The sequence below is a fragment of the Phragmites australis genome, chromosome 4 (assembly GCF_958298935.1).
Source record: "Phragmites australis chromosome 4, lpPhrAust1.1, whole genome shotgun sequence".
Lineage (NCBI taxonomy): Eukaryota > Viridiplantae > Streptophyta > Magnoliopsida > Poales > Poaceae > Phragmites > Phragmites australis.
This window is the reverse complement of record NC_084924.1, coordinates 36,928,877-37,070,516: the sequence shown is the minus strand read 5'-3', so window position 1 is coordinate 37,070,516 and position 141,640 is coordinate 36,928,877. Positions and strand designations below refer to the sequence as shown.

Below are 141,640 nucleotides of genomic sequence, written 5' to 3'. Positions count from 1 at the left end.
GTGGTGGTCAAACCAGTAGCTGGCGGTCAGACTGGCCCTAGTGTTGGTCTGAGCGCTAGACCGTGTCGACGCCACCTCAGTGAGGTTGCTGGTGAAGGCTCCAGTGTTGCCTTCGACCACGAAGGGCACCAAAATGCTCTATGGGACTAATGGAGTGCTTCTAGTGTGATTTGGATGATATTCACCGAGTTAAACTTAGGAAGCTCCATGGACAAGCTCTAGGATAGGGTTGAGGTTGAGCCTAATCAAGAATGGGACCAACTAGAGTTTGGGAATGATGTGGCAAGGGTAGTGAATGTCTCACCTCGACGTAGAGAAACTTTCTAGGAGAGGGGTCCACTCTATTGAGGCACCGATTTGGAGATCGGGCTTCGGAGAGGTGCACGAACTTGAGGTGGATGAACTCGCATGGAAGATGTCTCCGATGAAGAGGATGAAGGGGTGAGCTCGGGGAAATCCTTGAGAAGCTTGGGGAAGTGCCCTCCATTGAAATCCGGTCATCGGGGTCATTCTCTTCCTTCTCTCCCTCAGTTTGTGTGAAGAGAGTGAGTGAGAGTGAGAAATGAGAGAGAGAGAGAGAGAGGGAGAGAAAGAGAGAGAGAGAGAGAGAGAGAGAGAGAGAGAGAGAGAGAGTTGATTGATTTCCTTAAGTGGATGCTTTGCGCTGTGGTGGTCAGATCATGGGTGCTACCGGTTAGACCGCGGAAAACCCACATGGCAAGCCTACATGGCTTCTTCTGGTGGTTAGACCGTGGGAACTGTCTTTTTCCTTTTTCTTTCTTTTTCTATTCTTCTTCTTCTCCAAAGTATTTAGGGCTTTCCTAAAGAGCTCTAGACCATATCCTAAGTACTTTTGAAACATGTTTGAAACTTAATTTAATAAGTAAACATGTAGAAACAATTTCTATGATGATTATGCATGCTTAATTATATGATTAACATTTTAGGACGTGACAGTAAGACAAGTAGATTATCATACGCCGTGCTAACGCTTGCCTTGCGTCCCTATGTCGCATAAGACAAAAAGAAAAGGAGAAAAAGGCTGACACGAGTACCCCCTTGGGTGGGCATATGTGGTCACACAAGCCGAGTAGTCCTCGAGTCATGTGGGTAAAGATGTACAGCCTGCATATGTGGTCACTCATGACTTAGAGCTTGCAGCAGTTGTGCACGCTCTGAAGATTTGGTTACGATTTACGATGGCTTGGACTCGATATGGGTTCGGGGGGATTTCTTGCAAACTTAGAGATCAAATCCACCATCCTGGATCAAATCAAAGAAGCTTAAAGGGGTGACAAGGGCATGGACTGGATTCGAGACAAAATGAAGGAAGGCACGACTACCTATTTCTCTAAAGATAATCAAGGTACTTTGCGGTTTGGGAAGAGGCTAGTGGCCCTATGTTTCGAAGCTGAGGAAAAAGATTATGGATGAAGCTCATGATTCGTTATTATCTATTCACCCGGGGAGTACTAAAATGTAGTAAGACCTCAAACAAAGATTTTGGTGGACCCACATAAAGTGAGAAATCGCTCATTATGTCGCTGAGTGTGATGTTTGCTAGAGAGTAAAGGCCAAACACTTTAAGCTGGTCGGTACGCTCCAGCCCTTACCTATTCCCTCTTCGAAATGGGAGGGGATTTCATTACTGAATTACCTAAGACCTCTCGTGGGTATGACTCAATTTTGGTTATTATGGATTGACTCACAAAGTCAGCGCACTTCCTCCATGTGAAGACTCGATACAGTGCCAAGGACTATGCAGAGTTGTACCTTACTCGAATTATTTGCCTTTGTGGAATTTCAAAGAAAATCATCTCTGATCAAGACACTCAATTCACCTCTCATTTCTGGAAGAGTCATCATGAAGTCATGGGAACCGAGCTCTTCTATAGCACCGTCTACCATCCTCAAACTGATGGACAAACCAAGAGGGTAAATTAAATTCTGGAAGTGATGTTGAGAGGTTGTGCTCTCACATATGGGAAGAAATGAGAGATTTGCTTACCATTTGTCGAGTTCTCCTACAACAACAGCTATCAATCGAGCATTGAAATTTCATCATTCGAAGTTCTCTATGGCCGAAGATGCCGAAAGCCGTTGAATTGGTCCAAGTCTGGTGAAAGAGCTTTTTAGGCCCGAAGTTGGTCAAAGAGGCAGAAGAGCATGTTCTGACTATTCGCCAGTGTCTCTTCACGGCTCAATCTTGTCAGAAGAGTTATGCGGATCACCACCAAAGAGAACTCGTGTTCGCCATTGGAAATTTTGTATATCTCAAGGTGTCTCATCTCAAGGGGATTCAACGTTTTCAAGTTAGAACGAAGTTGGCGCCTCGTTATGTAGGGCCTTTCCTAATCGTTGCTCGGTGAGGAGAGGTTGCTTATCAGCTGGAGCTACCTTAATCCCTCTCTACCATGCACAACGTCTTCCATGTCTCACAATTGAAGAAATACCTTCAAATCTCGACTGAAGTCATTGAAGCTACAAATCAAGAGTTACAGCCGGATCTCTCTTATTGACAGTGACCCATACGGATTTTGGATGAAACGGAACGCAATACTCGACGTCACTCTATCAAGTTCGTTACAGTTCAGTGGAGTAATTACTCCAAAGATGAAGCAATGTGGGAACATGAAGATTGACTTCGTGCCAATTATCCCGAGTTCTTCTCCAACCTGTGAGTGTTACATTAGTGCTATCTCTCACAGCATAGTATTTTGATGTCATCCGCATCATTTCTTTGCTGCTCAACTCAAGAAGTTCCTAGAGTCACCGTACTCTCCTATAAGCTCACTCGGGACGAGATTCTTTTAAGGGAGGGGGGAGGTTTGTTACATCCCAAACTTGTAATCATGTATTTAAGCATAATCATGTATCATTAGCATCATGTTTAATTTTGAGCAATTTTATTTTTAGAGCACTAGAGCACCTCAGTTTGGGTAATAAAAAAAGAAGGAAATTGAGAGAGAAGAAAGCGTTCTTGCAGTTGAAATAGACTTGTTTCTTTAGCAAATGGGACCCACTAGAGTTGTCCAACCACCCTTTCCCTCTACCTTAGCTGCAGCCCCACCCCCTCACTCCTCTCCCACTCTCCCTCTTCCAATCGAGTAGCAAGCTGCTACACCCCCTCTCCCTGAAGATCTCTCTCGTTCTTCCTCGGGTTCCTCCTTCGAGAAGCAACATCAAGGTATGTATGTGGTACCCCATGTGATCCTTAGATTCTAAGCTTCCCATCTATCCAAGTATTTTGCGCGACCATGAAAGATTTGAGCCGTTCTTGGTCTCTTTTGGTGTTCTTTATGTTTGGAGCTAAAAGAGGGATTTGGATTAGTTTGGGCGAGGAAATTGTGTTGTTTGGTTGGTGGATGAAGTGTAGAACCTGTGTGCAAGGGCCAAACCCTTGTCTCTTTGAACTAGTGAGGTTTGCAAATCGAATCGACCAAAGTTCCTCGCAAAACCCGTGTTCTTCCCAAACCTGAAGGTTTCGGGTTCAACCCGGAAGTTTCGGGTAAACCAAGTTGAATTGTACTATGAAATAGTTTGGGTTTAGTGTGTAAATTGAGTCTATAACCCTTGGCCTAGTGCATATACACGTTTATGTGGGATAGATTTATCATGCAAGTTGAATCGAGCGAGGAAAGTTATCGTGAACTCAAGTCTATCAGAACCCCAAGGTTCTGGCCTTCGCCTGGAAGTTTTGGTTTATCTCGAGTTAAATTTAACCGAGCACCCTCACTTGGAGCCTCACCCGGAGAATCCTGAAAGTCCTTGATGTCAACTAGAGGGGAGTGAATAGTCGTTTCTGAAATTTAAAATTCTGCAGCGGATCAGACAGTGTCCAGAGACTCCGGCTCAATTTGGATACTTCGGGTTCCAGAGTATCCGAGTTCATCCGGATTATCCGAACTATACAGGAACTCAACATCAAAGTAAATTTAAGTAGATCTAATGTACTCTAACGAGTAAATTGAAAAAAAATTAAATGGAGACAAGATTTATTGCCGAAGTTCGGCCACCTCACAAAAAAGTGCCTACGTCTCCGTTGAGGAGCTCACAAAGAGCCAGGTCTTTTTCAACCCTATCCTCACCCAAGCGACCACAAAGACCGAGCTAGGGTTCTTACTCAATTCGCGGGTAATACAAACTTCTCGTGGCACTCCACAATGATTGGGTGCTCTACGGGTGACCTCTTGTCGTCAAGAGGCACAAAGCTTCAAGAAAAAAGAACGCAAATCACAGCTCGGCAAGAACTCAAAATGCTCAAAGATTTTCTTGTTGCTCTCTTGCTCCAAATCTCACTCCCCAAACCTAACTCTCAAATCTTTAAAATATCAAGCACTAGAGGAGTTTGGGAGGGCTATTGAATGCTCTAGAGAGTGTTTGTTCACTGGTGGTTCAGCAGCAATAAATGAAAGGGGGTGAAGAGGTATTTATACTCTTCCCCCAAAAACTAGCTGTTACTGTGCTATTCAGACAGACTTGGAGTATCCGGGTTCACCCAGAGTCTCCGGGTCGCACCAAAACTCACGCACCTAACCTGTCAGAACTAGCCATTACACTGACCCAGAGTATCCGAGCACACTCGGAGACTCCGGGTAACACTTGAAGAAAAAAACTGGCTAGAACAATAGTTCGGAGGATGCCCAGAAGGTCCGAAAGCATCAGGACCCAGAAACTCTGGACCAACTCGGAGACTCCGACTAAATCACCCTTGGCTAACCAAGACTCTTTCTCGGAGTCTCACTCGGAGACTCTGGGATACTAACAGCATCCGGAGTATCCGGGCTAACCCAGAGACTCCGGGCTCAGGTTTTAAAGCGAGACCGAGACTCTCTCTTGGAGTCTCACTCGGAGACTCTGGAACACTTACACAGTCTGGAGTATTCGAGCTAATCCGGAGACTCTAGGCTCAGAATTAAAGCCAAACCGAGAGCTTTTCTCGGAGTCTCACTCGGAGACTCTGGGGCATCTAATAGAATCTGGAGTTTCCGGACCAACCCGGAGACTCCGGGCTCAGACAACTCTACCCTTTTCCCGATGTCTATGAGTGATGGTGTCTCTCAAAATTTGGTTTTCACAAAATACTTTGAGTACTGAGACACTACCAAGACTAGAAAAAGCATCCCTCTTTATAGTACGACATTCCTAAACTCAAATTCAAAATTAAAATGAATTGAACTCTATGAGTTTCTTCATGCTTCTTCTCCTTTCTTTTTGAGGGACATCGACTTCTTTTAACCTTTTTCAATGGGACTAAAACCTGTTCATAAACTTGATAAACTCATTAGTCTCTTAATCGTTTGTTATCAATTAGCCAAAACCCACAAGGGGCCTAGATGCACTTTCAATCTCCCCCTTTTTGGTGATTGATGACAACCCGATTAAAGCTTATAAAGGATAATAGAATTTAAGGATTTTGAATTTTAAGGTATATGGTGAGCTCCCCCTAAATGTGTACATTGACTTGAAATACGAAGTTGAGATCAAATGCACATATTTAAAGAAATTTTGCGAGAGCTCCCCCTATATTTCAGAATTCGTGGGGTGCAAAAGTGAGTGAACATGTATATTCGTGATGCATATGACAAGATATATCACAAAATCTGAGAAAGAGAGAAACAAACATTACATCAACCAACTCATAGCATCACAATAGCACAAATATAGTCTTACGAATTTAAAAAGGTTCAACTACAAGCACACCACACATAGTTCAATACAATTATTACAAATGTCTTAAATATCCAACGGAAACGATGAAGGATTTAAGAATGAAGATAGACAGGACACAGGGATTTCTCTCCCTCTTTGGCATCAAGCACCAAAAAGAACGATAAGCAAAAGAAAGATTTAGCTATTGTCCTCTTCAAAGTCGTCATCGCCACCTTCATCGGATCCATCTTCATTTCCATTGTCCAAAGAGCTTGCTTCGGCTTCTTCTATCTCCTCGTCATCGTCGGTCTCCTCATCATCTTGGGCATGAGAGGGACCCTCAGCAGCTGTTTGGGTTTCATCATACCAAGCCCAAGGGTTCTCGAATTCTGGCTCACTAGCTTCTTCTTCATTTATAATTGGAAAGCAAGGTAGCTGAATACCAAGATGAGTGTGAATCTCCTTTTGCCTTGCTTCTATTTTCCTCATCCTTACTTTGGTCTCTCGGATTTGAGTAGCATTGTGAGTGCAAACTCGGAATATTGTCTTGAGTGCACTCTTGATAAAAGATTGAGAACCATGAGAGGATGGAACACGCTTGGGAGCCATTCTTTGTGCATTTGGAGCTACAGGTGGAGGAGAGGGTGGAGGAGATGACCTAGAGCTCACAATTCTCATCCGATAAGGTTCGTTCTTCACTTCCTTGAAGAAATTTTTCTTGGTGACCCTTTCAATCATATACATGATGTAAGGCGCGTAGGCACAACTTTTGTTGGGAGTATATGAGGTAGTGTGGATTTCCTCCCAAACAAAATCTATCACACTAAAAGGTTCGCCCACATTAGACATCCGAGCTAAAAGGTTTCTTGAAATTCCTAGAACATTTGTGGCATCACCTCCTTTGGGATTCAACGTGAGACAAAATAAATTGTTTAAGTACTTGTAGTAGGGCTTCATCCCTGCTGTCGTGCCATGAATCACCCTTCCATGATCGAAATACATAAAGCCCATATCATCTGGAGACAACTGATTCTCATTATGGATCTTAGAGTTGTGCAAATCACGAACGTCGAAACTAAAAATGTGAGCAAAGGTTTGATAAGTGATTCTGTATTTCTCTCCTTCTATCATCCAAAACATGGATTGGTTTTCTTCATGATCATAGGAAAGTGTAGCAGAAAATTGTGCAATAACTTCTATACTCTAGTCACACTTCAAACTCATAAAATTCTTGATTTTGTTTTCTTCACACGCTGCAATGACGGCCTTGAAAGTTGGATCATTCTTTCACTCCATGTAATCCCAATCAATCTATTGCATTGGAGTGACAGGATTCTTCTTTGTGAGGATCACGCTCCCATAGAAGTCAACGTGAAACTCATTTCAAAAACGAGGGTCTACCATGCTCTTCTCATACTCATATGGATCTTCATTTCTGTCCTTTTTGCACTTTGCAGCCTTCTTCATATAGTCAATCATTTTTCTTGGTATTTCGTTCGCTGAGTGAACTCTGTAAGGCATGTGTAGCTTCAGAGGAGCTAACACAATATTCTCTTCTTCTATTTCTTCTTGCCTGTGGATACTAGAATAGGCATCCATAGCTTTCCCCTTTCCACGACCTGCTGTTACAGGGGCTATTCCCCTTGCTCTGAAAGTACCCCTTGCTCATAGCTTGTAATTTAGTGAATCCACGGGGCACATTTTCAGATTGTGCCGGCTCCTCGATCTAAATACCTCTTGATTCAAAATGCGGAGGAGGAGCATCGCTTTGGCCTTGAGCTTGAGAGTCACTTATGTGTTTCTTCCTCCTCTCATAGCCATATCCCTTGTTCAGATCCATCTCAAAGGTTCTGAGGGAAAGATATATAAGAGAAGGCACAAGGATCGGTTGAGAAAGAATTTGGAATTGAAAGAGTGTTGTTAATTCTGACAGACCCAAAGTATCTGGGCCAACCCGGATACTCTGGGTAGTCCGACCCCAGGGCAAGATTTAGGGATTGAGCGATTCTTCCTCCACATTGCGAAACCCTTTCTAGGAATTGATTCTAAGGATCATAAGGAACATCTTCACCAAAGGAATTTGATTCTAGACCAAACTATTGAGAGATCAGGTGAAGAGTACCTTTTAGGGCTAGAGGAGCATGGAGAGTCGATCTGGAGGGAGGGTCAGAGATTCCGACCTAGAGACAATGAAGATTCCATGAAGTTCGCCAAAAATCCTTGGACAAGACTTGAGATCGCTGGAGCTCTCCTCTCACGGTGAAGGGAAGGAAGGAGTGAAAGGATGGAAGAAAGAAGAAAAACGGTCAGGGTCTCTGTATAAACTGGGTAACCCGGAGACTCCGGCCTGACCCAGAGACTCCGGGTGGAGTCTAGAGTCCGAACCTAGAGCCTTTCCCGGAAGGTGACCCGGACCCTTCGGGTTGAGTGACAGAATCCGAAAACTCCAGGTGAGCCCAGAGACTCCGGGTTCTGTCAACTCAACAGAACCAGAAGTTCACAGAACAGTGTCAGATTCCGGATACTCCGGCCTAGTCCGGATATTCCAGGATCTGAAGAATTTGCATATTGAATTAGGAGCTGAGATTCGACGAGGAAAAGATTGTTGGACAAATGAGACATATATTTACCACTTGTGATCAGCCAACAAACAACATTGCATAACTATGATCACAAGTAGCAAATTATGATCCAAAGATCAAAGAGTCAAATTTTTCAAAAATTGCACACAAGAGTTTTCGCAAACCACTATCTAAAAAAACTACAAATCTATAACAATCAATTGTATGCAATATATCAAGCCATGTTGTGAGAATCTAGGATATTAAGCTCACATCTCAACTCACAAAATCTTCGCTCATCTAATGGCTTTGTGAGGATATCGGCTAGTTGTTTCTCGGTTCTCACATTGCGAATATCGATATCCCCTTTGGTTGAGTGGCCTCTCAAGAAGTGGTGACGTATGTCTATATGTTTGGTTCTTAAGTGTTGTACGGGGTTGTTGGCAATTTTGACGGCACTCTCATTATCACACAAAAGTGGGACTTTGGTCATATTGTAGCCGTAATCTCTCAAGGTTTGCCTCATCCAAAGTAGTTGAGCACAACAAGCGCCCGCAGCAACATACTCGGCTTCGGCGGTGGATAGGGCTACAGAATTTTGTTTCTTTGATGACCAAGACACCAAGGACCTACCTAAGAATTGGCAAGTCCCGGATGTACTCTTCCTATCCACTTTACAACCGGTGTAATCGGAGTCCGAATAGCTGATAAGTTCAAAGGATGAACCTTTAGGGTACCATAAGCTAAGGTATGGAGTATGAACTAAATATCTAAGAATTCTCTTAACAGCCATTAAATGACACTCTTTTGGAGTGCTTGAAATCTTGCACACATGCACACACTAAGCATTATATCAGGCCTAGATGCACAAAGGTAAAGTAAGGAACCAATCATGGAACGAAATACCTTTTGATCCACGGCCTTGCCTTCTTTATTTAGGTCGAGATGCCCATTTGATTGCATTGGAGTCTTGATGGGCTTGGCATTCACCAGGTCAAACTTAACCATGTCCTTGATATACTTGGTTTGACAAATAAAAGTTCCTTCCTTGAGTTGTTTGATTTGAAATCCTAGGAAGAACTTTAGTTCACCCATCATTGACATTTCGAACCTCTTGGTCATAATCCTACTAAATCATTTTCAATATTTTTAGTAAAAAGAGTAGAATCAGCTTTGCCTATTTCATAGCCTTTCTTGATAAGAAAATCCCTAAGGCATTCGTACCATACTCTATGTGCTTGCTTAAGCCCATAGAGCGTCTTATGGAATTTATACACGTGATGAGGACATTTTCAATCTTCAAATCCGAGAGGTTGCTCTACGTACACCAATTCAGAGATTGGTCCATTTAGGAAAGCACTTTTCACGTCCATTTGATATAGCTTGAAATCATGGTGAGTAGCATAGGCAAGTAATATAGGAATTGCTTCAAGCCTAGCTACGGGAGCATAAGTCTCACCAAAATCCAAACCTTCTATTTGCGTGAAGCCTTGAGCAACCAACCTCGCCTTGTTTCTAATGACGATCCCGTTCTCATCTTGTTTGTTGCGGAAGACCCATTTGGTGCCAATTATATTTTGGTTTGATCTTTTCACCAATGTCCAAACTTCATTCCTCTTGAAATTATTCAATTCTTCTTGCATAGCTATCACCCAATCCAGATCTCCAAGTGTGTCTTCCACTTTTAATGGTTCCAAAGAGGAAACAAAAGAGTAACATTCACAAAAATTTGCAATTCTAGAAAGAGTGGTAACTCCCTTTTGTATATCATCAAGTATGTTATCCTGGGGTGATCTCTTTGGATACTTTGATGAACTCTTGGGTGTGGCACTTGAGATTGGGTTTAATGTCTTCTCCTTCATCATCAATAAACTTGTTGAAATCATCATGAGCTTGATCTTGACCTTGTTCTTGACTTTGATCTTGTATTGGAGTTGATGTCGATGGCTCTATTTGATTTGATGAAGACGGTTGACTTGGGTTATTATTGGCCATATGTTGCTCTTGTGATTCTTGAGCCTTGATTTCTCCAATTGCCATCTTCTTAATTGCTTCGCTTGGAATTTCTTCATCACCTAAAACATTAGGATCAATTTGCTTCACTTTGGAGCCGTTAGATTCATCAAATGTCACGTCACGTACAATTTCAACACAACCGGAGGTTTTGTTGAAAACACGATAGGCGTAGATATTTGATCCATAACCAAGCATAAAACCTTCATCTACTTTAGGGGCAAATTTAGAAATTTTTGCTTTCTTATTAAGAATAAAACATTTGCTACCAAAAACTCTAAAGTAGGATACGTTTGGTTTGTTACTGGTTAGAAGTTCATAGGCGGTCTTCTTCAAGATTTTGTGGAGATACAATCGGTTGATTGCATGGCAAGCGGTATTGACGACCTCCGTCCAAAATTGATCTGATACCTTGTATTCATCAAGCATGGTTCTTGCCAACTCTATAAGAGTCTTATTCTTCCTCTCGACAGCTCTATTTTGTTGAGGGGAGTAGGGTGCTGAGAATTCATGCTTTATTCCTTCTTCATCAAGAAATTCTTCAACTTGAGTGTTCTTGAATTCGCTTCCACTGTCACTTCTCACTCTGTTGATCTTCACATCGAATTCATTTTGAGCTCTCCTCACGAATTTCTTGAATATGGCTTGTGTTTCACTTTTGTCATGCAAAAAGAATACCTAAGCCATATTTGTTACCACCAATATTTATGTAGGCGATTGGTCCAAATAGATCCATGTGTAGAAGTCCCAATGGCCTTGTTATCATCATCACATTTTTGGTGGAGTGAGGAGCTCCAGTTTGTTTTCCCGCTTGACAAGCACTGCAAATCCTATCTTTCTCAAGAGAAACATTTGTTAGCTAAGAGATTTAACTAACAAAACATTAGAGATAGAATGATTATTGGAGATAGCAATTTTACCTAGACCTATTACTCTCCTTTTCCATTATCACAAAAAATGATGTTTTCATGTGATCCTCCATTTTCTTCAAACGATGAGAACATACTCTTCTCTCCGGTCATATGATTTGTACATCCACTATCGATCACCCAACTTGATCCACCGGATGAGTATGCTTACAAAACAAGTTTTAAGCTTTTGTTTTAGGTACCCAAATTTGTTTGAGTCCTTTCATATTAGTCACAAGCATTTTTGGTACCCACACACTCTTTTTTACAATTCTATCTTTTGTGTGGGCACCAACATATAGAGCAACCACTTTACCATGGTGGTTCCTCTTGAGCATGTAAGAAACATAAAAAATGGATTGAGACGCATGAGCCTTTTGTTGCTTCACTTGAGAGGTATGATCGGCTTGCTTGCCTCCCTTGATGAATTTTAGGCACTCCTTGCCCTTGATCACAACACGCTCATTTGTCTTGCTTGTATGCATGTCAAATACAAGGTCTCTCTTTAGCTTGTTGTCTTTTGCCCCAATAGTCTTGTATAGTGCATCCTTTGATTTATAAGTTTTAATGCACCCATACTTGACCAAGGCATTTAGCCTCTCATTCTCCTTTTGTAATGCTTGTAAGGATTCAATGTTAATAGCACAAGCATTTATATCAATATTATAGCACCGAGAACAACCATTACTTGTGGAAACATAAGAGAGCAAGGTTGTATCATTAGAGTGGGATGAGCTATTTTTGAGGATATTAATTTGTACTTCAAGAGTTTTATGGCTTTCATCTAAACTTGATAATTTCTCTTGAAGCATAGAATTATTATTCTCAAGACTAGCAATTGAGCTATTGACCAAATTTAGCTATTTGGTTAATTTCTCAACCTTCTCTTTTTGTTTATCAAGAAGTTCCTCGAGTTCAAGGTTTCTCTCCTTTTCAAGGATGATCAAGTCTTCTTGCTTCTCGAGAATCTCGTCTTGACCCTCTAGTGTTTCCATAAGTCTTTCAATTTAGACATGGCATTTTTGCTAAGACCTTTAAACATGCTTTCATTACAACTATCACTATCACTATCACAAACTAGAAGCTTGGGATGTGATTTTACCTTTAACCATTTTGCCATGAAGCATGTGGGGGTGTCGTCGTCGCTCATTTCGTCGAAGAGTGATTTTGTTGGTGTAGGAGCGCAAATGGCGATGGTGGTGACTCCTCCTTCATCAGAGTCAGAGTCGAAGTTTGAGTCCCACTCCTCGCCAATATGAGCGTGACCAGAATACTTCTTCTTGTATGCCTTGTTCTTGTCTTTCTTGAATGGCTTGCTCTTCTTTTCATTTTTATCTTTGCCCTTCTTCTTGTTAGGACAATCGGCTATGAAATGGTCAACTTCGCCACACTCATAGCACGCCCTCTTGGAAGTTCTCCTTTTGGGCATCTCTTTTATACTTGCTATATCCTCCTTTACTCATGAATTTCTTGAATTTCCTCACAAAGAAAGCTATTTCTTCATCATCGGAGCTTTCATCTTCACTTGAACAAGATTCTTCAACTTGTTTGCTCTTGCTTGCCTTGAAAGCTATTTCTTTGTTTTTGGAAGTGGAGCTTTGCTTGGATAAGATCTCACTTCATTTGCTTCCTCTTCCATGAGCTCATGAGCAAGTATTATTCGAAGAACATCACTTGGGGTGAGCCTTTTGTAATCTCTCCTTCCCCGGATGAGGGTGACCAAAGTTGGGTTTCTTGGTGCGAAGGCTCTAAGCAACCTCCTCACCACCTTGTGATCATCAAGTTCTTCACTACCAAGTCCTCTAATCTTGTTGACAAGCACCATCATCCGATCATACAAAACTTGTGGAGTCTCATCATCCTCCATGACAAACCTTCCCAATTTGCCTTCAAGTAATTCTATCTTGGATTCCCTCACACTAGTTGTACCTTCATGGGACACTTGAAGTGTATCCCAAATTGATTTGGCCTCCTCAAGTCCATCCACCTTGTTGAACTCTTTGGGGCTTAAGGCACTTAGTAGAACACTTGTTGCTTGGGCATTTCTATGTATGGCTTGCTCTTATTCGGGTGTAAGCTCCATGTCTTCGACCGGAAAATCAAGACCTACACGCACAATTTTTCAAATGCTATGGAGCGATATTAAATGCATCTTCATCTTGTGCCTCCAAGCGGTGTAGTGAGTACCATCAAAAAATGGTGCACGCCCGAAAGGCACAGAGATGAAGTTGTTAGAAGGGGAATTTAGTTTGCTATAATCAAAATTAATTTTAACTCCCTTTCTATTGAAGCATCTCTCGTATCCATTTGTCTTCTCGAACCACCACCCGAAGTTTCACCTTTAGGACTTCTCGGGCTTTTCTCTCCGGATGTCGACATCTTTAATTCCTCCAAGCGGTTAAGCCTTGTAGGAGGTTAGGCTCTGATACCAATTGAAAGTCCTTGATATCGACTAGAGGGGGTGAATAGTCATTTCTGAAATTTCAAACTCTGCAGCGGATCACACAGTGTCCAGAGACTCCAGCTCATTTTGGATACTCCGGGTTCCGGAGTATCTGAGTTCACCTGGATTATCCGGACTATACAGAAACTCAACATCAAAGTAAATTTAAGTAAATCTAATGTAGTCTACGAGTTACCACTGTCTCTATAAAATGGATAAGCTCCTTTCAACAATAACCTGGACTCAAACACTTGCAAGCAACAATATTGAGGCAAATCCCCAAATAACAATTTGAACGAGTAAATTGCAAGAAATTAAATGGAGACAAGATTTGTTCCCAAAGTTTGGCCACCTCACAAAGAAGTGCATACGTCTCCGTTGAGGAGCTCACAAAGAGCCGGGTCTTTTTCAACCCTATCCTCACCCAAGCGACCACAAAGATTGAGCTAGGGTTCTTACTCAATTCGTGGATAATACAAACTTCTTGTGGCACTCCACAATGATTGGGTGTTCTATGAGTGACCTCTTACCTTCTAGAAGCACAAAGCTTCAAGAGAAAAGAACGCAAATCGTAGCTCGGCAAGAACTCCAAATGCTCAAAGATTTTCTTATTGCTCTCTTGCTCCAAATCTCACTCCCCAAACCTAACTCTCAAATCTTTGCAAAGATCAAGCACTAGAGGAGTTTAGGAGGGCTATTGAATGCTCTAGAGAGTATTTGTTCACTGGTGGTTCAGCAGCAATAAATAGAGGTATTTATACTCTGCCCCCAAAAACTAGTCGTTATTGTGCTATTCAGACAGACTTGGAGTATCCGAGTTCACCCGGAGTCTCCAGGTAGCACAGAAACTCACGCATAACTTGTCAGAATTAGCCGTTACAGTGACCCAGAGTATCCTGGTTCACCCGGAGACTCTGGGTAACACTTGAAGAAAAAAATCAGCTAGAACACTAGTTCGGAGGATGCCCGGAAGGTCTGGAAGCATCAGGACCCGAAGACTCCGGCTAAATCACCCTTGGCTAACCGAGACTCTTTCTCGGAGTCTCACTCGGAGACTTCGGGACACTAATAGCATTCGGAGTATCCGGGCTAACCTGGAGACTCTGGGCTCAGGTTTTAAAGCAAGACCGAGACTCTCTCTCGAAGTCTCACTCGGAGACTCCTGAACACTTACACAGTCCGGAGTATCTAGGTTAGCCTGGATACTCCGAGCTCAGAATTAAAGCCAAACCGAGAGCTTTTCTCAGAGTCTCACTCGGAGACTTCGGGGCACCTAACAGAATCCAGAGTTTCCGGACCAACCAGGAGACTCTTGGCTCAAACAACTTTGCCCTTTTCCCGGTGTCCATGAGTGATGGTGTCTCTCAAAATTTGGTTTTCACAAAATACTTTGAGCACTGAGACACTACCAAGACTAGAAAAAGCATCCCTCTTTATAGTATGACATTCCTAAACTCAAATTCAAAATTAAAATGAATTGAACTCTATGAGTTTCTTCATGTCGCTTATCCTTTCATTTTGAGGGACATCTACTTCTTTTAACCTTTTTCAATGGGACTAAAACCTGTTCATAAACTCAATAAACTCATTAGTCCCTTAATCGTTTGTCATCAATTGGCCAAAACCCACAAGGGGCCTAGATGCACTTTCAAATCCGACCAAACCCGAAAGTTTCAGACTGATCCGATTTAGGATTGGCCGAGCACCCCCATTCGGAAGCAACCCAGATATTTTGGCCTACCTGGAGGTTCTGACCTCAACCTGGAACCTCCGAGTCAATCAAAAAGCGGCAACCCGAGGACCCCACCTGAAGGTTCAACCGGAAGTTTTGTAACCCGAAAGTTACGAGTTCAACCCAGAACATCTGGATTATGTCAGAGTTTTCGGACTTGTTAGATCGTAGACTTTGTTAGTCTTCCGCATGTCTTGTACTTTCAACTTATTGTTATGCACCATGTGACATACATCTTTGCATTTCTTTCATGCTCATCATTGCATGCATTCTTCTTTAGAGAACAAAGGACCGGGGTGTGACGCGGGGGTGATCGAGGGTGGCACCGAATCACCGAAGTTCTTTGAGTGCTGCACAGGTAGCATCAGACAGACGTCAGAGCAGCAAGGCAAGCATCTAAGCATATTGCACCCCTTATTTTGGATCGTGTGATGCCTAAATTGATAAATTATGCTCTATGTATGTCATGCATGTTGAGTTAGTTGATGTTGGGAAATCAGATAGCGCCTAATTATTGCATTTGTCCCTATCTTGTACAATGATCTCCATCCTTGTAGCATGGGTATAATCATGAGAATGTCTAGCTTAAAAGTAGTACGAGATGCTTAGCAATGAGGTCTTCGGTAGAAGTCGAGCAGTGGAACGTCTCATCATTCGCGAGTATAGGGCTTAATTACTTTCACCATGAGAACCAGGATGGGTTGAGGAGTGGTGAGAATGAGATGACATGTGGGCAGTGCTAGGGGTAGTTTGAGAGATGAACCCGGATGCCATAGACCATTTGCATCGTTTACGTTCGTCAGTGTCGTTAGCTTTAGCACTTTTCATACTAACCACATGTCGATCTAATGGTAACACAAGACGATTATCATATACCATGCTAACACTTGTCGTACGTTCCTATGACGCGTAAGAGAAAAAGATAAGGAGAATCAAGGTGGCGGGGAGCCAGAGGTGTCCAGGATACGCTCACAGTAACCTCGGTGCTATAGGGGCATCTGCAAGTGGGTAGTTCCTAGTATGAGAAATATTGACACAAGTACCCCTTGTGTGGACCTGTGTGGTTACACAAGCCGAATGGTCCTCAAGTCATGTGGGTAAAGTTGTACCCCCTTGTAGGGTGTAAAACTAATTCAAATTGCCGTGCTCTCGGTCATAAGCAAGCTTTTGTCCATCCGTATCGGTCGTAGAGTTATGAATGTGGATAATATGGTATGATATGTTGGGATGTAGTTGAGATGGTTCTATTCTCAGATATATTTATGATAGTTCCACTTATATATATGTTTATGTCGCTGATTATAGGGTAGAATGGTATAGGTGGTCATGTGTAGATGCTTACACATTTATGTTAAAAATTGCTTTCGCATGTGAATCTACTTAATCTTGTGGACGTTCCTTGCTAGTCATCCAAATGCATAATCCTTGGAGTCGGATCATTTATATGTACCCTTTTATGGATTAAATCTTGTGAGTACCTTCGTACTCACTCTGGTTTTTCAGGTTCTGCAAGCGAAGATGAGCTAGTGTTTGGCTACTTCATGCCCGCCGATGTAGCTGACAAGCATGACTAGTGCAAACTACTCGAGTGTCGAGTTTTTGGGGTGGTGCCTTAGGGCAATGACTCCACCCACTTTTTGTTGTCTTTATGTTTGCCGTTGTATAGTGTCTTGTATATGTATGGCAATGTAAGGACTTAATGACTTGTAATATAATTTTAATTACACGCCTTTCTAACATAAATCATCACAACAAAGCTTAAGAAAGATTATGTTGGAAAGACGTGTATTCTGATCTTGGGCACAAAACACATGCCAGAACTACTGGGATGATATTCTGATTAATCATTGGTGATTAGGTAAATGATTGACTTGATGATTAATTAGAATATTATTTGGATGATTCCTCACAAATGGGGTCGTAACCATCAAGGGAGATCAATGTGCAGCAGTCAAGTGCGAAAAGCAGAGCCTGGATACGATCGAACATTTTGGTCGAGCGGCAACTACCTCAAGAATTCCAAGCTCATCAACGTTGCTAATACCTCCAAATCCGACGACGGCGCCAAAGTTGAGAACAACGACGATGCTAAGGATAGGAAGGCAGGTGGTGGTGTCAAGGCAATGCACCTTGATTCATCTGAACTAGCCAAGATGGTCAAGACAGGGGTCACTCTTGATCCCAAATAGGAACTCGAGCTCATCGATTTACTCCAAGCAAACTAGGATGTGTTTGCGTGGCAACCGTCTGACATGCCCGGGGTCCCCAGGGAAGTGATCGAGCATTGACTAGTTGTGAAACCTGATGCCAAACCTGTGGTGTAGAAGTAGTAAAGATTTACAAAGGATAGAAAAGAAGCCATCCAGGAGTAGATCGGCAAACTCCTAAAAGTGGGCTTCATCTGGGAGGTTCGTCATCCTACATGGCTTGCTAATCCTGTCATTGTCAAGAAAGCCAATGGCAAATGGAGAGTGTGTGTTGATTTCACCGACCTAAAAAAAGCTTGTCCACAAGATCCTTTTCTTCCCCCTCGTATCGATCAAATTGTCGACACTACTGCGGGTTATGCAATGCTATGTTTTCTAGATGCCTACTCGGGGTATCACCAAATTAGCACACATTCTCCAAGTTTTCGACCATATCCAGGCTCTGTTTGTCGCATTTGACCACTGCACATTGATCTCCCTTGATGGTTATGACCCCATTGGGGCCTAGGATCTTGAACACCTGGTACGCATAGTGCACTATGACCAAGAACCTGCCTAACATTGGGCGGCCTAGGATCAAGTTGTAGGCTGTCTCAAAATTCGCAACATCGAAGGTAAGCTTCTCTATATGGAAATTATCAAGCTCGCCAAACGTAATCAGCAACTCGATCTAGCCAAGGGACATGGTCGATGAGTTTGGAGTTATAATATGGAAAGGCTCAGCTCCTGTCTTGAGCTCCGACCTTTGTATTCCCATCTTGTCTAATGTTTTGGCGAAGGTGAGGTTTAGTGAGTTTCCCCCGTCGACCAAGGTCCTATAGACTTTGATGTTGAGGATAGTAGGCTAGACCACAACTGGATACCGACCCAGGTGTGGAACCACGGCTGGATGGTCAGCTTGATGGAAGGTGATCGAGACTTCCAACCACCTAAGGTATCGAGGAGGCCTAGTTAGAGCTAGGTTAACCTCCATCTCGACCGTCTTGTATTGCCTCTTGCACTCGTATGAGGCGGATCATTCGAAGATGTGCACCAAGCTCTAGTCAGCCCCACGGAATTCAGTCTCATCGTCTTTGGTGTCTGGCTTGGTCTGTTTCCTATGATACTTAGCAATTACAACCTTAAGCTTGTCATCGAGCTTCTTTTTGATAACGTGACATTCGTCAAAGTTATGCTGGTTGGTCCGATGGACGGGACACCATTTCTCGCCTCCATGGCTCAGGCCATTATTATCCCCGGTGTTGTGGGACTTGCTCCTATTGACCGCAACCATGGTCATGTCTAGACCCTTGCGCTTATCACCAGGTTTGTTCTCCCCCCTCCCCCCCCCCATCTTTAAGAACTCTGGCTTGTCTTTACCAGACTAAGGATTTTTGGCGTGTGCTTAGGCTTCATCATGCTTTGCGTACTTATCATCCAGCTCAAAGAGTTCTTTCACCATATCGATTTTCTAGGTAGCAAGCTTCCTGACCAGATCTTTGCCCTCGACGCCTCGCTTGAAGGTGATTATGACCGAGCTATCGGAGATGTCCGGGATCGTGTTGCACCTATCACTGAATCTGCGAATGAAGTCCCGAAGAGACTCGTTTGTACCTTAGTTCAGCTGATGGAGACCATCTTTCGTTCCTGGATGCTCAAATGTTGCCTAAAATTTGGTGATAAACTAAGCCTTCAGCTCAGCCCATGATCGAATCGAGTTGGGTGGCAGGTTCAGTAGCCAGGACCTTATAGGTCCATTGAGGGCAATTAGTAGATAATTGGTCATTACCCTATTGTTGCCACCAGCCGCTTGAAAGTGGTGTAGATTTGTAACCACTCATTGAGGTTGAGCTTCCTGTTGTACTTCTGGATCAGACTCGCCTTGAACTTCTCGGGCCATCGTATCGACCGGAGCTTAGGTGCGAAGGCTTCACAACCTCCATCGAATTCTTCAGGAGGAGATGGAGGAGGACCATTACGCATGTTACTTTCGAATAGGGGAGTCGCGTTGACCGTCTCGTCCCAGAGGTCTGCAATCGTTATAATGACGGTCTTCATCACGGTGTTCCTCATAGCGGATGTCTATCATTCTCCCTCGTTCCTATCGTGAGGGATGCAGTTCCTTAGGTTTTCCTGGTTCCTAAGCCTATGGATGGGGCAGTTACAGTCGGGCTCGTAGGACTGTACTCGAGCTCGACCACCCGAGCTTCCTGTTTGGGATCCCTCGACTTAGGTATATCCACATTCGTGACTCCTCAAACCAGCGCCTTACTGGCTAGGGTGCCTAGAGCCATTGTGGTTATTCACTCGAGCCGCCTGGATCTGAGCTGCATCAAGCAGAGTCTTGAGCTGATTGACCATCGATGTTAAGGGATTCGTCGGATCCAACTCGGGGAAGGACCTCAGAATCATATGAGCACCCTAGACATTAGCTTTGGGGGTACTAAAAATACCGCTGCCCAGACTTGGCTGTGGTTGAGACGATGTTGCTCCGTGTTTGCTATGTTGAGGGAGTTCATTCATCGATCTTGGAATCGTTGCGAATGGGGCACCACCTAAAGAGTAGGTGTTCTCAGGCCAACTCAACGTCGAATATCAGGGTTCCCTGGTTTTCCTCTTCCCGGTGGTGACGGGTGATATCAGGGCCTACAGAGCCCCAATTGATGCCGCTGGGTCCTCGGGGATTTTTTTCGCCATCATGCATCAGGGCATCTAGATCCTCCAAGTTTTTCTCGATGGGTGTGCTGTCAGACCTGACCATAAACACGAATCGATCTGTTCGGCTACTCTGACACTTGAGAGAGCTATCGTTGCCACTTTCCTGACTTTCGTCATTGATGTCAGTGTCCATGAACTGAAGAACGTTAGGCTCCTTGGATCCCACTCGAGGTGTCCACCTCCAGTATGTGTCCAATCGGTTGGACTCGATGATACCGGTGTGAATCAGTTCACCTTGATCATCCCAACGGTATGCCATTGTTCCGAAGTGACATTTGAATCAACAGGAGGCGATGCGAAGATGGCCGCCACCAACTCAAAGTGGTCATAGAAGCCAGTGTTGAAGAATCCAACATGAACGCGCACTTGAGACATGATCGATCCTGAAAAATATATTAAGACCCCTACCTAGCACCAATTGTCGAAGATTAGTTCCTGACATTGTGTCCGTAATTGAACCGGGGTGCCCTTCGAGATTAGGGATCGAGCAAGAAACAAGACACGCGATGTATACAGGTTCGGGCCCCCGAAGAGGAGTAATATCCTACGTCCTTTGTGGATGATATTATATATAGATTGTCTTAAATACAAGCAAGGTGGTTAAACATATTGAGTAGATATGATCTAAACTAATATAGGGTTGAAGTTGCCGAGTATCTCTAAAGCCACAGTCTTTGTGCTTGCATCGAGTTAGTTCCCCTCAGAGGTCAAGATCCTCACCTTATAAGGGGTCCTAGCGTCGCTTTAATCCTAGCCGTAGTTGATAAGGACTCCTTCATTTTATCGATCAAGTCAGATGAATCCAGTTTAAATACTAGTCATGCTCGAATAGGTTTTTTATCGATCAAGTCAGATTAATCCAGTTTAAATACTAATCGTGCTCGAATTGGTTAACCCGATCAAAACCTTTCTAGTACAAGTATTTATAATCTCCAAATATATCAAATCCCACAGATACAGATAAGCAATATTCAGAGATGTCCATCAAATATATAATATACCATATCTATATATATATATATATATATATATATATATATATATAATATACTCTTATTCGTATATACTTAGTCAAGAACGCCTTAGTCACAGCGCAAATAATGCATCACCAAAAAATACAGCATCTCATATTATTAATGGAGCAGATAGGTGAAGCGAAAAGACATCACCACCTCAAACTTTGAACAACTCAAACCGCGTTCATTCCAAAAGCAACTCCAAATAATTGTACAAACACGATGACCCCAGCCACTCCATCCCAGATAAACAAGCAACTGAAATAAGTCTATCAACTAACAATGCCAAGTAGATGACTGACACGACTCCAATTTTGCCTAGCACAAACATTCATCCCGAAGAAAACACAATGAAAATTTGTGAAGGTAAGATTAACCTTGACAACAAAATGAATGGAATGACACTCATTTGACACTTGTTTTGAGTATATAAATGCCCACTAACGCATAGGCAGCAAAAGCAGGCGCCTTCACTCTTTAACATCTTTCTTATCATCTGCTGGGGGAGCCTCCTCTTTCTTCGCATTTTCCTCCTTGTTGGCCTCTGTCACTGTTAACTTCTCTACAGATACAGCAGCAGAGGAGACTTCCTCGTTTTCTTTTTCCTCATTCTTTCCTTGCTGCTCAGCAATCTCTTCTACAGTATCTTTGAATTTCTTGCAGTCTGAAATAGAAGCACGAAAGAGTAAGCAGCAAGTCCACAATAAATGAGGATTGTGTAAATATAGATTTGATAGGCTATTTCTAAAAATAGCATCAGACCACAGCAATTGGTATCTCGGAGAGAAGTAGCTGTAAACCCAACAAACAGAGAATTCAATCCATATAAACCTTTCTAGTCTCACAGATAGAAAAACATATAAGTAAAAAACTATAAAACAGTTAACATCTAACTGTAAGATCTGTCATATATTTCTAGATAACAAAAAAATCGTACAATACTAACATGAACGATTCATACCATTGTTTGACACATATCTCAATGAGAAAACTGCACCAGAGGTCCTTTTAACATAGCGCCAAAGACCCTTAATCTAGAAAACTAACTTGTTAGGACCCTTAATCTTTTTTTTTCTCGAACATGCAGGAGAACTGCATGTCATTATATTAAGAAGAGGAAACGCGCGAGTACAATGCCGTGCCAACGGCCGGGTTAGTTTGAAATTACATACGCACCACGGAAATAAAAGAGCAACCACGGCCAAAGAAACACTACAGCAATGGACTGGAGTTGCAAAAGGTGACCCACGCAGCAATATGGCTACAATGCCACTCTAATTAATTAGCTAAAAAGTTAAGACATGGCAGCTGAGTGGACGCGCAAAATTAATGCTAGTTATTCATGATGCAAGGCAATATAACGGTCCGACAATGATCAAAATCAGTTTTGTATCATTAGACTGATGCCAACTTGGTACTTTGGCTATATGAAAAGCCAAAATTACATAAGTCACGATTTACAAGTCTTACAAAAATTGAAACTTCATGTACATGTTTAGAGACCCAAGTTGCAGTTAGCTAAAAGTTTAGGGATGTTCGTGACATCTCAATCAAGACAATGGGTTCCCACTATTACAATCAACAATATCATATTGTGTCTAAACAAAATCTCTTTTGCTTAGAGCACAAGTACTTAAGTCCTCCCATACTGAAAACACATGTAGTAAAAGCCAGAATTACATGAACAAATTCAAGTACATCAGGAAGAAAGAGTGCTATACAAGATTGAGTACAAGCAAATGCCAAACAATGCTATGCCAGTGAATATGCCTAGTACACCTAGTAATAGATAGGGTGTTCAAGATCAAGGAGGGCGGGAGTGCAATGGATCAACCTATGATACAACATAGCGAATCACATCCAACAAACTTTGCTTGTCATCACACAATTCATGGATCCATAATCAACTCAATTAAACTAAAACAAAACAACCAAACAACAATAACATGTTCAATTAACAGACGTCCCAACATCATGAGGATTTTTTTCAACGCACAAGCTTATACTAGTAGTACTGTGACTTGCTAGTTATGAACAAAAGGGGCAATAAGCGCAAGATGCACGGTGGGGAAAGGAGGTAAGGTATGGTTCAGTGCTCACTCTCAACAGATCCAAAGCGGATGGCGAACATCTCCTCCTTGAGCTCGCCGTCGGCGAAGTCCAGCGCGTGCCACACACATGACTTATCGCTCCCTGCGTGCTCCTGCATCTTCGTCGTCGCCACCACTGCACATACCGCAAAAAAGAAAAGCAAAACCCTCGAGGGTCAAAAACTCATGCATCCAGATCGAAATCGCCATATATAAAATCCTGGAAAAACTGATATTACCGAGGTGATTGGCGCAGATCTTGAGCGTCTTCGCCTGGCGCATGACAAGGCGAACCTTGGTGGTCTCCTTGTGCTTGAGCAGCTTCACAGTGCCCGTGCCCCGCTCCTTCCACTGGTTCCCCTCCTTGTCGAACCGGTACAGCTTCGCCTTCCTGCGCAACCCCACGAGTCAGATCAAAACCTATCCAATCGGATCGGAGCGGATCGGGAGGAAGCAACGCGGCTCACATGTCCAGGAGCACGTCCTCGTCCTCCTCGCCGGTGGTGACGGCGACCTCCTCCAGCTTGACGATGGGCGCGACCTGGGCGCCGGTGTCCTCGTCCTCGCCCGCCGCCGCGGTCTCTTCCTCCTCCTCCGGGGCACGGTGCTCGGCCGGGTCGACCATGGCGTGGGGCGGGGTGGCAGTAGGGCTTGGGGTTGCTTGCTCGTCCGCTACCGGTTGCTGCGCGTGGCGGCCGCGGCGGTGGAGAGCGCCTATAAAGCTGAGGCGTGCGGGGCCCAAAGGGTTCGGCTTTGGGAAAGCAACTGGCCGAGTAGGGTTGCGTTGCAGGAGGAGTCGAATTTCACCGTCATCGCCTGGATTTATGAGGGTGTTAGGATTTTGAACGTCGATGGCGTGGATTTGACGATGCTCTAGCGTTCGACGGTTCAGATGTGTTGTGGAACAAGGCGTGTGTTTGCGTACACGAGTTTGATGCTTCGCCCAATGCCCGTGTGGCCGTGTGTGAACAGGCCTGGCGTTATTTCGATAGAAGACTTGAACAAATTGGGCTGGCCCGATCTAGAATAGGCCTGCAGGACACGTCGCGCAAGAACTTTTTTATTTTTATATTTTGAAAATAAAAAATTGTAAATCCTTTTAAAGGGCAACAATCACCATTTCAACCAGTGACAAGTTTAAAAATAAAAAATATTCTTAAAATACAAAACATTCTCGAAATAGTCATAAAATATTGTGACAAGCCTTGGCAGCAGTCCGTTAGCTCAAAATGAACCAAGCCTTGCCCAAGCTCGGCCTAAAATTCAACTCCCATTTATTTTCCGCAGCCAGGCCTTGGAAACTGGCGGTGCCGATGGTCCATCAGAATACAATACAGGCACAATCATCCTACGTGGCACATGTCTGGATCTAACACTGTGACGGCCATGCAACTCGAAAGCTCGAATTCTATTGGTAGAATCCGCTGGAAGTACCTCCAATGGCCACGTGTTCCTGCTCGTGAAGCATCTCGACCCTGAAGCGACGCTCCGTAGCGGAAGCAAATTCTATACGACCTTCCTACGAAAGATTTTAGTGAGATACTGATCCAGCCACACATCCTCTAATCCAACGGCTGGGCTAAAGAAGAGAGAGAGGGAAGAGACACGTGTCATCACAGGGAAGGAGATCTTTCGTAAGACTCGATCCTATAGAATTTGCTTTCCTCCCTAAAAACGGTGGCTCCGCCCATAGCGAAATCGTCATCATCCTCCGGATCCAACTAGAATTCAACCCTAAGAATCAAACCGAAGCTGTGCGGCACACCGCGATGGGGATCCCCCTCCGGTCTCTCCTCGTGGCCTCGCTTGTCCTCAATTCGATAGCCTTGCACGGTAATGTGAGCAATTGCGTATAATGTGCACGTAATTGCCGATTCCTTGGTTAAATGTAAACCCTAGGTATTTTCTTTTTTGTCACCATTGATACATCATGAGTTCATGATATTTTGGGTTGCAGGTTCTTGGAGTTGACAAGAATCCCAGCCAACGGGATATTCAGAAAGCCTTTCACAGGTGTGTTTGGAATATTTTACGTTTTCAACTTCTCGAGTTGAGAGAACAATGTGATTTAGTTTGAGCCTATAGCTCCTTAGATCAACAATCTTCTCTTATTTCTGATGTCCACAGGCTTTCTCTAAAGCATCACCCTGACAAGAATAAAGTCAAGGGCGCACAGGAAAATTTTGAAGAAATAAACAATGGTAAGGAACTCTACTTTGAATTTTCTATATGCATTTAGATTTGTAATTTGGAGATACTGATGGTGTATATATCAGATAATCCTTCATTTGGCATTTTCCCTCGAACTAACCGTGTTCTGAACAAATATGATCTCATCATATCTGGATGGAACATCATGGCCATTCCGTCCGCATGTGTCCAGAGCCCTTTGCATTGATTTGGTTGATTTTAAATGCCTTAGTCTTACCTAGATCAGGCTTTGTTGCTGTTTATGTACCCATCCTGAGCTGCATTTTAAATATTGCATGCTGTCTCTTTGGTTTGTTTAGTTGCAGAAAGTTGTGTGATAGTACATGCTCATGCTCTATGTTTGGTCCACGCTGCTTCTATTTACACTGAATTATCAAGCCATTAAGGGGGTTCTGTAACTCTTGTTGGCGAATTAGTTTCATTTCATGATTATTTGCTAGGTGAGAGTGGCTGTGCCTTTTCTGTAACATTGAATTACCTGAAGTTTATTGGTGTTTCCTTTGCAGCGTATGAGATTCTTTCTGATGAACAGAAGAGGAAAAATTGTGACCTCTACGGGGATGAGAAGGGTAACCTAGGATTTGATGGTGAAAATTTTGGGAATCGTGAGGGTTATACATACTTCACTGGTGGTGGCCCCAAGACCAGCTATTTCACATCTGGTGATGGATGGCAGACAATGGGTGGTCACGGAAATACAAAAACATTTTCCTTTTCGTTTGGTGGTAACCCTGGGGCCAGCGGCGGAACCTATTTGGTTTTGATCTTGGTGATGTTTTCTCCAACTTCTTTGCTGGTGGGTCAACGGGAGGTAGCCAACATGGTGGATCAGCTGGCTCGGCTAGAGCCAATACAGGAACTTCTGGTCAGCATTCTAGCGCTGTCAGGATTCAGAATGTCACCACGCAAGTTTTCAATAAAGAAATAGCTGATCAAGGAATTACTTGGCTTATTTTATTTTATACATCTCAATCAAAAGGTCAAATTGTGCTAGAAAATGTCATGCAGGACGTGGCCCATTCATTGGATGGTGCTCTGAGGGTAAGCTGATAAAAAAACTTGCTTAGTGACTCAACATACAGTGCTGCTCAACATATAGCAAGAACAAACTTAGTAACTCTCTCTTGGTGCAGGCTGGTAAGGTCAACTGTGATAATGAAAAAGCTCTGTGCAAAAAGGCTGGTATGTCATTAGGAAAATCAGCCCATCTCTTCATTTATTCATACGCCACTACAGAGAAAGGGTCTTTGCACGAGTATTCTGGTGAATATGACGCTAAGAGCTTGAAGACATTTTGTCAAGAACACCTGCCAAGATTCTCCAAATGGGTAGATATTAGCCGATTCAGCTTCCCTTCGAATATCCTACCAAATCTTGCCTCAAGTGCTCTTACTGTCAACTAAGAAGGACACACCAGCGATGTGGCGTGCTATCAGTGGGATGTTCCACAACCGGTTAATTTTTTATGACGCAGAGGTGAGAAATTTAGTCCATTGCTATTACTGTTCCATTTGCTTATCAGGCTTAGGAGATTCTGGTCATCACTATTTGTCTTCTCATCAAGGGAAAACTTGGTACATAGCGTACTGTGAGATGTTAATTGGTATGGGCTGTGATGACTTGTAGATCTTAGGCGTTATTGAATGATTCTTTATATAAAAATGGTATGGAAAATAATGTTATATGATTGATCTTCCATTAGAATAGTGTACATTTGCCATGTCATCGAGTAGTCAGGATTGGTAACAACAATGTTTATGCTTTTAGAACTCGACGAAGAACATCAATGTAATGTTGTAAACTGTGGTCCTTTTTTTAGGTACATGATGTTTCTCTTCCGCTGCTCAAAAGGCTTGGCGTGAAGAATCTTCCAGCTCTGATTGGTCGAACTGTTAATGGTGAGGAGCACCTTCTGAAGGACGGTATTTCAGTGAAAGATCTCAGATATGGTATCAAAGAATTGAAGACACTTCTGGATAGTTTTGAGAAGAAGAAAAAGAATCTGGCATCGAATCAAGCTAATAGGAAACCTTCCCAGACCAGTCAAAGGAAAGAAAACAAAGTTCCTATCCTCACAGCTTCCAACTTTGAAGAAATCTGGGGAGAGAAGACTTCAGTATGTATCATCGGTGTTTTTGGATCAAACAAAGCCAAGGGACAGCTTCAAGCCGTCCTGCATGAGGTTTGTATCTCCTGTCTTAAAAATCGTATGATAGTCGATAGCAGAAACATATCTTCTCTTGTTCTTCTGCTTAGCCATTGTTAACACATACTATCTCTTTTCTTTTGATTATGCATCCAGATATCTAAGAAAACTCTGATCAGGCGCCAGAAATACAACTCTGGAAATGCAGTCTCCTATGCTTTGTTGGATCGGAACAAACAATCCGCATTCCTGTCATCGTTTGACAAGTCGGGATACAAGTCATCTGATAAGCTTCTCCTTACCTACAAGCCTCGGCGGGGGAGGTTTGCTGTGTACAACGATGAGGTGACACTGGAAGAAGCTGAAAGGTTTGTGGACTCTGTTTTGAATGGAGACGTCCAGCTGTCAGCGACCAAACAAAATCCAGTCCTTAGGTAGACACTAGCACGATACCACTGCAAGTTGCACGAATTTTAGTTCTAACAATGTACGCATTACCCGGAAGGCATGTACATAGCTGAATGAGAGTAAGATGTATAGTGTTGGACAGTTTTGTCGTTCGGCAAACCAGAATTACTGACATACATCTAATCAACTCTCCCTGCCAATGTAATTTATGCGGATGCTACAGTCTTGTTAAGATGTGGAATATACAGTTGACTATTACTAGACTTGGTTCCCTACATTTCTGTTCCAGGACTTGTGCAAGTATTTCTCTCTTTTTTCATATTCAGTTGATTTGAGAATATAAAAAGACGCGACTTAAACTTGGTGGCAGGCCGGCAGGTGCTGCGCATGCGGGTGGAGGGAAACTCCGAATAGGAACACCCAGGTTTTTATAGTTTACTGTAGATAATATTGCTGACTTGGAGCCTGTTAGGACCATTTGCTTCTCAAATTAATTTGATTTTAGTTCGAAGACATGACTAAGTGTCATTAGAATTTAGAGGTTACTTAACTAAAGGATTATCTAGGCTTCACAAGAATCCCTGTACAAGAACTATTCCCCCAGGCACCAGTACTAATTTCGCTGTGTTGATGATTGTATTGAATCACAAAATCGGCCCAGCCCAACCAGTTGTCGGATCTAACCAATCACCTCGCGGATCCGATTCGTGGATAGCCCCACACCCTCACCCTCGCCCTCACACGAAGGCTATCTTCACTGGCCTCGAGCACAAAATGCATTGGCCGAGCGGATGAGAGGAAGATGGCTGCCACCAGCCTCAGCTCGTCCCCGTCCAGGGTTACTGCAAACGTAAGCTTCTTGTTGCTCTAATTCGTAGTTCCATCTCCTTTCTTCTTGGTTCTTGATGCAACCGCACATATGCTCAGCTAGGAGGAGTCCCCAGATCTTCCTCGTCATACACCCAGCTCACCTTCTGCTCGAGGCATCCCTTCCAGAAGGCGGCGGCTGCTGCAGCAGCCTTCCAGAAGCTTCCACCCGAGCTTCTCCTGCTGTCGCGGGCAAGGAATAAGCATGCAAGAACCACCTGCCCTGCCACGGACAACGACCAAGCGGCGCCGGCCGCGGCGCAAGAAACAGCCACCACCACCCCTCCTCCGGCCGCGCCCAGGCCCAGCGCAGAGAATACGCCGGTGACGCCCGGCAACGGCCAGCCGCAGCAGTCGGGCGCCAACGGCATACTGCCGAACGAGCCACCGAAGCGGGCGCCGCTGACGGCGCGGGAGCGGCTGCGCGCGGCGCGGGTGCTGGGCAAGTACGCGGAGCCGTCGGCGAAGGGGGCGGCGTCGAAGTCGGCCAAGCCGGAGTTCGGGAGCGGGGTGCTGGACGCGCTGCGTGAGGCGGACGCGAAGAAGGCCGGGGCCGGGGGCGGGCGGCGGCGGTCGCGGCTGCCCGAGGCGCCGGGCAACCTGTTCGACGACAGCAAGCGCGGACTGCCCAAGGACGGGTGGACGTTCGAGCTGCCGTTCGGGGTGGACGTGTTCCTCGTCCTCGTATCCTTCACGCTCATCACCACAATCATGTTCGGCACCGCCTACCTCGTCTGGAAGCTCGGCGCCATACACTTCAACGAGTACTAGTCTGCCATGTAGTGTCTAGCTTGCACTCTTGCAGTGCCAGATGAGAGAATCGCGTGGTTCTGTACTATATTGCCGGGCATGGTTTGGAGGCAGATTTTTTAGAGCATAGAAATGACGTGATTGTACGAATCCGTAGTTATTGCTTGAAACATTTTTTTTATTGTCGCCACAAGCAAGAATCCACAGATTTTCTTGTCACACGAGGAACCCAAGTATAGTCAACAAAGTGGCTGTAGTGATGAGAATTCCACGTTGTGGCCGTGGAGACCTATGCTCGAATCCAGCAGCCACAGCTCGGTTGAACATCTTTTTGAACAGCTATTTAATTATTTTTGTTACTCTTTTTTTAATTGGAACGTGCCGCGCACAGACGGTTCCGATTCGATCTTTCAGGAGCACGGGCGGCCAGAACTCCAGTTCCTCGCCTACTCCGCGCCACTCCCCACAAGCCATAGCCGCGGGACGAGCCGGGCATGCCCAGGTGTGCAGCAAACCAAGTCTTTTCCCCCCATTTCGTTCGTGTAATTGGAACTGTGCCGCCGTCGCCGCTAACACCCTACCGCGTGTACTGCTGTCTCGAACCATTCGGTGCAGGGGCGGAATCTAAGGAGGGGGAGGAGGAGTGCGGCAGCAAGCTGGTGGCAGTGGTCCTGGTTGGCCCACCGGGCAGCGGCAAGTCCACGTTCGCCGAGGCCGTCTTAGGCGGCTCCGCCGCCGGCCGTCCGTGGGTTCGCGTCTGCCAGGTGAGCCCCACGCCACTCTCGGCCTCTTTGCGTGCAATTTTTTTGAGCGGTGCTACCGTTTTCCGTCTCCCTTCTGAATTGATGTTTCATGTTTCAAGGCAAGGAGCTCCTGCCTTCTAATTGCCAAAATATACTTGACAAAGGCAAAAATTTCGTTTTTTACTGCTGACATCTGGAAACCGCATTGTTTGCTTCACTGTTAAAACGATCAGTACTGTAATGTCAATTAGTAATACGAGGATGAAATGATCGACAATCACATAGGGAAGCAAAGAGTCTCAGAACACTAATAGCATACTGTTTTCAAAATAACTTCGATTGTAATTTGTCTGCGCAATTTTACTCCCAACGTGTTGCAACTAACTGTTCGCCAACCAGCACAACAGTTCAGCACAGATTGGCAAAGCTCTCTGTGGGTGCTTACTGTTGTCCAGGATACATTTGGAAACGGCAAAGCTGGGACAAAAATACAGTGCTTGAAGGCTGCAGTGGACGCTTTGAAAGAGAGCAAGAGCATTCTCATTGACCACTGCAACTTGGAATGAAAACAGCGCGCTGATTTTGTGAAGCTTGGCAGCACCATGCATGCTGATGTGCATGTTGTTGCCCTGGATCTCCCTGCAAAGGTCTGTATCTCGCGAGCAGTGAGCCGAACAGGCCATGAAGGGAATCTGCAGGGTGGAAAAGCTGCACTTGTTGTGAACCGCATGATGCAGAAGGAGACGTCCTTGCTTTGGACCATGTTCTGTAATGATGATGGTGACATGAAAAAGGCAGTTGATATGTATAACGGCTTAGGGCCTCTAGATAGTCTTTCATCAGGAGTTTTTGGTCAGAAGAGCAAAAGACCTGTACAAGTTGGTACAATGAAGTTTCTAAAGAAGGCTGATACTTCCAGTGTTGAGAAATCAAGTGGACCTTTGCCAAATCCTTTGCAGTGAAAGGAAGCCAGGGTAGCAAAATCCTTCGCCAAAACAGGAAAAGGTTGAAGCTGGTTTTGCCTGCCCAGTTGAAGATGAGAAGGACTTGAATGACAAGAAGGAAAATGAGGAGCATGCTAAAGAAAGTGATTCTAATGACATTGGTTCTCGCACTCTGTCATTTCCATCTATTTCTACTGCTGACTTCCAGTTCGATCTTGACAGCATCTGACATTATAGTAGACTCAGCTGCTGATTTCTTACAGAAGTTTGATAACATAAGACTAGTTCTTGTAGACCTGAGCGAGAAATCAAGAATATTATCATTGGTCAAAGAGAAGGCTGCTAAGAAGAACATTGACTCCAGCAGGTTTTTCACATACGCGGGAGGTATCACTCAATTGCACTTGAAAGGAGGTATTCAGTGCAGCGTGATTGCTAATTCTGCCAACTGGTAATTGTTTTGGTCACTTAAATACTTGGTATTCCTGTGTACTTGCTTCAATTAAATGTAAATGTTCTCATCTATTAGAAAAGTTTTGCGTAGGTGTGACCCATGTCATACATGTGCTCGGGCCAAACATGACCCAATGCGACCAGATTATCTGAAGAATGACTATACCAAGGGTCTAAGATTCGTCGTGAAGCATACAATTCACTTTTTGAGAATTTCTGTTGTCAAGTGCCACATGGGGAAGCAGAACAATGAGTCTGGAGCAGAAAAGTCAGCATCTGGAGGGACATCACCCAATGATATGAAAATGAAGCGAGAATGGAGCCGTGGATCTGAAAGGATGAAAAAACATAAGTCGCTTCCACCTATTATGGCTTCGAAACAACAGCATCAGTGTACAGGGGATAATGCACCAAATTACCATGATAACTCTATGGTTTCATCTGATGCTCCCAAACCAAGCTAGAGAGGGAGTCAACAAAAAGAGTGGTGCGGACGCCAGTATGACTTGGGGATCCTGGGCCCAGGCTCTTTATGAACTTGCCATGCACCTGGACAAATACAAGAACTTGGAGTCTATCCTGAAGACATCTGACCAATTTTTTGTTCTGGAAGATCTCTATCCAAAGTTCCTAATATATACCATTTCTCTTTAGTTCGTAATGATATACATGTAAGCAAAGTTCTTTATATGTGCAGGACAAAAGACATGTTTTAGTGATATCTAGGACAAATGGTCTTGACTCTCTAGCAGATGTCAAGAAAGAACACATACCTTTGCTGAGGATGATGCATTCAGCTGGGGTGAAGCGGGCACAGAAGTTCCAACAGGAAGATGCGTTGTTGGTATTCAGACTAGGATATCATTTGGTACGATCCTAACTCAAGTTCATTTCCTCAAACTTTTCTTGAGAGTTAGAGGGTGTTTGGTTTGAGGAACCGCCTCATCTTTGATGGACTGGTCCATCATGGGATCATCCCAGAATTTTTGTGCAATAACCTCATTCCTCATTTTCTATACATTTCGTATGAGGGATGATGCGATGATTGACTTCTCAAACCAAATAGGTGGGTTAGTTAGATTTGGATGAATCGTTCATCATCTCATTTCTCAAACCAAACACACCACTAGTGATGGCATTAGCAAGCCTTGACGTCTTGTTTTTTACAGGTTCCATCTATGGGACAATTGCTCCTTCACATAATTAGCCAGGATTTCAATTCGGCGAGCTTGAAGAATTAGAAACACCGGAATTCCTTTACCACCTCTGTCGATGTATCAGGAACCGGGGGTCTCCGAATCCCGAGGCCAGGCCAGCAATCCGCCACATGGCGCCATCCCGCGGAATCTCCCCCGCAAGGTGAAAAAGATCAAGTCCCGAGAGAGGACGCTCGGGGCCACAGTCGGTGGTCTCCGAGTATCCCAGTTTCCCGATGATCCACGAAGTCTAAGTGCCGGGAAGAAAGTGCTCGGGAAGGTGTGCGGTGACCTCCGAGCACCCAAATCCCCTGATGACCAGGAAAGCTAAGTACCGGGAGAAACGTGCCCGGGGTCGCTAGCGGTGGCCCCCTGGGCACCCAAGTATCCCGAGGACCCACCGAAGGAAGTTCCGGGAGAAAGTGCTCGGGGTTGCGTGCAGCAGCCCCCGAGCACTCGGTCCCCCGAGGAGCCGTACAAGTGTGCCCGGGAGAGAGCGCTCGGGGAGGTGAACAGTACCTCCGAGCACTCGGTTCCCCGAGGACAAGAAAGGGCATTCTCGGGAGAGAGTGCTTGGGGAGGTAAACAGTGACCCCCGAGCACTCGGTTCCCCGACAACCCAGAGAGCCCCCTAACAGTGGCCCCCGAGGGGCCCACCGATGAGGTGTCAGCCAGTCAAAGGCCCAATACCACATTTAAAGAGCGTGCGTGGCCTGTCACCTCTAACTGCTCTCGCCGCGCTCGGTGTCAGTTCCTGCCACGTTCTGGCAGAAGGGTGTGGGGTCATTGAATGCACGGGTCCCATCCCGTGCCATCCGGCCCGCCTCAGGATAACGTCGTAAGGGCCGAGGCGTTCTGTCTCCCGCGCTGCTGTGGCAGGGGAACAAGACAGGACGGGCACGCCGGGCCGCTCTGCGGCTGTCCGGTGGGCCCTCTCCACAGCGCCTGTTGACAGTGCATTTATGGTGACGGACGACCGGACGTGGGACGCATTTTCCACCCCCGGTCACTTCGCTCAGAGGAAATGATGACGCCCTTTCCATTTATGGTATCTTGGAACTCGTGCTCCCCCTCCCGTTCGGGGCACGCTGCTGCCGGCGGGTATTTAAAGCAGCCGGCAGCGCGGGCAAAGAGAAGTGAAAGAAAAAAAAAAGGAGGTGAGAAGAAAAAAAGACAAGCTTCGAAAGAGGAAACAATTGCTCACAAGCAGAGAAGAGAAGATCACAGGCCGAAGAACAAAGAGCCCCAGGCTCTAAGATAGATAAACATTCTTGTAACCAGCAATATCCTTGAGGGACTTTCTCAGGGCATTCATAGTATCCATACAGGAGTAGGGTGTTACACCCCGTGCGGTCCGAACCTGTCTAAACACCAGCGTATTTACTCCTTTCCGCATTAGATCACTCCGCACCACCGGCCATCGCATCCATACCCATTTATTTCTCCGGCGAACATATTCAGGATCATCCCCCCGACAAAATCTCTAAAAAGGAGTCCCCTAGGATCCCTGCGACAGGAGTTCACCCTCCGACAACCTCATTTTTCCATTGGGTGGAAACGAGCCGAGCCAGGCTCCGTTCGAACGAGCTCAGCTATGAGCGAGCCGAGCTAGGCTTATCTCGGTCAACATCCTGAGCTGAAAATCAGGCTCGGGACGTCGTAGCCGCGAAGGCACAAACCGCACCACGGCTGGCGGATTCATGGAGAGGAGGCACGGTCACGGCGACCATGGGCAGAGAGGGATCGGGCGGGCTGCGGCGCCGAGCGGAGACGTGTTGGGCGGGCGGGACCACAGGCGGAGAGGTGTTAGGCAGGCTACGGCCCTGGACGGAGACACGTCGGGTGGCCTGCGGCGCCGGGATGAGACGCGTAGGGCGGGCAATGGGCATGGGCGGAGAGGGGTCTAGCAGGCTGCGGCGCATAGCGGAGACTCGTCGGGCGGGCGGCGGCGCCAGGCAGAGACGTGTGTGGGCACGAGCGGAGAGTAGGAAGCACAGAGGAGTGGGCTTGTCAGCAAGGTCAGAGAAGCACACCGACCGATGTTGGGACGTCATCTCCAGAGCTCGGGCCTGGCTGTGAGGGAGGGAAGAGGAGCAACGGTTGTGGAGATTCCTGCAACTCCCTTTCGTGGATCTGGGCAGCAGCCAGTAGGACGAGCGAGGAGGAAGATCTATTGCTCTATGCAGTGGTAAAAATGAAGGAGAGAGAGCAGAGAAAGGAGGCCAAAGATGCCTGCGTGACCTGGGATTTGCTCACGGATTGGGCCAGCAAGCGAGCCAACATCGGTCCGAGCTCAGCTCGATGTGCCACCAAGCTAGGAGGCAACTCGGGCTCGGCTCATTTAACATTTCAGCAGAGCCCAATCGAGCTAGAGTCGACTCACGAGTCTCGAGCTTTATTTCCAACCTAGTAGTGCACTTCTTACTGTGCTATACTTATTCAGCAGCTTTGTCTAGACATCTTTCACTTTTAGTATATTAATTTAGCATGTATATGGTGAGCCACACAAAAAAAAAAGGAAAAAGAAAAGGGAAAAAAGTGCCAGTTCTCCATCCAGCAAAACAAGAGGAGCAATTCAATCACACAACCTAATGGCGGGCACTTTGAAAGAATAAAAAAAACAAGAGCAACAGTATCATGTCCTCTTCACATGCGGATCCGCTTTTTGCTGTGAAAGGTACACAAGTTTTTCTTTTTATATCTCACTGTTCCAAAGTAACCTTTGCTAAGTTGTCTCCGTCTAATCCGCCATAGAACTTAATATAACACAAAGAATATGTTTAGGCAGTGATCACATTAGCCGGCAGAAGTAACAGAGCATAAACAATGTCAAAACCACTAGCAGATAGCTCCAGGAATTGCATCGTCTGTGTGCAGATTTATCACTGGATCTGCAAGGCGGGGGCTCGTTTCAGACAAATATTTTTTATAGAATCCGATAGGAACTGGGGTCTGCATATTTTTCCCCCTATACAGGCCTTGGAACTCATTCTTTTTCTGCACGCAGATTTCTTTTGAGAACTTAAGGCAAAGTCTCTCCTCCAACGAATGCTCCTCTCTCGCTACTGGAAGACATTTTCCTTCAATTTTCCGGTATTTATCATGTAGAGCACCTAAATACTTCTTTTTGAGCTATATTCAATGTATTTGCTTCACACAATCCCTATAACATGCAATTAAGTTTATAATTTTGCAATTAAGATTCTTTTCCTTACAAGATTATACATTAATTCACTTAATAATGCCCAAAGTGCTTTTATGTCCGTTAGTGCTTAATTCAAGTAAAATTACAATACAAAATTTTAAGTGACTATCTCAACTAATATCAATATAATACAAGGTAGTGGAACTATAGCATCTAATGTATTTTTTTTAGATTATTCACAACTACTGTGCGGTCTACACCACTTTAGGTGACTACCATCAACATGTTAATTCACTAAATTAGAGGTCTACACCATTTGGTGACTACGTTCTATGTAATTCGCTGATATTCTAAATGAGTATAACACAAGTTAATAGGAACATAAGCGTCTACTGGCAAATGTTAGATTACGCCTTCTACTACTATAAGATCTACACCACATTTGGTGATTATCTTTAATGTGTTAGCTACATAATTTGATATCTATACTATATAATTCAAGTCTCAACTTGAATTTTTTACAAATTTTGCATCATTATTACAACATTATCATAGTGATTTTTAATTTACTTACTGTAAATTAATCAAATCTATGGTTAAAATCCGTATATAATGATCGGCAAAGAGTTTGATAAACTCGCACTCAGTGGTCATAATTATGTAACATGGGCAACGGACGTCAAGGTCAGTCATGTGTCGTGCGGAATAGTAGAGGTACTACCAACCTCTCCAATAGGGAGATCCACCGCTACCAAATCATGTTAAATATGATGTATTATACATATTGCATCATATCAATATGGATCTCAAGTCTGAGTATCTGATGGAAGAAAATCCGAGCATTATGAACAGCAGAAGATCACATGAGCATAGAAAATATGTTTGTCAAATTTACTTTGCACAACATGTTTGACAACTTAACTAGTCTTCTAATTCCTTAGATGCCATGTTATCTATGTCGCATTAAATATTATAATACAATATTGTATCAGCACTATGATACTACAATAAAGTATGTATGTATTCTATATATCTGATAAAGAATTACATACTAAATTCTTCAATTATATATATGAATTTCTACGGGAGTCAATCCGATAGTGGATGGCTATACCATAAATTATATACTTAGGCAAACTAAAATATCTTCAAATTCTTACTAAGAGATAAGAAAATATTTTGATAATCATTGGACGCGATGTAGTGATTGTTGGCTCTGATCGTGCTATAATTACTCTTTCTATGGGTTCGCAAGTCATAATCGTTATGCTATATTGTATCCCGATTTAACTCGTACATTACTAAGTTATAGAGATATCTATCGGAATGGTTTTCATATCAAAACTCATAATGACAACAAAGAGGAATTTCTCCTCTTAATTAAAATAACGGATATGACAATCTTCCCAAAATACCATCTAGATACATACATCAAATCACGTACCATATATTGCGTATAAAATATTTTTTTTGCATATAAAATATTTTTTTATCTTGATCAAATCAAGAATTGGCATGATTGCCTTGGTCACTCTATCTTAGAGATTATGAGAGAAATTATTAAAAATTCTATTGGTTATAGTATTCTCAAAATCTTCAGATTTATGTGTACCACATGTGTCACAGAGAATTTATTTTAAGGCCTTCTTACCTTAAAATTTAAAATGTGCCACCCAATTTCTTAAACATCTTCAAGAACATATATGTGGCTCTATTCAGTAGTATTATGAACCATCTAGATATTCTACAATATTGATTGATTCATCTACAAAATAATATCACATGTGTCCTTATACATAAGGCACCACAATTATGTCAAACACATTACTCACATAATTAAAATTAGAGAAAATTATCTTGGATGCAGGATCAAATCCATTTACATAGATAATATCGTTCCTTAACATGCATTCAATTACTGTTTGGCTTTGAACATTACTGCATTAAGTACTTTATGTGCACATTCATAATGGTCAAGCTGAATATCTCATTAAGAGAATCAATTTATTTGCATGATCAACTATAGAATTGTAATTTTTTAACATCTTTTTGGTGACATGCGATTTTACACACTGTATCATTAAACCAAATTCATTTAACTGCAATCATACGGCTCCCTCCGTTGCAGTTAATACATGAAAATTTGACTTCGGCTAAGTATTTCTCATCTGCGAATTGGTTACGTTCTGCATACCAGTATCACCACCGTACAACATATATCAAAGGGCATTGGAGATCCATATAAGGTATAATTATCCGTCAATCATATAATACCTCGAGTCCCTCATATGAGACATTTATTACCTATATGCTCATAACATTTTGAGAACAATTCTCGGTATTAGAGGGAGATTAATAAAAAAAAATGCTAGGAATTAAAAGAGAATGTCATACATGTTCATATTCAATCTTATATCCACGTAATAGAGATCTGAACCATTATTCAGAGCATCTTATATTTGCAATATATTGATAATCTATCAGATGTGTGTACCTGTCATAAAGGTGTCACAAAATCCTATATTTCTAATAGGAATGTGCCGGAAAGAGTGAAAGTACCAAACAAAATTACTCAACTTCCAAATCAAAAATAAGAGGGGAGAAGTGCGATCATAAAGGATAAAGCTTCTTACTAGCTATCGCGAAAACAGAGAAATTCCTCCTCCACGACAGTAAATGCAAATCAATACTAAGTTGATAGACATCTTATAGATATTCACTATCTAAACGCCTATGAATATTCAGCATCCAAATACCCAACAGAAATGTGTACACAAATTCAAATGTTGGGTCATAAGAACACTATAACTCCATTGTTTTAGAAAATACAGGAGTTAAATAGGATAATATTTTCATAAACTATATTGATTCTATAGTTTCAATCAATATCAAAGACTATAAATTGTCGACAAATATTTATTCTAAAAAATTCCAGAAAATCTTCAATTGGATCCAGACTAAAGTCCATGGCCATGGTAGGGTGTCTCAAGCACTCGACTGGACTAAATAGAAGGAAGCAATTGGGGTAAAATTGTACTTGTTTACAAAAAGAGATGTATTCACAAAGTAATACATACGCCTCCAATATATTCCCTACAGAAGCAAAACATATTTTTATTCTATAAGGTGGTGAAATAGCGAGGCTAGTAGCATAAGGTTTCACTCAGAGCTGTCATCAATTACGATGTTGCATACTCCATGGTATGTATGGAAATTATGTTCTCATATTCAATATCATTGTTAGATCAAATAAATTAGATAGATTCGGATATATAAATTCCTAATGGACTTCGCATTTTGAATCTAAATACAAATCGCAATATATATTGTGTACAGCTTAAAGTCATTCTATGACTTCAAATAATTAAGTTAATTGCGGTACAACTGACTAAATGAGTTTCTTCCACAGAAGGGTTATAATAAAAAGATATTGAACCTGAAGTTCTATATTTTAGTGCCATCAAAATGCTCATGTATCTTGTAAACCGTAACATGCCTGATATTGCATTTGCAGATAACTTGCTAACTTAAAAAAACGCATCTCTAATAACGCCATTAGCGGGAGTCAAAGAGGATATCCATAGATATCTTTATGACACAAAAGATTTATGTTTTTCTTTCAGAAAAATTAAGATATAACCATAGTGAGATATCCAAATTCTAGCTATATAATTGATCCTCATAACGCCAGCTCACATACTGATTTTGTAGTAATATAGCCATCTTATAGGAGTCATCAAAACAGATTCTAGTGGTTACTTCTATCTATAATTCTAAAACATCACATACATGTGTATAGCTTCGTAGAATGATCAAACACATAAAAGTCATGTGGTATTGGTTTCATTGAATCACCAATCATTATCTATGAAGATATGCATTGCTCAAATATAAACAGTTTATGTAAAGAGTAATATAACTAAACATATTGCTCTTAATTTGTTCTATCCTTGTAATAGAGAGATAGAAATCTTGTAAACTAAATCATGTGATTTATTTTCTAAGTTCTTACCAACTTTCACATTCTAAATATTCGTAGAATTGGTATGCGACTATTTCGAGATTTGCAAAGTTCAGGAGTTTATTCCTAACTAATAACATATTCATAATTATATTATATTTTTTTCTTTTATGAGTTTTTCTTATACGATTTCTCATATAAGATTTTAAATGAGACAATATCTATACACAATCATGTGTCCTATCTCTTATTTTTCATTTTGGGATTTTTAAAAGAGATATCAAAGATATATCTATTATTCTCTAAAATCGCTTATAGATTTTTTCCTTTTAAAGGTTTTCTCATATGAGTTTATAAAGCGACAATAATCAATATATGTTGTACTTTTTTCTTATTATTTTTTCACTAGATTTTAAATGAATTTTAATAATATTATTCCTCCTATTTTTCTAAGAGATTTTTCAGAGGTTTCAGCAACTTGCTCTGGAAAGTTCCAAGTGGTATGGGCATAAAAGCGTCCGTACCGCGCACCACAACCCTTTAAAAACATCCAAGACATGCTGCGTCTCAGCACGATCCGTGCTCCATCAGTTCATTCATGCACCTCATCTCGTATACGGCTCCAGCGGCCTCCGTTGTATATTCTTCGACCAGCCGACGCTAGACAACAGACACGTTTAAGACCACGTAACTGGTCTCTCCCTGACGAGAATTACAGATGCAGAACACAGGATTCACTCACCGACGGCAATGTTCGCCTGATCACTGAAAATAAACTGGTAACAGATAGTCACGCGACACAAACGGCAATTATCAAGATGAAAATTCCTCATAATCCTCGCGGTATTGACATGGAATTGAAACAAGAGTTCTGTCACGGGTAGATACAGAGCCACAGAAAACAAGAACAGAGACCCAGATGCTAAACAAGGAGGAGAGCGTAACAGAAAGGCAAAGAGTACGCGTTATTCGATTGTGCGCCATCGAGCTACTACTACTGCTGAAAGTCTGATGCTTCGGACTTGCAAGGCTGGTCTACTGAGGATTCGGCGGCCTGGAGTTGGCAGCAGAAACCCTCGAGCCCCACTCCAGCAGCTCTTTGCTGGTATCGTCCTTGTGCGCGATCACCTCGATGAAGCACAGGCAGTCCTTCTTCTCCCCCAGTGCCATCTCGATCGCCTCTGTCAGCTCCTCCTCGCACTTCACCTGTGCAAGTTATCGTAGCATCCATCAGCAACAGTTCCTCAGCTGTAATAGCATCAGCTAGTACCCTATGGACAATTGCTTACCTTGGAGGTCCAACATTTGCCCTCTCCATTGTACATGGCGTCTACAAGGCCAGTGTAGTTCCAGTTCTTGATGACATTGTAAGGTCCGTCGTGGATCTCCACCTCAATGGTGTACCCGCCATTGTTGATCAGGAAGATAATGCTGTTCTGCGCACACCGCAGCATAGTTGACATATCCTGTGCTGTCACCTGCAGAAGGTTCCCCCAGGATCACATTAGAATCGAGCCATTATCCACCAAACTGCAGCAGATAGAAACACATATTTAATCAGGTGATGAAACTTCACCTGGAAGCTCCCATCACCAATGCAGGCAATCACACGCTTATCTTTCGCTCCCTGAGCATAGCCGAGCAATGCACCTACTGACCATCCAATTGAACCATACTGCATTTGGAATTCATACCTGCAGCAAATAAACAATCCTCGTAAAAACAAGGCACAAAACAAATTATGGCAACCATTAGAACATTGTACCATCAGAATGCTCACCCACAGCCCTCCGGCAGCTTCAGCTTCTGGCAGTTGAACCACGAGTCACCAGTCTCGGCGATCACCGCGCTGTCACCTGTCATCATCTTCTGGATGTGCTTGAAGAGAACATTGACACGCAGCGGCTCATTCGGTTCGCTTTCCAGTGGCTGCCCTTCAGGCACAAAGATCCTCTTGTAGTTCTCATAGGCAGTGGTGTTCTTCTTAACCCTCTTAGCCAATTCTGACAAGAACTCCTTCATCATGACATATCCAAATGCCGGGCCATTCCCGACGATGACACGTTCAGGCTGGACGATGATGGCCTTGTCCTTCTTGAGGAGAAAAGAGTAGCCAACAGAGCTGTAGTCGTTGAAAATGGGGCCTGCAAAGAGGTAGGCATCTGCCGACTCAACAATCTCAGCACAGAAGGCAGTGCTAACGGCGCCCCAGTAGGTGCCCATGAAGTGGGGGTGCGTCTCTGGCACAAGTCCCTTGGCCGATGGCATCACTGCATAGGCATAGCCGCTGGCATCTACCAGATCGACAAAGGCCTTCCCTGCCTTCGCCACGCGCAGTTTGGGGCCGCCGACAAGCACCGGCTTCACCGCCTTGTTCAGGAACTCGACAGTTGCCTCTACTGCAGCCTCTAGACCCATCTTGTTGCTCACCCTGCAACATTACAACAGATCAATTTGTCAGATGACTTCAAATGGCATCAGATTGCAGTGCGATATTACAACACAATCAATTCATCAGATGACTTCAAATAGAATAAAACTGCACTGCATTATGACATCAAATCACTGTTCATCTAGGCTGAAGATTTCATCAGATGACTTCATATATAATCGAACTGCACTATCTCAATGCTACTTATTCAATTAGGCACTTCTCGACTAACAAAATCTTCAGTTCACACGTGACAGCACTCGGATCAATACATGCATTGCAAGTTCTAGAGGTAGAGAGATTGGGCGTAATTTCCATGATTCAATAAAAGCAGCATACGAATCAAACAATCAAGAGACATGGGGGTACCTGGGGGTCAGGAAGAAGGGCACGGGGTCGCGGCTAAAGGTGGGGTGAGGTAGCCCTGGGAGGTTGCAGCTGATGCTGAGGTACACCGGCTTGCTCTCCCTCAGCGCCGTCGCGATGGCTGTGTCGATCTGCTCGTGCGCGTCGTCCAGATTGGTCACCACCGCCTGAATCCACGAACAAAGCAAACAAGCCATCAACCAACCAGATTAAGAACCACCCAAAATCACAACAAGCAATTGGGAGGGGGGCACGAGCGCACCTGGTGGCAAGTGACGGACTGGAAGCAGCGCAACTCCTGGGAGAAGTCCGGGAGGCCGATGGTGTGGTGGAGGATGCGGTTGGTCCCGTAATCGTTGGAGTTGGGCCCGCCGGCGATGCAGATGACCGGCAGGTTCTCGCTGTACGCTCCAGCGATGGCGTTGAGCACGCTGAGCCCTCCGACGGTGAACGTGACGGCGCAGGCCCCTACGCCCCGCGCGCGCGCGTACCCGTCGGCCGCGTACCCGGCGTTGAGCTCGTTGCAGCACCCGACGAGGCACAGCCCGGGCTCGGCGACCAGGTGGTCGAGCAGCGTCAGGTTGAAGTCCCCGGGGACGGCGAACACGTCGCCGACGCCGACCTGCACCAGCCGCCGCGCGAGGTGCCGCCCCAGCGACGCCTCCCCCGCCGACACGGCGGCCGCGGGGCGCGCCGCCGACATCATCGGGCACCCCAGCGCCGACGCCGGGCAGCCCACAGCGCCGCTGTCCGCCGCCGGCGACGGCCCATCCACGGATCCGACGTGGGTGTCCATCGATCAAGCACCAATGGTGAGGGAGGATCAAGGGCGGTCGAGTGGAGTTGGAGCGGTGGAATCAAGTGAATATAATAAGATTTTCTGAGGGTTTTCTGAAGTTTGCGCTTTGACGTGTGTTCGTTCTGTTCGATGATTCGCAGAGGAGGCACCAGCTGCCCTTTTATAACGAGGTGGCACGCGGGGGCGCTCCATGAGATTTCTGTTAAAAACAGGGGTCTTCAAGTAAACCTCTCTCCTCTCAGGGAAACCAGGGGCCGCGGCCGGTGACGGGTGAGCCCGCGGCGCAATCACACCAGTGAGATGTATGTGTGGGTCGGGGTCGTAGCACGGGTCGGTGGTGGCCCCACGCGTCGGTGTGAGCGAGGTAGCCACCTGGTGGGTTTGGTTAGACTTCGCTGCGTAAACAGGGAAAGGCACGTGTGCGGTGGATGGTTTTCGGTTTGGTTTGAGGCGCACGTCACTTTTTTATAGTATTTGTTTGCTGTGCAAGGTGGACTCGATTCAGCAGCGCAAGCACCACCTGGCTCTGCCTCTGCCGCTGCGCGACCCATTCTCGGGGAGAAAGGTAACTTCGCACGGGACGTGGAGCCGTGGACACACCATTTACTCTCTATTGATTTTTTATATATTTTAAAATTTTATCTACATATTTAATACAAATCTTAATATAAATAAATGATTCTGATAATACATGTCTCTGTAAGTGCTAAGACCATCTCCAACCATATTCCCTTCATTTCGTTTCCTTCCTGATTCCCTTCCCCGTTCTCATTCCCTTTATTTCCTCTCATCTCCAACAGCTTCCCCTCGAGGGGAATCGCGAAGGGAAAGGAGAGAGAATCCCGTCCTGAAGGGAATGACTCTGGGAATCCCGTCGTGACGGGAACCGTGAAGTGAAAGCGTTGGAGCGCTGAAGGGAACGAAAATCCCGTCGTGAAGGGATTTTGGTCCCTGAAGGAAAACCGTTGGAGATGGTGTAATGAAATTTCTCTTTCCCGTTCTCGTCCGTTCTTACCTACAAGACGGCCACATCCCATCAGTGGTAGAGCCCCATCAGCGGCTGGCCTAGCGTTAGAGACTCGAATGGGAACGCAGCCACGAACCCTCAGGGAAAGTAGCAGCGAACGCGAAACAACGTCGCGGTATACAGCCCGGGCCGGAAGCATCGCATATGCTGATATGCCTCGTTCCAAAGAGAGAAGAGTCGCAGGCGTCGTCACGATATATCCACGCGCGTGTTGATAGCTCCCTTCTACTGCTTAATCTGTGAGTGATTACAGGCAAATGCAGACAAATCTGATCCCATTAGAATGAAAAGAATGAAGAGTCCATACTAGTATTATTACTACTCCATATACAGTAAGGGAACTCGTATTTTGAGCTGTTGTACTGTCTATCCATCTGAAAGACATTCTTGCTTCTTACGTATAGCCGTGAGAATGCAAGATCCAGTGCTCTGTTTCGTCATGTATGAGCAGTCGAGCATAAGCTTTTCTCGACAGAACGTGGTTAATCATTATAATCAACCAAGGGTCAGTCGTCGTAGACAAAAATGATCATCTGACACCACAGTCGAGTCTTTTTCAGAGCGAAACCGAGACGAGTTTTCCCAACGCATGACGCGCCGGCATGGTTGTACCGCTGGCTGTGGCCAACTTCTTTCTGTACGTTGCCCTTTCTTGCATCTCCCTTCAACATGCGACTCTAAGATCATTTCTAACCATATTTACTTTATTTCATTTTTTTTCTGATTTTCTTCTCTGTTTTTATTCCCTTTATTTTCTTTCATCTTCAACAACTTTCCTTTAAAAAGAACCGCGAAGGGAAATGAGAGAATCTCATCCTTAAAAAAATGACACTGAAAATTCCGTCATAAAGAGAACCGTAAAAGAAAATCGTTAGAACGCCGAAAAAAATGAAAATTTCTTTACAATACAAATATCACTCTGAAAAAAAATTGATAGGGCTAGTCTAAGTGAAACCCAGGGGCTAGTCCAAGGTCAAACCCAGGGGCTAGGCCCGTTGGACGTAATCCGTACGGAGTTCGTACGGCTACATGTATTATAAATGAATGATTCTGATAGTACTCTGCATGTACTCCTATTCGTTCGAGCTGCGACCGAACATGGCCAGTTGTAGATCGGCTGCGGCACAGCCGTCACGCAGTTCAATTCTGTGGTTCCCATGGTAGACACGACGAAGGAATCCGGTGGACGCTGTGGTACGGAATCATAGCCCGGAGTAATAATAGCCTGGATCGTGATCGTGTTTTAGGACTTTCAGGATTGACTCCATCACGGGTTAGAACTTTTTGGATTTACCACTCCATGCATCAGCGTTACATGAAAATTTGTCACTTTTCCCCTTTTATTAGGTACCTGATGCTTGGGCATGCGGGGCTTTGGGACAGGGCCTGAAAAAGGCTCGGCTTGAAACGCCTGACAGGCCCCAAGGCCTGAAAAGCTGATTCGTGTGGCTACACAGTCTGAAAAGCTAGAACCCGGCCCATCCTTGGAAAATCAGGACGGGCTGCCATAAGAAGGTGTACCTCGCCCTTTCTCTTCTCTCACTGGTACACGACCCAAGAGATGGAGCAATTTTTACTTTTATATTTTTTAATTTGGAAGAGATAGACGTCAATTTCGAAAAAATGTAAAAATAGGAGTCTTTCGGAGGATGATAAATAAATCTCGCTTATTCAATAGAATATATATATATATATATATATATATATATATATATATATATAAAATGTGACTAGCGTACTGTAAACTGTTATATCATTCTTAGTTATGATCTCAAAAGCAGTATAGTTATGATTTATAAGATATGCTAGTTACTACAAATATATATGGTCGTAACTTGGTACTTTCTCTGGTCGTAACTTGGTATCTTTTTTGATCGTAATTATGTACTTTTTGTCATGTGATCGTAGCTCATTCACTTCTGCTCACACTTTCAGTTACGATCCACAAGGTAGATCAGTTACTACAAAAGTAGTATCATGTTATAATTATATAATGATCCTAAAACTTCATCAAAATATAGCCTTCATGTCCCCTCCACTTCGACCATTGCATACTGCAAGAGTGAAGCTTCCATGGCGGAGGAGGCTTCGTCTGCGCAACCGAGCCCCGCGGCCTCCCGCCCAGTCTGTTGCATTGTCAAGCTAGGTGCTCTCTCACGCCCTCTACCACGATATGCCTCCTTTTCCTTGCGTGCCTGTGTAGCCATGCATGCCTCTCTGGCATCGATTGATTTGAGAAGCTATGGTGGGGTGGTGCAGGTGGAGCGGCGATCGCGAACAAGGGCGAGCTGGAGAGCATCAACGAGGGCAGCATGCAGTCAGTGTGCATGTAGCTAAAGTAGGCCATGTCCGATACCGATGATGCCAGCCTGGAGAAGGTTCTGGGTATGGATTGGAGCAGGAGGAGTGACGATCCGACTCGATCGGCCGTAGTTGCGCAGTGCAAGTCTATTTTGCACCTAGACGCAGAATAGACTTGGCGCGTATGTGTATGGTAGAAACAAACCCTAACCTTTACAAAGAATTAAAGAGAGCATGAAATAATTCAAACCCTAACCTTTACGAAGAATTAAAGAGAGCATGAAATAATTTAAACCCTAACCTTTACGAAGAATTAAAGAAAGCATGAAATAATTCAAATATTTTTTGCAAATATAATATCAAGTATTATTATAGCAGAAGATCATAAGTTAGGATATACTACCAGAATGAAATATTAAGAGAAATAGAAAATATTAATACTCACTAATTGGAAAGGCATAAAGAAAATTTCACAACATCATCTATATAATGCCACTACCACGAAACAAGGTTATAATAATAAAGGAGTAGTCAAAAGGTATTTTAATAAGTTATCTAATCCTTTAGGGACTATGATACTTGAAGAATACAAAAAAGAAATTGAAGGCAATGTAGTAAATACATCTAAAGCTATAATATTTGTATTTAAGCAATTAAGAAAAATATGTACAAACATACAAGCCAAGAGATCTAAAAGGGCAAACAATATCATCGCCCAACTAGAGGGCGAGGAGAGGCCACCTGACTTGCCACCGTGGCCTACATGACCGCCACCAAGACCAAGAATGGATCGCCTGCTAAGAGGACAAGATTTATAAAAATATCCCACTTAGTAGACGAGAGGAGGGAGCTGCACTCCTGGTGGGTCTGGCAAATGGATCATCCACTGAGAGGATGAGATTTAGAAAAATATCCCTCTTAGAGTGTTGGAAAAGGGACAAGGAAATTTCTCGCTCTTTGGGAGGGTGAGAAATGCCTTGCTGTCATCAAAGGGCAAAAATATGTCTGAATTCTCATTTTAATCTAAAAAAAAGAGAGGCTTGAGAGGAGAGGAGGGCAAGAGAAGAATGGCAAAGCCCTGTCGGATTTGATCTTCATTGTCGATAATTTACGTAATCTCGTTACTGGCTTTTGATCCCTATTAGGTTAGCCAACAGACCAAGGTTCAGATCTTATGAACATATAATGTTTGGGTAGTTGTACTGTTATTTTTTGTTGTAGTATTTTATAGGATTTAGTGGTAGATTTTTAGAACAAGGTAGAGTAACAATGAAACCTAGGATTTGATAGTTAGATTAGTTGTTTGAGGTATTTAGGGTTATAATATTTGAAATATGTTTTATATGTATTGTTATTTTTTATAAAGTACTTAGGGTTTAGTATTTTTTTTATTATGTTTAGGTTATGTAGTTTAGGGGTAGTTGTATTGTTATTTTTTGATGTATTTTGTGGTTATTCTAAGTTTTCAAGCATGTTATTACAAACTGTGTTTTGTTAAATTCGTGGTACGTTGTGATATAAAGCATGTACGCCTACTGGGGTTGGGGACCACTACTAGCACTGGAGCTGCTTGACTCACAATTGGATGGCAGGCACCACTCCTTCCTAATAGTTGTTCGAGGGGGGGGGGGGGTTAAACTCATGGTGTTGCGTCTATGGGTTCCAGAGGAGGTCATGACTCATGAGGTTGGATGAGCATTGGATCCCCGGGTTTGCAAAACATAGTTTTCACGTGCCTACTGTCTGTTGTTCGTCAAGTCTTCTCCGTGCATAACTTGAACATATTTTGTTTGTAGGTTGCACGCAGCGGGGCTACTCCCACTCAACAGATTGGTTGAGGTGGACGAGGCGATCAGACGAGCATAGGCTACAAGGTGGTTCTCCTATGATCGATCCTGCAACATTTTTGGACCAATGGAGGCCCAAAACACACATGTTGCACCTTCCATGTAGGTAGATAGTGCCTACACTACACGACGTCTCGTTCCTACTTGGCCTACCTTGCATTGGGGTCACGGTGGCTGTGGATATGGAGCCTAGTTGGTGTGAGGACCACCTAGCACACTTCTCTAGCGTTATTGGAGGGTTGATTCCCCCGTGTATAAGTTATTTGTTGCGAGCAAGATGCATAGCGCTACGAAGAAGTGGGTCCTTTGGTTCACGACACATTATTTTCTATTTCATGCTTTCTTGTTACATTCTTGCTTTATGTGCTTAATTTTCTTGTTTTTACTAACAGGCAGATTACATCCATCACAAGGCTGACAATGTCACTGTGTGTAGCCGTGTAGGCACTTGGAGGCCTACCTGCTCTAGTTGTTCGATCTGATCATGTTCACCAGCACGTACGATAGCTCAGTGAGGGAGGGCATGATCCACTACACTAGGCAGATAGCCAATGCCCCATTAGAGGAGGTCCCCCAATATAGTTGGGCTTCAGCTATGCTGGCCACGACGTATAGGGGTCAGTGCGAGGTCTACATGAAGGTGGATTGGATTGCCATCTTCACCCATTTCTCGTTGCTTGTTCAGCTATGGTCCTACGAGCTACTCTCTATTGGGCGACTGCTTATGGAACATTCGGTGTACCCTGCCATGAAGTCCAGGCCAGATGACAAGGACAGACCAACCATGAGTTCTTTGTGGTGTCGACAACGGGTAAGTTATCTTGTGATCCATACGTCTCATGTATTCAATATTTTGCTTCTTTGATTTAATGCATATGACGAGTCTTTTTTTTAAGCCAACATGGGCCCACGTGTAGATGCGTAGGTCATACCTTGACTTTATGGCCCAGTTGGACACGCTCATGGACGACAACATACGGTGGACACCGTTCAGTGAGGTGGACGCCCACAACTGTTCATCCCACGAACTCTCTTCATTGTGTGTTATGGATATGGACTACTAGATGACTAGGAAGCCATTGGTGTTTAACATCTTCATCGAGGAATACGTGTCACACGGGGTGATGCACTGATTCGATCTTCACCAGCATTATCTCGTAGACGTTGTCCACATCGTGGCTCCTCATGTTTACAAGTAAATGTTATGAATTGCTTTTTCCAATCATTATTTTTGCAATGTTATTGAGCTAATACACCATAATGTCTTGCAGGATGGCGCGATATGGGTGCCACATGTGGAGCCTTAGGTGACGTTGTGGGAACATGCTCTAGAGGACGTTATTTAGGAGGACCAGCCACACTCTGTCGAGGCCTTTGTGGAGTACCAGCATTGGTTCCTACCACAGACACAGACACGGGTCACATTCATGCCACCTGAGGTGCAGAGGCACAGACTGAGAGTGAAGGACATATACCTAATGCGTAGGGACTAGGCCTTGTCATTGGTGGTATGTTTCTTTCGTAACATCTAGCGTTCTACCCTTAGATTAACTTTCAAAGTACTTATGTTAAGCTTCATATTATTTGTTCGAGGAGGGACCTTGTGCAACAAGTACATGTGGAGGCCAGTCAATATATCCAACACGCGAGACAAGGGCTAGAGATCTCTGCGTCAGAGGTGCTGGCGTCGCTTATGAGGATCTACAAGCAGACGAGCAAGATCTTGACAATGACCTCTTGTCGCGTCAGGACTGACATTGTTCCTCCACTGTAGTCGCCTCACTCGACGTCGACTTTTACTGCTCGGTCTCCTCACCTGTCCTCAATGTTTACGGCTTAGTCTCCTCTAACCCCACGTCCATCATACTTGCCAGATACTTCAATCAAATAATGAATATGTTGCATTACATGCACTTAACATAGGTGGACTCAACAAAATCTTGTTTCACTTTCCATCATGGTTCCATAGTTTGGCGCCATGCCGTTTGCCACATATGCCTCTGGGTCATGGTCGTGCGCTCCTCCCATGGACAATGGTAATTTCGTCAACAATGGATTCTCTACTTCGTAAAGTTTATTGTTGCCTGTTATACTAACATGTCGTACTCCGTAATGCATATTCAGGGTTCAATGATTGTGATGAAGAGGAAGATGAGGCAGCAACACACCCTTAGCGTTATGTGCGTCGCTCTCCTCAGTACGACATCGACACCTTCTTGAACTAGGGTGCTTCGCATGAGGTGCTTGGTCCATCCCGGTTGACGGCACACCTCCCATACTAATGCAACAAAGTATGAGAAGTACGCGATGTCTGCTCACACTTGCTAGCCTACACAGATAATGGTTCTATCAAACCTTCTCACTTACTCAACACACCATGTGAGAAGCACGGGGCCACAAAACGCCGAAGCCTGGTTCTCGCCTATTGAACAGGTGATGAGGCCTATTTTATCAAATTTTTGAAATAGGTCCATTTTGACTAAATTAAAAATTAAAAATAAAAATCCCAAGAGATGCTGCCGCTCCTGTCGGCCCGAAGCATTTCGCACCAACACCACCATTTTTTTTTTACTGAAACGTGCGTGACAGCCATGGAGAAACGTCAGTGGAATATTAAGCGTCAGTGACAAAGCCACACTGACCGTGGCGGCGAGAAGGACGCAACAGTGAGCGGGGTCGTTGTCGTCCCACGTCCATCGTGCGTCTAGGCGACGCTCGGTCCTGTTCCGCAGGACCAGCGGATGAGCTGAGGCCACCAAACTCGCCTCGGTTTCATTAAGGCCAACACCAGCTCCAATTAGACCTGACCTGCGTATTGTACTATGCAATTAAACCTGCTCCTCTTGAGTCTCAATTCATGAACTGCAGGGTTGCTCTAGTTGGAGGCTCTGGGATCAGAGCTGAAACCATCAAATTCTATGCCGTGTGAATATTTCGCCACGCTATTGATCTTCTGATGACAGGAGAAAAGCTGGAGCGGAAAAGGTAAACGTTGAATAAGAGCAGTAACTTGGAATTGAAGAACAGCAGGCAGGTAGGTCGCAGGACTGGCGAGTAACAGGTCCAGCAAAATGTACCTGACCACCTGTGTTTCTTTGGAAACGGCTAGTGTTTGTGAAGCAAGTAGCACCAACAAACGAGTTTTAGGGTATTACTATCCTACAAGATATAGTATCCGTATCGCGTTCTTATTACCAAACCTTAAAACATGATGGCCAGCTAGATGGTTCCTAGTGAAAAATGTTCTCAAATCAAGCCAGTTTGGTTTGCACAAACTGTTTCTACGAGAAACAAGCCAACGCGAACTAAATGGGAGGGCAGCGCCCGTTTCGCTCCGGAAACACGATCGAAAACGCAGAACGATTCACAAAACAGGCTAGAGGGCGATTTGTAGGAGGAGAAGGGAGAGGGTGGTTCCTAATATGCCCCATAGCTCTGCGTGCCCGCACCGAGATCCATCGAGCTCTATCGAGATCTCTCTGCCTCCCCCTCTCTCTCATGCCTGAGCCTTCCTCACCCTCCCTTATCCTCTCCCCTCTCTCTCTACTAGGTGGCCCCTCGAGCCAAAATAGGATTATTGTTACACCATTAAAATCGGCTAAAATACTTTAAAATACATAGTAAAAATAACTCCAAACATTATAAAACTTGTTGATTTTGTATTGATATGAGCACATGTTAAAATAACTAATAACCATGAAATACTCAGAAAAACAAAAAACAACAAATCAAGCCAAGAGTAAATTAGTCAATTACACCACCATCCTCTCGTTTAAGAAACTGAATCCAATCAGCTACCAAACGATTTTAAGATAATTTCTATTTATCAGAGAAACGTTTCCAAAGAAAATCCAGAACCAAAACATTTCTAAAAGAATCTAATCTGTACCCAATAGGCCCTCGGATGCAATTTGTGATCAAAATCGCGTGATGGGATCAGTCAGCGAAGCCAGCGTGCTAATGGCGTTCAAGGAAAGCGATGCATACCTTCAGCCCCAGACGACCCCATCAATCTGTTGGATCTTACTGTAGCCTGGACTGAGAATGATTGCAATGCTCACTCCCTGGTACAGCTGACCTGCAATTAGGCGACTTAGCTCCTCACATTTATGAGTGTCACTTCCGTTCCATCTTTATGCACAGAGGCACATTCAATCAGGAGGTCCACACACAGATCTTGACGAGGCATCTTTCACAGTTCATTTCATGCACCATACAGCATACATGCAGCAGTTTCAACAATAAATTCTGAAGGAAAAAAAGGGTGAAAACACGTAGAACTTGGTTAATACTCAGGTGCTTCTGCAGTTCTGCTGCGTGTGGCCTCAGATGCAATCTAAAATGTGGAAGTTGAGACAATGAAATCAATGATCTCCTTCAACATGTCAGCAATTCCCTACGCATCAGGGAACTTTAAATTAGAACCCGTACACCACCTTACAAAGGGTAACTTCTTGCCGTCACCTTACTATGCTATCTTTACACTATACTTCTTGCTGTGTTGCCACCTCTGATAACAGTTTCAGAGCCTTAATATGTAGCCTTAATATTGTAGGTCCATATTGCCATTTGCCCCCCTAAACCTATTGATAAGTGGCATAAACATATGTGTACCTTTCTTCAGGTACCAAATGAAAAGCTTTATTTGAATCTTCAGAGATCAGAAGGATTATTTCTGCAAGGTTTGCTGCTACTGCAATAACAACGGTAATCAGAAATTATAAACATTACTCCACAAAGTTTACAGTTACTTCAACAAGACCTACAATCTGAAAGAATGTAACATCTTTGTGTATTCTAGAAGGTAAACACATTCAGAGTTTCTTTGTCCTTTTATTATCGGTCGGCTTTCCCTTTATTTCCTTTTCTTCCTCTGATTCAAATCTTTTACTTGTCTCTTATTAGCCAAAGATGAAAGATGTCCACTGGCTGGTAAAGGAGCTCCATCTGAATTCCTTTTACACAACTTGAGACAGAAGAAAGCTTACAATCAAGCTTTGAAGTAAGAATAAACAACCAATGGAATCAAGAAAGCAACATAATTTTCGGGAAAGAATGGAAACAAGAAAATAAAGGGAAAAAGAAAAGGAGGACAGACCAATCTAGTTTACCTCTTTGCTAGAGTAGAATAGCACACCAACAGCTAAAGCTAAAATAAAATCTTAACCACCTACTGAGCTCAAATCCAGGAAACAGACATGGGTAATTTAATTCAATCAAACTGGCACACAGGTAAAAAAGAAAAACATGTAAAGCCTGTATGGGTGCATTTTCTTTAGTCAAGTTCCATAGACATGTCAGCTACCCCATAGCAATCACTTCAAGGACAAGTAATTAGCCCAGCAACAGCTCCTACCTAACTTAATCCCCCACCCTTTCTTGCTTGCACAATAATAAGTTTCTCTTGCGTAGGCTCAAACAATGATACAGCACCTCACTTTAAAACATCACCTTTAATGCTAGCATTATATGAGTGAGGAGGTAGGAGACATCTATAAACTATAAGAGAGGAATCAATAGCACCATACTGAAACATCATTCCTCTGATGAGGAAGAGATGATGAGGGAGGGCGATGCGTGTGTTGCGCTTCTGAGAAGCAAGCTCCATGGCTTGCTCGAGAGGAACCGCACTCTGGAAGAGGAGAACAAGCAATTGAGACACCAAGTGAGCCGACTGAAAGGTCAGGTCTCCTCTCTCGAAGGGCAGGATAATGATAAAAGGATGCTGTGGAAGAAGCTGGAGAATTCTACAACCAGCATCAGCTACTCCAAGGAAAAGCAGTTTGTCCAGAACAACGAAGAAGCAAAGGAAGCCGTAGATCTCAACAACTCATTGTGTTACAGCAGGCAGCAATTCTCGAGGACAACGCTAATGAGATCAAGGGCACCAAGGGTTCCAAATCCACCGCCCAGTCCGACATGCATCAAACCGGTGATAAACGTGAGAAAGGAAGGATGCATGGCTCCTCCTCCCCCACCACCTCCATTACCTTCCAAGTTGCAGAGGAGCACAAAGGCAGTACAAAGGGTGCCAGAGGTAGTCGAGTTGTACCGGTCGTTAGTGCGACGTGAAGGAAAAAATGATTCAAAGTCTGGATCTGCGGGAACTCCAGTGGCCACTAACAGCCGAGAGATGATTGGGGAGATTGAGAACAGATCAGCTTATGTTTTAGCTGTAAGTACAAATATTCTCTAACATTTATAAGCATAAGTAGGTACAAATATTGTTTTACTTATATGTGTTAGCCATCAGTTCTTTATAGGATTAGAGACATCAGAGAAGATATGGACTGCCACCAAGAAATTAATTTCTGAATATCTCTTCCATTTCATGCACAAGGGAAATCTATTTTTGCATAACATGTTCCTTCATCATTCAAAACTTCTAGATTCATCAGAACATGTCATTTCCTCTCCTTCCATCCATGTGACAAAAAGATTCTTCACCAATTTTTGTCTTGTTCTTCTTTCTAGAGTTGATGATAATTCACAACTCTTTAGTGGTACCACTGATAGTAAAATATGTAGTGGTGGATACTACTTTGTACAAGTAAGTGTAGAACTTGAGTCATGCTTTGATATTCCTCATATGCCCCCTTCAGTAAAAAAAGGGGGACATTTTGGGACGCGCGCAGCGAAACCTTTTAGACTTTGGCTGTTAGCAACTTAATAAATATTAGGTGATGATATGTGTATATTTGTTGCAAAATGTTATTTTATAATATTACAGTTTTACTGGGGTTAATAAACATGTTACAATGGAAAGTAATGGTCAAAGTGGCGTTTTGGATACCGTCTCAATGTCGCAACTGTAACTTACTTGTGACTGTAGCGAGTATCAGTGATTTCCTCTTATAATTTCCGTTCCAACAGATTAAATCAGATGTAGAAAATCAGGGTGAATTTGTGAACTTCCTGGCAAGTGAAGTTCAGAATGCAGCGTACAAGGAAATAGCTGATGTTGAAGAGTTTGTGAAGTGGCTAGATGGAGAATTGTCATACCTTGTGGATGAAAGGGCAGTGCTCAAGCACTTCCCTAACTGGCCTGAGAAGAAAGCAGATGCCATGAGAGAAGCGGCATTCACCTATCGAGATCTGAAGAACCTAGAATCAGAAGCATCATCCTTCCATGATGACAGGAGAGTGGCTACACCTATGGCTCTCAAGAGCATGCAAGCTCTGCAGGATAAGTGAGTAGATGAGTTAACTGTATTTTAACTCAAAAAGAAATAGTTGCATTACTAATTTTATTGAACTCTGTGGTATGGTACTATCAAGTAATCAACATTCACCTAATTGTACTTTCCCTTGCTGTAGAATTGAACAAGGTATTCATAATACTGAACGAGTAAGGGACAGTGCAAGTGGAAGATACAGGGATCTTAAGATCCCTTGGGAATGGATGCTCGACTCCGGAATCATAAACCAAGTGTGTAATCCAATACTTATATGACACATCAAATGAATCATGTTGATAGATATATGACACATATGGTGCATGCTCATGCTACATTAAACAGCTAAAGATGGCTTCGTTGAAGCTTGCAAAAGAATACATGAACCGCATTATGATTGCACTGAAGTCAGATCCATTTGCAAACGATGAGGAGCTGCTTCTGCAAGGTGTCCGCTTTGCCTTCCGCATACATCAGGTAGGTCGGTTCCAATCACGAATTTGCATTGTGTGTTACTATGTATAAGACTAGTTAACTAATTGCACCAAAATAATTTTACAGCTTGCAGGTGGCTTCGATGAAGGATGCCGGAAAGCATTTCAAGAACTAAAGATGTATGCAAGCAAGTCAGAGTGATCTGAGTTTACATGTGTTCAAATACAAGTCACCAAGATCAACATAGATGATCAAGTTTTGCCAAATCTGGTTCCAAGTGGAGTCCACCAAATCTTGATGATAATTTTGCACACAATTTTATAAAGCTTAATTTATTCTGCATCCAAGTTGCTGATCTCTTAGGTACAAGTTGAGGCTCTGAAAATTCTAAATGCATCTTACATATGACCCTTAACTCAGTGAACAATCCATGGTTACATCTAAAATTTCAGTTGAGGAACTAAAGTTCAACTTATTTGCTACTTTGTTTTGTATAAATCAACCAGACAACCAACATAAGAGTCCCCCAAGATCATCAGGTGAAATCTTACTATGAAGTACCAATGTGAAAACAATACATGAATGATCAGCCTATGAGCTTTTTTACCATCGTTGGAGAGGTACCAAGAGGCACCACTGACTATAACTTGAAAGGTACTAAAAATTGGTACCTCCAGTACCAAATTTTGGTACCTCAGGTACCAAACTCAAGCTATAATTTTGGTACCTCTTGGTACCTTTCCAAGGACCGTAAAAAGGCTCTCAGCCTATTATGCATGCTTGGAAACAGTAAGTGTCCCTTTAATTCCTAGTGAAGATTCACAACCATAATTCATCGAAAAAAAAGATTCACAACAGTTAGAACTTAGAAGTCATTGGATAAATCTGTTGCTGATAGTTCTATCTCTAGTGATTTTATCTCTGAACTGCAGAGCTCTAGGCTTATTTGTTCCAGAATTTTTTTAGGATTGCTGAAGAAAACAGATAGATTAGTTCTCAAAGTTCAAAACTGGACCATTGCTTCCACTACTCAAACCCGTGAAACAATTACCTGACAATATTTTTGTTTCTTGGCTGTAGCAAAGTTTATAAGACATTAACTAACTATCATCTCCACATCTATTTTTGCGAACCTGAGGCCGGTTTGGAATGAACAATTTTTCCTATCCCTACAGGAACTGACCTGTTTTCTATGAAATTCGTACCAAATTCTCATGTTCCTTAACCCTAAAGGATCACGTTGGTTGCTAAAAATGCACAAGTGTTCCAGTTGGCAAATCTCTACAAAATAAAAAAACTACAGAAATTCCAGAAGGCTGCTCACAAGAAAAAAAAAAAAGACACGGGCACCTATCAACTAGATACTGCCTACCTTTCCAGCTTCCTGTTTCCCGTTGCTGCATATCGAAGGCAGGCATGAGCGAGATACAGAATGCGCACGATTATTCATTTGCGACTAAGCCCTATCGAGGATTTAATCACCCAAGACAAACGCATAATGAGGGCAAGGACGCAGGCATCAGAAATGCATAATGGCTTGCTAAATCTACAAATTCACACAGGAATGAGGGCAAAGAATTACTCCTATTGAGCAATCGCCCACAAGTACCTGGATTCCCGCGGCCCTTCTTGGGTGAATTCCTAGCTGCGGTGGACGCGAATTCGCGGCGGAAACAACCGTCGGGGTCGGTCCAAATTGACGTCATCCTGTCGCGGCAACGCGCTGCCGCCCGCCGGTCGCCGACGTTTACTTCTGCCCCGCCCGCACTTTTTCTCTAGGCTTCGTGGAGACCCGATCGGGGCGGCTCGCCAACTCATCCGGGTCCATGGGTCAGCGAGTCAGCGAGACGCTCTCGCGCCGTCGCCGTCGCCGTCGCGCACCAACTTCCCGGCACTTCGGGTCAGCGGTACTGTCGTGATCTATGTTTCTCCACTGACTGGTGGGCTCAAGATAATTCGGGCCCACTTGCTGTGTCAGCAGCAGTGTATATTGTACCTGTCGGCCCCACTTGACACCCGCTAGGCCACGATATCGACGTTTCCTTCCGGCGCCTTCCAAAATTTTCCCTTCGCTTCCACTCCTCGCCGGCGATGGCGCGCTCCGGCGGAATCTCCGACCAGCTCTTCGTCTCCGTCAAGATGGAGAGCCCCCACCTCGCGGGGCTCGACCTCTCCCCCCACCTCTTCGGCTCCCACCCCGTCGCCGGCTCGTGGGACCCCTGCAAGGCCGTAAGCTCCGGATCGCCTCTAGCTCACGTGATATGTATGCGTTGCGATTTTGACGCGTTTCGGGGTGTTTTTCGCAGCTGCCGATGGAGAGGGCGGCCGCCGCCGTGTGGGAGCTCAGCTGCGTCGTCCCTTCGCAGCACGGTGAGTTGGGTGATTTGATCTTGCCGTTTGATCGCTTCGCAGGGGGTTTGGGTTCCTTCGTTGTGGGGTTTTGGGTAGGACGAGCGCAATTTCTGTGCCATGCCTTTGGGATGTACTGTTATCTGAGTAACTGTATCGGGGACTTTTTTTTTATTGGGATGAATTAGCGGATTCCAGTTTTTGTGGTTAACAATGTAGCATGTGAAGTTGTGCTTTTGGAATAAATTTAAATTGACTTGTGAACTGACCGTTTTCTCTTGTTAACTGAGTAGATTGTTTGTATATGTTTAGAATTGGATTTTCTTTCGATCCTTAGCATTCTAATTAGCTTTACGCCCTTTTTTTTAATTAGAAATGCTGGATTTCAAGTTTGTTTTGAGGCAAAAAGACAATAGTTCGAGGTACATTGTTGAGGAGGGGCCGAACCGATCACTAGGTTGCAGGAACATTGAAGTGGAAATGAGGACTGCGGTGTTTAAACTCGATGAAGAGAAGGATTTACTTGAGTGCAAGGTTCAGGTTGAGACAGAAATCTTATCCCCATTTGACTTGGCTGCTAGTTGGAGGGTTCATCAGGAGTATCTTCAGCCGTCAAGGGTGCGAGGGACCCATGATGTCACTATCAATGCTGGGCTAGAATCCAGGGCCAAGGTCTGAAATTTGTTTCACTGCTTTTATATTATGTTTTGGACACGCGGTGATAATTCCTAGAGAAAGTAGGAAATGGTGAACCTAATCATGTATACATATAACAATCTTTCTGTGAACTGTATAGAAACTTAATGTTGCAAACCTGGTTATGAAAATAACACCAGTCACTGCTAGGCGTCTAAAAATGGGTTCCAGCCAATGGTCGGTATTTAACAGTCTATTACCTGTGAGAGTGCTGTTGGAGCACAATAGATAGCTTGACACAGCTTGCTACTTGGTTGTTGGACTTTCTAATTTGTTTGGGTTCTAGCAAAACACATTTATTCCAACGAGTTATTGATTTTTCTATTATTAATTGATATTATGACATGATGCGCTTACTGGAGACGGTAATGTGAATGGGATTGTAGATCTTTTATCAAAATATAATTTTAAATATTACCAAGCATATCATTATGAAGAGTATGGCTATCTTGTGCTAAAACATCAAGAAGTTTGACTGCTTGCTTCCCATGGTGACAAGGATTTATGACCACCGGGGACATTTGAGTAATGCTTTAAAACTTGACGATCACTCATGACGATTCTTGTACCTTACAAGGAATTGCAGTCATTTAAATTCTATTTAACTAACTTGCCTATGTAATGGAAAGTGAGAAACCACAAGATTAGTACAGGTAAATGTTAAAGACATTTAAGGTAAAAATATATAATAAGTAAGAGGATAAATATATGATCGAAAAGTTAGGATGATGTAACTAATGAAAATTGCCCCACTTTCATGTCCGAAAGCTGTCTCTTTGTGGAGTGTGACACCCAAATTTGCAAAAAACATATCCATGTGTGAAGAACTGAGTTAAAGTGTTGTTTTTAGGATAAGAATAGTGTGGGCCTATGTTCCCACAAAGCTGCTGCCCATGTTTCTATTTCAAAACTTGTTCTGCTTCCTTTTCTGTTCTGCCAGTTTTTCTTGTTCCTTCAAGCAGAATGGCTTCACTTCTGGTTTGGAGCTTGATTTAGAGAAGTATGAAGTTCCAACACCAAACATGGGCTCAGGTGTTGTTTATGCAGCTAACCTGACCGAAAATCCACGTTCATTGCTGCATGTGAGTTCTTCAAACAATGATACAACAAAGGACATTTTGCACAACTCAATCAAGGGCGATGCATTCCCGAATCACTATGCTAACACTATGAAGGTATAACTTTAGTTTCATTTTCTGTTAATTTCTTAAAATCATGCGAGTTTGATAATTTAGGTGTTCCACTGTAGAAAAAGGTAGTTGTACTTTTTACTGAAGTATGTGATCATTTTGGCTTCTGAGAAATGACTTCTTCAATAGTGTCATCATAACTCGTTCAAGCATCCAGTAAGTTAGTTACTGTCTTTAGATCTTTCAGTACACTCCAAAATAGAAATTAGGTTGAATTAATTTGAATGAGTTTATTAACCAGAAGAATTTTTCTATTATTGCATGATTTTAATATGTTATAGCACAGAATCCCGAATTCTAAAGTGCGTGGACTTTTTCTTATGGCTATGAAGCCAACAACTTTCCTTTACTTTTTTGAACATAAGGCACATCAGTATCAACTTTCTTCGTCAAGTTTCTAGACATTATCATTTGATATGTATCTCATGGATGTTTTATCTTTCGTCTGACATCTGTTATCAGCTTAAACTTGTTATCTGTGCAAGTTCCTTCTCCTGTAGATTTCTTGCTTTCTATATCTTATGGCTGAAAGTTTTGCAACTTTTTTCCTGATAAACTTAAAATTTTGAGCCTATATTCATTCATGTACTTTATTGTGATTTATGTCTCTGGTAGCATGGCCTTTGCATCCTATTTAGATGGCATAAACACAAACTATTTCTTACCCTTTTATCCCTATGAATATATATACCTGTAGCAATTATTAATAAATTATTCAAGAGATACTTTATAATTTTTTTGCCTCAGGATGCCACTGGAGGACATGCACCATCACTGGAAGAACAAAGGGCGGTATTTGTTGATAGAGGTGTTGGCTCACCAAAGTTTGCAAGACCAACAAATGAAAACTTTTCAATGAGCGACATCAAGTTGGATTCTGAAGCAAAGGTTGTACATCACACAACACTTCACATCACATCATAAAATTTACTAAATTATGATCTATATGCTATGCTTGAATTGTAAATTCTTAAATCTTAATATTCATGGGCTTATAGCAAGTATAATCTCTGTAGTCTGTATCTAATTGATATGTGCTAATAGGTATTAAGCTTTAAGTATCAAAGTGTAGCTTCATAACTTCTTAGGGCATGTTTGGTTCTAGGGAGGGAGGAATACTCCAAAAGCAAGGATCTTCCTGCCCGTTGGCAAGGCTGGGCAAAGGTGGGCGTGGGCAAGAGAACCAAACATGCCCACCCTTCCTTAACGTATGTAGAGCATACACTACACCTTTTTTTTAGATAATGGAAGTACAACTTCCAGCCTCTGCATCAATAAGACATCCAAGATGCACACAACCATTTTTTTGAAAATAGGCGCTCATTCGCGTCCAAGAGGACTCGAACTTGGGTGGTCTAAGCGTACATCCACACCCTCAACCAACTGAGCTAGAAATATGCGTTGTGCTTCTATGCTTCTCACCCCTTCAATAAAAGTTGCACAATCTTGAAGTTCTTGAAGTGTTAAGTAGTTAGAATCAACCCTTGGCTTCTTTAAAATTTCAGTAACTCAAATGGTGAAGCATCAAGGCACTGCTCAAGAAATATCTAGGATATGTATTTCCATTTCCACCCTTTCTTTTGTTTTGGTCTATCACTCTGTCATATAAAATACTCATTTCCTGTCATCCTATGATATTCCTTGTAACAGCTTCTGAAACTTTCAAAACTTGTTGCTTCTTTTTCTGTAATCTTAACTTCTGACAGCCACCAGCAGGGTATGCCAGCAGCAGAAGGAGCTGCTGCTGCAGCAGCAGTAGCTGATCAGATGTACGGCCCAAAAGAGGACCGCAAGTTGGCCATTGTGCTGGTAATTTTCATATACTTAGAATTGTTCATTTTACCTTGCAGATACATCACAGTTATCTAGATTACTTATACTTCTACATAAGTGCTTTTGTTTCCAGGGAATTATCATTTTCTGTATAAATTATAAAGATCTGAGTTTGGTAAGCGTGTAAAAACCTCTTGCAGCAGAATTGGTTCACCCCACAATCCACAGAAATTAACTTGCTAACTGATTTGACTGGTCTACTTTGAAAGATGCATCCTGGTCTGCCTGCAGTTTGCACACCATTTGTTCTGATCTACATAAGTTAGCGCAGTACTCTGTACCCAGCTATCTTTTGTTTACTTCAAGTGCCGATAAAAGAATGTACAGCACCTCACAAAAATATAGACTTTTCCTGTGTGCAGGTTTCATCTCTATATTTTATCTAAAGAGAGATGCATATATTCAGATCTTGCTGCAACCATTCATATTGATTTCATTGACACACTTTCTTTACTTCAAGTACATATGCAGTTCTTTTGTAATCTTATGCTGACATTCTAGGTTGGGCTGCCAGCTCGTGGTAAGACCTTTACAGCAGCTAAACTTACAAGATATCTTCGATGGTTAGGTCATGAAACAAAACACTTCAATGTTGGAAAGGTGAACATTTAGCATAAGCTTATTTTGCAGAGGATTACATATATGCATAGTAGTAGTCACTAATCCTGTTCACTCTTTGTTTTTTTGGGACATTTTAAATGTAGTACCGTCGGCTCAAGCATGGCACTAATCAGGTACTTCCAAAAAATTTTAACTTATTACTGGTAGTGGTTTTGTAGTATGTTACACGGTAATGGTACAAAAATTATTACTCTCAAGGTTGTACTTAGTTTCTGATAGTTTTTATGAGAAATGAATAACTTGTAATTTCAATTTCATTATGATTGTCCAAGAAGGATTATCTAATTGCATCTAGTTCTTTTGAGCAGACTGCTGATTTCTTTCGTGGAGACAACAAGGAGGGTGTGGAGGCACGCAACGAGGTCAGTGAATCGCTATTGCTGCTGTAATCTCGAAAATAATAAAGAAAAATACAATCGTTTATTAGGAATTAGTTCCAACTGTAGCACACATCCTTTTTTTTAGTCAAGTAGCACACATTCTAAACTGCAGCTATTTGAGAATGGAGGTAGTATCTTGTATGCCTTATTATTATTTTTCTGGTATGATCTGTACCACATTTTTCAGGTGGCAGCGTTAGCAATGGAAGATATGCTGTCCTGGATGCAGGAAGGTGGTCAGGTACGGCAAAAAATTGGCGATGTTGCATTAGTGCTTTTTTTTTTTATAATTGACTTTACAGCTGGTTCGCAGGTTGGCATTTTTGATGCCACAAACAGCACAAGGAGACGGAGAAACATGCTGATGAAAATGGCCGAAGGAAAATGTAAGGTATAGTTGAATCCGTGCATACATTTTTGATACCCTTTTGGTTATTTGAATCACTCCCGCTTTCTTGCCAAGTGCCGGTAACATTGTTTGTCAGTTGTCAGCTATGATTGCTGTTTTTTTGCACAATTAGTTATATGTCACCCCTACAGCTTTCAATATCACCGCTCACTTCCCCTGCATTTAAATATTCGGAACTTCAAACTGTTTATGATGGGTGCATTCCATGTATAAGGGTGAATGTTGTGCCTTTCCTCGTAAATGTCTTTGGTCTTGTGGTAGCCCCTAGAAAGTTATAGTTGTGCATAAGCACAACTAGCGATCGTAACAAACTTCTAAAAGGTTGCTCTTGTATATTCATTCTAGGAGGAACTAAGAAATTTACTCAGCACTCAACAGTTCTTACACTTGGTGAACAATATTATCATCCAGACTCATCCTTTTACTTGCATTTGCTCAAGCAATCGCCCTCAGTTACAAAGAGAACATCTTTGAATGGTCTATGCATTAGGCATCATGGTGTCAAGACTCAAGAGTCCCTATCTAGTTGCTTCTTAGGAATGCATGCATGTAGAAAACCATTACTAGAAGCTACCACGTGAACAATTATATCAGCAAGGGGTTTGATATTATCTGTCTCAAAAACAAATGATTTTTCTTTTCTATCACTATGTAGAAGCAGCCACTCCAGAGCATTTCGAACATGTCATATCTTCCATGTTAGAATTTTGAAAACTATCGACATTCATATACTACCACAAAATTGTAATGCGTTGATAGTTACTATGCAAAGATCGCTCTTGCCAGAGAATTCAATGAAACAAGAGTTATCATGCAAAGATTGCTTTTGCCAGATAACTTTTCAGTTCTCGCTATGTTATTACAGATTAAGAGCACACAAGATGATTCCAGAACTGCCAATATTTCAGCTACTGATTGTGAAAATGAGTCACTTTGCATTCCTGTTGCTGCCATCCCACTGGAACTTTAGACTGGTTCTTTTTTTTTTTTTTTTGACGGAGAAAACAGTAGGGGAAGCCCCTACTGCATAAAATATATTATAAAGAAAGAGACCTGTACAACAGAGAAGAAACTGAAGAATACAAGACCAGAGGGAGACGGCTTAAGCCGGAGAAAAAAAGGAAAAGAAGAGCCCCAAAACAGGGGAAGAAAAAAGAATCTACAGAGACTGGTTGATCTGTAATGAGTGTTATGGTGGTGTGGGGAGAGTTGGAAGAACATGTTCAAGATCTGTAATCTGATTATTTAATTTGTTTGGGGAAGGGATGGAGGACTACAATCATAAGAGCGAAATCTGGTCATTTTATTGAAAAACATGCAGCATTAATGTTTTTCAATGCAAACGTTTTAAACAAGTGAAGATTCACTGCAGTGCTGTGGAAGAATATGTGGTGTGTTTTGTGACAGCATTTATGAAGTTAAGCTTCTATTGTTGCATGAACCAGATTTTCTGATAAGATTGTTCCCTACATACATGCATTGTGGAACACTGTATTAAGTTACTGTATGGTTTGGGATCTATTATTATTGCCCCTTAACATATGGACTTTCCCTTTACTTTCCAGATCATCTTTTTGGAAACAATATGTAATGACCAGGGTGTTCTCGAGAGAAATATACGCTTGAAAGTTAAACAAAGTCCAGATTATGTGGAGCAGTGAGAAATAAATCATTTATTTGCTTGTCCGCATCCTGTTGGTGCACTTTCTGATGTAATTACTGTCTTTTGTATTGCAGGACAAATTTTGAAGCTGGTGTACGAGATTTCAAAGAGCGATTGGCCTATTATGAGAAGGTCCATAATTGCCAAATTATATTTACAGAAACACTATTTTTTGTCTAGAATATGGAATAGTTATATACTTATATGCAAACAACTCAAAACCTCTGCAGGTCTATGAACCGGTGGAAGAAGGCTCTTACATAAAAATGATCGACATGGTTAATGGGACCAAGGGCCAACTACAGGTATGTGTGCACAGTTAAGCCATACATGTAAATATATGCATAGTTTTATTCCCCTTGATGTTACTTTTGACATTCTACTTTTTGTATTCAATACTCTCTCCGTTCAAGAATACAAGGCATATTTTCACATGGTTTGGTCGCCAAAACTGAACCGATATAATGTGAAAGCATTTTTAAATATTAATCTAGTTATATAATTTTTATACACTAAGCATACTTGGGTACATCTAACACAGGTTTCGAGGGGGTGCATGGGGGCTTTGGGTATGGAAGCAGGAATCAAGAAGGAGAGGATGTCTTAAGCTTTGCTCTAGCCTACGACATGATCGTAGCTAACACCCTCTTTAAAAAAAGGGAATCCCATCTAGTGACCTTTAGTAGTGGCCAACACTCTAGCCAGATCGATTTCGTCCTCTCGAGAAGAGAAGACAGGCGTGCTTGCCTAGATTGTAAGGTGATACCTGGAGAGAGTGTTGTCCCTCAACATAAGCTTTTGGTGGCTGACTTCCGCTTTCGGATACGTGTCCAGCGGGATAAGCGCGCTAAAGTCGCTAGAACGAAGTGGTGGAAGCTCAGGGGGGAAGCGGCTCAAGCTTTCAAGGAGAGGGTAATTAAGGAGGGCTCTTGGGAGGAAGGAGGTGATGCAAACAATATGTGGATAAAGATGGCGACTTGCATTCGGAAGGTGGCTTCCGAGGAGTTTGGGGTGACGAGGGGAAGTAGAAGCGAAGCGAAAGATACCTGGTGGTGGAACGAGGATGTCCAGAAGGCTATCAAGGAGAAGAAAGAATGTTTCAAACGCCTACACTTGGACAGGAGTGTTGACAACGTAGAGAAGTACAAGGTGGCGAAGAAGACCGCAAAGCGAGCAGTGAGTGAAGCAAAAGGTCGGGCGTATGAGGACCTCTACCAGCGGTTAAACACGAAGGAAGGGGAAAGGGACATCTATAAGATGGCCAAGATCCGTGAGAGGAAGACGAGGGATGTCAACCAAGTCAAATGCATCAAGGATGGGACAGATCGACTTCTGGTGAAGGAAGATGAGATTAAGAATAGATGGCGAGAGTACTTCGACCAGCTGTTCAATGGAGGAGGTGAGAGCTCTTCCATTGAGCTGGACGACTCCTTTGATGATGCCAACAGGCGTTTTGTACGAAGGATTCAGGAGTTTGAGGTCAAGGAGGCTTTAAAAAGGATGAAAGGAGGCAAGGCAATGGGCCCTGATGGTATCCCTATTGAGGTGTGGAGATGCCTTGGAGACATAGCAATTGTATGGCTAACTAAGCTTTTCAACCTTATTTTTTGGGCAAACAAGATGCCCGAAGAATGGAGGCGGAGTATATTAGTACCAATCTTCAAGAATAAGGGGGATATTCAAGGTTGTACTAATTACCGTGGGATTAAGCTGATGAGCCATACGATGAAGCTATGGGAGAGAGTCATTGAACACCGCTTACGAAGAATGACAAGCGTGACCAAAAATCAGTTTGGTTTCATGCCTGGGAGGTCGACCATGGAAGCTATCTTCTTGGTACGACAACTTATGGAGAGATACAGGGAGCAAAAGAAGGACTTGCATATGGTGTTCATTGACTTAGAGAAGGCCTACGATAAGATACCGCGGAATGTTATGTGGTGGGCCTTGGAGAAGCACAAAGTCCCAACAAAGTATATTACCCTTATCAAGGATATGTACGATAATGTTGTGACAAGTGTTCGGACAAGCGATGGTGACACCGATGATTTTCCAATTAGAATAGGACTGCACCAAGGGTCAGCTTTGAGCCCTTATCTTTTTGCTTTGGTGATGGATGAGGTCACAAGGGATATACAAGGTGATATCCCATGGTGTATGCTCTTTGCAGATGATGTGGTGCTAGTCGACGATAGTCGGACGGGGGTAAATGGAAAGTTGGAGCTGTGGAGACAGACCTTGGAGTCGAAGGGTTTTAGGCTTAGTAGAACTAAAACTGAGTACATGAGGTGCGATTTTAGTACTACTAGGCACGAGGAGGATGAGGTTTGCCTTGACGGGCAGGTGATACCTCAGAAGGATACCTTTCGATATTTGGGGTCGATGCTGCAGAAGGATGGTGAAATCGATGAAGATGTGAGCCATCGAATCAAAGCCGGGTGGATGAAGTGGCGCCAAGCTTCCGGCGTCCTCTGCGACAAGAGAGTACCACAGAAGCTAAAAGTCAGGTTCTATAGGACGGCAATTAGACCTGCGATGTTGTATGGCGCAGAATGTTGGCCAACTAAAAGGCAACATGTCCAACGGTTGAGTGTAGCGGAGATGCGCATGCTGAGATGGATGTGTGGCCACACAAGAAAGGATCGGGTTCGGAATGAGGACATACGTGATATAGTTGGTGTAGCACCAATTGAAGAGAAGCTTGTCCAACATCGTTTGAGATGGTTTGGGCATATACAACGCAGGCCCTCAGAAGCGCCTGTACATAGCGGAAGAATAAAGCGTGCGGATAATGTCAAGAGAGGTCGAGGTAGACCAAACTTGACATGGGAGGAGTCTGTAAAGAGGGATCTGAAAGACTAGAATATCACCAAAGAACTAGCCATGGACAGGGGTGCGTGGAAGTTAGCTATCCACGTGCCAGAGCCATGACTAGACTTGCAAGATCTTATGGGTTTCATCTCTAGCCTACCCTAACTTGTTTGGGACTGAAATGCTTTGTTGTTGTTGTTTGTTGTTGTTGTTGTAAGCATACTTATAATTTGACTAATTATTAGTCAAAATATACAAAGTTTCACTTTTCCAAAATAAAATACACCTTGTATTTTTTGAACGGAGGGAGTATTTCTTTTGTAGTACTGCATGCTCACTTAGTCACACAATTGAACTGGTTCTCCTTTTGTATATCATACAAATACTAATATGTGGACTAGAAGCAGATGTATTGTTTTGAGAGGAAACAAAAAATTAACTTGCAGACTAGCTACCAATGACATTCCTGATTTCATACCCTATTTTGGTTTTCATGCAGATCAACAATATAAGTGGTTACTTGCCTGGACGGATTGTTTTCTTCTTGGTACATATCTACAAAAATCTGAACTTTTTGTTGTGCACACCTTGAGATTACTGGATATCTTTGAATTTCATTACAGTAGTAATTTCCCTTGGATCTAGATGTAGGTCAAATCGTAATGTATGTTTTGTTTAGTGATTCAATGATACAGATATCTAACCCTTTGGGGTCTGTCTAATTTGTTGTATGGTTATCCAAATACTTTTAGCAAAATATTTCATCACTCTGGTCAATATCTTAACAATATGGTAATAGAGTCATAGATAATCCTCCCTTCATCTTTGCTTTGTTTCCTGAAACTTGAAAATCCAAAAGTAAGCATTTGGAACCTCATAGGCTACTGAGTGTGAATGATTGGATAAATCTTTAACAGATTTCCATAGAACTATTACGGTTTCTGTTTGGATATATTTTCAGAGATGGGTTACTGTATCGTATCGATTGTTATCAACTTCCTCTTTCCCATGCTCCCATGGTTTCAAATTGATATAAAGAATATATAGTAATTGTTAGGAATAACAACTTGTATTCCCTGGAGGCCATATGCTAGTATATATACATGTACATGTGAGCAATATGCAGAAAGCCCCTTATAAGATGGGGATATTACATAAGCACAATAAAACACAATATATCAGCCAGATTTGCCTAGCGACGGGTGAATCAATTGGCCTTGCGGCAGGCAAATCGACCCGTCGGTAGGTGAATCGGCCCTGCAGCGGTTGGATTAGGCCGGTGGGTGACTCGATGATGGCGGGCGGTGGTGATAGTGGGAGGCAGTGCGACCGAGGTAGACCGCATAAGAGTGCCAAGCCGAGGAGAGAAACAACCGACGAGAGAAGGCCGGCCGACAACAATTGGTGGTGGGATGCGTGGAAGTTTCAACACGCATGGAACGGCTAGACCCTAGCTTTGGGCCTGTATACCATGTTAGGAATAGCAATTTGTATTCCCTGGAGGCCATAGGCTACAGGTGAACAATATACAAAAAACCTCTTATAAGTGGGGATATTACATAAGCACAATAAAACACAATATATCTCGAACATTAATAATGGCCCTCCACATCATGCTTTTTTTTACTATATGCTGAATGAGTTTCGTTTATTTCTTATCAAAGAGTAGCACTTGTATACTTGAAAGAAGTGTCACACTTTCGGTTCTATTTTTTTTAACTGTCTCATGTATTGTTACAGGTAAACTGCCATCTTGCGCCTCGTCCTATCCTGCTAACAAGGCACGGCGAAAGTTTAGATAATATCAGAGGAAGAATCGGTGGAGATTCTTCTTTGAGGTCTTAAGTTTCTTTATTCTGCAACTATGTTCTCTAATTTCTTTGTTCTGCAATTTTGTTATTTAGCTTTTGCTGTCATAGTAAGTTACATTTAGTTTGAGGTACCAGACATGACAAGTACCAAACGTTCATGAGTCTTGCATGTCAGCAGTAAAACCATGCACAACCATTCTATGGTGAAAGATCAGAAAATGAAATCCGAGTTGATCAAACCTATTGTTTATTAGATACATTGATGGACTCTGTGCTATATGTAATGTAAATTGAACCTGCGATGGACTGATAGGTATAAACTTTGATAGACTGATAGGGATAAAGCTCTCTATAAACCTTGATGGTAAACCTTAGTGTCTGTAGAAAGCTTGTGGGGCTCTCATACGCTCTGTTTACCTCAAAGGGGAAAAAATAGAGTGAGGGGAGGAAGTTACATGTATGGGAAAAAGTAATTCCATGCATTTTTGTGTATACCGATACTATGTCATGGGCTGGCTTTGGGTTGGTCCAGCACTGTCGCAAGGCCGTTACTTATCATGCAGCAGCAGCCTCTTAGATGACTTAGTGTACCTGTCTATCCGTAATTTGTTACTGGCTTGGATATCAAGTTAAATTTGTTAAGAGATACATTCTATTAGTTAGTATTAGAGATAATATTTGTTGGCCAAGATTGTTAGGGCCCACTCCTATATAAAGGAGGTCACGGCATCTATTTCCATTAAGCAAAAATATGCCAAGGTTCCTAGTATCTCCCCTATCCCTGCCCTTGTGGTGGTGACCACCAGTCATCGGCAATGGTCGCACTGCTTGGGTTCTGGGACATCTAATCTATGCTCATGACGTACTATATTTTGGTAATTCTCTATGTATACTAATTTTTCAATCTTCTGCTTTTGGCTTTGATGTGATGCAGTGAGGCCGGTGAGCTTTATTCAAGGAAGCTTGCAAGCTTTGTTGAGAAGCGACTGAAATATGAGAGGACTGCTTCTGTAAGTATGCTATTTATTTCTCAGCATGGAGAAAAAATATTTATTAAATTTATTTGCAACAATCAATTCAGATATGGACTAGCACACTCCAGAGGACAATAGTAACAGCACATCCAATCATTGGCTTTCCAAAGGTCAGTTGTCATAGACTCATAGTTCATAAAAATGTCCAGCAAAATTGTCCTCCATAGCAAAACTAACTTGTTTCCCCACATTTCTTCTAGATACAATGGCGTGCTCTTGATGAGATAAATGCTGGCATCTGTGATGGCATGACATATGATGAAATAAAGAAAAATAAACCTGAAGAATATGAGTGCGCAAATTCACTGACATCATACCATTTTAAAGAAAAAAATTTCCCGCTGATTGAGAATTTTAGTCAACTACATGTGCATTCTTCTGGTAGCTTGTAAATCTGGTATACCTTTCTGTTATTAGACCTGCTGGCCATTTTTGCCTCAATTGTTAGCCCTTGTAATCTGGTCTTATAGACCTTGTCCATTGTGTATTATTATATGTATAGTCAATTGAGTTGGGTCCTCCCATACTAACAACCTCATTTTGACATATGCCTTTTTCTTTAGATCACGTAGAAAAGACAAGCTGAGGTATCGTTATCCGAGAGGAGAATCCTACCTTGATGTCATTCAAAGGTTAATATGGGCTAATTAATATTATTCCATGCCTCTTTACATAATTCAGTTACTGTAGTTACCTTCCTTGCCACTTAATCTTGACATTCTGCTCTGTCCAGATTAGAACCTGTAATAATTGAGCTTGAACGGCAGCGTGCACCAGTGGTAGTCATAGCTCACCAGGTAAGAAGATCAACTTTTCACATTATTCTGAACCTTCTTTTGGTACTTCGCTATTGTGAATGTCTGAAGAAAATTCGCTGTATAGGCTGTGTTAAGAGCACTTTATGCATATTTTGCGGACAGACCACTCGAGGAAGTCCCTAATATTGAGGTAAGGCAATGTGCGACAGACCAACATCTTGTAGTATAATTGCAACCTTTATCCATTGGACTGAAATATGTTCCTGTAGATACCTCTTCATACAATAATTGAGATACAAATGGGTGTTGCTGGTGTTCAAGAGAAACGATACAAACTCATGGATGCGGTGAACCTCACTGCGGGGATATAAGAAATGACGCATGCAGCTTGCCTTCTAAAAGCAATCTGCACAAATAAATTTTGTGATGATATATGTATCACTATATTCAATCAATCGAAACTATAGTTCAAAGTGGAGTATTACCCTCCTCAGGTTTAGCTCATAGATGATTTGACTTTCAAATTTTGGCTACTTATATACAACAACAACAACAAAGCCTTTCAGTCCCAAATAAGTTGGGGTAGACTACTTATATGCTCTATATAATTCAAGGTTCGCTCTGAGTTCTTAATTTAAGTGGATTCAGGCGTTCTGAGTTCTTAATTTGTTTATTCAGGATTGTGGCGCCAAAGTTACAGTTTCATAGACAAATGGGTATGAATTGAGTGTTCCTTTCGAGAACATTTTGGTGCGCACCTGTCTCTTTTTCCAGTCAAATGGGCATATGCCTTCATACACTTACCTTCCGATGTGTAGGGTATATTTGGATGATGGGACTTGAGATCCAAATCCCTAGGATTGAATCCAAATTTAAACAAAATTCTGATAATCCCGTAGCAGCTGCTTTAGGAACTTACGATTAGGACTTGATGTAGTATAGAACTAAGCCAAAAACTGCCGAGTTCGGTAAGTAGATTCTGCAATTCATACCCAGTTATACTGTGGGTGGTACTCCTGTATGCAAGATACCTCTCCTTTTTTTTTATGATATCCTGCACATGAGTGTAGTTTTTGGCACAGAACATCTCAGTGCTGACTTAACGTTAGTTCTCCTAGTAAACTGCGACGCACGGCACGGCTATACCAAACGGATTTTCTATGCGTAGCATGTTTAAGTCTTCACAATTCCGCACGTTTACGTACTATCGGCCCATGTTTACGTACTATCGGCCTTCTGCAATGGGTGGTCCCATCTGAAAGGAGGCACAGAGATCTGAGAGGAATGATCGTAGACTGATGGTTACCCACAGCAAGCTGTTTTTTTCTCTCACAGGAGAATGATCAGCTTACCCACCAATGATTTTTTGTTTTGCCTTGTCCCCGCGAAATTTACCCTGGTAAATGGTAACTGTGAGTAGCTGCCTGGCTGATCGCAGACTCTTGCTTATAAGAGCGGCCGTCTGTATGCTTTGCTTGTTCGAGATTTTGCTTGTTCAAGTGCAACCATCCAGCCACCTGAGTCCTGATAATTTAGACTCTAGCTCAGTTGACGAGCCCAGGCCCAGCATGCCCAACCGCCCGCCGCCGCAGCGTGCCGCCGAAACGTCGGCCCTCATCGGCGCGTGGGGCCCGCTCTACCTGGGCCGCCGCCTCCACCTGAAGGAGTGGGACGCCGTGGCCAGTGCCGTCAACGCCCACCGCGCCGCCGCGGGGCGCCGCTTCAACCGCACCCGCGCCCAGTGCCAGAGCCGCGTCCAGTACCTCAAGGCTCGGTACAGGAAGGTGCTGCTCTCCAAGCGGCCGCCGTCGGGGTGGCGCCACTTCCCGCACCTCCGCGCGTTCCTGGCGAGCCCGGCAGACGGCCCGCCTCCGGGCTTCCCGGCCAAAGCGCCGGCGTCCGTCAAGGTGGAGGAAGAGGAGGAGAGAGAGGAGGTGGTGTCCGGCAGTGGGTTGGCGGCGAGCTGGACGGTCCCGACGAGGCCGAGAAGTGGGGCCGCGGGGTCCTGCGCGGCGGCGGCGGTGATCACGAAGCTGGCGGGGGTGTACGAGAGCTTGGAGCTGGCGAGGCTCGACTTGGAGGAGAAGATGGAGACGGAGACAGAAATCCTTCTTGGGCGTCGTGTGAAGGTGGAGAAGTAGAAACAAAATTATAGGAGTGCTGCCACTACCCACTGCGGGTGGTGATGAACATGATAGGTTGATGTGTTGTGTGTAACTGTGTACTGTTAAAAGCAGTGTTTTTATTCGAATTAGTTAAGATTAATGTCGCGTCATGTAAACTCACACTTAGATTTTACTACGGTGGACAACAAACATTACAACACTTGCAAGCAATATGCATCGTTGGTGTTGGTAAGGTAGTTTATGACATGCTCAAGATTTTAGAGAAGTCAAATCATTCGATGTAGATAAAGCTTCCATCTATAGTACAATACATGTTTGGTTGCTGATTGTCACTAGTAGCCGGTTGGTATCTACTACTGCTGCAATATCAGTCAAATCATTCGATGCAGTTGATAACTTACAGTACAGTGAGTTTGGTAAATAGATTATGTAATTCATAAATACAAATCTATTTCAACACGAGTCCTTTTCAATGTTGGAGTTGTGAACTTTGATGCCTTACCATATGTTTTTTATACTCATGTATGCATTATTTCCGATATCCGAATCAAATGTAACATGCAACATACTAAACCTCTTCATTTGTGAGCAGTCTACGGTCATGCTCCTTTCATCCGGCTGGGGAGACCGGCCACCATTCTTCCATCCAGTGGCGGATCCAGCCCAGGCTAGGGAGGGGTGCTGGGTCTTTTGCTCTTCAGCATTTTGGGCTGGGCCCGTGCTATGTGAGAGGGATTTTTAAAAAAATTTCTGAATTTTCTCCTTTATTTATCTGTGCTTCGTGGGCTGGGCCCGTGCTGCAGCCCCCCCAGCACGGGCCCTGAATCCGCCCCTGCTTCCATCGGCTGTGACGTCGTGCCGCAAGACGGTTGCACGAGGATTCCATCTTCCGCGCGAAGCTCTCAGGTTCATGCCATTCACACGGTTACGGTCGCATGTTACAGGAGCATGCGAAGCGGTGTGGGCAAATGCACGGATATTCCACCGCGGGGATGGGATGTATCGCCATGGACCTGAGAGCTAGTCTTGCTATGATCTCGGTTGTAAAAGGGTCTAACATATAGAACAAGAATTTTAAGATATTTTTAGTAACACTTGGAGATGTCATGAAGAAGATGAACCGAGACGCAATTTAGTATGCCTTTTTCTAATGCTAAGATAGAGTAATGATCTCACTTTACTTCCAGGGCCATGAGGAGGGCTAAGGCCGAAATTAAGGTGTCCAATTGGAACCTAACTATTGGAGCTAAGGGTGCATTACAAATTGTTTGGTTTAGGGTTAGGAGGATTTCACATATGGAAAACCATCTAGATAGTAATCTAGTTAATCATTAAATCGATTATTAATATGATCATAACTGTAGTGATTAACCAGAATGCCACTCCGGTAGTCCTAACATGTGTTTACTTCTAGGATCGAAACACACGGTTTTACAACAAGCATATCATCACAAGGCATAGTAAAGAGTGAGTAATTAAATTGAGTTATAAGCCTTTAAGTAGATTAAACTTTACATTAGAATACATAACTTGAACATTGCTAGAGTAGCTACATAGCGGAATAAGTCACATAATGATAAAAGATGGGTAGCGCCATTGCCCTGAGACGACACCCCAAAATATCCACATATGAGTAATTGGCACTACTCCTGCCTGTCGTCAACATCGACGGGCGTAAAATAACTAAAAACTAAATCTTCCTCACCTAAAAAGCAAATAAAGCACATAAGTACGAAGGTACTCGCAAGACTTAATCTATAGTGGACACTTATAAATAGTCCGACTCCAATGAGAAAGAAATTGGATAAATTAGCAAGGACTCAGCAAAAAGGGGTTAAATGAATTTATAATGCAAACACAATTTGGACTCAAATGTAAGCATCTACACCTAACCAAAACACCCTAGTATCCAGATAGCATCAACATATCTTAACTGTAACTTGTATCTATCAACTCTTCATCAACATCACCATCTATATCCCAACATTCTATCACAACATTATAATAATAAAACTCTATGATTGATGTAAATGGACATAAGCAAGCTCATAACCGAGAGCGGGGCAATTTGATATGTTTTTACACCCTACAGGGGGTACATCTTTACCCACATGACATGAGGATCATTCGGATTGTGTCATTTGCTAAAGTGCACACAAGGAGGTACCTATGTCAACCTTTTTCAATTGATTCCAGACCGTTTGAACATGCACCTATAGGTGCGGAGGTCCACTAGGGCTACTTCCGGAGCACCCTATGTCGCATCCGGTTTTAACAGACAAAACAAGATACGGCTTATATGTGCCCATGATGTTCAACGCATATAAGAACGTCACATGTGAAGTAACGAAAGTAATACTTTTATAGAATAAACGTTAACTCTTACACCAATTGACATATATTGTATTTTAAGTAGATATCTACAGCGAAACAAAAGCACTGATACCCAACAGCACCGCAAGCAACCGACCAGGAGACACACGTCTAGAACGTCACAACCTCGTCTTGACAATCTTCAACACCTTCACTCACCGAGCAGCACCATGCATGTCGTGTGGTATAGGGAAAATAGTAAATGTGAGCACATGACACGCTCAACAAGTGTATAGGAGAATAATGATATACATGCTTATGACAAGAACAGACTAACACAATGTATTTTTGCATAAAATCGAGTAAAGAAAATAATTAAACTTTAAAATATTGAGGAGTTATTAAGTGAGTGTAACCTAATCAAACCAACCATAAACCAACCCCCAAGGTTGACTATCCTGTAAACCAATACCATCTTATACCACCAAACCATAACCCAAGATCAACTAATCATGTGAGGATTCAAGTCTTCCATAACTACGGTCACGACTGTTATAACAGTTTTTACACTCTACAGAGGTTATCTAACTTTTTAGCCACAAGTCGTAAAACACTTAACACACGCCAGTGCTGTACCGCTAGGATAACACTATGAAGCATGATCCATCAATTAGATCTTGCTACTCTAACGAATGTCAGCCAGGTGTCTAATTGATACGTTTAGTCTTACCCATATCGGTTTCGTGTTTGGTATGGTATTTCTTGGGTTGTCACTCCATGAACTGGTCCTTATATGTGACACTTGGGCAAAGACTCACTACGTAAAAAATAGACAAAGGAGATACGAAATTAGTGACGGGTCGTAATATGATCCGTTACTTATGTTAAAAGTGACAGGTCATCCTAGACCAGACATAATTGATGGGTCAAATTGTGACCCATCACTTATGACTCATCACTTATGACTCATCATCAGTGACGGGTCAATTTGTGACCAGTCACCAATAAATAACTCATCAATGATAGGTCGTCCTAGAGAGTCCTTATTGACAGGTCAAGTTTTGACCCATCACTAATGATCAGTTTCATGCAACAGAGCAGATGAAGGAATTTTAATTACTCAATTATTACATGTATTAGTCAATCAGTTTGATAAAATATTATATGTATTAGCCCATTAACTCATCAAATTTTTATGTAGTTGTGAGACAAAATAATTTATCCTTCATAATTTATATCAATTATAAATCTAGCTACTATTTATTAAAAATAATAAGTAGTTATTAATTATAAATAATAACTAGTTGCATTTATTTACAGACAATAAAATATGTAGTAAAAGAAATAATGCACATTCAACAATTTGTTTATATAGTAAATGTGCACATAGCATGATGCTAATTTTTTATTTTTATTTTTATTTTATTTTTCTCTTATTTTTTCTCACCTCAATAGTACTAGAATAGAAATTATTGTACATATCTTCTCAAGTTTGATGTAAGGTGTGATGGCTATGGATATAAACACGCATTTCAAAAATGGTGCAGAAACTTCTAAGGGCGAGAACTTAATCTTCTAAGCCGTTTTTGGCCACAAAAAATTCACCAAATCTGACAAAGTCAAAGAGAAAGGGGTGTAACTTTTTCTGTAGATGTCTGTAGAGTCAAAAAATGTCGATTTTGGAGTCCGTATGTAAAAGTTATGCCCGTTTTACCGAGGGCGCTCCGGGTCACTTATTTGAAACATTAATTTTATTGCTTATTTCAATTCTGTAGCTGCTTTCGGTCGAAGTGAATAGCTCAATTGAACTTTAATCCCACTCTCTGATTCCAAAACTTTGAATCGAACCATTAAAAGTGTTTTTATTCCCTTTGCGGTTAAACTCTGAAGCAACCTATAATTCAAATTGGTAACATATACATAGGTAACGGGTCATCACGTTATGACCTGTCACCTATAACCTTCGGCAACGAAGCTTAAAAGGATAAAATATTTGCTTCATATCACAACAACATGATACCTGAGTTGGTGTGGGTGTTCGCACGCGAGAGAGGTGGCGGGTTCGATTCCGCAGAACGCAATTATTGAAAATACTTTGAAAAAGGGCGTGGCGTGTGGGGGCATATACGATTGGCTCGGGTTGGGTCAAAAAAATATTTTTTGAGACTTTTTTCGTTTTTAAAAACATGAAAAAAGTTCATCCACTCATAAGTGACAGGTAATAACTGTGACCCGTCATTTATTACCTTCATAAGTGATGAGTTAAGTTTTTACCCGTCACTTATGACTGGTCATTAGTGATGTGTTTGGGGTGACGGGTAATGGATCCGCCACCCATAACGATTATGACTCGTCACTTTTGAGCTTTTTTCACGTAGTGACTACTCAACAATGAGATAACCATCGGAAAAGCAAGGGGGAGGGGAAAAAGAAAGAAAATAAATATTACGGCCATCCTAACGAAAGAAAATAGATATTACGGTCATCCTAACAAAGAGAACCTACTTGCTTAGAACGTATCCACAAGCCTACCGCACTTACCATCATCCTGCCATTCTTTGCCCAAGTCCTAGGGTTCCAAGTTACTATATCAAATTCATCGTCATCATTGCATATATCCACTAAATATGTATATGACACTACCCAACATCCCGACAGCATGGCTAAGCAATTCTACCCAAAAGACACATACCAACAACTACTTAGGCTTCAAGGAATGTAAAGAAAAAACTAGCTCAAACTCTAACATAGGAGACTACCCATCAAATTGACAATGCATGCAATTTTATAAAACAAAATAGTTTAAAACATAGGAGCAATATGATCAATAAGTACACTTTCCTTTTACCAAATGTTGCTCAGTGTTGTCGAAATCTTGGTACTTGAAGTCCTACGAATAGATCCGAAGCGCTATCGACTAATCGCGGATTCTATCGACAAACAAAGTCAACATCGAATAAACACCAAATAAATTTGAAACTGCATAAACAAGATAAACATAACGATATATTGGGGTCTTGGTTGAGCTAGGCAAAATAGAACGGAATTGACTGGACTTCTTTCGAGGAAAGATGAAACGGTAGGATCTAGGGTTTCACATGAAATGATAGAAAAGATTGATTAAAGTATTAACATGAGAAACCTATAAATTAATATTATTTTAATATCATAAACCTATGTTTGTGGTACAATGACATGTAGATTTGATCAGGACCTATATGTTATTGTATCAACCATAAATTTACGAAGCAAAATAATATCTTCATGTTGTAGGGATCTAGACGTTAATAAGGAATAACTACTATAAATATGTGAAGATGGCTATTTGAAACTAGCATGATTGGATAGATCATGATTTTAGGAAAATTCGAGCACAAGAATTCACTCAAATCGGAGCTAAAACGAAAAAGATATATGAGATTGAAGTTCTAGGGACCTAATTGCAAAAGAGCCAGGAATTTCTAGAATTATGGAGATTATTTTTGTATTGGAAAAGATGAATTGCTGATTGGATAGTTGACTGGGTGATTTCGGCTGATGTGGCATGGTGACAGGGATGACATATCAGAAATTTTCTGACGTGGACAATGATGTGTGCAGACACGTGGCTGATGAGGTTGCATGGCCGACGTGGCACTGGGTTGCCTTTTTGGGCTGAGTTGGTGTTGACATGGCTAACACATATTGCCACGTAGGATCGAGGTGGACGCTGATTGGGATTTGGTGCTGATCGAGATTATGATGGACATGTGGCATTTTGCTATTGACCAACAAAGAGGTATTTCTTTGATCTAATCTAGCTGCTCAAATTTTTATCAGATAGCTGAGAGGCAATCGACGCCATTGGCAGAGAAAGCACGACGACGACTGGCTTGGGGTGCAACAGAGGCTCACCGGAGTTGGTTGGAATGACGCCCCGGTGAGCCATTTGAGCCGACAAGCGGTAGAAGAGCAAGAGAATGGCACATCAAACTCACCTCAGGCACAAGATGGCTCGGAGAGGTAGCAAGGTAGGCTGGCGGTGAGAGGAGGCTGCAGTGGAGTTCGGGCGTTGTCGGGAAAGGCTATCCGATGCACAAACGACAACGATGAGGCTCGGGAAAACTTCTTCGACCACACGCGATGCTTGTCGGTGACTCGGCAAAGACCAAGGAGCACATGCGCGATAGATTCATGAGCTTGGCGCCCGACAATGGCGTGTGAAGATGGATCAGCGATTCGGCAAAATCGAGCATGAGAGGTGGCGATTTGTGATGGGACCGAGGCAGGGGGCATGTTTATAAAGGCGACGACTCAGGGACTCCATGGCACAGACGCCAAGAAGGGTAGCAACATGATGAACTTCAGCTCAGATACGACGGAGAGCCCTAGAGGACGATGATGGGAGCAGGGCCCACGCATCAGAGGTAGGGCGGCGCGGACGCTGGGTTGGTGTGAGTGGGTGAGCAAGTGCGCAGGAGTGGGTCGAGGGGTGGGTCACGGCCCAGGCGGAAGATAGGTAGGCGGCAGGGAGGAGCAGGCTGAGTGAGAGGGAGAGCGGGCCAGAGCGGGGTGATGGGCTGGTTTCGGTCGGCCTAGGTGGAGAGGGAGGGGCTCAGGTTGTGCCAGGCCGGAGGGAGAAGATGGGTTAGTTTGGGTAGGGTTTAGGCCCAGATGGATTTAGGTATTTCTATTACTTGGAGATTTTCAGAAAAAGAGAAAGCAATTAAAATTCAAATAAAATACCAAATGAAGCCTAAATTCTAGAAAAATCCAACAAGCTTTTGAATTATGCTTTATGTAAGTTTGCATATTCAATGAGTCGATGTCGGGTTTATATGGGTAGAACCTATGTGATGTATTGTCCTACCTTGGTTATTTGATTATCCATATCCCTGTAGCCTTGATAACATTATTAATGTCTAACTTGAAATGTATTCAAAATGCTTAGCAATGCATATGTCCTCGATATAAGTAGAGCAATGGTGCAACCATTGTTCATGAGCTTAGGGCTTACTTATTATTATCGAATATTGATTATGACATTGATGGTTGGATGAGATGTGAGAATGAGATGAGATATGAGCGGTGTTAGGGGTGCCTTTTGCCCCGGAGGAGTTCCTCGGGGTAGTTCGGGAGAGGAGCCGGGAACCATAGATCGCTTTGCATCGGTTAAGCACCGTCCATCGATGTAGTTGCCTTGAACACTTTCCGTGCTTATTACATGTCGCATATGGGAACGATAAGTCAAATACCTTTGTAGATGTGGCCTTTTAGCGTGCGAGTTGATGGTGTGAGCAGGCGGGCTTATAGGGGTATCTAGTTTGCTCTGTGAGTAGTTCTGGATAACCCCCGCACCTATCGGTGTATGATCAAATGGTTGAGGCTTATTGGGAAAGGTTAATACGAGTACCCCCTCGCGTGGGCCTGTATGGACACGTGAGCTGTATGATCCTCGAGTCGTATAGGTAAAGGAGTACCCCCTGCAAAGTGTAAAAATAATTCAAACTGCCACGCTCTTGATCATGAGCATGCTTCTGTCTATTTGCATCAGTTATAGAGTTATGAATGTGGGATGCTGGTATGGATGGTATGTTGGGTAATGTTGATGGCTGGCTATTGATATATTGCTATGGTTTCATTTACATTTATGTGTAGGTTGGTAGTTACAGGTTTGAAAAGGTATGTTGGTTATATTTAGATGTTCACACATATATGTCTAGGTTACAGCACATATGTTTTAATCAACTTTGTGGTCTTTTTCCTTACTAATGGTCCAATGCATAATCCTTAGAGTCAAGTTATTTATATATACCATATATGGATTAAGTTTTGCGAGTACATTCGTACTCAGCTGCTTTACAGGTTTTGCAGGTGAGAAAGAGGCGGTGTTTAGCTACTTCACGTCCGCTGATGCTAGCGGCGGGAATGAGTAGGTAACTACTCGGAGGTCGCGCTTTTAGGGTGAAGCCTAAGGGCATATGGCTTCACCCATCTTTTACTGTCTTTAGCTTTTATTTTCGCTGCGTAGTTTTCTCTGTTGGCTAGGAATTGATCAATTTTACTATGCTCCTAGATCTCTTTTGCTGTAAATTATTAAACTTGTAAATATTTAAGAACTTGTAATATGATTTAATTACTCACTCTTTATTAAGCTTGGTTATGACTGCTTATATTGGAAAGGCATGTGTTTCAATCTTAGATACAAAACACGTGTCGGGACTATCGTGATTATATTCTGGTTATCGTTGAAGTCATGATTGTGTAAATGATCAACTTGGTGATTAACTAGAATATTATTTGAATGGTTCCCTCGCACCTTCTCATAGGAGGTCTGGAGGTCTTTTGAGTGGTGTCAGTATTTATTAGTTTGATGTTTTAACAATAAAAAGAGGGCAATTTCTGTTCCAGTTGGATATTTGGGATAAACAGTTGAAAATTAAATGGACCTTGATGAATATATATGGTGCCGCTCAAGATGAGTAGAAACAGGATTTCTTGTCTGACACTTTAGTGCTCAAATTCTTTACCCTGTCATAATTGGTGGTGATTTTAAAATCATTAGATACTTCTATGAGAAAACTAGACTAAATATTATTTCTCCTTTCTCTTCCTTTCTCAATTATATCGTTCATGTGAATGAGTTTAAGGAATTGCATATGAAAGGGGGAATATTTACTTGGTCTAATAATAGAGAGAATCCCACTCTAGAAAAAATTGATAGGGCTTTGATTAATAATGAGATGGAAAACATATATCCTTTGATCTCAGTCCAAACAACACCTCAAGATATGTCTGATCACAATATTTTGTTGATTTCTACTCCTACTTCTAAGAAAAATAAGACTAACCAATTCAAATTTGAATTGGCCTGGTTAGAGGTGGATTCTTTTCAGCAAGAAGTAGAAAAAAAATCTATTTAAATGGTGGGGAGGCTATAGGGCTGGTCAAATTAAGAAAAGAAAATTACTTTTGACAGCAGAATTAGCTAATATTGAAAAGAATGAGGAGTTTGGGCCTTTGAATGCAAATATTGCCTTGAGAAAAGTGTAGATAGTAACTGATTTAAAAAAAACTATAATGAGGAAGAGTTATACTTGTTTAAAATGTCTCATATAAAGTGGATTCTGAAGGGAAACAACAACACCGGATTTTTTCATAGCTTGACTAATGGTAGAGTAAGGAAGAATACTATTATCTATATGATGCATGATGATATTAAGATTTGTGGGGACAAAAACTTGATGCAACATGTTACCAATTACTATAAAGAGTTATTTGGCCCAGCTCCTGGTAACTTCATTCCTATTGATCCATCTTTGTGGCATGAGCATGAAAATCTTAATAATGAGAATAATGTGATTCTTGATGCACCTTTTTCTGAAGATGAGATTAAGAAAGTTCTCTTTCAGATGAATGAGAATAAAACTTTTGGGCATGGTGGCTTTTCCTATTGAATTTTTTCAAAAGTTTTGGGAGTTGATTAAAAATGACCTTATGAATTTATTTCATGAGTTTTGTTTGGGCTCTCTTGATGTAAGTAGATTGAATTATAGGGTTATAACTCTATTACCAAATGTGGCTAGTGCAGATAAAGTTCAACATTTTAGGCCTATTTGTTTGTTGAATGGTTCCTATAAGCTGATAACTAAAGTTTATTGAGCGCTTTATGGATAAGCTCATCAATACATGCCAAAATGCTTTTATCAAAAATAGAAATATAATAGATGGGGTTATGACTCTTCATGAGATTATGCATGAAACTAAAAGGATAAAATAGATTGGGATTACTCTTAAGTTGGACTTTGAAAAAGCATATGATAAAATCAATTGTGACTTCCATTTAATTGTTTGAGTGTAAGAGGATTCAATCCCAAATGACATGTGGATTAAAACTGTTGTAAGTAACGAAACTTTGAGTGAGAAATTGAATGACCAGATGGACCCTTACTTTAGGAGCTATAAAGGTATTAGACAGGGGATCCTCTCTCTCCCTTCTTGTTTAACCTAGCTGCTAACTACTTAACCAAAATGATACATGCTGCCCAAAGGGCTGGTAGTATTATTGGTCCGATTCCTCATCTAATTGAAGGGGTTGTTACTATTTTGCAATATGTTGATGGTACTATTTTTAGTTTGCAATATGATATGAATAAAGCTAATAATCTCAAGCTGTTACTTTACCTGTATGAGGTAATGTCTGGTCTGAAAATTAAATTTTAGAGAAGTGAAGTTCTTGTTATTGGAGGTGATTCTGATATTTTGAGCAGTTATGCCGAGTTGTTTTATTGTCAGATATTCAGGGGTGCAAGTATGTCCTAGGAGACTTCACATTATTTATTGGGCGAAATTGGTAGAAAAGATTTATAAAAAGCTGGATGTTTGAAAATGTGGTTTACTTTCTATTAGTTGTAGGATTATCTTGATTAATGCTAGCCTATCTAGTGTTCCAACTTATCATATGTTCATGTATTTACTGTCCAAAATAGTAATTGATAACATTGACAAGGCTAGAAGAAGATTCTTCTGGTAGGGAGGTTGAACTAAGAAGAGATATCATCTGGTTAAGTGGGAAAATATTTGTAAGCCAAAGAAAAAAAAGGAGGTTTAGGTATAAAATTTTTGGTTAAAATGAATGTGGCCCTTTGTCACGTCCCAAATTCTTAATCACGCAATTAAGTATAATCATGCTTTTAAACATTATGTTTAAATTTGCGTAATTATAATTCGGATTACTAATGCAATTCGTCTGAGATCATTTGGATGAGAGAAAGAAATTCAGGAGAGAAAAGAATTGAATTCACAGTTAAAACGGACTCTTTCTCTAACACGTGGACCCCACCGGAGTGGGCCAACCACCCCACTCTCTCTCCCTCTAGAGTGGCAGCTCACTCTCTCTCCTCCTCACTCTCCCCACCGTTCCCCACCCGTGCTCCCCTCCCCTCTCACTCTCCCTCTCACTTCCTCTCTCTTTTCTTCCAAAATCCGAGCTCTAGAGAGGGATTTGAGGTGAGTATATGGTACCATTGCGATCACAAGCTCATGAGCTATCCATCCCCCCAATTTATTTTCGTTTTCCCGGAGGATTTGAGCCGGATTTGGTGTCTTTTGGTGTTAGGGTTGAAATGTTTAGAACACCGGATTTCTTCGTCTCCCGAGCTTTTCCCTCCGTTTCCTCCTTCAATCGACGGTCCACAACCTTGGTAAAGGACTTTGGGTGAGTCCCCTAAACTCCCATGGCAAGAATACACCTTTTAGATGGTTGGATTTTGAATTTTGAGCTACGGGTTTGAAGTTCATGAGTTCTTAATAAATTAGAAGCAATAGCCGAGTTTTGGTCGATTTCGGCGTATGCATGTTGTCCTATGCGGTAGAGGAAGTCAATGTGATGCTTTAGGTCCAAGTCCCCACTCCAAATGTCGCCGAAATCGTCGCCAGTGAGCTCCCAAAGTGCCTCCGGCGACCCCCAGCGGTCTGACCGCCACCCCAAGGTCGGTCAGACCGCCAGGGGCAAAAACTCTCTATACGGGGGTGGTCTGGCCGTATTTCTGGCGGTCTAACCGTGAGTCTTGGCGGTCTGACCGTCAATATACCTCGGTCTGACCGCTGTATACCCAGATAGCACAGTTACTGCTTGCTGAAACTTGTAAAATTCATAATAAATTCTCTGTAGCTCCAAAAATTATGAAACAAATTTTGTTGGTTTCATAATGACCTAATCTACCTATTAAAAATATCCTCAGCCATGAAATAATGAATTAAATTTCTGAGATTAATTAATTAGGTTAAAGCTTCATTAATTCACCGTTAATTCATCATAAGTCCAAAATTGATTAATACAATTTTGCTAGTTTCCTTATGACTTGTTCTATCTAGGAAAAATGTTTTCATCCATTATATGAATGTTGTGGTATATATTTGTATTTCATTCATACTCATTGCATTGCACGCGTTATTCTTTTTAGAGATCGCCAAACCAACGATCCCGGTGAGCGAGGTCGATCCCGAGGCACCGCACCTTTGTGAACCAGTGCATAAAGGAAAGTATATATCATATTGAACCCTGTCGGTTGTATTGAATGGAGTCTAAATATTGATAGATTATGCTTATGTATAGGTTTGCATGTATAGGAAGTCAATGTTGGGTTTTGTTGGGTAGATCCTATGTTGAATTGCATTGTCTCTACCTTGATGTATTGTTGATCCATATCCTTGTAGTCTGGGTTTAATCATGCTAAGGTCTAACTTAAAAGTGTGCGAGATGCTTAGCAATGCATAGGTTCTTGGTAGAAGTCGAGCGGTGGAACATCCTATCGTTCACGAGCTATAAGTTAAATTACTTTCACAATGATTACTGTGTTGGGTTGTTGGTGTTGGTTGTATGAGTGGTGAGTATGAGACGAGATGTGGGCGGTGCTAGGATGGTGTTTTGTCCTGCCCAGATGTGGAGTTTCCCTGGGTAGGCCGGTAGAGGAAGACCGGTCACCGTAGACCGCTTGCATCGTTTAAGGCCGATCGTCGGGGTAGTTAGCTTTAGCACTTACCTTACTCACCACATGCCGATCTAATGGTAAGACGAGCCGAATACCTTCGCAGTTGTGGCTCTATGGGGCCTGAACAACGACGGTGTGAGCAGGCAGACTTGTAAGCGGTACTAGTTTGCTCCGGGAGTAGTTCTGGTACCACCACGCCGAACGCTGCATGTCGCACACGGTTGGGGCTGGTTGAGAAAGGTTGACACGGGTACCCCCTTGTGTGCACTTTAGCGGGTGGCACAAGCCGTATGGTCCCCGAGTCGTGTGGGTTCAGGAGTATCCCTGCAAGGTGTATAAACAGTTCGAACTGCCGCGCTCTCGGTCATGAGCATGCTATTATTTCATTTGCTAGAGTTCTCGTGGTTGGTTCAGTTGTATGGTTCGGATATGTGGTTTGTGGTTCGAATATGTGGGAGGTGGTCGAGATGGTACTTGTTATACATTGATACTAATGTGGTTTCAGTTTCATATGATCAGTTGGTAGTTGCAGGGTAATTTCATATATGTTGGTTAAGTTAGTTGCTCACACATATGTCTAGGTCGCTTACCGCATATGTTTTACTTAACCTTGTGGCCTACTCTTGCTAACAGCTCAATGCATAATCCTTGGAGTCGGGATATTATATACCCATATTGTGTAAGACTTGCGAGTACCTTCGTACTCAGGGTGCTGCCCTTAAGTTAATGCAGGTTCACAGGTCGGCGAGGAAGAGGCGGTGTTTGGCTACTTTGTGCCTGCCGATCAGGGTGGCGGGCAGGAGTAGCACATTCTACTCCAAACTCGGTGCTCTTGGTATGGAGCCTAAGGGCGTGTGGGTCCATATCCTTTTGTTGTATAGTTTATTTTCTTCCGCTGCGTAGGTCTTTTGTTGGTTAGGAGTTGAGGGGTTTTGTCTCCTCCTAGCTCGTTTTTGTTGTAAAACTGTTGAAATCAGTTGCATGCTTAACTTTTGTAATATAAATGTTTATTACTTGCTCTTTATTAAGCTATGTTGTGATGCACTATGTTGGAGGCATGTGTTCCGATCTTTGGGCACAAAACATGTGCCGGGTCTGCCAGAATGGTATTCGGGTTAATCGTCGAGGTTGGATTATGAATAATGATCCGCCTGATGATTAATTTGAATACTGTTTGGACGGGTCTTCACACCTTTCTATGTAAATGGTGGTGGAAGTTGAATTAAAAAAGAGGATATTTGGTAGCAAATTGTTAAGATGAAGTACCTTCACTCTTCTATCTTATCTGATGTTAAACACAGACAAGGATATTCCTATGTTGGTATGATCTCCTTAAAATCAAACAGTTTTACCTTCATGATAGAAGGATTAGAGTTCAAAATGGCAGGAGTACCAGATTCTAGTAAGATACTTGGATCACCCCTAAACCTATTTGTAATTTGTTTCCTACTCTATACAAAATTTGCAATGATCCCAACATCCTTGTTTGTGATGCTTATGATAGAACTTGGAATCTGTCTTTTAAAATATGGTTAACTAATGAGCTTTAATCCCAGTGAAATTTTGTCAAAAATATGGTTATGCCAGTGCTTGGAATCTGTCTTTTAAAATATGGTTAAATAATGAGCTTTAATCCCAGTGAAATTTTGTCAAATATATGGTTATGCCAGTGCAGTTAAATAACTATGATGACCTGATTACCTGGGCCTTTGAAAAAGGCGGTATCTTTACTGTTAGGTCAATGTACCGTTGGTTAGTGAGAGGATCTCCTAACATTTCTTATGAACATATCTGAAAAAAAAAGCTAAGATTCATTTGAAGATCAAAGTTTTTATTTGGCTGTTGGAGCAAAAAACTCTTCTAACAAAAAATAATATGCTTAAACGTAACTGGATGAGTGATGGTACATGCTACTTCTGCACCCAGCAAGAATCTTAAGTTCATCTCTTTTTTCTTTGTCCTAGGGCTAAGGCTATTTGAGGTTTTTTTGCTCTTTTTATTGGTGTTGATTTTATTTCTAGCTCTACCAATTGGTAATAAATTGGATTAATTATTTTTTCTTAAGAAAAAATGTTTCATGTGATTGGTTTGGCTGTAGTTCGTTGGGCTATTTAAAAAGCGCGTAATAATGCATGTTTTTAAAAGAAGATAATTTGTGATCCTAATGAGACTATCTTTCACGCGAGTTCTTTGTTGAAAACTTGGGTAGATCTGCTAAAGGGCATGAGTAAGGGAGAGTTGATGTAGGGGTGCAAGGTTTGTTGGGTACGGCGATGAATGTCCAGAGCTCTCCCAAGCAACTTGGTGATTATCTAGGATCAGATGGAAGATGATGAACAGCAGTAGCTGGAGGATGCTGAAGAGGAGGCCCAATGATGCTTTATGTCTTGGAGACACTCTAATGTCCGGATATGAACTATATATTATCTATTTTTGTTGTGTTACTGTCAGTTTAGCTTATAAACCTTGTTCTCATCTTTTATCAGTTTGAACTTCTATGTCCTTTCTATCCTTTTGGATTGGTTGTAAAACATTAAACAGTTGTTCCATTATTTGATAATAAAAATAGGTATCTCGTATTAAAAAATACAACATATTTTTTTTATTCGGATCTCCTGACGTTGACATCACGATAACTTTATCGTTACGCATCAGCGATGACGTGCCATGTCAGACATTCTCGTTCACTATTTTCATGGAAGATTGCACTTGAGGCCCTTCAGTGTTGGTTCTGGGACATGACATCTCAGGGCTGACTTAACATTAGTTCTAGTAAAATGCAACACACTGTACTAACCAGATTTTGACGCGTGATAAGTTTCAGGCTTCACGATGTGGCACGTTTACATACGCTCGGCCTTCTGCAATGGGTGATCTCACAGAAGGTACAGGAAGGTGAGAGGAATAATCATAGACAGATGGCTACCCACAATTCCTCTCACATGAGGTGAATGATCTTGATCAGCCACCCGCCAATGATTTTTTGTCTTCTGCCCACGAAATATACCCTGGTAATTGTGAGGGGCTACCTGGCTGCTCGTAGTTGCTTGTTTTTTATCTTTCGTCTACCAAATTTACCCTGGTAATTGTGATTGTGAGTGCTTGACTTTTATCATTGGTCCACCAAATTTACCGTGGTAATTTTGATTGTGAGTGGCTGCCTGGCTTGTTAGCTTATAAAAGCAGCCGTCGTCTGTGTACTCTGCTTGCTCAAGTGTAACCATCCAGCCTCCCTGGTCATTCAGCCCCTCTCGCTCAGTTCGCGCGCACAGCCAGCATGCCCAGCCGCAAGACGCCGTCGCCGCGGGCCGGCGGCAGATGGAGCGACGGCGAGACGTCGGCCCTCATCGACGCGTGGGGTGCACTCTACCCGCGCCGCCGCCTCTTGAAGGAGTGGCGCGCCGCGGCCAGCGCCGTCAACACCCACCGCGCTGCCGCCGGCCGCTCCTCCAACCGCAGCAGCGCCCAGTGCCAGAACGGTATCCACGCCCTCAAGTCGCAGTACAAGGATGAGCTCTCCAGGCTCCCGCCGTCGGGGTGGCGCCACTTCAAGAGCCTCCGCGCGATCCTGGCTAGCACCGGCGACCCGCCTCCGGCCTCCCCTGCCAGCACGCCAGCGTCCGTCGAGGAGGAGGAGGAGGAGGAAGCGGAGAGAGATGAGGTGGTTACCAGTAGTGGGTTGACGGGGAGCAGGATAGCCCCGACGAGGCCAAGAAATGGGGCCGCGAGGACGAGGTTCTGCCCGGCGGCGGTGGTGACGAAACTGGCGGAGGTGTATGAGCGCGTCGAGCTGGCGAGGTTCCACACCGAGCAGAAGAAACTGGAAACCGCGCAGGTGCCGCAACTCAGGGTAACAAAAAATTGAAGAGTGGTAGCAACTCAGGGTAACAAAAATAAAAATAGTTATGAATAGTGTAGGCAGTAACGACCACTAGGTTGATGTCATGATGTGTAATAAAAATAGTTAAGAGTAGCTGAATTTACATTTCAATTTTACTGTAGTGGACAACAGCATTGTATAAAACATATATTACAAAACAGAGTTGTATTACTAGAGCTATATATATATATATATTCGTCAAAAAAATGAGTAGAGTTTTATATCTTCGTGTCCTAGCTTCTGCAAAGTTGATTAATTCAATTTACAAGTATAAAAACGCATTTGGTTATCGACCGTCGCTTGGTGTAGTATTACTACAGTTTTATATCCAGTGCTTTTGCAAGATCATTGTTCATGAACATGAGGGTTATCTACGAAATGAACATACAGTACTGGTAAATTGCCGGTTGCATTGGTGGCCTCCGCCAGTTGGCCGTTGTCCTCCACAATCCCCTGCAACCCGCTGCAGTCCACCGTAGCCAAACCAAGCGTACGACGCCGTCTGGGTTTGCCGGGAAGGACCCGGCGACACCGATCATCCCATCCCCGACGCGCACAACACACTGATGAAGCCAAGCCGGCAGCAGGGTGGTACTGCCGTCCCCTCCCCGCGCTAGCTCTTCTGAAAACCCAGCCAAACCAAGCCCCGTGCCCCGCGCCGGTCCGATCGGCGTCTCGGGCTAGCTCTTCGGTAGTTCGCGCCCCCCGCACCATGCACACAGCCACCAACGGGCTGCCAGCATCCAGCCAACGTAGGCCACCCCACCCTCTCGCGTCCGCCGCGCCGGCTCGCACCGCCGCTACACTCCCGCCCGTCGTGTCCGAACTGACCGCGCGCGGGGGAAAGAGACCGTGCGGTGCGAAAAGTGGCCTTGCTCGTCCGCCTGGCCGGACCAACGTTTGAGCCGCGCGCACAAGCAAAAACGAGCAGGCACGGCAGCCCGGCGCCAGCGAGACTGACCCATCCCGATCGCACGAGCAAAACCTCGGCGTGACCGCGCCACAACCCGAACCCACTCACCCTGCGACGCACCGTGCCGTGGATGCACGCATTATCCACGCACCTATATATATATATGCACGCGTACGTAACCACACAGGATTCAGAGGGGCCGTGGCGCAGTCGATCGATCGATCGGACAGCAGCACAAGCATCGCACGCCCCTCACGGCCGCACCCACACGCGCCTCCCTCTCGAACCAACCTCTCTCCGCGCCCTCCGGCCGCCGCGGATGTCGACGCGCCGCCGCCCTCCTCCACCGCCGCCGGCGTGGACGCCCGAGCCCTGGAGCGACGGGGAGACGTCCGCGCTGCTCGACGCCTGGGGCCCGCGCCACCTTCGCGCCCGCGGCGGCGCCCTCCGCCCCGTCGACTGGTGCGCCTGCGCCGCCGCCGTCACTTCCCGCCGCGCTGCCGCCGGACGCGCGCCGCGCACCGTCGATCAGTGCAAGAACCGCGTGGATTACCTCAAGAAGCGCCTCAGGGCCGAGCGCACCAGGCCCAAGGGGGCCCCGCCGCCGCCGCCGGTATCGGGGTGGCTCGACCGCCTCCGCACGCTGCTGCATCTCGCCCCCTCCGCTCCTCCTGGATTCGCGCACCGTCACGGCACCACCGCCACGCCGAAGATGAAGGAAGAGGAGTACGAGAAGGAGAGCAGCGGGGCTCCTCTGCCCCGCAACTGGCCGCCAGTGCCGAAGCGGCCGAGGACGGCGGTGTCGTTGTCGCCAGTGAGCGTCGCCTCCGGGAAACATCCTGAAGGCGGAGGGAGGAACTGCACAGAAGTGGCGGCGGCTCTGGATAGGCTTGCCGGAACGTATGAGCGGGTGGAGGCGGCGAAGCAGAGGGAGGCCACGAGGCTGGAGGAACGGCGCCTGGAGGCGATGCGCGATCTCGAGATCGAGCGTATGCGGCTTCTCGTCGACGTCGCCGTCACCGCCTCCGTCAGTGTCGAGACCGCTGGCGGCGACTTCTAGATGGTGAGTTTTGGTCTTTGTTTTCGTTTTTACGCGTGCTTGCAGAGCATGCCACGAGATGGTTATTGCAGAATTCATGTTCAACAATTGTTCGTTCATATTGGAATTGAGAGGCAGAGTAACTAGGAATTTGCTCTTCATTAAGAGAACACCAACTTGTGCATGCTCATGTGATGATTAAATTTTACTAGACATCCTTTATTTCTATGAAGGGAGGAATGCCTCAAACTGATTTTCAGATCGTTTGTTATGTAGGAATTAGTATATCAACAGGCAATGCTGGCCTTTCTAATGAAACTACTCATTGTGTTGCACCTCGTCCCAATAGAATACTACTAATTACAATATTTCCATGAGCGCTTAGTGTTGTTCAGAAATAATAATCTGTTTCTTGTGTAAGAGCATGAGAAGTCATTCATGATTTCATTTGCTTTCTGACTGTTGAATCATGCAGAAGACAATTCCCAGACATTTTTGTTGTCTTCCATCTGTTGCAGAGGAACTATTATGATAGGCTGGGTAGCCAAAATCAAGATTTCAGACTATGTTTTCAAGAGATGAATGCATTGTGAAGCCGCACTTTGATGTGATGCCCTTATGAAAAGTTACATCGGTTAGGTTACAGGAGAAGCTTAGCCAGATGTAGGATAGCACATGGTGAGATTTTCTCAGTTCACTGATTGCAGGTTTGCAGCAACTGAAGAAAGGGGAGAGGTTTAATAGCCTGCATATATCTTTGTTTGGCATTCAGGCTTCACTTAGGCCTTTTGGTAACTACTGCTGTAATCCCTTTTGGTTTACAGCTGTGCAACTGTTTAGTTGTGAAACATTCTGATCCAGTACATATATATTCCGGATACTTTATCTGACGCCTGCTCTTGTGATTATCCTGCTATATGGTAGTTTGCATATTGCAACATGCTCTTGTTAAGTGCTGCATGTCAGTATATGTACTTGCCCTGCCATTATTCATCACTCTAATGATTGGCAAAAGCTGACAAGCAAAACAGGCTTCCCAGCTTTCTTGGCCAGGAAAAGAACAGCAGAACAGCGCTGCAAGATCAGAAACAGATAGACGTTTCAGAATTTGCAGGTAGCTTCAGAATTTAGACCGTAGAGATTCCATTTAATCTCTTTATTTGAAGTAGGCATTTATAAATTATATTTCAGTTTCATTTAATCAGCCGTAATTGATCACTGATTTCAGTGGTCACAACACAACATGGAAGCTTTGAACTTTTAACTGTGCCTCATGCCCACAATGCCGATCAAGAGACTAAACAAAGCCCAGCTCCTCCAGTCCTCCTCGCCTGCCGTCCAACGTCGCTGCTCGGCGTCCCCGGCCAACCAATACCCGGACTCCCATTCTCCCAAGACAAACGGGACCGGTGGACCCGGCTAACCCGAGCTGCCGCGCGCGGTCACTAGGCGCGCCGGACCGCGCGACGTCTTGTGCCCCCGAACAGCTAGGCGTCAACCAACCGTCGCACACCTTACATGGTCGCACGACGGCCGGACACGCTCGAACCCTCAAACTCCATATGCCACCCCGGGCACAGAGCGGCGGCGCGGCTGATCGCCCAGATCCAGGACCCGTCGGCCGGCGGGGAGCGCACCGCATGCTCGAAGTCCACGCGCTACGCGGCGGCAGGCGGTGGCACGCCTAGACCCTCGCGTCTGCGGCTTGCATTACGGGTGTGCCGTGCGCGCGCTGCGCGCCATCTGATCAGAACGTGCCGGCACAGGTGGCTTGCACGCCGTAGCGCAATGCAGGTGTAGTAGTAGCTTGATGGGCAGACCTGCTGCTAAATGGGCTGGGGCGGGGGGGGGGGGGGTGCACGATTAGGTTCAGGAATCAGGAATTTTGAATATATTCAATATTTGCAAAAGTACACGCTTATTTGAAAATTTTGCATAGATAATCTACCGTTACTCGTTGAATGGACGACAGTAAGATGTCGATAATCCAACATGACAGTTTAGTTATACAAAAATTTAAATGTATTAGTATTTTTACAAGTATTGAATATATATATATATTATACTATACCTTAAATGTATTCTACACCCTAAACCTAACGAAACTAGCCAATCCAACTCCTTCGTGGTTTGATCCAGCCAGCTCCCCACGCGAAACCCCCATGAACTAGTCCTTTCTCTTCCTCCCCCAACCCACGAGAGAGGGACCGCACGTCACCTCCTTTTCGGCTTAGCTTCTTTCCGGAACCGGTTCCTCTGACATAGTCATTTTTACGTCAGAGGGACGTTAAAACCGGGAGGAACATCCGATAAGGATTCAACGGCTGCGCTCGCTCGATCGCTGCTCGGGGCTCGCGCGTGGTTTGGTGCTGGTTGGGGCTGTTCACGCGGGTTGGCTCGGCCTGAGCTCATGAGCGCTGCCGCTGGCTGCTACAGTAAAAAGCTAGATAAACTAGCCATACAAGTGAGAACTAGTGCATTCACAATCTTGTAAAAATTATAGAAAAATAATTAGAACTCAAAAAAATGTGAAATAAATTTTGTTAGTTTTGTATTCATCGGTCCTACATGTTAAAAATATTTGGGCTCATAAAAATGTTAAAAATTATTAAACAAATATTCAAATGTAGGAATGATGTATCTTTTAAATTTTCTTTATGGATTTTTATATTTCAAAATGAATTACAAGTCCAATGGAATGTTAAACAACTTAGGGCACCCAAAGGCATTTGTGACATTTCTTCACTGCGTTATATTGCTCTCAAAATTCTAAACAATATCGAAATAGTCATGAATTTTTTTGAAAAAAAAAGTATGTTGTAGAGGATGCTATAATTTGTCTATCAAAAAAATTCAACTCAAACAAATACTTTTACAATGACAAATAAAAAAGATAAATTTTATTATACACAGTCTGACGACATGGATAGCCATGCTATTTGATAGCTGTGACCGAATGTTTCGTATAGCCATGCTGTTCGGAAAGGATGGCCATGCTGTTTGGATGCCCCATTTCTAAACAATATCGATATGGTCAAACTGTATATAATAATTTTTTTGTTTTTTATTGTAAAAGTATTGGTTTGAGTTGAAATTTTTTGGAGAGATAGATTATAGCATACTCTAAAACATACTTTTTTTTCAAAAAAATTTCATGACTATTTCGATATTGTTTGGAATTTTGAGAGCAATATAATGTAGTGAAGAAATGTCACAAATGCCTTTAGGTACCCTCAGTTGTTTAACATTCGATTAGACTTGTAATTCATTTTGAAATATAAAAATCCATAAAGAAAATTTAAAAGATATATCATTCATACAAATTTGAATATTTGTTTCATAATTTTTAACATTTTCATGAGCCCACATATTTTTAATATGTAGGACCGATAAATACAAAACTAACAAAATTTATTTCACATTTTTCTGAGACTAGTTCTAACTTGCATAGCTAGTTTATCTAGCTTTTTACTGTAGCAGCTACGGCAGCGCTCATTAGCTCAGGCTGAGCCAACCCGTGCGAACGAGCCCCAAGCAGCTCCCGATCACGCGCGAATGAGCCCGAGCAGCGACTGAGCGAGCGCAGCCGTTAAATCCTCATCGAACGTTCCTCTCGGCTTCGACGTCCCTCTGACGTAAAAACAACTACGTCAGAGGAACCAGTTCCCCTAACGGCAGGTCGGAGGGAATGGGATCCCCTAACGTTACATCAGAGAGCAGTCCAATCAATTTTGGATGTCTGATCTGGAACCGACGGATCAGACGGTCTGCTACAGTACCACGGTAAACAGTAAAAGATATACAGTAACTATATGAACAGTAGCTAAAAATACTGTTTAGTACTGTAGCTACGTCAGAAAACTGTAGCAACAGACACAAATTACTGTGCTCCTCTGACGTAAAACGAGCTACGTCAGAGGAACCTTTTCCGCCGTTAGGTGCCCCAGCTTCACCACCGCCTAACCCGACGTCAAGCGCCCTCCCCGTCGCAACCACCTCCAACCCCTGCCCAACTGAATCTTTCGACGTTGCAGCTTCTCCAGGCCCATGCGTTCTTCAACTCTACTCGACCTCGCGCGTGCTAGCGTCACCCAGCTCTGATCCGGGCCACCGAACATTTTATCAAGCAGGCTCAAGTCAGCGCGCTAAGACGAGAAGAGGGCAAAACTCTAGGTATTCAGTAGAGGTATCCCCAACTTAGTCAGCTTTTCCTTTTTTGCAGATGTTAACTGTATTTTTCCATGTTTCAATCAGTAGATTCCCTAGTGAGGATCCAGTCTTGGCAGCAGAATGGCATTCGAGCAGGGATCTAAGGTAAATGCTCCAAACGATCTATTTTCTGGTCAATTTTTGTGTTATTTGAGTTACGATTTTGGTGTTTGGGAGGATGGGTAAGCACATAAATTTGTAGTGATTTTGTTCTAGAGCTTAATTGTGTTTCTCATTTGAATTGGTAGAATCGATTTGCAACTCATCCCCATGCAATGATGTTGGGATTACTGATCAACCCCTTGCAATGACGTTGGGATTGCAACTAATCCGGATTCAGGTTCAGAATTGTGGCTCAGATTGGAAGATTGACTCTTAGTTTCCGAGTTTTCATTTAACTCCATTGGAGAAGCAACCAGTTTGTTACTGTACTGTGATTCCTACTAATAACTAATTTAATATTCAGTTAACCAAGAGCAGTACCCCCCCCCCCCCCCACAATTTACTTAGCATTCTGCTTGTATCGATAGTGGATTGTTAGTGACTGCTAATTTGCTAAATTTTCTGAGGTTGTTTCCCTTTTTGCCTTTGGACAAGGAACAAGCCACCCAGCCAGAATGGTTTCAATGCTGATGGACTGAAACCTTCATTTCCTGTGGACAGGGAACAATAGTTGCAGTAGCCCTCGTCGAGCTCAGTCGGCTTGGAATTCATAGTGTGGAGCCTTTATGAGCTTTTGCCATGCCAGTCATTGAGCTCTGTTTGGCAGAGATTGGAGCTGCGTGACCTCTAGAGCATTGAACTGAGCTCCGGCGTGCGAATGTGATCTGGGAGGAGGTGGAAGAAACGAGAGATTTGCAAATTTGAAACTCTAAACATCAGAGTGTCAGCCAATTTGACACCGGGTCTAGTTGCATAGACTCAGGTTGGCCCACATGTCAGCCTCAGCGGGCAATTGGCACTTTTTAGAGTGTCAAATCAGCAATTTTCTCGACGGATCGAGAGATTTGCAGATTTGACACTCTAAACATCAGAGTGTCAGCCAATTTGACACCGAGCCCTGTTACATAGACTCAGGTTGGCCCACATATCAGCCTCAGCGGGCAATTGGCACTTTTTAGAGTGTCAAATCAGCAATTTTCTTGACGGATTGAGAGATTTGCAGATTTGACACTCTAAACATCAGAGTGTCAGCCAATTTGACACCAGGTCCAGTTGTATAGACTCAGGTTGACCCACATATCAGCCTCAGCAGGCAATTGGCACTTCTTTAGAGTGTCAAATCAGCAATTTTCTCGATGGATCGAGAGATTTGCAGAGCTTTTTTGTGTGATGATCTGTAATGTTGTTGTTGAGAAATAACTCGAAACTGTTACTGAAAATTGTGAAATAACTCGAAACTGTTACTGAAAATTTCGGACTATTGTTACTGAAAAATGGGTGCTTCTGTTTGCAAAGAATGTAATCATCAGTAGTATAATAATCCCCTTTATGCTTCAGTATTTCTCAAAAGTGACTACTGAGATATTTTCTTATGGGTTGGAACTGTTGGCACCTTGTAATTTCAGAGTCCGGTAGCTCATCTTTTCAGAGTTTCAGTAGCTTATCATTTAAGCATATCAGTAATTCATCCTTTCAACATGTTGTTTACTGAGAAACCATGTTGTTTACTGAGGAATGGTGTTTACTGATTGACCATGTTGTTTACTGAATAAAAACCTATGTTTACTAATGATTCGCCTGGAATTACTGAACGGTTTGGAAGTTTCAGGAACGTTACTGAACAAATTTACGAAACTACTGATCCACTCCCTAGCCATGATTTAGCTTGATCTACTCCCTAGCCGCGATTTAGCTACTGTGAAGAACTTTACTTACAGAAATAATCATTTACTGACATATCTTAACTGAACAAAACACCATTTTCCCTACTGAAAGTTTTTCCTACGATTTCAATGGAATTTCCTAAGTGTTGGATTTTGCTATGTAACAGATTCATTTGTTTCTAATGAAGAAGTTTACTACAGTTTGGAATTTCCAATGATTCATGTTTCCAAGTCATAGTACTGAAGAATTTTCCCTTCAGTAGAAATATTCTCTTTCTCTTCAGTAGTATCTTTCTGGTCTCAGCAATAATTCATCTTTTCCTAGTTTCAAGTCATAGCAAATTGCTGAATAATTTTACCATGATTCCTAATACCAAAGAAATTTCCTATGATTCGGATTCAGTAACCACACCGTGTTTCAGTAGTTGATCCTTCCTTCAGTACCTTTAGTGTTCCTACATTTTTCTTCAGTAGAAATCATTTTTCTCTTCAGTAGTTTAGGGTCCTTCAGTAATTCCAATCAATAGCAGGTCTTTTTCTCCTCAAGTTATTCACCTCTCAGTAGTTCATACATGCTTCAGTACCTCTTTCCGAGTCATAGCAAACTTAGTCCTATGTTCTTTAGTAGTCTGAAACAATACTCCAACCGATGGCAAATTTTGACACTAAATTCTGAACCATACTCCAACCCATAGCAAAATTTGAGAAGACTAATGTTATTTCTATTATTCAGTAGTTCATTTCTTCAGTGTATGAGTGGTTCATCCTTTAACATCCAGTAGCTCATATTTTTGGCACTTAGTACATTATGGATTCTGGACTTTCCTTTGAGGAGTAAGTAATTTAGAGGATTCACTAGTTTAAGAATTTATTTAGCAAATTGGTAGGTGATCCATGTGTCTTTCTTGATCCATGTGTCTTTCTTGCTTTATCAGTAATACATATCAAGTACATCAGTAATTCCATTTTTTTCTCAGTAACAGCATCCAGGGGTCCCCTTCCTTCCTCCTGTCCACATCCCCATTCACCTCCTCCATGATTCTTCACCTTCAATGACAATTAGGCTGCTTGGGCAAGGATGTGAGCTAGCGAAGTACGGGCTCAAGCGCTGGATCTGAGGGAGCCAGTCGCAGGGTGAGCTCCGAATCGGAGACAGCGAGGCGTGGTGTTGGGCGCACGGAGGAAGGCAGGCCAATTGTCTGATTCGATCAGGGGAGGCGTGGTGGAGGGAGGGAGGAAGGAAGCCTAGGTTCGTTTGGGGGGCGGAAAGAAGTTGGGTTCGGTCAGGCATGAATCGGTTGGCTAGTTAGTTCGGGTCGCTGGGTGTTAGGCTGGTTCTGGGTGTGGAGTAATAACGGGACGGTATAATCTATGGCTGACTATAGAATAGGTTATCCTGTAGCTAGGCTTCCTATCATGTCTCCTCTGCTTTTTTGGCTCCTGCAAAACGATTATGCGTCAAACCTGTTCCTGGTTACGTCGTAGTTGAGCCGAACCGATCATGAGTTGCTGATACTGGTCATCATAACTGACTAGGGCAGGGGAAATCGGATCTTGTCAGATAGGTTTTCCATCATTCTTAGGACCACAAGCCTATCGTAATCAGTGGTGGAAGAAATCGTTGAACCTAAGATGCAATTCCAACGTGCAGCCACGATCCCGTCGTAATTGGGGTGACCTGATCTTGTCGTGTCAGTGGTGAGGCTGACTTCTTGTTCTGCAGCAAGCACTGAAGTCGCACCTAACGACTATCCTGACGTAATTCCCCGACGAGCGCAGCTGATCCATGATGGATTAGGTGCTTGCTCCGACCTCTGGATCCCAGTCTTGTGTGATGCTAGCAGCGACATCAATTATGATCTGTGATGCCATCGTCACAGGTCGTAATTGCAATGGCGACATCACAGTCCCGGTCCTAGAATGTATAGGGGTCTGCTCTTCGGATCTTCATGCAACCCCTATTTCTCATAATCCTCCTACGATTCCTGTGGTAAATTCGGCAAGGTTGTCCATTAAGACACCTCCCCAAGCTGTCTCACCAGCAACAATGGAGACACCTGATTCGAAGAAGAGTATTGCATGTAAGTCTGATTTGTTATGCACTTTTTCCATAGTGTATTCTAGTTACTACAACTTTTGATGTGTCTGTTTTGGTTTTTTGCCATGGAGACAAATGATCGGGGTATGAACTTTTACCATATTGTATTCCGAAAGTTACTATAGCTTTCCATGTGCTTCTATTCATCATTTACTACAAATATAGTGTTATATTTACTACAATTTAGCATACGTGTTGTGCCGAATACTTTTAAGAGAATTTGAAAAATGAAGGAGAGGCCACAACTTTTGGTTTCAATGTTTTGGACTGATAATACAAAGAAGCATAGCATTGTACGTCTCGGTCTGGTGCAGTCAAGGTGGTCTAGTAAAGGCAGGCGCCCTCGAGGTAATCTATTGAAAGCGAAAATGATTTGTTGAGGTAAGTATGTCAGCGTAGTGAAAAGTCATGTGATACTTTGCTTCCATGCATTGCGTAGGTCTAATTTTAATTTAAGCGGAAGCTGAATGACCAATATTAAATATAGTTACGACAAAATTATCATGTATTGATCACAACACGTCCCTACCTTGCGACATTTTAGTTCACACATTTTGTCCACAATGGGACGCTTCTTTTATGACATTTTTTTTAACAATTACTACAATATGTGAATTAGATGTATATTTAGTCAGAAATTTGAGTTACTATTGTTGACCAGTTGTTGGAAAATAACATGTAGTAAATTAATTGTATGTAGGTATTTGAATACTAGATTAAAGTGCAATACTTACTAAAATATTTTTTCTGAACTAGATCAGATAAAATACTGATTTACTATATATTATTTGCGCAAGTAACCATACGTAAGAGAATGACATAAGTTTCCTACAAATGACATGTGGATTTACTATAAAATATACTTCAGCTGGTAGGACGGTACAAATGGAAGCATGAAAATGTACAGGGAAGTAATTCACACGTTTTGTTGAAAATGTCTCGTACTATTATAACGATGAGTGTAACAGTTATTGCAATATATGCTCTGTGCCTTCCTTGTTAGATGTATCAGGTCTCAGCAATGATGCAGCAAGTTGAATTAGAATAATTGAAATGTGGATGGACAATACTATGTAGCAAATGAATTATATGTAGGAAGTTGAATTATTGCAGTCAGTAATTCTTACATGCGCAATAAGGTACATGAATGAAGTGCAATGCACAGTATATTACTCTATTTTCATGAATATATCACTGAAGTTTGTGGCATGTACTGTAGGGGCATGTTTTTGAAACAGAGTCTGAGCGTGTGGCTACTTGGTTACCAGGTATCTCCAAAATCAATCAGTAAAGGCTCGCAGTGCAGGGAAGTATAGAAATTGAAACAGCCAAGGTGCACAGCTTACATTCATGAAAATTCAAAATGTTCTGTCACTGGAGAACGTAGGATCCGAATCAGCACCTTGATTGGTAGCAGTCTGCTTCTGAACATCAGCTGGACATTGCTCCGGTGCCAGCGGTGCTTGTGGTCCACCAGATGCCGCTGCAGGTTTGTCCTAGTGATCGAACTCACATCAAAGGGCCCGTGCCTCTTGGATGGTCTCTGCAGAGAAAGCTTTGACTCTCCTATGAAGTTGTCGGGGAAGATTCATCTCTAAAAAATATTCAAGAAATAAATGATAGTAACTAATCCGCACAAGTATAATCTTGTGCTATATCAGTGAGCCGACACTTGGGTAACAAGAAACATGACTGGATTAACGGACCGTTGTGCTAGACCGCTCGTCTGGAGATAAGGACGATTGGGAGAGCCAAGCTGAGCCGAGGGGAAGACTAGATGCGACCTGAGCCAGGTCATGATGGGGTAGGATGAGGTCGATCAATCGATCGGTTGGGGGCGTATTGGGTCCGGTTATAGAATGGTCTATTCTATAACTGGTTATAGATAAATATAAATATAAATATATATTATGTGTCTATGTGTATTATAGTTTGCTATTGTACCATCCCTAGTTACAACTCATCAACTGTCAGTTACAATCTGCTACATAGATCAGTTATAATCGCATGTCTAGAAGTACAAATTGCAACACGAGAAGCTAACAAATTGCATTTTAGATTGTACTACGATTGCAATCGTGTTCCTTATGTTGTACATCATTAGGCAAGAAATTCGTTAGATTACGTTCATCCATAATACAATTGTAACTTAATTTTTTATTTATTTACATTTAGTTATAACTCTTTGTCTTGCGGATTGTAACTCTACTATTTTTATATTATAACAGGTGGCGCAACAGTGTATGTCTCTCCCTCTCAATAAGAGAGAGTATATATATATATATATATATATATATATATATATATATATATATATATATATATATATATATGAAAATTAGAAACTAGTCTGTACTCTCGAGAGTACATATTCTCTATTATAACATACCACATAAATAAATTAGACATACTCTTTTATCATATAAGTATACTTATATACTGATTCTAAGATACTATAATATGAACTATATGAAAAAAAAAATATTAATAGATTTTGATAATACTTTTAATTATTTGTACATAAAATATAATATATAAAAAATATACAACCTATTAAAAAAATATATGTACCACTTGAATGATCTTATATATTCTCATATTCTCTATATATATACTATTTATCATATAAGATATTCTCTATATTATAAAATACATATGTAGTGTCCATAATTTAGAGTAAGGTACTTTTGTTTGAGCTTCTGTTTTTAAGTTTTTCTGAAAAGCTGTGTTTGTTGATTTCTATAATAAATTTTTAGCTTTTTAGTACATAGCTTCTCAGAAAAGCATATCTCAGCGAGCTTCTCAGTTTTAGTTCATTTTTCTCAAAAGCAAACTTCTGGCTTTTCAGAAACCACTTCTTCAAAACCCCATTTATTCTAACTTCTGACTTCTGACTTCTATCAGTAACAGAAACAGAACCAAAAACAGAAAACAAATAAGACCTAACAAATATACTTCCCATATATATTACAGGAATCAGGACGCGACGGAGAGGCTGCAGTTCGACAAGGAACGTGCGTAACGCAGGCCATTTTGACCGCGCCATCATATTTGGGCCCAACGACGTGGAACTGAGCATACAGTTCCGTAAGAACCTTGCAGTGGTTGGGCCCTGAAAATGCTAACCCATTCGACCTTTCTTACTGACCACAGTTGCTGTACCCATAATCATGAGTTCTAACCCAACAAAATACCTAAGGCATGATTTAAAGAAGGTCTGATTATACCACAAAACGAAGAATTATATAGGTTGTTCTTTAGGTTTTGCCTCGCAAGACTTTAATTCTCATCTACACGTTAGATCTTAAGTTTATAGGCTAAGATAAAATAATTTAAGTCTATATTTTAGATTTAAATAGAAACAAAATAGCTCATCCAAACACACTGAGTATACCCCTAGCTTTACATTCATAAATTTTTAGGGCTAAAAATATATTATTTTAATGATACTTTAAATTCAGAGCTCTATCAAACATGCTCTTAACTGTAGAAGCGCGTAGTTGTATAGAAGGCGTGCCTTCAAGAATAAATTATGCTGTAAAATTCATCATATCAAATACTCTTACATCTATTAGCTTCCATGTACTCTCTACGACTATATTAGTACATGTTACTCCTACATCTCAATGTGATGCTGGGTACTTAGAAAATGAACCCGCTTCCATGTACATCTGCTAGCGGTTTGGAACACTTGTGTAGTTTAAAAAAGAATCTCAAAAGATCACGGGTGCAGTAAATGTCATAGCATGAGCATTTACATGGAGCACTGCACCGAAGAATGTTAAAGGAGTCTAAACTCCTAACATTCCTGTTCGGCTGCGTAACAACTAGCAAGCTGACAACATACCACCTCCTCCGTCCTCGTTCTTCCTGGATGACGTGATGAAGCGGTGCCATAACCCAAGGACCCAAATCCTCCACGTCCGTAGCACTCTGGATCATTCATTTTTCATTCTCTCTCTATAGAGGGGGGAAAAAAACACGTCACCCACACACAAACGCTGTGCGCCGCCATGCAGGTCAGAGTCACAAGCGTCGTTGCATCAAGCACGCGTCGTGCTGCCAATCAATTGACCTGTACCTGACAGCCAGCGGCCAGTGCAACGCCAAGCGCCGCTTACGCTTGGTAGCGTTGAGCTGTCCTGAGAGAAAAAAAAAAGGTCCGACATGGAGAACTCATGCTTGCACACGAGCAGTGACGAGTCTAGTATTTTAATAATAAATGTATATAGTTAAAAAACTATTTAAAGATCAAGGTATGCTGCATATTTAGTCATCAAAAGCTTAGACTGAAAGCATAAAAATAGATTTCGATTCGATCCGTGTAGATACGGATGCGAGTACGGTTCGTTCTATCTATTTAAATTAGATAAAAATCTAAAAATAGACAACATAAGTGATAGTATTTATCGAAATAGTAAATATATTATCGTATTTACAAATTTAACATGCTATTCAGTAGCTCATTTATCAAAAATCTATTTTCGATAAACTGTACATCGAAAAAGGTGAGACTAGTCTATATTCGATATCTTATATGCTGAATATAGCACTGTTCACCATATTCGACACATGAGGTGCCGAAAATCACCTGTATTTGACACCTTATATGCTAAATACAGTGCATAGCGGCATATTCGGCATATAAGATGCCAAATATAATTGTACACACTCACTTGACTTGCGTAAACAGTAACCTCATCTAGTTCAATTTTCTTTTCACTTTTTTTTAAAATAATGGTCTTCTATTACTCATGTGCAGCCCATTTTAATTAGATTCACCTAAAAACCATTTGTATATTTTAAACTAAAATTATCAAAAAAAAAAAGATACTTGTATAACTTCTAATAATTGTTAGTGCCTCAAATAAATTCTTAAAAATCCAGAAAAAAATCACTAATATTCTTATTACATGATGTTATAATTTTTAAAATTATTTTTAATCCTATGATGAAAAAGTGAGTTCCTTTGTAATACGCTATTTATATAAATTCTTATTTTATGTAAATAGAAAATTACAAAAGAACTCATTTTTTACCGTATAGATTAGGGCTAAAAATAATTTACATCAAAATCCGAGTTTCCACCCTATCAGAAACTAATTTGTGCTTTGAGATGGTGGATGGTGATAATAAGAAAATATAAATCTTAAACATACATCAGTACATCATGTACCATGGTGTACCCGCCACAGGTCGCGAGTCGCGACGCACCGCTCATCCAAAATGCGTGATTAAAGTGGTGAGACGGCAGCTTAGCACATGGGGCCCGGCCCCGTCGTGCACACCCCATCATCGGTGCGGGAGCTTAGGCCAGAACAGTAGTAGTATCTAATGACCCCACCACGCTAATCCCCACCAGCTATCTCTGTCACTATCGTTATCTGTGCTCCTCCTCGTCAATCACTGGACCGTCAGCAGTCCCCCATGACTACTCCACACGTACATCCAGACCTTTGCCCGGCCCCACGCCCGCCTCGCTTGTTCCATGTCGTGGATTCCTTGGATTACCAAGCCAAAACACGATGCGATCCCAACCTACAAGAACATCCCCTCTAGTCTTCTCCCTATTTTACTCATTTTATATTAAGATGTGCTATGGCTTAAGATTTTTTTATGATGATTAATTGACAAGTTTGATTTATAGTTAAATATAAATATGAGAGTTTGGGATTATAGTAGCATATCTTATTTGTTGCAATGTATGATTATTATTTGTGACTAACCGGTGTTGGTGAAGGCGATAGAAATTGTTACAAGTCAACGAACTCAATTTGACGGCCAATAGCGAGAGGATTGGGACTAAGCGAGAGGCTTGGAGCCAAACAGTCAGAGTGTCAGGTGAAATCAAGGGTGATCCATACTATACACGTAGAGAGATTAAGAAGTATGAGAAAATTGATAAAGACGATATGTTGATCACGTCAAGGTGAGCGGGATTCTGACGTAAGCAACAAGGGGGCTCGAAAATGGGATTGAAAGAGACTTAACAGCAGTTAGGATCGTGGGATGTTGTGACATGCATCAATATGGGAAGACTTGCTTAGGATATAAGCAAGCGATAGGGAGTCATGCTTTGAAAAGGTGCAAACCGGTTTTGTGGCTTAGCCTTAAAATAGTGAGAATGATAGATGTGCATGTGGCACCATCATGAAGCTCACGTCAAGACGAAACAAAGAGATAAAGAACTTGCGAGCATTAGATCAAAATAAAAAAGAGTTGTACGGTTTTTCCTTTAAAGGGTAGGGAGAACATGTAATGGAGTGAGGATATTTTGGGATGTTCAAAATAATTTATATGAGAGAGGGGGCTGGTGCTTGTGTCTCTCAAGGGTTTCAGTTTCAGTTTCTAGTCAGGGAGGGCTTAGAGAGAAAGGGTAAAGAAGTGAGGTAGGTCTAGATATAATATTTCTTGTTCTTGCACAAGAGAGTGATGTGAGGGTAGTATCATAGCAATGTACCTATTTATTCAACTTCCTTATCAATTAGATGAGATCTATTAAAGTAATTTTGTACTCCTTTTTATCCCCCATTTTCTTCTCTTTGTGTTGGATAAGAAACTGTTGTTTATCTCTCTTTTTACAATTTTTGTTTTCCCATTTGGGCTGCGATTTTGGATGAATTTTCGTGAGTCTCTAAGGTTCTAGGACATATGACAACATTTTTGGTATGATATTGGATCAATCCATCTCACGAGCATAGCAAAATTGGAGTTCTTGAACTTGTTCGTGCCCCACCGCTTTTTTCCAAAAGGAATGAACTTTGTGATTATTTTTTGATCTTTTGGGATAGATCTTTTTTATGGTGATCCACCATGTCTATATGTACTTATGATCCAAATTTTATTGGATTCAAAGGTGGTTTAATTGGATTTTACCTTTTGGATCTTGTTGATCCGAGTGCTGATTTTTGCGTAGTCCTAGGAGTTAGGCCGTCATGATAGGAGTCAGACCACCAAGGAGACAGAGTTTTCAAATCTCTCTGCTCTCTTTGAGATCAGATTGTCAAGACCCATGGTGAGACTGTTGGAGCTTAGTTTGTATAATTTTGTTTGTTCCTCTTGCATTCTTGCTTCCGTTTTGCATCAAGGGGTTCCTAAGTTGGCTTCTAAGGTCAATAGTTTGTCAGGAACTATGTGATTTTGTCCAAGTTAGAAGAGATACACGTTGGGTAATAATTAGGAAAGGTTATCCAAATTTTTGGTGATGCTCCTATTGACCTCTCTAGTCAACTTCTCCTGTCCTTTATTTTTTTGTTTTGTTCCCATCATTTTTATCACTTTTCTATTATTTTAAAGAAATATTTGCAAAACCACAAATATGTGTGTCTATGTGGAGCCTTTTGAAACGATATAATTCCTGAAGGTTTATTGAGACTAACACAATATCTGCTAAGTTCATGGGCGGAAGATAAGCAGACTCAAAACTAGAAGTTCCGGTGCTAGCTCACGTAAACAGGATATGAGTCCACTTGTAAAGGAAAGATGAGGAATAAAAGGAGAGCGAGTACAATGGGAGAAAAGAGGTGATATTATTTCATATGTGAGTTCTGCCTTAGAGAGGGCATAAAATCCTAATCATTGGGATAAAAAATACTTCGATGTATGGTTGTGACGATAAACTCCTAGCTATACATGCATCATGATTAATACCTTAGGCTCAATTTCTGCACATTATTTTACCCACATTCCTGCAAAATGCAAAACAGAACAAATCCTTTGCCTGCTGTTTCCTCCGACCAGGGAAAAGGTCCATTTCATCAAGCCAAAACCCAGAGGCAGGGAGAAAAGCCGGTTAAATTCCAACAAAAAAAATAAAATCCTGCAGAAGTGGGCGGGAGCTACGGACCCCCGCCTTCGTCGGTTGATCCCCCTCCGTGTCCCAAGTCCCAACGAAGCGCCTCGTCTCCCCGCGCCCGGCCCTCTCCCGCCGCCCCCCAACCAACGGCATTAGCAGGTCACGCCCGGGCGCACGGCAGGGCCGCGCGGGAGGGCGGAGGCGAGGCCAGGCGCGCGCGCACGAGCCGTCCGCCGGAAACTCCCGCTCTGGTCTGATCGTCTTGGTGTGATACGATAGCGGATAGCCAGAGGCACGCGCGGGGCGAGGGGTAGAGGAGGATCGCCGGAATTCACCATGACGAACAACTTCCTGACGACGATACGGAGCCTGAAGCTGATCGAGGGGTGCAAGGCCGCGCAATTCTACGCCTTCAGCTCCGTCGGGGCGGCGTCCACGTCCGGCTCGGGGGATGCTGGCGGGAGCACCAGCGGTGGCAGGCCGCCGCCTCCGCCCCCGCAGAAGAGCTTCTCCCTCAGGTCCGCATCGCTGTATAACCAGCTCGCAGCGTCCTCCATATCAGGGGCGTTCGCGGCCGAGCCGCACCTGCCGTGCGGCCTCCCGGTCGCCGAGGCGCTCGAGCCGGCCCTGGACGCGTGCCTGCGCCCCGTCGACCACGTCTCGGCGCTTGCCGCGTCATTCCGGCGGGTCTCGGCCGCTACGACGGGAGGCGACGACGACCTCTGCGACGTGTACCTGGAGCAGCACGCGCTGTTCCACTCGATCGGGGACGCGCGGCTGCTCCGGCGGGCGCTGCGGGCAGCGCGCGTCCACGCGGACGACCCGCACCGGCGCGTCGTGCTCGCCGCGTGGCTCCGGTATGAGCGCCGCGAGGACGAGCTCGAACCGACGCCGCCTCCGCTCGCGCCCTGCACCGCGACGACCCCACTCCTCGAGTGCCCTCTTGCCGCGGTCTTCGCCGGAGTGTCCTCCAGCGTGTACCCGGTCTGCCCGTGCCGCCGTCCGCCGTCTCCTCCAGACACCCCTCCCCCCCACCGCCTCAGACGCAACACGTCGGACGCCGCCTACGGGGTGGGTGAGGAAGAGGAGACGGAGACCAATGACCTGTGGTTCATCATCGGTGAGGAAGAGGTGGCGTGCGAGCGCTCGTGCATCGCCGCGCTCTCTAAGCCGCTCAACACGCTCCTCTATGGCGGGTTCGCCGAGGCGCAGCGCGACCGCATCGATTTCACCCGCGACGGCATCACGCCGCGCGGAATGCGCGCCATTGCCGCCTACAGCCGCCACGGCCAAGTCGACGACTTCCCGCCCGACACCATCCCCGAGCTCCTCGCCTTCTCCAACAAGTTCTGCTGCGAGGGCCTCAAGGCAGCCTGCGACGACAAGCTCGGAGCCATGGTGCGCGGTGTCGACGACGCCCTCTCCCTCATCGACCTAGGCCTCGAGGAGGCCGCTCACCTCCTCGTCGCCGCCTGCCTTCAGGCCTTCCTGCGGGAGCTCCCCAAGTCGCTCACCAACCCGGACATCGCGCGCCTGCTCTGCAGCCCGGAGGGCCGAGAGTGCCTTGACATTGCCGGTAACGCGTCCTTCGCGCTGTACTACTTCCTCTCTTCCGTTGCCATGGAGCAAGACATGAGGTCGAACACCACGGTGATGCTGTTGGAGAGACTGTATGAATGCGCAGAGCTGCCATGGCAGAAGCAGCTGACATTGCACCAGCTCGGGTGCGTGATGCTGGAGCGCGGCGAGTTCGAGGACGCGCAAGGGTGGTTTGAGGATGCCATTGCCGAGGGCCATGTCTACTCGCTCGCCGGAGTGGCACGTGCCAAGTACAAGCGCGGGCACAAGTACTCTGCATACAAGCTGATGAACAGTGTCGTCGGTGAGTATGACGAGCCTGCCGGATGGATGTACCAAGAACGTTCACTGTATTGTGTCGGCAAGGAGAAGATGCCTGATCTCCAGACGGCGACGGAGCTCGATCCGACGCTGACTTACCCATACAAATATCGTGCTGTTGCGTTGTTAGAGGAGGACAATGTGGAGTCGGCGATCGCAGAGATCAGCAAGGTCCTCGGTTTCAAGATGGTGACCCATTGCCTTGAGCTTCGGGCGTGGTTCTACCTTGCACTTGAGGAATACGAGTCAGCTGTGCAGGATGTCAGGGCGATATTGACATTGGATCCAACTTATATGATGTTCCATGGGAAAATGCACGGGGAACAGCTGATTGAGCTCCTCCGAGGGCAGATGCAGCAGTGGGATATGGCAGATTGCTGGATGCAGCTGTATGATCGGTGGTCTGCGGTGGACGACATCGGCTCTCTAGCAGTTGTGCAGCAGATGCTCACCAGGGAACCCGGAAACAGCAGCTTGCGGTTTCGACAATCACTTCTCCTGCTAAGGTCTATCTATCTGCATCTATAACTCTCTCCTTTCATGTGCTGAGAACAAATCCTTTTCGTACAGCTGAGAACAAATCATTTTCAAACTTCTGGTTCATGCGAGCAATTTTTACTAAATCAAAAAATTAATGGAGGGCCAATATTTAGAATTATGTAAAGAACATATCTCGCTTGGGGAACTGTAACTTGTACATTCATATTAGTCTATTACATTGTTCATCAGCTTGCTATACAGAAGCAGATTTGGTTGGACAGCTCTCCTTGCACTGTTTTCATCCCATAATTTCTACCTTGTCTAGGTGATAATTTCATATCATACATAAACGCGGACAAATTATTCAATTAGTAACTGATTCAAAAAATGTGGGCAATTTCTGATACTGTCTGCGTAGAGGCGCAGCCAACATCTAGTGATGCAATAATAGTTTTTTCTTAGTAATGCTATAATTATGAGAACTTTTTCTTGGATAACAAACATAGAAACGAACAAGTGAGATATTTTTTTATTGTTTGTTGGATTTAGGGGCCTGACTTTGTTGTTATTATACATTGTAGGCTAAATTGTCAGAAGGCTGCCATGCGTAGTTTGCGATTTGCACGGAACTGTTCACTCCATGAGCATGAGAGGCTTGTATATGAAGGATGGATTTTATATGATAGTGGACATCGGGACGAAGCACTAGCCAAGGCTGAGCAGTCAATTAGACTTCAAAGATCATTTGAAGCCTTTTTTCTGAAGGCGTATGCTTTAGGAGATTCTAGCCTTGACAAAGAATCTGCACTCTCTGTTGTGCAGCTTCTGGAACATGCTAACAGTTGTGCATCCGACAACCTTCGGAAGGGGCAAGTAAGAATCATTCATGACTGTTTGCATAACTTCTGTTAATTGTTTGTGCTCACAGCTAACATTCTTCAGGCATACAACAATATGGGGAGCATATATGTGGATTGTGATATGCTGGATGAGGCAGCTGAGTGTTACGGTATAGCACTGAACATAAAGCATACAAGGGCGCATCAGGGTCTAGCGCGTGTCCATTACCTGAAAAATAGAAAAGCGGTTGCATTTGAAGAGATGACAGAACTCGTAAAAATAGCTACAAACAGTGCATCAGCATATGAAAAACGGTCAGAATATGGCGACGGCGACAATGCAAAAACTGATCTGAACACAGCGACACTTCTGGATCCTACAAGGACTTATCCTTACAGATACAGAGCAGCTGGTGAGCGTACTTAACATATTGACATGGTCTGCTTGCACTATTCTGATTTCTATGCAATAGTTACAGTAGTTTCATGACCAAACATATCGGAAGGCTATTCTGTTAACATATTGACATGGACTGCTTGTGTTACTATAATGTCTACGCAAAGGTTACAGTAGTTTCAGGACCTAATTGCGAAGCATATTGGAAGCTTGCATTCTGTTAGGTTTTGCATGGTGAGAACTATAGTTGATACAATTTGTGATCCATTTCTATTAAGAAATGTCTGGGAACGGTAACTGTTTGTTAAATTACAGAGTATTTTGCATTTTGGATGTTGTAGTTCAAGTTGAAGCTTACAGGGGCTTCTTTGCTAGATTAGTTTTAGAACTTCTCCATTGCAATAAATAAAACTAGGCAGATTGACGCCCCTACGCTGCGCCCATTTTTTGTTGCATAGAGCATGACAAAAGAAGACTAAAAAAAATGAATTCACCATTTTTGGATATCTCAATATTTATTTATAAATTTATCAATATTTATGGGGAAAATAGTGGTACTTTCATGCATGCATATAATTTTAACATGTAGATGACGGTAATACGAACCTAACTAAATTTGTTTCATATTTTTTTGAGTTTTAGATATTTTTCTATGCATTTTAGATTATTTCAGCTGATTTATCAATATAACTATTATTCCTTTCGCTATTTTTCTGGAATTGTGAAAAAATTATGTGTACGTATATACATACAGACACTTATATGTATGTGTATATATATACATACATGTGTGTACATGTATACGCATATATGCATATATATATATATATATACGGATACATATACATTCCGTATATACACACATATATGTGGGACCTATATAAACAGTAGCTACAGTACCTTATCTCTGGAATTGCTCTAATTTTTGGCCCTTTAATATATATGTAATAGACTAGAAGAATCATCTCACAGTCTATATGATTCTGCGTCGTGTGCATGTTCTTTCAGTCCCGCAAATAGAACGACGAGTAAACCTTTCTCTGTTACTTATACCAAATTACATTGGAACGGCAATATGATATGGTACACTGGTTCGCTATACAAAGTGTTGACCCTGCTACAGGAACAGTAGTAGCGCACATGCTACTAAACCTGCTCCAGTTTAAGATTTTTGGTTGAGTCGACCAGGATGCTTTGAGGGGCATATGTATAAATGCAATATTTTTTTTCCTCTCAGTTTTGATGGACGAAAACAAGGAAGAGGAGGCGATCGGAGAGCTCTCACAAGCAATAGCTTTCAAGCCAGACCTCCAGCTGATCCATCTTCGTGCAGCATTCTTCGACTCCATGGGTGACAACGCGAGCACCCTGCGGGACTGCGAGGCCGCCCTGTGCCTGGACCCGGCGCACGGCGACACCCTGGAGCTGTACAGCAAGGCTTCCATGAAGGCCGAACCGCAGAGCTAGCCGCCAGTTGCGCGCTCGATCCCCGTCATCGTCATCGTTGATCCAGCTGCAACTTTTGCGAGGCAGAATGATGAGACGATTCTCCTATCCCGGGATGGATGGAAGCAGAAGCACTGCAGATCAGTGAGGCAAGAGCACCCGGACGTCCACACACATATGTGTAAGTATACATCGCTTGATCCTGTTAGCTGGGAGGCACCGCCGAGAGCGAGCACCACAGGATATGAGCATTGTGTTGTTAAGGTAGAGTGTGCAAGCGACACGAGAATGTCATATGTTCATCAAGGCTGAAGATAACAAAACAGCTCCAGAAGAGAGGAAGAAAAGGCTAAAGAGAGACATGGCAGCAAGAACCGTTCTCCCCCACCCCCCCTTCTTTTTATGCCTTCTGATGTGCATTTGGAGGCACGATGGATCACAAAGAATCTGAGTTTTTAAAGTAATGCAGCGAAGGCAAGATTCTCTCTACTTTATTTCTGCAGCAACTTTCTTGTGTTAGTTGTGTCGTGAGCTGTGTTTCCTAGGTGCCACCAGCTACGGCCACCCATCTGGTCGTCTCCCTGCTTATCCTCGTCAGATTCGAGATGTTGGTGTTCACAACTACAATGCTGAGCTGCCCTGGTTTTCCCCTTTGGCTCGAGATGTGCACGCATGTCTTCAGTGCGATACCAAAGTTGCAGTTCGAGGAGATCAATTTTGTAAGTGCTGGATAAGCCCCGGCCCCGGCCCATTACCACCAGGTGGTTTAATTAGGCCTACCAGGTTAGATACAATCGGTTTAGTTTAGTCCCATACCGCTAAGCTGCAGAGTCATCTGCACCAGGGGCTCTTTTAGAATAACGCCCGAGCCAAGTGTTGCAAGGCATGCAGCTGCGTGGTGAGCACAAAGCGAACTATTCTTTCGCCTTTTACTAAAGAATACCGTGTGCCCACCACACCAAGCAGCATACAGCGATTTTTGGAGGGATCCCATCTCCATGTGAGAGGGTCCCACAATACCAAAGTGAAATATCATTATTTGTTTCCATTTGGGCTGAAATTTAGCATTTTCAGTGCATGAATGTTAAAATCACAAGGCATTTTCATTCCAGTACAACATGGCAATCCCAGGACTTGACAGAGCTACTGCAGCAAAGCAAGTCACACATCCTTTCTATTGTTCACTTGGCTGCATCAGTCTTGTAATGTTAACCCTCTTTACATGTACAACATCACTACCTATTTGCAATTTTTCACACAGAACAAATTTCCAACCATCCTCTACCTAATCACCAATTCCACAAATAAGATTAGCAGCAACCAACAGATCAAAGAACTTTAAGTCACAGAGGGAGACATGATATCATCTCGCATGCAGCCAACTTTGCTCTCAGAAGACATGATCTCAAGCTCAACCCACCATAGCGGTGACACCTTTGGAGTTGCTCCGTCAGGCCCCAACGCTGCGATCTCTCTCATCTGAGCTGCGACCTCTGCCATCTGTGGCCTCTTCTTTGGATCTGGATCAATGCAGGACCTAACAACCTCGCAAAGTGCACGCGCAGCATCTTCAGGGAAGGAACCGATACTAGGGTCAATCAGCTCCACAAGACTCATCTCACCGCCAAAGTAGGGAGATGCACATTGTTCCAGTGGTCCATCCACCTCAGAACAGGGAACTCTTCCCGTCAATATTTCCAACAACAGTATGCCATACTTGCGAGTCGTTTCTGCAGCTGCTCGTCGTCTCTCGGGGAGAGGTGCGGCGACAAGAAGTGACGGTGGAGGGTCGGTGACGGGGACGCGCAGCCGTGCGACGGTGACAGCCATGTAGGAAAGCGGTCTCTCTCTCCTCTGTCTGGCTGATCTGGCTGGGCAGTGACGGTAGATTCTTTTTTCTTGGTTACCCCCATCTTCTTGGGAGGAGTTATCTCAGTCTCTCAGATTGTTAGTACCTACCAGCTGAAAGGTTTTAATTGTTGTCAGGAGCTGTTACTTTTTTTATTATCATTATATTAGAATGATACAATCATATAAGGGTTTATTTTCTATTTTTACACTCGGATGCACATAGCCAAATAAAAATAAAAAATATAAAGAGAACAAAAATATCTGAAAGATATTCTGAAAAGAGGGAAAATATCCAATGCAAGGGCTATGGGTGGGCATCAATTCTGAAAAGGAGCGGTTACTTCTTGTCAGGTTACGTACCCTGATAACCTGGTGTTGCATTCCATTTCCATATCTAACCAGTACTGCGATGTTAGAGTAACTTCACCGTACATCTTCTATATCTCCATATAGATTGCTCACCTATATTACTTCACCATTTCAACAGCATATCTATACTTCACTCTCCATTATATTCGTAATGACTATATTTTTGTAACGACTATATTTCTAACGGATATTTTTTCAACGGATATTTTTTCAACAGCTATATTTCTAACGGATATTTTTTCAACAACTATTTTTTCAGATTTATATATGCAAGTCTATTTGCCATTCCTGAGCTATGTCTCCTCTCTCATTTCTCTCTGTGTCCTCTGCCACACATCTTTATCTCATCTCCAAGATCGCAATGAGACATCGCAACATCGTCAAGTAAATTTGCATGGATTTGTCGTCGACCTTATTTGATGACGACAAACTCATTGTTGCTACAGCATTTCAAGTGCACGATAAAGATCAGCGCTTGAATGCTCAATGCCATGGCGGTTCCGTGCCAGGATATCGAGTAATTCATCGTGGCAGAGAAGCCGGACATGAAAGACTATACCAAGACTACTTTTCAGAGGCTCCCATATATGACTCGACTATCTTTCAGCGCAGGTTTGTAATTAGTGAATATGTATTTATTCTCTCTTATTTTTTATTCTTTCATCTCATTTTATTATTATTTCTGCGTAGATTTAGAATGACTCGTTCTCTGTTTCTTCGTATAGTGCAATCTGTAGTAGACCATGATAGCTATTCGTGCAGAAAAGAAATTGTGCTAGGGTTCTTGGGTTATCTCCTTTGTAGAAGCACACCCCTGAGCTCTCTCAGTTTATGGAGTTTATTAAAAGCAATCATGATATCAGGGACCAACAAGCTCACTCTCAACTTCAAGATGATCTAGTCGAGCACCTATGACAACTGTATATAGAGTCGTAGTTCTTATAGTGTAAGCATTTGCAATAATATAGTCAGAACCTATCAAGTAGTGTTTTCATTATGGAGGAGTGTAGTGTTTTTAAATTATGTATGATGATGTGTACAATTCTTTCTGAATTAATGTATCATGTGCTTTTGACACAACTTATAGTTCACACAACAAATAGTTTTATTAAAAATGCAATACCTGGATATTTGTTATAGTCCAGTATACGAGGCTTTGCTGAATGATAGTTAGCCACCATCTCGCATAATTGGTTAGCAATGTCGTACGCAACTGGGTTAAAACTTGCATACTCATAATCCTGAAACAACAAGAGAAGAGACTGTCATGACAGGTTGGTACAATAGGAAGTCCTAGCTATCCATGTTCAAGAGATTTCCCCTTCATATCTGTATTTACATTATAGGCACATAATTGATGATTGATACACATCAAAAGGAATACTTGTAGTCTAATTATAGGCACATAATTGACAGGTTGGTATAATTGGAAGTCCTAGCTATCCATGTTCAAGAGATTCCCCTTTCAGGTCTGTATTTACATTATAGGCACATAATTGATGATTGATACACATCAAATTGGTTCTCCAATGTAGTAATCTCATTCTCCAGGCTGTCCAAGCGAAATTTCGTTGCTTCCTTAGATGGGCACAAGTTCTTGGCAGTTTTGAGCCAGTTCCTGTATTTGTATGAGCAGGTTCAGACTTCGGTCCCCTATTGTGGAATTCCCTCAGTTTGGAAGCTACAAGAGCTGAAATCCCTCAAATGAGCACATATTTGGGACCAGGCATATCAAGGTTGTGGAATTCCCTCAGTTTGGAAGCTACAAGAGCTGAAATCTCAGGATCGCGAAGGTCAGAAGCTGATAGTGTCTGAAAGAAACAATCACATTAGCTTGTGAAGTGACATAAGTGATGGGCACCGTCCTTTTCTATCAATTGTTTAAAGTACTATACAACATCATCAACTGCTGACTTTGCATCACAATTTTGTTGGCAGGACAGGACATTATCAAATTAACAGAGATTTCGACTGATACAAAAGAACATTGTCTGTTACAGTTGAGAACATTTTGAGTCTGTTACAGTTGAGAACATTTTGACTTTGATATCTTTGGCCATTTTCAATATGAAGTCCAAAACAAAAGCAAAAAATAAAATTCGTTAGATCTACCTCTGCTATATTCTTCACAATGATGCGCTTTCCTGCAAAAGAAGCAGTGTTCCCGTTCTCCTTGAGCGTCTTGATCACATCACCTGCACAACACAGCACAGCACAACAATTCGATTCAATTCGCCCGCCTCATCAATGAGCAGAGTAAGCAAACAAAGATCTCCGAATCAGCTCACAACTCACGCCTCCGTGCTTACTTACTAGTGTACTCCTGGCTCATGAGCTCGAGCGTCTCCGGCCGAACCTCTTGCGGGTGAGGTTGCGGTGGAAGTCCTTCTTGTCGAAGTCTGGGCGAGCGACGTGGCCGTCGACGCCGCGGGCAGGGAGGAGGAGGCGCACCGGACGGAGGAGGACGCGTGCCTGCCCCCGCGGCGGCGCGCCGAGGAGGAGGCCACCGGGGAGAGCAGCGCGGAGCGGAGCTACGTGGTGATGGTCGTCATCACTGTCTCCGCGAACCTCGTGGTGTACGGACAGACGGCGAGGTGGCGTATGGGAGCAGCAGGCGGACGGCGAGGGGCGAAATGGGATGGGGACCTACCTCCAGTCGACAGCACGGCTCCGTCCCGGTCCTGTTGCGAGGTCGAGGGCGAGAGCTCGCGATGGTGGCGGGAGCGAACACGGGGGACCGACTGTTGGAATGTAATCTGTCAATTCCGTCCATCTCGGCTCTCCTTCCATTCTCGCCCGATAGCATTCTATAAATCGGTAGCTTGAGTATGGAAGTCAGATGCCTATATATGTATTGCTTCGTGATCAATGACAAGCATCGCGTTGAGTCTAATCCTTAACATGGTATCAGCCTCCCGATCATCCGCTTCCGCTCCCTAAACCCCTTCCCGCCGGCGTCTCTCCGCCGCCGCACGTCCTCTGACGACGCCATGTAGTCCTCCTCCTCCACTCCTCCCTCTCCCATCTCCGCCGCCCTCGACTCTGCTGTCGACGCCGTCGCGGATGCCGTTCGTGCCGCCTTCCAGGTCCCCGCCGGCATGCAGATCGATCCCGCGACAGCAAACGCCGTCGCCGACTCCACGGCGACCCGGGCCTCCGATGCGGCGCATGAGGCGCTCTCCACCGTCCTTAGTGCCCTCCTCTCGGCGCCCTCACCTCCGGCTCCTGCCTCCGGCGCGCCCGCGACCGCCCTCGCTCCGGCACCGGTCGATCCCCTGTCCGCGGTGCCCTCGGCGTTCGCGCCCACGGCACCCACGCCATCTCCTCCCGCAGCTCCTGCGCCATCCCTGCCCGCGGCGCCCACGCCGCCGGACCTCGCCGCCCTCTTCGCTTCTGCGCGCCTCCATCAGGGCCACACCCCGACTCCGCCCGCCGGTGACTCCCACCGCCCGGCCGCGCCCCCACTCGACGATGCCGCCCTGGCCGCCCTACATACCCAGGCCGTCGGCGTCCTCAACATCAAGGCTCTCGTTCCCGTGACCCTCGACGTCGCCGCCACCAACTACACCCGGTGGCGTGGCCTCTTCCTGGTGGCCCTCGGCAAGTACGCCCTTGCGGATCACGTCCTCTCCGACGCTTTTCACTATGACCGCGCCGATTGGGTACAAATGGACTGTGTCGTACTTGCGTGGCTGTACGGCACGATCTCCGCCGACCTCCTCCAAGACGTTCTCTGCGCCGACACCACTGCTCGCATCGTCTGGCGAGGTCTCGAGCACCAATTTCTCGGCAACTGCGAGCAGCGTGCTCTCAACCTGACGACGGAGTTCCACACTCTGCAACAAGGCGACCTTACCGTCTCCGAGTACTGCCGCAAGATGAAAGCACTCGCCGACGACCTCGGCGACCTCGGCGAGCCCGTCCGCGACCGCACTCTCGTCCTCAACACGCTCAACGGTCTATGCGACAAATTCGTCCATCTCCGGTCTCTAATCCCCATGCAGCGTCCCTTCCCGACGTTCGCCGAGTTCCTCTCTCTCCTCCGCCTGGAAGAAATCACAAGTCGCCGCGCTGCACCAACACCTCCGCCGTCTTCCTCGCCGGCGCCTCTGGCGGCGGCAACTCCGGCAAGGGCGCCAACCCTGCTCACACCAGCGGCCTCGGCGCAGGCACCCAGGGTGCTCACGGTGGCCGCAACAACTCCCGCAATCGGCGCCGTCGCGGCGGCGGCGGCATTGGCGGAGGAGGTGGTGGCGGCTTCAACCAGCAGACCGGCCAAGGGACTGGTGGCAGCGCCAAGCCAGGCACCGGTGGCGCTCAACACTGGCCTTCCCCCCAGAACCCTTGGGCCGGCACTATACACATGTGGCCTGGTCCGTTGGGCCACGGCCTGCTTGGTCCGCGCCCGGCCGGCCCACCGTTCGCTGGGGCCGCTTTCACCGGCCCAACTGGCGCCCCACCGACGGCCTTCCAGCCCTGGTCTCAGGCGCAAGGAGGCCTTGGCCACGCGGCCCAGCAGGCGGTTTCTTAGCCGCCAACCCCCGTGGGCTTCCAACAGCCCATGGGCTGGTGCGCCGGTGCTCCCTCCCAGTGGGATCAAGCATCCCTTGCGGGTTCCTTCAACACCACGACGCTGCCGCAACCCGCCACAAACGACTGGTACATGGACACCGGTGCTACGGCACATATGACCTCCGACGCCGGTACCCTTTCCTTCACACACCCTCCCAACTCCAACTCCCCCTCCCACATTGTTGTCGGTAATGGTTCCACCATCCCTGTCTCGTCCATAGGGCACACTGACATCCACCATCCCAAGCGCTCCTTTACTCTCCGTGACATTCTCTGCTCACCCTTTATTATCAAAAACTTAATCTCCGTTCGACGTTTTGTCAGTGATAATTGGTGCTCTGTTGAGTTTGACCCCTTTGGTTTCTCTGTGAAGGATCTGCGCACCAGGACCGTGATCGCCAGATTCAATAGCTCCGGTCCTCTCTACCCACTCCAACATACCCTGCCTCCAGCTCCGTCCGCAACAGCCTTAGCTGCCATCACCACCGACACCTGGCACCGCCGTCTTGGTCACCTTGGCCACAACGCTCTCGCTCGCCTTGCCCCCGTTGTGCCCCTGCCGAAAGGAGGAGCCCCCGAATTTTGCCACGCTTGCCAGCTTGGACGACATGTTCGTCTCCCTTTTACCAATTCTGTCACTAGGGCTTCGGCCAACTTTGAGTTAATTCATTGTGACTTATGGACCTCTCCTGTCGTTAGCATCTCGGGTCTTAAATATTATCTTGTCATTCTTGATGATTGTTCTCACTTTGTTTGGACCTTCCCGCTTCGCCTTAAATCCGACACCTTCTCCACCCTGTCACAATTTTTTGCCTATGTCAAAACTCAGTTTTCCACCACCATCCGCAATGTCCAATGCGATAACGGCCGTGAGTTTGACAACTCCGCCGCCCGAACCTTCTTCCTCACCAACGGTGTTCATCTTCGCATATCTTGCCCTCACACCTCCCCCCAAAACGGTAAAGCTGAGCGCATCCTTCATTCCCTCAACAACATTGTTCGCTCCCTCTTATTCCAAGCTAGTCTTCCCGGCACCTTTTGGGTTGAGGCCCTCCACACCGCCACCCACCTCATAAACCGACATCCCACCAAGACAGTTCAAAATCACACACCCTTCTTTGCCCTTTACGGAGTTCACCCCACTTACACACACCTACGAGTCTTCGGTTGCAAATGCTACCCAAATCTCTCCGCCACCGCCCCTCATAAACTTGCACCCCGCTCCACCATGTGTGTGTTCCTCGGTTATCCACTCCACCATAAAGGGTACCGGTGTTTTGATCCCGTCACTAATAGAGTCATCATTTCACGGCATGTCGTGTTCGACGAGCAATCTTTCCCATTTGCCGAGGTCACAACTAACACTTCCAGTGCAGCTGATCTCGATTTTTTGGAGGACTTCTCAGCACCTGTGCAGGCCCCCATTGGTGCTCACCACAGGCGATCTCCTACTGACCCTCTGTTGGCGGCTAACCAGGCGGCGCCACCACCCAGGACAGCCCGGCTGCCATCATCTGCACAGGACAGCCGCCCACACACCTGGGCCGGTCGCAGCTTCCCGCTCCAACGGGCCGGCTGCCCCATCACCTGGGCCGTCTAATTCATCGACGACCTGGCCGGCTGCCCATTCGCCTGGGTCGGCCGCCCCCTCATCACCTGGACCGACTTCCACGCCTTCAGCCCGGCCGACTGCTTCCTCCGCTGGGCCGGCCGTCACGTCCGCTGGGCCTCCCACCTCGCCGCTGGCCGCCCACTCACATGAGTCGGCCGCCCCTTCGCCCATCGGGCCGACCCGGCCAACCGTCCTCGCCATGCCGCCGCACTTCGCCATTCCCACCCGACCGCGCTCTGCCCGTGTACCGGGCGCGCCGCCTCCGCCCTCCACACTCGGCGCCTCTCCCGTCCTCAACGACCACGCCATGACCACCCGAGGCAAGCACGGCATCCGCAAGGCTCCGGATCGTCTCAACCTTCATGCGGCTGCACTCTCCCCGATTCCCCGGACGTACAGGGCCGCACTCACCGATCCGCATTGGCGCTCCGCCATGGAAGAGGAGTTCTCCGCCCTCCTCGCTAACCGCACCTGGGAGCTCGTCCCCCGTCCCCCAAGCGTCAACGTGGTCACCGGCAAGTGGATCTTCAAGCACAAGTTCCAGTCCGATGGCTCCCTCGCCCGTTACAAGGCTCGGTGGGTCCTCCGCGGCTTCACGCAGCGTCCCGGCATCGACTTCGATGAGACCTTCAGCCCCGTTGTGAAGCCCGCCACCGTCCGCACCGTCCTCAGCTTGGCGGTCTCCAGGGATTGGCCCATCCATCAACTGGACGTCAAGAACGCCTTCCTGCATGGGACACTTCAAGAGACGGTCTACTGCATCCAACCTCCCGGGTTCGTCGACAGCTCCCACCCCGACATGGTGTGCCGTCTCAACAAGTCCTTATACGGTCTCAAGCAAGCCCCGCGCGCCTGGCACAATCGGTTTGCTTCCTTCCTGCTGACGCTCGGGTTTTCGGAGGCCAAGTCCGACACCTCGCTCTTCATCCTACGACGCGGCACCGACACTGTCTACCTCTTGCTCTACGTCGACGACATCGTCCTTACCGCCTCCTCCACCGAGCTCCTCCGTCGATCCATCTCAGCTCTCCAGTCCGAGTTCTCCATGAAGGATCTCGGCGACCTGCACCATTTCCTTGGTGTTAGTGTTTCACGGCAGTCCTCCGGTCTTCTTCTCAGCCAACGCCAGTACTGCCTCGACATCCTGCACCGCGCTGGCATGACGGATTGCAAGCCCTGCACAACTCCCGTCGACACCAGCTCCAAACTCTCCGCCACTAATGGAGCGCCGGTGGCCGACCCGACGGACTTCCGCAGCCTCGCCGGGGCTCTCCAGTACCTCACCTTCACCCGCCCCGACATTTCCTACGCCGTCCAACAAGTGTGCCTCCACATGCATGATCCCCGTGAGCCTCATCTCAGTGCGCTCAAACGGATTCTCCGGTACATTCGTGGCACACTGGACTTGGGACTGCACATCCAGCGCTCCACCATGACCGACCTCGTCGTCTACTCTGACGCCGACTGGGCCGGCTGCCCCGACACGCGACGCTCCACTTCGGGTTACGCAGTGTTCCTCGGTGACAACTTGGTGTCCTGGTCCTCCAAACGCCAAGTCACGGTCTCCCGCTCCAGCGCCGAAGCCGAGTACCGCGCCGTCGCCAATGCGGTGGCAGAAGTCACCTGGCTTCGCCAACTCCTCCACGAGCTCCACTCACCACCGTCCAAGGCCACCTTGGTCTACTGCGACAATGTGAGTGCGGTCTACCTCTCCTCCAACCCGGTGCAACATCAACGGACCAAGCATGTCGAGATTGATCTCCACTTCGTCCGGGAGAAGGTCGCCGTCGGCGCCATACGGGTCCTCCACGTACCCACCTCCTCTCAATACGCCGACATCTTCACCAAGGGGCTCCCTTCACCGATCTTCACCGAGTTTCGCTCCAGTCTCAACATTCGCTAGCACGACGTCGTGACTGCGGGGGGGTGTTGGAATGTAATCTGTCAATTCCGTCCATCTCGGCTCTCCTTCCATTCTCGCCCGATAGCATTCTATAAATTGGTAGCTTGAGTATGGAAGTCAGATGCCTATATATGTATTGCTCCGTGATCAATGACAAGCATCGCGTTGAGTCCAATCCTTAACACCGACGATTAGGGATGACGTGGGGGGAGAGGGCCGCCATATTAGGGTCCGTTTGGTTGGGAGATAAAGTGAGATGGGATAGAGTCGTCCCTGTTTTTAGGATAGGATGATCCTCTTTTTTGTTTGGTTGATTGAATGGGATGAGTCTCTTTTTTATTTAGTTGGAGGGACGAGGACGGATGGGGATGAAAACCATCAACTAATTATATCTTTTAATTTTAAATAATAATTATTAATAATACACTAATCAACATGCACCAACATATATTAATGTTATTTTTGCCGTAGTCATTACTAATTAACAATAAAATATACTAATTAACTATAATTATACTCTAATTAGCTCATTAATTAGCAATAATTAGTACATTAACTCTTACCAATTCTAATCTCATAGTAATATGTACTAATAAGTAATATAAGCATACTAATATCATTAATCATTTTACTAATGTGCATGATTAACAAAGTTGGATGGTTTCGTCCCTTCGATTTTGAGGGATATCTTCATCTAAGCATATTAAGAGAATATTATTTAGGAGAGATCATCCCATCCCTGCTGCCTCTGAACCAAACACTACAAAAACAAAGATCGTCCCATCCCATCTCACCTCATTCCTTGAACCAAACGGACCCTTAGACGTGCGGAAGGTCGGGATGGAGGGTGCATCAGTACGGCGGGTGGGATGGAGAGCTGTTGGAGATGTGTTTTTGGGGTTTTTTTTTTTGGCAAAAGGGTGGGATAGAGGGTGGGATGAATTAGTTGTTTTGCTCTTATGAGTTCTCAACTCCCGGCCCTGTCTCTCTGGGTTTTTTTGTTTTTGTTTTTTTACAAAGATCTTTAGGACGGGTGAAGAACTCGTGACATGTGAGTAAACACGAAACGAATCTGCGACCCTGCAGTGCAGCAAAGTCGTGAGGTGCATATTAGTTGTGACGAACGCTGAGCTCTGAAGTCATAAGAACATTTGTTTAGTTACTTGCACCACCACGTCATCGCGACTTCTTTTTTTTAACAGAACTACGTTGCGGCGACAGACTTGCTGCTTGACTTGCAGAGCTAAACCCAACTCATGGAAGTGGAGCACAACGGTCGATCACGGAATCGGAAACGACCACCATCATCGCCTGGTGACTTGGAGTATAAGGCACATGCCATGTTTGTGACTGTCCACGTGTCATCGAAAGGGGATTTCAAATTTGTTTTATAATTTCATAGGTGCAAGACCAAAATTCATGAAATTTCATTAAAATTTTGGTTATTTTTCGTTCTCTGCTTGGTCTCATATGTCAGTGAAAAAAAATTCGAAATTAACTGCGTTGCCAGCAAGTCACGCTGGTAACTAACAAAATGAAATTATCGTGTGTCGTAAGGCATGCTAGTGATTGGAAAAGATAAATGTTACTGTATCAAAACTGATGATGGCAGTGAGTAAAGAATAGCTGGAAATTAGGGAGCGAAATGGCCATACAAGTCAAAACCTGGAACTCAGGTGAACACCTCGAGTCCTTAAACCAAATTCTGCTTTGTGGATTGGCAGCAGCCATAAAGCATTCATAGTTTCATACATCAAAATATCCAAAAAGCATTGCACACCTGCAAAAAGTTGGCATGCAACAGCAGGGCCAAAGCACCAGTATTAAACTGTAAGGAGACGCACCACTAAGCAAGTAACTCCAGCAGTGATCACTCTGCTACCAACTCGTAAAAAGAGGAAACTGTTAACAGAATTTACGAATGTACCCAAAACTCTTTTCACCGAGTGACCTATCGGAAGTAAATGGAGATAAGAGGAATGTCAATATCATTCCCGTTGTCATCCTCACAAGCCACAACAACATCCAGATGCCTCCTGTATTCTGGAACATCCACCTTAGCCACCTCCTTGGCGACATCCACAATCTTCCTGCTCAGTCGATCCTTGTGCCTCGGGAACATGGTGTTGTACAGCAATGATGTGCCGCAGGAGATACTGTAAGCACTCAGGCCCTTGTCACTTAACCACTTCAGGAGTTCTGCAACAGTGATGTTGCCCTTAATAGACCACCGATCCCATACGGTCCATCTCATATCTTGATGCTTGATCACAGTGGGTCGGAAAGGTTCTGATATGGTGAGCATTGGTAGCGCCAGGTTACCAAATGTATTGCGGAAGTCTTCCGTTGGGTGCCCACCGGACAGAACCTTGTAAAGCTCAAGGCATACAAGTCCTGTGGCCATGGCTGTTGAAGTTGCGATAGCTGGGATGATTCTTCCTGCAATAAATTTCGCCTTCAGCTTGTCGACCTCTTGGATGCCGTAGTTCCGTGCACGCATATTTGCAAGACCAGCAATTAAGTCCATGTGGAAATTTGTATCATCATCCTATAAAGGAATGAACCATGTATAAGCAGAACTAATATACCAAAAAGGATCAACTGTTGAAGTTCGATTACTTTTGTTTTTTCTACAACAATATGTCTGAGTATTTTTTTTCTTATGCTGAACTTCAAAGTTTAACAGAAATGCCTATGTTACAATAGCATGGCTCCTCGAGACTTCGAGTTTCAACAGAAATCACAGTACATAAATCTTTGTCAGTGATCATGAAACAGAAGCACATAAATGAAGCTGACACAAATATGGAAGGTTAAGTGATAGAACAGCACGATGTAAAGATCTCTCAGAACTCTCATTTTCTCAAAGAACTGCTAACTGATTTTTCTCTGTGGCAGCGTGGCGCCAGGCAGAAGTAAATAATGAATATTACTAGCAAGGAATCAGAAAACTGATAGGCAACTAGCTTCTATAAATCAGTCTAAAGCAGAAAGCAATGTGATAGCACAACATAATTTATGCTCATCTTTTTGCTTATCAGGTCAGAACATATCCGATAGTTCATATTTTAAAGAATGCACAGTTGCTTCCAGATTGAAAATATTTGGAAATGAGGTTGTTTTTCAACAGCATGGAAAAAGGTTAACACAACGAAAAGAAGTTTTTGAATAGGCTAACCTTCTCAAACTGAATAGGTTTCATTTGGAATCCCGAAGGTAGTTTCTTGGTACATGCTTCCAGCTTGATTAAAAGATCTTCGATAGCAGCAACATCATCAACTGATGCACTGGAGATGTTATTAGCCTTCTCATCTGTCTCAATCTTAACCCCACTCTTTGGCTTAAATTCAGGAAGTATAACTTTACTGACTGCATCGACTAGATTAGTAGTGTTCTTTGCCCAATCAGGTATGGAGATTCCAAAAGACACTGCTCTCAATATTGAAGCAGCCATTATGAAGTGAATGTGTGATGAATCAGCAGCTGAAAATTCCAGCGGGTGAGGGAAACGCTTTGGGGCAGACCAAAAAGGGGCTCCCGTGCTAGTGACAGTGTCTTCAGGGAATGTGAATGTTAGCTGCTTCACACGATTAGAGAAGTAGTTTTCAAATCTGGGCAAATAAAAAAAAGTTTATTAGATGACATCTAAAATGAGTACTCTCTCCCAAGTCCTATACCTTTTGGGATGATATATTCAGTGAAATCAGTTAAACTTTGAAGTAGCAAGAGCAAAATTCACAAAGCTACAATTATTTTGATATAATACCCACAAAACTACAACTTTTCGGGTCTATCTCACAGAAGACAGAACTACAACTAGTTTGACACTGTTTGCCACAAAGCTACAACTTTGTGACCACCATGTCATAGTTATGTGAAAATTACTTTTGGGACCTACTTTGTTAAAAGTTGTAGTTTTGTGGTATATAGTGTCAAAACAGTTCTAGTTCTGTGAAATAGACCCCATAACTTGTGGTTCTGTGGGTATTGTACCAAAATAGTTGTAGTTTTGTGAAATCTACTCAAGTAAGATGATATGAGTAAACGACAGAGATCAAAAGTAAACAAAGAACTGTTGAATTCACTATAGAACGAACAAACTGGGGAGATAAATCATACTTCAGTCTTGCCCAGGTTATGCAATCTTCAAATCTTTCACATTGCTCCTTCTCAAGGCATTCACATACACGCTCAAGCAATTCCCTGGCTTGAGCATCACCTGCCTTTCTCATAGCAGCAGCATATTGAGTAGGATTACACAGAAAAGAGTTTACTTCAGTTGGAATTTTCTCTAGCAAACCCTCAAACTCTGAGCGAGCCCATGTCAGACAATGGTCAATATTGTGCGGAAATGAATGGATTGTACACATGGCTGCCTGCTTCTCAGGAGGGTCTCGTGAAGCCCCATAATTCTCAGTAAGGTGAGGAATTACCATTTGGGTATTAAATTTTGTACCCAACGTTCCAGATTCCAAGAGTGGTTTCTGGAAGTACAAGCATCTCATGTCCATGTACATCCTAGCATTAACATTATCAAGTGCATTAATGACAACATCAAGGCCCTCCCAGAACGCATCATGGAGCACATGCTCAGTGTCTGGACAGGCACGATTGTGGAGAGCATCAATATGCAGGCAAGAGTTCATAGCACTTGCAGCTGTAGCAGCAACTGCAGATTTAGCCTGTCCAATATTCCAATCACGAAACAGAAATTGACGGCTCAAGTTACTTTTCTCAATGACATCATCATCTGTTATAGTTAGTTTCCCTTTACGGCTGCAAGATACCCCCATTAAAGATAAATTCTTTAAGAATTCACATCCAAGAGCACCAGAACCCACAACAAAGACATTGGCATCCCGCAGCTTCTTCTGAAGCTTAGAGCCAAAAACAGAAATCTGAGCATCATAGCGGCTATTCAATGGCTTCAAGTCTTTAGGGTCCAATTGATAGGTTGGCAGGGATTCTACCGAATCGAAGTAGAAGAACTGCCAAAGTTAAAGAGCTTATCACACAATAACAACAGACTAGATAAACATAAAATATCTTGCAATTCATGACACCAACCTGGCACAGTGGATGAAATTTCCCAGAACATGCCTTCAAAACTTCTTGACCGACAAGTCCACCAAACATAGCAGCCATTGGGTTCAGGACAGCTCTAGAACCACTTGCAAAAAGCCGCAACAACTTCTCATCAAGCTCATCATCTATCTTGTCAATTGCTGCTTCATTGATAGAAGCAGTGAACTCCACAAACCTTTGGGCATCCTGACCACAACCAACACCAGGGAAGCATCCAAACTCTTTCCTAAATTTATCCAAAGCTTGAAAAGCGAAATGAAGCAGAGGAGGGTGGGTAAACTTTGAACAATCACTCAGAGGAAAATTCCCTGGTTCTCTTATAGAATCTCTCAAACTCTTAAATTGTAAGATCTTTGGTTCTTTCACCTGTGTAACAATTCCACCTTTTGTATAAATGCCAAAATTACTTGTATCCTCCTGGATGGAAAAGGAAAATGGCCCTGCATCTATTATCTTCCTTGGCTTGCCATCATTCAGTTCTGTCATACCCTGGATCTCTGAGAAAACAACAAGATCATCTTCCTCAAAATCAAGGCGCTCATCATCAACACAGGTCACAATTGCAGGATTGTCATTGCTGATAGATGCAATTATACCAGTATGCGGATCTTCACCATCGACATCAAGAACAGTGAACTCAGGCCCAAAGTCACAAAATACACTACCAAAAAGACCACGGACTTCTGTTTTGATAAAGGAAATTGGAGGCTTGTGGCTACGACAATAATCGTCGAATTCAAACGCCTTGTCCAGACTAATGTCGGTGAAAATAACAGCCTGAAAATCAGATAAGTGTAAGTATGATCAATGTATAATAGCTGGTGAGCTCATGGAGTTACATTGATGATTTATGATACAAGTATTGAACACTGCAGCAATATATTCAACGATGCTATCAAACATAACACAATCATTAAATAGTATTCAATTGTGGCCAACTTGGTGACTTCAAGAGTTCCAAGTTGGTTGAATATGGAAATATGTTATCCATATACTATCAGCCATGCCGCAGATAATGACCAGTCACAGGCCCACAGAGAAGGATATCGATATAGAAGGTATGTTAAGGGGTTCCACAGTAGAATAATCAACCGACCTTTTTCACAGAAGTAGGTTGGAAAAAATAGATCATGGATGGATTTAATAAAGCATATCTGAGCTACACGTGCACCCTAGGTACAAACTTGCAGTTGGCAAAGAGATAACATACTGACTTGCACAACATTTAATTTAATTCCTGGTTTCAGTATCTTTTATTACACGCAAACGAATTCAACTAGGCCCTACAAAAGAAATGCATTTGGCACTATGAGCAGGACGACACTTGGATAAGAAAGAACAATTACTCATAAGCATAGGATCAGCTACTGAAATCAACTGGAGAACATGGAGCAGAAAAGTAAAAGATAATGTCAAATAACAGGACGAATTTGCCTGTTACTATCCAAACCAGGAACTAATGCGACCTTACTTATAGAGAGCATCACTCCATGCACTTCAGGGAGGGATCCCGAATAAAGTTATTCTCTCAACCATGACTATATTAGCTATCACTGGAGACGAATGAAAGCAACATAATGACAAGTAACAAATTTTAGCATAGCAGAGAACTAGCAGACCTGGAACTTTGAAAGGTGCTCAATGGTCAATTCTTCTGTTAGAGCAGATATAAGAACAGAGTTGTTAAGTTCTTGAAGCTTTGCGACACAAGTAACAGCCCTGTTCTTGCCGATGTCATCCTCAGATAGAAAGAAATTGCCTGATAGGTCCCACATTTCCACATTTCCCACATCATGTAGGGTGACAGACTTAACACCAGCCAGAGCAAGATTCTTTGCTGTTGAAAGCAAATATTAATTCCAAAGATCACCGATCCAGATAAAGCATATATTAATAAAACATAGTGCTCGTAGCAATTATACCATGTGAATAAGGCAATAAGACATGCTAGCATTAGAATCTGAGCAAATGCACATACGAAATAAGAAAAATAGCTACCTATTAATAGTAATTAAATTACTGGCTCAATAGGAAAAGAAAATTCCTTTCGTTCCTATGCTGAACAGGAGAAAAGGGGTGAAAGAAGTACTATTCGCTTATTGTGTTGATGCAAAGTATAATGACTGGAGGGGGTGAAAGAAATACTCAGTCATGTGTCTTATAACGAAGTCAACCTTTAAAGGTCTCAGCAAAAAAAAAAAAAAAAAAAAAAAAACCCAAATATGTACCTAACAAGCAGAAAAATGGCCACATCATTTACATTTTACAAGTCCACCAGAAACTCAAATAGAGAAAACATTCATCGAGCATAAATGCCTAAGGCCACCAGTCTGTTTGCTTGTGCGTACCAATTACAAGCAATTATCCAAACTGTATTTCTCAATTCAGCAACTCAACATGTACACATACTGCATTGCACAACCTATAGGGATACAGTGAAACTATCACAGGTTCCAAAAGACCAATAAAAGTGTGAGAGCAGCACAAGAATGGCAATGTTTTGGGGCACAACCAACATTACTATTAGAATATAATAGCTTGTTGGTGCTAGTGTCTTGTCTTTTCTTTTATGTATTGAGTTAAACACACGTTGGCTACGGCTACAGCAGCTTGCCAGGGTGTTTGGTTCGCTCGGTTGTTGCGCGAGCTCACTAGCGAAGGGCTCTGAGCACCGACATTGATGGTGGACAACAAGTCTGTCATCTCACTCATCAAGAACCTAGTTCTCCACGATAGCAGCAAGTACATTGTCACCCGATATCACTTCATACGTGATTGTGTCGCTGGAGGATAAATCGACCTCGAGTTTGCTGAATCCGAACGGGAGCTCGCAGACATCCTCACCAAACCACTCAGCCGCGTTCGGTTCCAGGAGCTTCGTGCAAGGATTGGCATGGTCGAGATCATGAAGGTACAACAAGATTAGGGGGAGAATGTTAGAATATAATTACTTGTTGGTGCCAGCGTCTTGTATTTTCTTTTGTGTTTTGAGTCAAACGTAAGTTGCCTTGCTTGCGTTAGGGATGTATGAGTAGATATAGGACTGAGACGTGGGACATGATATGCGTCATGACATTGTGACTTTCGTGCCCCACATTAGCTGCAATATGTGATACAACGCAAATTGCGGAGTATGGATCGCATGTAAGGGTAGGTCTATAAGAGTTTATAAATAAGAGAGAAAGAAAACCGAAAAGTCGTGATAGCTGAGTGACACAAAAATTTCTCTCTCATCCAAGTGTTTCTGTGTTCCTGCGACCAGTGCTTAAGCGTGCTTGTGTGTGGTCGCTAGCACAGTCAAATGGTCGTGTGAGTGCTTAGAGTGGTTGTGAGTGGTCGTAGGAGTGATCGGAGGGTGCGGCGGCCGGCGAGCCGTGCGCACATGCGCTCGACAAAGATCGAGGGCCAACAATTACGACAGGAAAATATTAAATGTGCAAGTCAGAAATCAGCGGGGCCACGCACCGATCTCAGCCCCAAGCCCATTCAGGCTGGAGACGAGCACGTTGGACGCACAGAGCCGCCGCATCGTCTCCCTCCCGTACACGGCGAGCTGCCTGCTGTGCAGGACCTCATCGATCTCCGCCACCCCGTTCCCATTGCTGCTCCCGCCGCCACCGCCCGCCTCCTCCCCGGCCACCATCGCCTCCGCTGCCGCCACCGATTCCCCTACCCGAACCTTCTTCACAACCTCGTCGCCGCTGTCCTCAGCTCCCTCCGCCGGTCCACCCTCTTTGTCGGAAGCATATAGTGCAAAACCCTGCACCACACAACAACAAAAGCAACACCAACGAATCAAACATCAAAACCCCCGGCCCCCAAAACCCCAGGAATGGCGATCGGGGCATAGGACCGAGTCGAATCGACGATGGGGGCTTACCGCTGCGGGTGTTCGGAGTGGCGGCTAGGGTTCGTGTGGTGCTCGCGGCCTCGGGGACGGCGGGTCGCCTCTGTCTTCCAGTTTGGAGACTACGCTGATGAGATGGAGTCCTTATAGAGCAGTGGCAGGCGGAGGAGAGGCGCTTTGCGGGACGCGATGGATGCGGGTGGCGTGATTGAGCTGGCAGGGTGGAGGGCTTTGGGGAATCGTGGCCGTTCATCCTTAGGAATGACTGGTGTGATTCGTGAAAGGTGGCCGGTCGGTCGGACGGTCGCGTTTGGGTTTGTGTGAGTGGTCCACACTGCTGGAACTGGGCGAAAATTGCCGGATCACTTTGTGTTTCACCCTCTAAATCGGGCGATGATCAATTTTGGTACACGAATTCTGGGAAGAACTTAATGCCAAAGATTTTTATATTTGTAATTATTTTCCTATAAATAGTCTACACAGTAGCAATGGAGTGGCTTGTTGCCAGATCCAGATAACAATGAACAATCATGTTGAATATCAAGTTTTTGTGTTTCTTTGGGGTTTGATAGGGTAAATTTGTAAATATACATCAGAGATAAAAACACTCATAAATATTATAATATAGGTCTATCTCATGGGTTACATATGTGAACACTTAATTTAAATTAGATTCATAGAGGCATGAACCTTCATCTCCACTAGTGGTAGGAAATTTAGTCACATCCTGCTTATCCATATAAAAAGAGTCTTTCTTCCCTGTACAACGAGATGATGAGTTTCCAAGTTATACATACAAATATTAATAAATTGGAGTGATGCTGGACTACATATTGTGTCTTATGTGTGATATTCTTTTAAATTTTTCTTTGATTAGCACACGGTAACGTGATTATTACAGCAATAAACACTGTTTAAGGAGATCATGCTAGCTTACATTAGTCATGTCAAAAATAAGAAATTGACGGAACATAGATGCATGTGATATAGCACAATGTTTTTTCATCCTTTTAGACCATGTGTGTATGATATGATTTTTTTAAAAAAAATATATTGAGAAACGATAGTTTTAGAAACTAGAACCATGCAATACCACAGTTTAGAAAAAAGATGTCTCAGATGCAGTTTTTCAGAACTCCCTAAAGACTACATTTTTAGCGATACTATGTTTTCAAAACTACAAGATGTGTAACATCTAAACACCTCGTAGTTTTCCAAAACCGAAGTATTTTGTAAAATTATAGTATTTTTTCAAAACTCAAAAAATAGTTCAATCCAAACAGGGCCTAGAGTTTTGCTATTTTTTTTAACCCTGTGCTATTATTTTACCTTTGCAATTTTAAAATGTTGATGATGAATAATGCACCAAAACATGTATATTTTGTTCATAAACATGTGAGCTTCGAGATGCGTATGTTTAGCGGTGGTTGACAATGGTAGGATAGGATGGCCCCTCATGCTCATTTTTTCCACAATCCAACCTTTATGCCGTGTGAGATTACGGACGCCGTTTACTTTCCACCAACCTTCAATTCTTGGATTGACATTTTTTTCTTGGGGAAAGGGTAACATTGAACTGTCTCCCTTGAGTACGAGGAACAACATCAGACTATTTTTTTTATTTGTAACAATCAATTTTTAAGAAATTCTAAAGGCAGTAAATGTGTGAAACAATTTATAAAACTGGGAAGGACACTTTTCCCATAGTGTCCATAAATTGGATGTGGCCGTTAATCAAGTCCTCTCGTGGACACTTGCCAACAAGGCGTCCTCACTTTTCGTCTAGCCAAACCCAGACAATTGTTACGAACCAATTATCTAACACCAATTACTACTATGGCAGTTGCTCATGTTTTTTATGAGATTTATGTTCCGAAGGGATTCCTTTTAAACGGTCATGAACATGTTTGTTCGTTTTGTAGAAATATATGATTCAATAAAATAAAAAAAATAACAAATTCAATCTCATGTTCATCACTGTCTCTACAATCTCTGCGACTCTCAATATGTTATTAATCGCATAGTTCTACCAAAGTGCTAATCAGCAACAAAAAAAAAAATAGAGGCTTAATGGCCTCAAATTCACACAGTAAGCAATAATGGTGACTTCATCCACGTTCCATGAAGTTCTTTCCTCTCTGAGGATATTAGAGGATGATGTCCTTCCCTAACCGTGTCATCCCATGCATCATTGTGGCACCTTCATCATGGCTATGGTCATCGCTCTCACCGCGACAACCACAAGCGCTTCCATGGTGTACGCCACAACATGTGCAACTATTATTAATTGTGTATTAATGTTTCACGATGTAAAATATGTGCAGTTTCATTACAAATTTTTATTTCATAATTGGAATTACTTCTCTTAAGAATTTATTTATTGCAATTTCATAATTTCTACCTCAATAAATTTTTTAAGCCTTGTTTTGCTTAAATAAATAGCAGAAATCAGTGCAAATTATTTTTGATGAATATCTTGTATAACATTGGTAAAACATAAGGCAGTGGAGACTATAATATTGACTCTGATTGTAGTGTTGCCTATCCTTGCATGATAGAGTTTATACTCGTAGCAGTGAATTTCTCGTCTATTACTGTGAGGTTTACACCATATTACATATCAACATGGTGACTACCTTCGATGTGTATAACTAAAATTTATAGCATAAAGTCTATATTTTGGGTAGTGATTATCAAATCACATATTCTCTCAGGAATAGAGTTCAAAACATTAGCAACGACTTTGTCGCCTGTTCTTTGTAGAAGACTACTGTAGGACCGAGAACGGTGGCTAGAGGGGGGCTGTGAATATGCGTCTTTCCAAATTTATTTCAAAACAGATGGCCTACTCCTTTTTCACCTAACGCTCCTCAAAATGCACAAGCGGAAGCAAATAGAGAAAAACAAGGTAAAGAAACAAAACTTGAAGAAGTCATGGCTCTCATGGATGAAATGTGAACCTTAGGTTTCATAAAGCACTAATCCATGAGTCATTGCCACAAAGGCAACCAACTCATAAAGAAAAACTCGAAACCAAAGAAGGTGGCCACCGGGTGAAGAAACTCTCCAAGTTGATAACTTAGAGGCAAGGAAATGCGAGATCCAAATTTGTACTATTGTACGCACATTTTATGCCCCTAGCAACAAGAAGAATCATTTCACAAAGGTAAAAAAACTGCAGCTCAAAAAAAAATCACAACCGAAAAAGGCAAACTTGCAAGGGAACCAATAGAGAGAGACTAGAAGGAGGGGAATTCAAGCATATGCAAAAACATAAACTTCATTACTCAAAGCAATCAGCCCTATTTTAGGCGGATTACAAGGATTTTTCTCTTTAAAACTCTCACCTATAATATAGGCTAAGCACTTATCTTCCTCTCCTCTAAAATTATAGTACTAGACTCTAAATAGATGGCACAAGGAGCTCAAGTGGCTGGTTCAAAAACTCTCCCATAGCCCTACTGTCGGTGACATGGGAACCAGGAGTCCCCGAGTCCCGAGGCCAGGACAGCAGAGTGCCACGTGGTGCCCTCCCTCGGGGATTGTCTCCCCGAGGTCCGAGAAGGCCAAGTTCCAGGAGAGGGTGCTCGGAGCCATGAACAGTGGTCCCCGAGCACCCGAGTTCCCCGAGGAACAAGAAAGGGTATATCCGGTAGAGAGTGCTCGGGGCTGTGAATAGTAGTCCCCGAGCACTCACAGTTCCCCGAGGGTCTGAGAAGTTCTTCGCCGGTGGTCCCCACAAGGGCTCAGCGGTGAGGTGTCAATTGGTGAGAGGCCTGATACTGCATTTAAGAGGGCGCGTGGCCTGTCACTTCTAACTACTCCCCCCACGCCTGCTGTCAGTCCCTGCCACGGTCTGGCAGGGAGGCCTGGAGACATTTAATGCGCGGGTCCCATCGCGCGTCATCCGGTGCGCCTCGAGATAACGTCGCAAGGCTCGAGACGTAACGCCTGCCACCCTGCTATGTCAGGCTCGCTTTGACCGGGCAGGCACGCGGGGCTGCTCGGTGGCTGCCCGACGGGCCCTCCCCGCTGCACCTGCTGAAAAGCGGAATGATGACTTCAAAACCGGATGGGGGCGCGTTTTCAACCCTCCCCGTCACCTCAAGCTGCAGCCCATGATGGTTGCTTTCCATTTATGGCGTATTGGAACTCGCGCCATCCTTTTTGGGCACGCTACCCGCCCCGATGGGTATAAAAGAGGGGCGGGCTCCCCGGAGAAGACAACGAACTCTGGACGACGACGATGGAACAAGCACGAACAGCAAGTCTTCAAGACCAAGACAAGCTCACGAATTTCTCGATTTAGCCAAACATCCTTATAACACAAGAGATCATCAGAGAGACATTCCCTGAGTATTTATAGCATACACACAGGAGTAGGGTATTACACTCCGTGCGGCCCGAACCTGTGTAAAATACCTTGAGCATTTATTTTCTCCTGCATCCGATCATCCATTCCACTTGCATCTTATTTACTCTCATTTATTTTACATACAAAGCAGATTCAAAATCATCCCCTCGGCCGAATCTCAAAGGGGGTCCCTCCGGATCCCTGCTTATGGAGTTCATCCTCCGACACCTACCCTCTATTTATAGTCTAGGAAATTTGACCCCTAAATTTTCTAGTTTATTACCAAAATAACCCTCTCTTATAGTACACTCTTACCTACCACCGATGGCATTTTGACCCATTTCTTACTCCGTCGATCGAAAGGTCACAATGTCTTCATGATTTAGCTTCGCCTCGACGCAAACTTTACGATGGTGCCACATACTCCTCCAATCCTCTCACAATTTTGAGACCCAACCGTGAAACCCTTTGCACGTTTCTCAAATCGTGACTTGCCACTTGCTTACACCTTAAGTAAACGCTCTGATGTCGATACGTGTACTCCGTCTTGCGATCATAACCGTTAGCAAGTCTCTCTCGCTCCCGATCCCTCGGGTCGCCTTGTTACTTGCACCTGCATCTCTTTCACTTGACTTTGTCAATATACTGTCTTCATCATCCGTTTCATGCTTTGCTTGACCTCGACGTGTACATCTAGAATCACCCTTGACTCCTCCCAGCCTCTTTGATCGTCTGGCACCAAGCACCCGCTTAGCCCCCCGATCACCCGCCGTTGACCGCTAAGTTGCATACGTCACCTGCACACCATGAGACAAGCAAATATATTTCTCCAACTCTAACTCCAGTTAGTCCATAATCAAAATGCTCAAACCAAGCTCAAGCAATCCAAAACTCGACAAACCAAATCGACAACATTGTCAATCACTCATCACATATAAACCAAAACACATTTCAACTTGGTTTCTCAATCTCTCCCTTGATGAGTGCATTAACAACACCTCAAAGCACAAAGATTTTGGTTTGTAGAAGATAGGCTCATCTAAGTGACCAAAAACTCAAGAAAAAGCAAAAATGTCACTTGGCATAAGAAATGTTGCATAAGGCTTAAGAGAGGCAAAGACAATCTAAAAACCTCAAAAGAGCAATAATAACTTAAAAACAAAAAATCAAATGCTCCTTCTTGATGAATGCATATTTTTCATTTATGCAAGATTTTTCTTCGATTTGGTATAAAATTTTCATTTCTCCCCTTTTTCATTCATTTCTCCCCCTTTGGTAATGCAAACATCAAGAACAAAATATTATGCAATACATGAAAATGCAATCCTAATGAGCTTTTATAAGTACACAACAAAATATTTGCAAAAGCTAGAAACATCAAAGGACAATGGAAAGTAGAAGATGGAGCTCATAAATGCACAAAGGCTCAAAAAGAAACAGTGACATAAGAACATGAAGTTGTACAAGCTAAACCCGAAGAATTAGTTGGAGCATTTAATTTCATATAGCCGAATCATGTTCAAAGCAACCACCACATAAGCATCCACTTGTGCCGAGACAATACAAGCATTAAAAACTAGCCAACTTCAATATCTAATTAGGCAAACAAACATTCAAGACAGTAGACTTTGCAAACGCTCACATATGAAACTAAGACTTAGTTAGATCAAGTGATTTAAAACAAAATTGAGCAATTAGGCATATTTCTTTCATTTTTATCCTCAAGTTGCCTCTTATCCAAGCAGAGTGTCGCGCAACTGGGTACAACAAACACCTTGAGGCTTCAAGACAACCGTATTAGATCACATTTTAGCACAAGATACTTGATTTCATAAGATTATTCACATTTTTACAAAGAATCAAGTTTTCATATAATAAAGTCAAGTAGTGTCTTTGCGACACAAGAAATATATGTTCTACAAAGTTCTATCATGAGCTAAACATTTGACAAAGACAGAAAATATAGTACAATGTTCCCAAATCCACTGTGTCGGTGAATCAGGAACCAGGGGTCCCCGAATCCCAAGGTCAGGCCAGTAATCCGCCACGTGGCGCCCTCCCATGGGGGTCATCTCCGCGAGGTAAAAAAGACTAAGTCCCTGGAGAGGGCGCTTAGGGCCACAAACAGTGGTCCTCGAGTACCCAGGTTCCCCGATGGCCTGCGAAGACCAAATAACCAGGAAGGGGGGTGCTCGGGGAGGTGAACAGTGACCCCCGAGCACCTGAGTCCCCCGACAACCAGGAAAGCCGAGTACCGGGAAGAGAGTGCTCGGGGAGGTAAACAGTGGCCCCCGAGCACTCGGTTCCCCGAGGACCCGAACAGTCAAATTCGGGAGAGAGTGTTCGGGGAGGTGAACAGTGACTCATGAGTACTCGGTTCCCTGAGGACCAAGAGAGGGCGTTTTCGGGAGAGAGTGCCCGGGGAGGTGAACAGTGACCCCCGAGCACTCGGTTCCCCGACAACCCAGGGAGCCCCCCGTCAGTGGCCCCCACAGGGGTCCAGCGATGAGGTGTCAACCAGTGAAAGGCCCGATGCCGCATTTAAGGGGGCGCGTGGCCTGTCACCTCCAACTGCTCCCGCCACGCTCGGTGTCAGTCCCTGCCATACTCTGGCAGAAGGGCGTGGAGACATTTAATGCGCAGGTCCCATCCCGCGCCATCCGGCGCGCCTCGGGATAGCATCGCGAGGACTGAGGCGTTCCGTCTGCCGCGCTGCTGTGGCAGGCGAACAAGACCGGGCGGGCACGCCGGGCCGCTCTGCGGCTGCCCGGTGGGCCCTCTCCACGGCACCCGTTGCCAGTGCCATCATGACAACTGAAGACCGGGCACGGGGCGCGTTTTCAACTCCCGTCACTTCGCGCAGAGGCCATGATGACTCCCTTTCCATTTATGGCGCCTTGGAACTCGTGCCCTCCCTTTCGGGGCACGCTACCGCCGGCGGGTATTTAAGACAGCCGGCAGGCACGGACAAAGACAATCGAAGGTGAATCCAAGCGAATAGAGGGCGCTCGAACTCTCAGACACTCGCTCAGAGATCGAAGAACATCTTCGTACAAGCATAGAAGCCCAAGAACAAGGAGCCCGAGGCTCTAGGATAGACAGACATTCTTGTAACTAGCACATTTCTAAGAGACATTCTCAGGGCATTTATAGCATCCACACAGGAGTAGGGTGTTACGCGCAGCGCGGCCTGAACCTGTCTAAAAATCCCCCAGCGCATTTACTCTTTTCTGCATTAGATCATTCCACCTCACCTGCCGTCGCATTTACATCTATTTATTTCTCCAGCAAACATATTCAGAATCATCCCCCGGCCGAATCTCTAAAAAGGGGTCCCTCAGGATCCCTGCGACAGGAGCTAACCCTCCGACACACTGATTTGAACCAATAAGCCTAGAGCAAGATATTCATCAAACTAGCCTTAACACAAGCATTGACTAGCATTTCATAGTCTACATGATTCATAAAATTGCCAAATTTTATCTTAACAAAAGCTAGCTTGCTTAAAATGTTTCATGTCAAAGCATTAAGAAGAGCTTAAGATTAAAAGCTTACTCCGCACAACTACTCAACTTAGTCTAAATTCAAATATAACAATAAAAACGCTAAAGACATACAAGTCAAAGCTCAACTACTATGATTATCTTACATGATGCGATGCAGTACAAACACAAGAAAAGTAAGATAGAGTATATACAAAGGCAACTCCCCCTCACACACCAAGCTCTCCCCTCAAATAGGCAAATCTAGTAGTATCTAGAGGGTTAGTGAATATGTTGGCTAGCTAGTGTTAGGTATCAATGTATTTCAAGTCTATATCCCCCTTCTCATTATGATCTCTCATAAAGTGGAACCTCACATCTATGTGTTTGGTTCTGAAGTGCTGGACTGGATTATTGGCTAAGTTTATGGCACTGGTGTTGCCACATAAAAGTGATACACTCTTGAAATCTAGCCCAAAGTCCCTCAAGGTAGCAATTATTCACAAAATCTGTGAGCAACAGCTAGTGACAGCTACATATTCAGCTTCAGCAGTAGACTGTGTAACACTAGACTACTTACAATAAAACCAACACACAAGAGAAGTACCCAAGAAATGACATATACTAAAAGTACTCTTCCTGTCAATTCTATACCTAGCAAAATCCACATCGGAAAAACCTCGAAGAGAAAACGAAGAGGAAGAAAAAAAAATCAGAGTCCATATTCGAGAGTGTACTTGAGGCACCTCAGAAT

The 141,640-nt window shown here is 43.7% G+C and overlaps 10 protein-coding genes, 2 long non-coding RNA genes, 1 other non-coding gene and 3 pseudogenes across 20 annotated transcripts; 11 read left to right on the top strand and 5 right to left on the bottom strand.

Annotated features, from left to right (window-relative positions):
• Positions 1-21,392: 21,392 nt before the first annotated feature.
• On the bottom strand, positions 21,393-24,097 carry LOC133916322 (ran-binding protein 1 homolog c-like). Its single transcript, XM_062359941.1, has 4 exons — positions 23,787-24,097; positions 23,559-23,710; positions 23,330-23,455; positions 21,393-21,893 (listed from the first exon to the last, which is right to left on the bottom strand). The coding sequence occupies exons 1-4, from the start codon at positions 23,942-23,944 to the stop codon at positions 21,700-21,702; spliced, it is 630 nt and encodes a 209-aa protein (XP_062215925.1). The 5' UTR covers positions 23,945-24,097; the 3' UTR covers positions 21,393-21,699.
• Positions 24,098-25,088: 991 nt separating this feature from the next.
• LOC133916320 (dnaJ protein ERDJ3A-like) lies at positions 25,089-28,114 on the top strand (annotated as a pseudogene).
• A 666-nt stretch (positions 28,115-28,780) lies between these two features.
• Positions 28,781-29,920, top strand: LOC133916321 (uncharacterized). The gene is made up of 2 exons (XM_062359939.1): positions 28,781-28,934; positions 29,012-29,920. The coding sequence occupies exons 1-2, from the start codon at positions 28,887-28,889 to the stop codon at positions 29,720-29,722; spliced, it is 759 nt and encodes a 252-aa protein (XP_062215923.1). The 5' UTR covers positions 28,781-28,886; the 3' UTR covers positions 29,723-29,920.
• Positions 29,921-29,992: 72 nt separating this feature from the next.
• On the top strand, positions 29,993-33,102 carry LOC133916319 (transcription factor bHLH140-like; annotated as a pseudogene).
• Positions 33,103-40,953: 7,851 nt separating this feature from the next.
• LOC133916318 (pyruvate decarboxylase 2) lies at positions 40,954-43,864 on the bottom strand. The gene is made up of 6 exons (XM_062359938.1): positions 43,203-43,864; positions 42,944-43,107; positions 41,924-42,574; positions 41,720-41,837; positions 41,433-41,621; positions 40,954-41,349 (listed from the first exon to the last, which is right to left on the bottom strand). Exons 1-6 carry the CDS (start codon positions 43,734-43,736, stop codon positions 41,179-41,181), a joined length of 1,827 nt encoding a protein of 608 aa, XP_062215922.1. The 5' UTR covers positions 43,737-43,864; the 3' UTR covers positions 40,954-41,178.
• Positions 43,865-53,617: 9,753 nt separating this feature from the next.
• LOC133916317 (uncharacterized) lies at positions 53,618-58,381 on the bottom strand. The gene is made up of 3 exons (XR_009909482.1): positions 58,134-58,381; positions 55,917-56,093; positions 53,618-53,880 (listed from the first exon to the last, which is right to left on the bottom strand). It is a non-coding gene; the product is annotated as an uncharacterized LOC133916317 (long non-coding RNA).
• On the top strand, positions 54,318-56,866 carry LOC133916315 (INCREASED PETAL GROWTH ANISOTROPY 1-like protein 1). 2 transcript variants are annotated; one of them, XM_062359934.1, is made up of 5 exons: positions 54,322-55,089; positions 55,788-56,104; positions 56,232-56,343; positions 56,435-56,566; positions 56,651-56,866. In XM_062359934.1, the coding sequence occupies exons 1-5, from the start codon at positions 54,472-54,474 to the stop codon at positions 56,723-56,725; spliced, it is 1,254 nt and encodes a 417-aa protein (XP_062215918.1). In that variant the 5' UTR covers positions 54,322-54,471; the 3' UTR covers positions 56,726-56,866. The 2 variants fall into 2 exon arrangements, with proteins under 2 accessions (XP_062215920.1, XP_062215918.1); XM_062359936.1 differs by lacking the exons at positions 55,788-56,104; positions 56,232-56,343; positions 56,435-56,566; positions 56,651-56,866 and adding an exon at positions 55,168-55,778 and having other exon boundaries at positions 54,318-55,089.
• Positions 58,382-58,478: 97 nt separating the features above from the next.
• Positions 58,479-72,718, top strand: LOC133916314 (6-phosphofructo-2-kinase/fructose-2,6-bisphosphatase-like). Of its 2 annotated transcripts, XM_062359933.1 has the most exons (23): positions 58,479-58,753; positions 58,831-58,894; positions 59,247-59,545; positions 60,532-60,744; positions 61,507-61,647; positions 62,473-62,568; positions 63,094-63,192; positions 63,297-63,326; positions 63,522-63,575; positions 63,781-63,834; positions 63,907-63,984; positions 65,568-65,659; positions 65,740-65,797; positions 65,896-65,970; positions 68,976-69,023; positions 70,217-70,314; positions 71,222-71,297; positions 71,369-71,431; positions 71,522-71,613; positions 71,885-71,953; positions 72,055-72,118; positions 72,204-72,269; positions 72,349-72,718. In XM_062359933.1, the coding sequence occupies exons 1-23, from the start codon at positions 58,616-58,618 to the stop codon at positions 72,448-72,450; spliced, it is 2,169 nt and encodes a 722-aa protein (XP_062215917.1). In that variant the 5' UTR covers positions 58,479-58,615; the 3' UTR covers positions 72,451-72,718. The 2 variants fall into 2 exon arrangements, 1 of the variants encoding a protein (XP_062215917.1); XR_009909481.1 differs by lacking the exons at positions 72,204-72,269; positions 72,349-72,718 and having other exon boundaries at positions 71,522-71,718; positions 72,055-72,119.
• Positions 72,719-72,846: 128 nt separating this feature from the next.
• LOC133916316 (uncharacterized) lies at positions 72,847-74,377 on the top strand. The gene has a single exon (XM_062359937.1). The coding sequence runs from the start codon at positions 73,483-73,485 to the stop codon at positions 74,218-74,220; it is 738 nt and encodes a 245-aa protein (XP_062215921.1). The 5' UTR covers positions 72,847-73,482; the 3' UTR covers positions 74,221-74,377.
• A 15,890-nt stretch (positions 74,378-90,267) lies between these two features.
• LOC133914763 (trihelix transcription factor ENAP2-like) lies at positions 90,268-90,910 on the top strand. Its single transcript, XM_062357787.1, has one exon. The coding sequence runs from the start codon at positions 90,268-90,270 to the stop codon at positions 90,853-90,855; it is 588 nt and encodes a 195-aa protein (XP_062213771.1). The 3' UTR covers positions 90,856-90,910.
• Positions 90,911-91,985: 1,075 nt separating this feature from the next.
• On the top strand, positions 91,986-93,688 carry LOC133914373 (trihelix transcription factor ENAP2-like). Of its 2 annotated transcripts, none has more exons than XM_062357488.1 (2): positions 91,986-92,846; positions 93,341-93,688. In XM_062357488.1, the coding sequence occupies exon 1, from the start codon at positions 92,103-92,105 to the stop codon at positions 92,841-92,843; it is 741 nt and encodes a 246-aa protein (XP_062213472.1). In that variant the 5' UTR covers positions 91,986-92,102; the 3' UTR covers positions 92,844-92,846; positions 93,341-93,688. The 2 variants fall into 2 exon arrangements, with proteins under 2 accessions (XP_062213472.1, XP_062213473.1); XM_062357489.1 differs by having other exon boundaries at positions 93,298-93,688.
• Positions 93,689-96,758: 3,070 nt separating this feature from the next.
• LOC133914372 (uncharacterized) lies at positions 96,759-98,464 on the top strand. The gene is made up of 3 exons (XR_009909239.1): positions 96,759-96,995; positions 97,080-97,136; positions 97,695-98,464. It is a non-coding gene; the product is annotated as an uncharacterized LOC133914372 (long non-coding RNA).
• A 10,290-nt stretch (positions 98,465-108,754) lies between these two features.
• LOC133916313 (ethylene-overproduction protein 1-like) lies at positions 108,755-114,193 on the top strand. Its single transcript, XM_062359932.1, has 4 exons — positions 108,755-111,155; positions 111,711-112,002; positions 112,072-112,381; positions 113,603-114,193. The coding sequence occupies exons 1-4, from the start codon at positions 109,087-109,089 to the stop codon at positions 113,830-113,832; spliced, it is 2,901 nt and encodes a 966-aa protein (XP_062215916.1). The 5' UTR covers positions 108,755-109,086; the 3' UTR covers positions 113,833-114,193.
• Positions 114,194-114,700: 507 nt separating this feature from the next.
• Positions 114,701-114,821, top strand: LOC133917198 (U5 spliceosomal RNA). Its single transcript, XR_009909607.1, has one exon. It is a non-coding gene; the product is annotated as a U5 spliceosomal RNA (small nuclear RNA).
• Positions 114,822-115,005: 184 nt separating this feature from the next.
• On the bottom strand, positions 115,006-118,767 carry LOC133916311 (probable choline kinase 1). 5 transcript variants are annotated; one of them, XM_062359931.1, is made up of 4 exons: positions 118,345-118,767; positions 118,144-118,226; positions 117,155-117,272; positions 115,006-115,773 (listed from the first exon to the last, which is right to left on the bottom strand). In XM_062359931.1, the coding sequence occupies exons 1-4, from the start codon at positions 118,361-118,363 to the stop codon at positions 115,760-115,762; spliced, it is 234 nt and encodes a 77-aa protein (XP_062215915.1). In that variant the 5' UTR covers positions 118,364-118,767; the 3' UTR covers positions 115,006-115,759. The 5 variants fall into 5 exon arrangements, 2 of the variants coding, with proteins under 2 accessions (XP_062215915.1, XP_062215914.1); XM_062359930.1 differs by having other exon boundaries at positions 115,006-117,272; XR_009909479.1 differs by lacking the exons at positions 115,006-115,773; positions 117,155-117,272 and adding an exon at positions 117,393-117,842 and having other exon boundaries at positions 118,341-118,767.
• Positions 118,768-125,776: 7,009 nt separating this feature from the next.
• Positions 125,777-132,950, bottom strand: LOC133916310 (ubiquitin-activating enzyme E1 3-like; annotated as a pseudogene).
• Between the last annotated feature and the right edge of the window lie 8,690 nt (positions 132,951-141,640).

Coding starts and splice junctions, on each gene's coding strand:
- LOC133916315 (XM_062359934.1), top strand. CDS start 54,472: ATGATGAGGGAGGGCGATGCGTGTGTTGCGCTTCTGAGAAGCAAGCTC. Junction 56,344..56,434: donor ACTCCGGAATCATAAACCAA/GTGTGTAATCCA, acceptor TACATTAAACAG/CTAAAGATGGCTTCGTTGAA. Junction 56,567..56,650: donor TTGCCTTCCGCATACATCAG/GTAGGTCGGTTC, acceptor ATAATTTTACAG/CTTGCAGGTGGCTTCGATGA.
- LOC133916314 (XM_062359933.1), top strand. CDS start 58,616: ATGGCGCGCTCCGGCGGAATCTCCGACCAGCTCTTCGTCTCCGTCAAG. Junction 70,315..71,221: donor GGTGGAGATTCTTCTTTGAG/GTCTTAAGTTTC, acceptor GATGTGATGCAG/TGAGGCCGGTGAGCTTTATT. Junction 72,270..72,348: donor AGGAAGTCCCTAATATTGAG/GTAAGGCAATGT, acceptor ATGTTCCTGTAG/ATACCTCTTCATACAATAAT.
- LOC133916318 (XM_062359938.1), bottom strand. CDS start 43,736: ATGGACACCCACGTCGGATCCGTGGATGGGCCGTCGCCGGCGGCGGAC. Junction 43,108..43,202: donor AGTCCGTCACTTGCCACCAG/GTGCGCTCGTGC, acceptor TCGTGGATTCAG/GCGGTGGTGACCAATCTGGA. Junction 41,622..41,719: donor TTGGTGATGGGAGCTTCCAG/GTGAAGTTTCAT, acceptor AACCTTCTGCAG/GTGACAGCACAGGATATGTC.
- LOC133914763 (XM_062357787.1), top strand. CDS start 90,268: ATGCCCAGCCGCAAGACGCCGTCGCCGCGGGCCGGCGGCAGATGGAGC.
- LOC133916313 (XM_062359932.1), top strand. CDS start 109,087: ATGACGAACAACTTCCTGACGACGATACGGAGCCTGAAGCTGATCGAG. Junction 111,156..111,710: donor CAATCACTTCTCCTGCTAAG/GTCTATCTATCT, acceptor TATACATTGTAG/GCTAAATTGTCAGAAGGCTG. Junction 112,382..113,602: donor TTACAGATACAGAGCAGCTG/GTGAGCGTACTT, acceptor TTTTCCTCTCAG/TTTTGATGGACGAAAACAAG.
- LOC133916322 (XM_062359941.1), bottom strand. CDS start 23,944: ATGGTCGACCCGGCCGAGCACCGTGCCCCGGAGGAGGAGGAAGAGACC. Junction 23,711..23,786: donor GAGGACGTGCTCCTGGACAT/GTGAGCCGCGTT, acceptor GGGGTTGCGCAG/GAAGGCGAAGCTGTACCGGT. Junction 23,456..23,558: donor GATCTGCGCCAATCACCTCG/GTAATATCAGTT, acceptor CGGTATGTGCAG/TGGTGGCGACGACGAAGATG.
- LOC133914373 (XM_062357488.1), top strand. CDS start 92,103: ATGTCGACGCGCCGCCGCCCTCCTCCACCGCCGCCGGCGTGGACGCCC.
- LOC133916316 (XM_062359937.1), top strand. CDS start 73,483: ATGGTAACTGTGAGTAGCTGCCTGGCTGATCGCAGACTCTTGCTTATA.
- LOC133916321 (XM_062359939.1), top strand. CDS start 28,887: ATGGCTGCCACCAGCCTCAGCTCGTCCCCGTCCAGGGTTACTGCAAAC. Junction 28,935..29,011: donor CGTCCAGGGTTACTGCAAAC/GTAAGCTTCTTG, acceptor ACATATGCTCAG/CTAGGAGGAGTCCCCAGATC.
- LOC133916311 (XM_062359930.1), bottom strand. Junction 117,273..118,143: donor TTGTGAAGAATATAGCAGAG/GTAGATCTAACG, acceptor TTGTTGTTTCAG/GATTATGAGTATGCAAGTTT.